The sequence below is a fragment of the Microcebus murinus genome, chromosome 10 (genome assembly GCF_040939455.1).
Source record: "Microcebus murinus isolate Inina chromosome 10, M.murinus_Inina_mat1.0, whole genome shotgun sequence".
NCBI classification, from domain to species: Eukaryota; Metazoa; Chordata; class Mammalia; order Primates; family Cheirogaleidae; genus Microcebus; species Microcebus murinus.
The window spans coordinates 92,764,435-92,908,613 of NC_134113.1; the positions used below are offsets into that span (position 1 = coordinate 92,764,435).

Here is a 144,179-nt window from a genome sequence, read left to right on the forward strand (position 1 = left end):
TTTTCAGTGCTATTTCAGTATTATTTTTAGTAAATTCTTATGTTTCAAATGCTTTCTAATGTTTATATATTTATCTTCTCTGATGTAATATCTTCTTTATAAATTGCACCTTTTATTTCAATGTTTCTTATTAACCAATGTACCATTTTTAACATTAAATATTGTATAGAGCACCATTGACATAAGTTATTCCATCTTGGAAAAAGGCTCCCATTTTAAAAGGCATCATGCCAACAGTGCCTAGCTGTTTACAGTCTGCACCCAATCTGATGAGGGCATATCCCTACACTACTAGTCCCCACTAGACAACTCAAGGTGGTAAAAAGAACAGGACTTTTCCAGCCAAGCACTGTCATATCAATAGCGACTATCATGCAGTCACTCTTGCCAAGCATCTGGCATCTGCCACAGAAGGCTCTGCTCAAATCAAGAAACCTTCCTTGCAAGACACTAACTGCTCCACTGATGACATACTGGATCAGCCTAGGACCTTTATCTTGTCCACATGGCTTACCCTGGACTGGTTCATTAACCCTTTTCTTATCCCTCTTTTCTCTTAATATTAAATGTTACTTTGTTTGATGTGGAAATTTTAATCTATAACTTTATAAAGTAATTATACTACTATATATGGTTTGCAATATTGACTGACTTGTGGAGTGGCTTGAGCCCTGTGTGTTAGTGTCTCTGACTACCAAGTGAGCAACAGTACTAAAAAAATTGCCTTCCTTTGAAATAGTATCAATAAAAGTCTGACATTGTGGAAAGACATAACCAGGACCACGCACGTTTATCTCTGACCTTACACCACTGCTCAGGACAGATATCATCCTGTAAACCATTGATACCACAATTCCTAATTTGTTTGGGTACATTTTCCCAGGTTCCTCTTCACTTTGCCCATTCTTTTACTTTTGACCTTCTTTAACATCTTATTTTAAATATGGTTTTATCCCAGTATGATGATCTGACTTTTAATGAAAGAATTCAGTCTGTTTATGTTGTTTAATAACTGAAATATTTGATATTATTTCTGCTATACTTCATGCAAATTATTTACTTTGTTGTAGAAGCATTATAGGATAGTCATAAAAGCACAGATTTCGGAACCACATTACCTTGGCTAAAATTCCGGCTACCACTTTGCTAGCTGGCCACATTAATTAACATATTTTGCTTCAATTTTCTCATCTGTAAAATATGCAGTACTTCCCTCATGGGGTTTTAGTTAGAATTAAATGAATGAACGTAGTAAAATGCTCTGTAATTTTTGGCTACCCTTACTTTTGTTTTCTTTCTTATATTTTGCCAATTTGATCAACACCTCCTATTTCTTCTTTTTCTAATTAGGAGCCTAAAATATAGTGAAACATATTTTGGTCTTTGTCCCTGCTTCCTGGCATACAATTCTTAAAATCTTTAGAATCTCCAAAGTGATCATTTTTTATGCTAATGATTGATTGATTGGTGGTTTCAGGATGGGGCTGGTCACAGGAAAGACAGAAAGATTAAGGAGCTGGGACTTTCAGCCTTACCTCCCTACTTCCAGAAAGGGGAGAAGGGGTTCAGATTAAGTTGATCACCAAGAGCCAATGACTTAATCAATCATGCCTATTTAATTGAGCTTCCAGAAAAACCCAAAGGACTAGGTTCAGGGAGTTTCCAAATAGTTGAACACATGGAGGCTCCTAAACTGTAGTGCCCAAGGAGGGCAGAGAAGCTCTGCACCCCTTCCCCCACACTTCACCCTATACATGTCTTTATCTGTAGTCTTTGTAATATCCTTTATAATAAATCAGTAAACATAAGTGTTTTCCTGAGTTCTGTGAGGTGCTCTAGCAAATTAAACCCAAATTGGGAACCCCCAATTTACAGCCAATCAGTCAGAAAGCACAGCCCACAGTCTTGAACTTATGATCTGCTTCAAAGTCGGGGAGGTAGCTGTGTGGGACGAGTCCTCAACCTGAGAAGCAAACCCTTGTGGCTTGCTAATTGCTCTATCTACTGTTCCTCCAACCCAAAGAATCACAACCGGAGGAACAGTAGATAGAGCGATTAGCAAACCACAAACCCACAAGTCACACACACAGCCTTTATTTGCAAAGCAAAAGTTCATCCCAGAGAAGGGGTTGCTCAGTCCCTGAGAGTGAAGACAGCCCTGAGGAATACAAGGTTTGCTCTTTTTATTACAGATAGGTAGGTTGCAGCTTCTGGGGTAGAGACCACTCCCTGCATCACAGTTTTACATAATCCTTTCTGAAAACCCATGGTGGTTAGGAGGTGAAACTGCAATGTAGGTGAAGCTATAACGATATGGCCACATCATAAGGTTATATGGTTAGATGGTTACCCTTCTTCTACTAATGTGCATGCTTTGTGCACAGCTTCCCGTTGTTGTGGTTAGAATCAAACTTATTGTTTGATTCCATGGAGTCCTTCCTTTAATCCTGTTTAATCAACCATCGTAGGCTGCGGAAACTCCACCCTTGACCCACATCCTTGCTGAGACATCCTCCTACCCTAACTTCACCCTAACATCCCATTTCATAAAGCGTTTATTTTTAATATTTATATTTACTCATTCTGCTCTGCTCCTCAAATATATACTGTATACTGAGATCCAAACTTTGGAATACTTTTCCTACCTCCCTCCAACAAACAATATATAGATTTTGCTTATGATTATAAACCAATATAAGAATTTTCCATACTGTATATCAATTTTAAGAATTCTTGCTTATAACTTACATTACTCATCCATTAACTGCTTATACAATCCATTTACATTCAAATATATGTATGTGATTACGTACTTAAATTTAAAGACATATTTATTGCCCATCCTGTCTTACTCTTTATTTCTTCTATTTTGAGGTTTCTATTATATTATGGCTTATCTATGATTTGGTTAGAGTCCTTTTAAATAATTTTTTTCAGGCAGAGTTAATACATATTTTCATATTGGAATGATTTCCCAAGATCAGAAATCTGGAAGGTTCCACCAGAGTCCATGTAACATACTCATGTAAGGCAATCATTTAATGTCAATATGCATTGTAGCAAGTAAAGTAGAGTGCCAGGAAGCATTGGGAGAAAGAGAGTTATCCACTATGGAAGTTCCTCTGTGTTTTTTATTCATCCATTGACCATGTTCTGGCTACAGATTGAACCACCAAGATCTGTTCAAGAAATTTGATCTTCATGATACCTCAAAGCATAAGTTCCCAGAGATGTTTTCATGTTGCTCTGGCCACAGAACCAAGCCATAAATAACCAGGATAGAAAAGTGTTGAGGAAGTCAAGAGATAAATGTTTAAAAAAATATGTTAATGAAACAGATAAAATACTAAGTTTTAGAGTCACATACATATATTTAAATGTAAATAGATTGTATAAGCAGTTCCTGGATGAGTAATAAAAGTTATAATCTGATATTAGGGACAATGCTGTGAAAAGCACATATGTATGGGACATATACTCCCTTTGAAGTGTATTCAAAGGCATGGTCAGTGAATGATTCTGGAGAATAAATTTGAGAAGATTTTTATTATGGTGATATTTTTTACCATAAGGGAGTAATTTGATTTATTGGACACAGTAGATGACTAAATCTAGTATGTGCCTCCTTTTGTTAAATATTGACTCCCGGAAGAAGTGAAACTAAGTCTATGATTACCCCTACAGGCTTAAAGAGTAGCTGATGGACTTCAGTTGAAACATTCACAGGCGATTAGGTCGCTGAAATCAAGCTGGAGAGAGTTTATAGCTCATGGCTTTGCCCCAATGTGATTCTGAGCCTGATCTTGGGCTCACAACAAATCCAATAAGTCAATACAGCAGTGAACCTATCCTCCACCTTTATACCAGCATAATCTTCACAAGCACATTTACAATTGTATGTAATTTTCTAGAGCTCAGGCAGCTATTAAGTGAGAAAGCAGGTCAAGCCACTGGCAGTTCTTTCAGGCAACACAGCCTCCATCTAGAATGTGCCCTACACATGCAGTCACTAGCACTTTCATGTGTCCAGTGTGAATGTCTCTCCTAGCACCTCAGTGATACTAGTTTGCCCAAAAGAATTACACAACTCTGATAACCATTTTCTGCTAATCCAATTTACCTTTAATTTCTGAGGATAAATGGTAACTTATTTTAGATAGCAAGCACTTCATTTCTGAAACCACAGAAGGAAAATTTCCAGCATGATGATTATTAGTTTTTTTTAAGAGAAAGTGAATGCAATCAGTCCAAATCAAATCAATGCAAATCAAGTGATTAGATTGCTTGGCTCACATATATGCCTGACAACCTAATGAAAGCTTCAAACTCTTTGACTATGAAGATTCGTGTTCTCACTTTCGTGTGAGTGCAAAGCATTTCTAGGGGCTTGTACCATTCCTAAAACCCATTAAGGAACAGTCATTTTTAGAATCCCAGGACAATTGAATTTTCCCTGGAGACTGTAGTGTCCAAGCACACTGATATGTAGCCTGCATCTAAAATTTAGAAAGAGTTTTGTGGTGCCAAAGAAGATTAGGTATAACTATATTAAGAGGATAACCGAAAAAAATATCTGCTTTGTTCAAACCATATATTTTTCACTTTGGAATTTGGATTTGAGAAAGAGCCTATAAGTTTGGAATTGTGGTGGTGACCACAAAATTTTTTATAAATTCCTAAAGGTTTGTTTTTACTCTGTCCAGCAAGTTTTTCTTTCTCAGCTTAACAAAGGGTTTTGTTTTTGTTTTTGTTTTGAAATAAGATCAGCCAACAGATCTTTCTTACAGAAAAATCAACCATAGATGATGTCTCCCACTCCCGCTACCCCTGAAAACCCTGACAAGGAAAAGCAATTTGCTGTCTTGTGCCTGAAGCTCACTTGATCATAAAGTTCTCCATTTTCAGGTGGAGTTGAAAGACATTCTCATACACTTCCAATATGAAAAAATGTTTAATATCGTTTTTGTGTTCTGTTCAGAAGGCAAAATAAGGATTTGTAAAATCCTTTGACTGGTTTTTGTATCTCAGTGTTCTTAAATTTTCACCCCACTGGGATGAAAAAAAATTAAACCTCAATTTGTTCTTGAGAAGGAAATCACTCCTAACTAGGGAAAGATACAAAACTTACTAAATCTCTACTCAAATCTTAATAATTCCTGTTCTTTCAGAGTCTTATAAACTTTATTAACTTATTCCCAAAGGATATACATGCAAAAAGTAGCTATAACATTAAAAAAGTTTCATTTGAAAAAACAAAAAAACATCAGTTACTTGAATGGAACTGGAGGCCATTATCCTAAGTGAAGTAACACAGGAATGAAGAACGAAATACCATCCATGTTCTCACAAGTGAGAGCTAAGCTGTGGGAGCTAAGCTCAGGACATACAGAGTGGTACAATGGACATTGGAGACTCAGAAGGGGGAGGATGGGAGAGATTGAGGGAAGAAAAACTACCTATTGAATGCAATGTACACTATTCAGGTGATGGGTATGCTAAAAACCCAGACATCGCCACTATATAATTCATCCATGTAACCAAAACCCCTTGTACCCCTAAATCTATCAAAATAAAATAAAATGAATAAAAACAGTAACTGAAAATAGTACCCATGTAATAATTTATTCTTCACTTACTTAGGAAGTAAATGGCTCTATTATTTGTTACCAGAACAGAAAATAGTTTATGAGAAGCAGGTAGTAAGATGGTGAACTAGAAGCAGACCTCACACATCACTTTCTGGGAGGGGATTGAAAATTGCAAGTGGATGCTTACCTATGAAAGGACCCTCTTGGAAATAAATTGTAAATCATTAGAGGAGTGATAGGAGACACTCAGAGTGAAGGAGATGGGAACGGGGAGTTCCACTCACCAAGATCAGAGGGTACCTGGGGTAGATACTTCCATGTGGGAAGGGGATAGAGGCAAGAAGTCCAGAGCCCCATGCTCCCCATGTCGACACTGTGACGTGAGGGCTGGGACCCTCCACCACCACCACCCCACCACTACCACCATGGGCCTCTATACTGATCAGGGAACTGCTTGGAGACTGTATGTTAAAGTTGCATCAGACAGCAGGCTCAGCAGGGACCCGCTGGTCTCAGCTCCTAGGTTATAGTAGCTGATGCCACTCTGAGCTCTCAGGTCCAGATCTCCCAGTCTACACAGATTGCTGCAGCTGCCCCAACATCACACTTTGCTGGTCTGGGGAGGGAGAAGAAAGGGCAGATGCTATCGCACACCTGTGACTAGAAGCCTAGCACCCCTGCCCCAGGAATTTGAGCAGAGTTAAAAGGCTCTCATGGGAACAGTCTCAGCAGGACTTGTGCGGTCAGAGAACCTCAGCCACCCAGCCACCCTTCCCTCATGGCCCCACACCCCGACCACTGGAGCAAGCACCCTGACCTGTGCACTGCCAGCTGAGGCCCATGCCCCCATGGATCTGGGTGCCAAGCAGAGGTCCATGTCCCCCCACAAGCTAGTATGCCAACCAGTCGGTCATGCCCTCATGGCTCCAGGCACCAACCAGCAGAACAAGCCCCCAGCCCTATGCAACAACTATTGGGCAACCCCTCCCCTATGGCACTGTGTGATGCCACATCTGCAGTCCAGCTCGCCATCACAGACCTGCTAGCCACAAACTTCCTCCCCCGACCCTGCATAGTGCCATTACACCTAGACCTTAATGGATTCAATGGAATCGAAAAAATATTCCATGCAAATGAAAACCAAAAGAGAGCAGGTGTAGTTTCTCATATCATATCAAATAGACCTTAAATCAACAATGGTAAAAGAAGGCAAACATGGACATTATATAATGCTAAAAGGAGCGATTCAACAAGAAGACATAACAATCCTAGAGTTATATGCATATAACACAGGAGCTCTGAGTTTCATAAAGCAAATACTTCTAGATCTAAGAAAAGAAATAAACAGTAGTATCTTAATCATCAGGGACTTCAACTCTCCACAGAGAAAACTGGATAGATTATTGAAGCAGAAAATCAATACAGAAACACTGGACTTAAATGGGACTCCAGAACAAATGGACCTTACAGATATTTACAGAACATTTTACCCAAAAACTACATTTTCGGGTAAAAAATGAACTACTGAATAAACATTTTTTTTCAGCTGGGTGTGGTGGCTCATGCCTGTAATCCTAGCACTTTGGGAGGCTGAGGTGGGCAGATCATTTGAGCTCAGAAGTTTGAGACTAGCCTGAGCAAGAGCAAGACTCCATCTCTACTAAAAAAAAAATGAAAAGAAATTAGCTGGATGACTAAAAGTATGTAGAAAAAATGACCTGGGCATGGTGGCACATGCCTGTAGTCTCAGCTACTGGGGAGGCTGAGGCAGTAGGATTGCTTGAGCTCAGGGGTTTGAGGTTGGTGTGAGCTAGGCTGATACCACTGCACTCTAGCCAGGCCAACAGAGTGAGATTCTGTCTTGGAAAAAAAATCAATATTGTTTTCATCAGTACATGAGACATATTCCAAGACTGAACATATGTTAGACCATAAAGCATGTCTCAACCAATTTAAAAAAATTGAAATCATACCATGTATCTTCTTAGACTTCAGCAGAATAAAACTAGAAATCAAGTCCAAGAGAAACTCAAAACGACAAAAAGTCATGAAAATTAAACAACATGCTGCTGAAAGACCTTAGGTCAATGATGAAATTAAGGTGGAAATCAAAATATTCCTTGAATTGAATATCAAAGAGACATAAGCTTTCAAAATTTATTGTATATAGCAAAAGCATCCCTAAGGGGAAAATTCATAGCCTTAAATATCTACATCAAAAATATGGAAAGATTACAAATAAACAATGTAAAGTCACATCTCAAGGAACTAGAAAAAGAGGAACAAACCAAACACAAAGCCAACAGGAGAAAAGAAATAACAGAGCTCAAAGCAGAACTGGAAACAAAATGTTGGTTATTTGAAAAGATAAACAAAATTGATAGGCCACTTGCCAGATTAAACAGAAATAAAAAATAAAGGACTCAAATGACTTCAATCAGAAATGATGAAGGAGACATTACAACTGATACCAAAGAAATACAAAATATCATCCATGAATACTATGAAAACCTGTACACAAACAAACTAGGAAACCTAGAGGAAATGAACAAATTCCTGGAAACACAACCTCCCAAGCCTAATCAGGAAGAAATAGAAATCCTGAACAGACCACTAATGAGCAGTGAGATTGAAGCAGTAATTTAAAAATATCCCAACAAAAAATCCCCACACTAGACAGATTCATGTCCAAATTATACCAGATCTATAAAGAACTGACACCTATCCTACAGAAACTATTCCATAACAGTGAGAAGGAAAGAATCCTCCCTAACTCATTCTATGAATTCAGTATCACCCTGATACCAAAGCCAGGAAAGGACATAACAAAAAAGAAAACTACATATCAATATCTCTTATGAACATAGATGTAAAAATCTCAATAAAATATTAGCAAATAGAATTAAACATCACATCAAAAATATAATGTGCCAAGATCAAGTGGCTTTCATCCGAGGGCTACGAGGATGGTTTAACATACCCAAATCTATAAGTGTGATTCCATTACTGGGCAAGATGGCCCACTAGAGACAATGCTTGGAAGACTGTAACAATGGGAAGGCAAGATATTTAACAGAGGAGAGAGGAAAGAGTCGCAGCTAGGGTGTGAACCACAGACAGAGAAGTCAGAGATGGCTGTCGACCTCATGGAGAAAACTTCAAAGCTGAGAAGTAAGAAGATAAAGAGGAGAAGATATCAGCGGGTATCAAACCCAGAGAGGCTCTGGGCCCAGCAAAAGAGTAAGGGAGGATTCTCTCCCCCTTATAAATGCCTTGGGTGAACACTGGAACACTAAATATACTGAAGGCTTTTCTGCCCCTGAGCCCAGGCATGGTGTCAAATATAGAATAGTGGGGTGAACTAGTGAGTCCTAGGAGTTTTAGCAAGCCAAGTGGGACACCCCCCAAGAGAGTGCCAGGAGAGTGCCACAAGAAGCCAGAGCGCCAGCTTTCGCCCATCCAGACACTCCCTCCACCCCACACCTTTCCTATCCATTGCACCTGAAAAAGCATTGTGAGCACAGGATGTCCAGCAGCTGCAGTCCCTCCCCCACCAGTACAACTGAAAGCTTGGTTTGAGTCAAGAAGTTCACAAACAACCAATTCTCTCTGGTGGGTGTGCATCCTGGGATAAGGTCTCCTCAGAAAGTGGAATCACGCCTCTTCCCCTTGAGGTCTTCTGTGAAACAGGGAAAACAATTTGGGAACTTCCTGCCTGTAGGCATTTTGCAGGGACTCATACCAGTGACTCAGAGAAGCAAGCTGGTGTAGCTACACCCTGGACATGAGAGTGGTGCAGGGAAACACAGGAGAGAAATTGTGGAGTTGGATTCAGTGTGTTAAGAAGGCCCATGTGAACATATCCAACAGGACAGTGTAGTGGGGTGCTAAAGAAATAGGGATCTGGGAGTGCACCCATCCTGTGGTTGGAAAACTGCCATATTGATTAAAGGCATGTCATTCAGAAAGGAATAATTGGTTCCATGGCAACTACACACCTCTCACTCAGGTGTGCCAGCTGCACTGGTGCTGTGGTCCCTCCCCCGACTCATTATGACAGGGAGAGCAGTTCATGCAGAGAAATTCACAGGCAGCCATTTCTCTCTGGCAAGTGCAAGACACAGGCAGAGGTTCCCATAGAGGGGGCCCACACCTCTTCCTCCAAGGACTGGTTGTAGAACAGCAGTGCACAACTTTGAAACTCACTGCCAGCTGGCATTTTACGGAGACATATGCTAGTGGGGCAGACATACAGACCTGGGGGAGGTTTGAGCTTTGGACTTGGGTGGTGAGGGAGCACACATGGGGTGAACTGATGGGAGTGTGCTGTGGGGGCACAATGAGTGGCAATTTGGGGGAGTTCCAAACCCTCCCCACAGAAAAACTGCATTTCTGCTTCCAGATAAGGGCAGAAAGATCCCAGACCTATGTCTTAGCACTCAGCATTTAGGCCCCTCCCCCATCATCAGCCCTCCTGGTTTGGTGATCCCTGATGCTCATACCAGCAGCTCCCCCTAGTGGCCATAGAAGCATTTGCTGAGCCCTGCCAAGGCTTTGCAAAGTCTTTCAGGCTCCCATATCCTATACATGAACTGCCTTTTTCCTCTCTCCATTTCAGTGGTTGTGGAGATCAGGCAAGCCCCTGGGAGCTTCAGGGTATTTCCTAAAGCTTGAGGGACTCAAGTACTTTACTTGGGGGCACCAGAGTCTGCCACAGGAACAAGAAAACATCTTAGCAACAGGCTTTTTCATACAAACATCAACCAATGACATGGAATACAACTCAATAGTGCATCCTAGCATGACCCAACTAAAGCAAATAGGGTGTGACTGATTCATACTCACGAGACCACTCTCCGTATCAGGGCTTACCTGAGGAACACCACACAATTCACATTGCTAGGAGAAGGTGAAGATAGCAAGACAAAGGCAACCCAAGAGGACCATCAAACCTGCTTGAATATCCCATAGGCAACTTGGGACCAGCACTCTTCTCCCTGGCATGGTAAGGGATTAATCTTCAGGGACACAGGGAGAAGCTGGCAAGCTAGGCCCAGTACCCCCAGGACTGGATTGAAAGGTCTGATGAGAAAGAATCAGCAAAAAAACTACAGAAGTATGAAAAATCAGAGCAATAGGTCATCCCTAGGGACCTACAACAACTCAGGGAAACAATAACTCTTTACCAAGGGACACCAACCAAATAGAAAATATCAAAATGACAAATGAAGAATTCCAAATTTGAATTATAAATAGGCTCAATGAAATACAAGGGGAAATGGAAAACCAACATAAAGAAACCACAAGAACAATACAAGAAATGAATAAAAAATTCACTAAAGAAATTGAATTATTCACAAAAACATCAAATAGAACTTCTAGAGATAAAAGCTTTATTCAAGGAAATATTAATATAAAACACAGTGGAAAGTTTTAAGAATATACTAGATCAGGTAGAAGAATTTCAGGGCTTCAACACCTTTGAATTAAAAAATTCAGTCAAAGGTAAAGCACAGAGAAATGAGAGGAATGAATAAAACCTACAAGAACTATGGGATTATGCTAAAAGGCCAAATATAAGAATCATCGACATCCCTGTGAGTAAAGAAGAGAACACACAAAGATTGGAAAACCTATTTCAGGGAATAATTGAGGAAAACTTACCCAGTCTTTCTAGAAATTTAGATTTCCAGGCCTAATAATCTCAACAAATTCCTGGGAAATTCATCACAAATAGTCAATCACCATGACATATACAGCCATCAGAGAGGCCAAAGTTAATATGAAGGAAGAATCCTACAAACTGTAAGGTAAAAACTTCAGGTAATTTACAAAGGAAAATCCGTCAGGCTAACTGCAGACTTCTCAACTGAGACCTTATAAGCCAGAAGGGACTGGGGCCCTATCCTCAGTCCTCTTAAACAGAGTAATGGCTAGCCTAGAATTTTGTATCCTGAAAAACTAAGTTTTTTATATGAGGGTGAAATGAAGACCTTTGATGTAAGCAAACCATGAGGGAATTTGTCAAGACCAAACCTGCCCCACAGGAAATACTTAGATCTGTATTGTACATCATCCAGCACAACAGACACCCACCACTGTAAAACCACCCAAAAGCTAAAGCTCAAAGCCCATATGTAATAATAGCTCAAGCATTTAAACAAAACAATAAGGTTCTACCCAACAGGATGAACAGAAATGCATCCCACTTACCAATTATTTAAAAAAATGTGAACAGCTTAAATTTCCCACTCAAGAGACATATATTGGCTGAATAGATTTTAAAAACATATAAGTCAAGTATCTGCTGTCTACAGGAAACACATCTAACTGACAAGGACTCATTCAGACTCAAGGTCAAAGGATGTGAAAAAAAATATTCCATACAAATGGAAATCAAAGGAAGCAGGTGTAGCCATTCTCATATCAGATAACATAGACTTCAAATCAACAGTAGTAAAGAAATATGAATATGGTCATTACATAATGGTAATAGGAGCAATTCAACAAGAAAACATAACAATTCTAAACATTTATATACCTAATACAGGTGCACCCGGATTTATAAAGCAAACTCTACTAGATATAAACAAGGTGATAAATGACAACATTGTAAATGCTGAGGACTTCAATATCCTACTGATAGAACTGAACAGATCCTCCAAGGAGAAAATAAATAAACACTGGACATAAATGGGACTCTAGAGCAAATGGGCCTAACAGATATTTACAGAACATTCTACCCAAAAAATGACTGAGTGTACATTCTTCCCATCAGCACATGGAATATTCTCTAAGATTGATCACATCTTAGACCACAAAACATGTCCAACAAATTCAGAAACATAAAAATTTTATCATGCATCTTCTCAGAGTATGGTGGAATAAAATTGGAGATCAACCTCAACAGAAACACTCAATTCTACACACAGTAATGGAAGTTAAACAATCTACTGCTCTACAATTATTAGGCCAAGGAGGAAATTAAGGTAGAAATAAAAAGTTTCCTCAAACTAAATAACAAAGGGGACATGGGTTATCAAAATCTGTGGGATTTAGCAAAAGTAGTCCTAAGGGGAAAATTCATAGCCTTAAATGCTTACATCCAAAAGACAGAAAGATCACAAATCCACAGCCTAATGAACTGTCTCAAGGAACTAGGAAAGGAAGAACAAACGAATCCCAAGCCCAGCAGAAGAAAACAAATAACTAAAGTCAGAGCAGAGCTAAATGAAATTAAAACCAAACAAAATACAGAATATTAATAAAAACAAAAAGTTGGTTCTTTGAAAAGATAAACAAAATTGATAGGCCTGTCTTACTGATTAACCAGAAATAGGCAGAAAAGGACCCAAATAATCTATTTCAGAAATGAAAAAGAATATATTACAACTGATACCACAGAAACACAACATCTCATCTGTGAATGCTATAAAAATCTCTGTACACATAAACTTGAAAATGTTAAGGAAATGGAGAAATTTCTGAAAACAGAAATTCCCAAGGCTCAATCAGGATGAAACAGAACTCCTGAACAGACCAATTAAAAGCAATGATATTGAAGCAGCAATGGTTTCATAGCCAAATTTTATGAGGTATACAAAGAAGAATTCAAACCTATACTGCAGAAATTATTTTATAACATCAAGAAGGAATGAATCATCCCCAATTCACTCTATGAAGCCAGTATCACCTTGATACCAAAGCCAGGAAAGGATACAACAATTACAACGAAAAACTATAGACCAATATCCCTTATGAATATATATGCAATAATCATCAATAAAATTCTAGCAAACTGAATTCAATAGAACATTAAAAAAACATAGTCCACCAAGACCATATAGGCTTCATCCCAGGGATGAAAGGATGGTTCAGCATACATAAATCCATAATTGTGATTTACCACATAAACAGAAGTAAATAACAAAGATTATATGATCATCTCAATAGATGCAGAAAAAACATTCAGCAAAATTCAACACCCCTTTATGATAAAAATTCTTAACAAAATAGGCTCAGATGGTACCTATCTAAAAAATATAAAAGCCATATATGACAAACCAAAATCATACTAAATGGGGAAAAGTTGAATGCATTACCACTTAGAACTGGAACAAGACAGGATGCCCACTGTCACCACTTACATTGAACACAGTGCTGGAAGATATAGCCAGAGAAGGAAATTAAGGGTATCCAAATTGGGAAAGAGGAGGTCAAACTATTGTTCTTTGCTGATGATATGATCTTATATGTAGAAAACCCTCCAAACTCTGCCAAGGCACTCCTAGAATTGATAAATAAATTCATCAAAGTCTCAGGATAAAAAATCAATTTACACAAATCAGTAGAATTCCTGTACAACAACAGCAGTCAAGCTGGGAATCAGATCAAAGACACAATGTCTTTTACAATAGTGACTAAGAAAATAAAATACCTAGGAATATATTTAACTAAGGAGGTGAAAGATCTCTATAAAGAGAACTACAAATCACTGAGGAAGGAAATTGCAGATGATGCAAACAAATGGGAAAACATATCATCCTCAAGGATTGGCAGAATTAATATTGTTAAAGTGTCCACAGTACCCAAAGTGATCTACAGATTCAATTCAATCCCCATAAAAATATCAACATCATTTTTTGCAGATCAATAAAAAAATTTTATTTTTCATTTGGAACCTGAAAGAGCCTGAATAGCAAAAGCAACCTTAAGCAAAAGAAACAAATCTGGAGACATCACCTTACCAGACTTTAAGCTACACTACAAGGCTATTGTAACCAAAACAGCATGGTATTGGCAAAAAAAATAGGGACGTAGACCAAAGCAACAGTACAGAAAACCCAGATATAAAATTACCCACATCTTGCCATCTGATCTTTGACAAAGCAGACAACAATATAGCCTGGGGGAAAGAATCCCTATTCAATAAATGCTGTTGGAAAAACTGGATGGCCACACTCAGAAGATTGAAACAGGATCCTTATCTCTCACCACTAGGTAAAATTAACTTAAGATGGATAACAAACTTGAACTTAAGATATGAAACCATTAGAATTCTAGGAGAAAATGTTGGAAAAATTCTTCTGGATATAGGCATAGGCAAAGAATTTATGAAGAAGAACCTAATGGCAATAAGAGCAATAACAAAAATTAAATTAAAAACTTCTATACAGTCAAGCAATCAATTAACAGTTAATAGACAACCTACACAATGGGAGAAAATATCCACATTCTATACATCTGATAAAGGGCTCATAACAACAATCTACAAGAACTCAAGCAAACAAGCAAGAAAAAATCAAACAACTCCATTAAAATGTGGGCAAAAGACAAGAACAGAAGCTTTTCAAAAGAAGATAAACTAACGGCCAATAAACATATGAAAAAATGGTCAACACTACTAATCACCAGAGAAATGCAAAACAAAATGACAATGTGATATCACCTAACCCCAGTGAGAATGGCTCTTATCAAAAAGTTCCAAAACAGTAGATCCTGGTGTGAATGTGGAAAAAAAGGAACACTTATACACTGTTGGAAGGACTACAAATTAGTGCGATCTCTATGAAAAATAGTGTGGAGATTTCTCAAAAAACTAAAAGTAGACCTACCATTTGATACAGCAATCCCACTATTGGGTATTTTCTCAAAGGAAAAAGCATCATTTTATAAAAAAAGACACTTGCACTAGAATGTTTTTTGTAGCACAATTCACAATTGCAATGATGTGGAAACAACCCACATGCCTGTCAGTACATGAGTGGATTAATAAAATGTGTTCTATGTATACCATACAGCACTGCTCAACCATAAAAAAATGGTGAACTAATACCTCCTCTATTAACCTGGATGAAACTGGAGACTATTATTCTAAGTGAAGTATCACAAGAATGGAAAAACAAACACCACATGTACTTATTATTAGAAAGAACCAAACAGAACTCTGTGCCCAGATGGAAGTAAAACTCAACAAAAATCATGTAGGTGAGAAGGGGGAGGAGAAGATGGAGAAATTATGCCTACTGGGTACAAAGTACACTATTTGGGTGACAGGCACACACACTTTGACTCAAACAGTACAAAAGCTGTCCATGTAACCAAAACATGTGTACCCCCATAATATTCCAAAATTTAAAAAATTAGAAAAACAAAAAACATAATATTGGAGTTCCTATCCAGAGCAATCAGGCAAGAAAAAGAAATAAAGGACACCAAATGAGGAAAGATGAGGTTGAGCTATCCCAGTTTGCTGATGATACTGTCTTAAATCTAGAAAGCCCTAAAGACTCCACCAAAAGACTTCTGGCATTGATTTTTTTAAAAATCAGCAAAGCCTCAGGTTACAAAAATCAATGTACACAAATCAGTAGCATTTCTATATACTAACAACAGTCAATCTGGGGGTCAAATAAAGGAATCAATACCATTCACAATAGCTAGAAAGAAAATAAACTACCTAAGAATATATTTAACCAGGGAGTAAAAAATTCTCTATAAGGAGAACTATTAATATAAAGCATTGATGAAAGAAACCATAGATGACACAAGCAAATGGAAAAATATCTCTTGCTTATGGATTGGTAGACTCAACATCATTAAAATGTCCATACTGCCCAAAGTGATTTACATATTCAACATAATATCCATCAAAATACCAAAGTCATACTTCACAGCTCTAGAAAAAATAATCCTAACCTTCATTTGGAACCCAAAAAGAGCCAAATAGCCAAAGCAATCCTAAGCAAAGAGAACAAATCTGGAGGCATCACATTGCCTGACTTCAAATTATACTACAAGGCTATAGTAACCAAAATAGTGTGGTACTAGCATGAAAATAGAGATATAGATCAGTGAAACAGAATAGAGAACCCAGAAATAAAATCATCTACCTACAACCAAATAATCTTTGACAAAGAAGACAACAATATACACTGGGGAAAGGAAGCTCTATTCAGTAAATAGTGCTGAGAAAACTTGATAGTCACATGCAAAAGAATGAAATAGGACCCCTATCTCTCATCATATAGAAAACTTAATTCAAGATGGATAAAAAACTTAAATGGAAGGCATGAAACCATAAAAATTCTCAAAGAAAACATAGGAAAAACTCGTCTAGACATCAACCTAGGGAAAGAATTTATGATTCAGACCCCAAAGACAAATACAGCTACAATAAAAATAAATAAATGGGACAATTAAATAAAAAACTTCTACATAGAGAAGGAAATAATTAAGAGTGAATAGACAACCTACAGAACAGAAAATATTTGCAAACTATACATGGATGTATAAAGTCTAATACCCAAAATCTATAAAGAGCTCAAACAAATCAGTAAGAAATACATAAATAACCTCATCAAAAAGTGAACGAAAAACATAAACAGATATTTTTCAAAAAGAGATAGCCAACAAACACATGAAGTGATGCTCAACATCACTAATCATCAGGGAAATGAAAATTAAAATTACAGTGAGATACCACCTTTCCCCTATCAGAATGGCCATTATTAAAAAGTCAAAAAACAATAGATGCTGATGTGGATGCAGACAGAAAGGAACGCTTATACACTGGTGATGGGACTGCAAATTAGTACAGGTTCTATGGAAAACTGTATGACGATTCCTCAGAGAAATAAATGTAGACCTACCATTCTATCCAGGAATCCCTCTACTGGATATCTACCCAAAGGAAATGAAATGATTTTATCAAAAAGACACCTTCACTCAAATGTTTACTGCAGCATAATTCACAATATCAAAGATGTGGAATCAACCTAAGTGCCCATCAATTGATGAGTGGATAAAGAAAATGTAATATACTTACTACGGAGTACTACTAAATCATAGAAAGGAATGAAACAATGTCAATTGCAGAAACTTGCGTGGAATTGAAGTATCTCAGGAATGGAAAACCAAGCATCACATGTTCTCACTTATAAGTGGGAGCTAAACAATGGGTACACCCAGGCATGAAGCAATACTCAGCCACAAAAACAATGGTGCTCTAGCACCTCTTACATCATCCTGGATAGAGCTGGAGCCCATCTACTAAGGGAATTACCACAAGAATGGAAAAACAAGCACCACATGTACTCACCATCAGATTGGTATTAATGGACCAACACTTATGTGCACATATAGTAGAAACATTCATCAGGTGTCAGGCAAGTTGCAGGGGAGGAGGGGAAGGATACATTCACACCTAATGGGTGCAGTGCACACCATCTGGGGGATGGGCATGCTTGAAGCTCTGACTCTGCAGGGCAAAGGCAATATATGTAACCTAAACATTTGTACCCTCATAGTATGATGAAATAAAATAAAAAGACAAAAAAGGACATGAGAAATCAAGAAACCAGGAGGGGGTGTGGGCTGTGGGATAACAACTTTTCTATTCAGTACAACAAACACATTATCTGGTGATGGGCACATTAAAAGCCCTGACTTAAGTATTGTTCAAGGTATCCATGTAACAACACTTATAACCCTTAAGTAATATTTTGAAATAAAAAAATAAAACAATTTATGAAACCAACTTTTTGAACCTCTGATTCACTTTTACAATTCATCTCTTTTAGTGAATAAAGAAGTCACTTATTTAATCAGATCATATGTATATTGTTATAGTATTACTGAGAGATAAAACAATTGTTGCAAGGGTCCCTTCCACCACCTCCCTGGGGCAGTTAATCTCAGAATAGAGGAATTGTAAAGTCTTCCTTACTTTCAGCTACCAAACCAAGACCTCCAAAAGCCTAGAATAATGTTTAGCAAAGAATAAAGGCTCAACAAAATATTTTATCAATCTTTATTTTTTCCAAATTTTTTTCTAGTATGCATCCACTTTCTGCTCTTTCACTCCTTGAGTAAACAGTTAAACCAATGAGGGGTAATGAGAAATGGAGGGGCTGGCTGACACAGTAATCCTGACACGGTAAGGAGATTGCAGACCCTTGGAGGGAGATCACAAATGCTTAGGTCATTTAACCTGACCAAGTCCCTCTTGCCCCATGATTCAATCAGACACCAACCTAAAATGTGGGGTTAATTCAATCATCACAGACTTAATGGTTTTGTAATTTTGAGAAAAATCATAGTATTTCCCTTAAAATAGTTTCTATCTTTTCTAACTCTTCAGAATCAAAATGTATGTATTGGTAAGGTTAAGGTTATTGGTAAGAATGAGATATCCTGCTTTCTTATTTTAATGGTTCTCTTCCTGAATTTTCCACACCCAGAGGAGAGGTGCTTACCATATGTAACTTGGGTCCTGTCCATGTTGAAGAAGGCACAACCATGTCTATGTCTTTTTCTATCAACATCTATCGTTCTTTCCTTGAGCTTGGAGCTCCTTTATGTCAACTGGGGAATGGAAGGATACCATTCTCTCAAAATAATAAGCTCATTTCTCTGAGTTATTTCTTAAAAATGTATGCCTGTTTTCTTCTTAGGAAATTACAGATTAACATCTCTCAAATCCATACATTTATTTGACAAAAAGACAGGTTTCAGAAAGTGGTATATTGCTATTAATTATTACTCTACACTATCATATTATTGCATCAAAATATAACTTATTTACCATTTTGAATGACCTTTAATTGGCTTTTGATTATTTTGTCATTCATAGGCTATGGAATAAGCTACACGAACTCAATAGATTTTTATGATCTTACAAAATCTTTATTTTATTACTACCTCAAAAACAAAAGTATGTAGAAATAGTCTCCTGGAAAATAATAATAAACTAGAAATATGTAAAGAGAGCCATATTTCTCTTTTCTATATTTAGCTGATATTTTAATGACTTTAAAATATGCTTACATGTACAGGATATGGGTATACATATATATACACACACATAACTTCACCTACATCATTATTAAAAGAAGAAGAAAGCCCTATGATCTACTGATAAAACTATGTAATTGAATCTGGTATATGATTACTTGCAGAAAGACTAATGACATTATCTTAGGTAAGGCTTAACTGATTCTCCTTGAAATGTTGTCATTTTGTTCTATGTGAAATATATGCATACAATTCAATTTATTCACTTATCTTTTTTATATATATTTTAAGAGAGAATACAAATGTTATATTTCATAGGCACATGATGTTTTCATTCATTTATTCAACAAATAATTATTGATTATTATTAATGGATATATTAATAGTTCTCAATGACAAGGAACAGTAAAAATCAAGACAAAATTTCTACATTATATTCTAGTGAGGGGAAACAGACAATAAATAAGAAAAAAGTAAGTAAGTACATTATATAACATGTCAGAAAGAGACAAGTGTTATGAAAAAAAAGCAGAGGAAGGGAGATCAGGAGTGACACAAGATGGGGAGTAGACTTTGCAATTTTAAATGGTGTGCTCAGGGTAGACCTCACTGAGAAGGTGATAGCGAAGCAAAGGTTTAAGGAGGTGAGGAAGTTAGCTATGAATATCTGCAGAAGAGCAATGCAGGAGAAGGTAATGAAAGGCACAAAGATTCTAAGTTAAGTAGAAACACTCTCAAGCACTGGAGGACAGCAATGAGTTCAGTATGGCTGAAGCAGAGAAGGTAGAAGAGTCAGGATGTTGGGGTTGTGGGGATTGGGGGTCTCAAGGTGTGTGTGTGTGCACGCATATAACCATGGTACCTTTCATTCTTCTGGGCAAAATTTCCATCGATTACTCAGTTAGAGAAATAAAGAAGACTGGTCTGGGTAGAAGATTGTTTTGCCACTAGGGCAGTTATTCTTTCTTTCTTTCTTTCTTTCTTTCTTTCTTTCTTTCTTTCTTTCTTTCTTTCTTTCTTTCTTTCTTTCTTTCTTTCTTTCTTTCTTTCTTTCTTTCTCTTTCTTTCTTTCTTTCTTTCTTTCTTTCTTTCTTTCTTTCTTTCTTTCTTTCTTTCTTTCTTTCTTTCTTTTGGGACAGAGTCTCACTTTGTTCCCCAGGCTAGAGTGAGTGCTGTGGCATCAGCCTAGCTCACAGCAACCTCAAACTCCTGGGTTCAAGCAATCCTGCTGCCTCAACTTCCCGAGTAGCTGGGACTACAGGCATGCACCACCATGCCTGGCTAATTTGTTCTATATATATTAGTTGGCCAATTAATTTCTTTATATTTATAGTAGAGACAGGGTCTTGCTCTTGCTCAGGCTGGTTTTGAACTCCTGACCTCGAGCAAACCGCCTGCCTTGGCCTCCCAGAGTGCTAGGATTACAACTAGGGCAGTTTTTAAGGATGTACATTGAAGGAAGTACCACTCCAGTTTTGAATAAAGCAGGCTGGAGGAATTACAGTTCAGTTGACAAGCCCACCACCCTGATCTCTGAATATTAATATAGTGTAATTATTAAGCATAAGTTTTTAATAAGACAAAAAGTAACACATTCCTTATATTCTTTTTATTATTTGTGTTGCCACTCAGAATGTGTGCAGGGAAATACTTGAAGGATAGAAACATGTTTTGCAACCCCTTTATTCTTCCAGCCTGCTCTGTAACAGGTCAAGTATTTACAAGGAGAAAAAATATACATGATTAATCAGCAAGTTTTCATGATAGATAAATTATTCCAACCAAGATTCCTGCTATTTTGTTCAATAAAAGTATTGTTATTCATGTCCCATGTGTTTTAATATGAGCATCAGTTTTATTCCACATGTGCCAATGATTCTAACTCTGCCTCCCCCAATGTACACTAAGGAGGCAAGAACACTGTCATTTTCAACACACTTGTTGCTCAATGCTCTGTAAACACATTTCTCTTTTGAAATGACATTGGCTTAGAACTATGTCCAAAGGTAATGTCTTTTATAAAGTTTCTTTTAAAAATAGTTTTATTTTGATAATTAAAGAGATCTATTTGCTATACAATGAACATATCAAAATTATCATCAATTACAAAGTCATTTCTTTTCACATTTACTCCTTCTCCTTGAGTCCTTATTTAAGTTAATATCATGTATTAATGTGATAATTACAGTCATAACTTACTTTTGACTTTCTTATTAAAAATTTTGATGCTGTGATAAAGCCTACATATTTATCACTTTTGCCATGCGTGTAATATCTGTTGGAATGCCATGACATTTATCTTGGACTTTGATATTTTGTTAAAATCTGCCATTTAGATTCAACTTTGTCCTCAGTTTATTTCAACATGATTTCTTGAATCCTTGAAATTGGGTACAATCAATAATCCTATGATTGTTGTAGGTAATAATTGTATAAATTCACTGTATAATGCCAGTAATATAATCAAGGCATGACTTGTAAGTTTATTTTAATATATAACTATTCTCTTTCAGTTATAATATATATTTCAGATGTGATTTGGAGTGAAAAATTTCTTGCTTGTCTCTTACTAAAAGATAATTCAAAATATTGAGATTTGCACAAACTCTTTTAACCAGGGCATCATCATAGCCCATTGTAGGCAATGTACACCCATCTAAAACCTATTTCTGGTATAAGAAAAGCATGACATTAGAAATTTTGGAATAATGGTCAAGCCAAAAATCAAATTAAATATGAAACATCTTTCATAGTAGCATCAAAGAAAATTAAATATTTAGGAATATATTTAATGAAGGAGGTGAGAAGCCTATATAGGGAGAACTATGAAACACTGAGAAAAGAAATTACAGAAGATATAAACAGATCAAAAAAAACTTTGATGCTCAAAGATTGGCAAAATCAATATTGTTAAAATGTCCATACTACCTAAAGTGATTTATAGAATTAATGCAATTTCTATTAAAATACCATCATCATTCTTTACAGATCTAAAAAAAATAATTCTATGCTTTGTATGGAACCAGAAAAGACCTTGTATAGCCAAAGCAATCTTAAGCAAAAAGAACAAAATGGAAGGTTTCAGTCTACCAGACTTCAAGCTTTGCTACAAGGCTATAGTAACCAAAACAGCATGGTATACCACAAGAACAGAGATATAGATCTTTGGCACAGGACTGAGAACCCAGGTATAAAATCATCCTCATATCATTATCTAATCTTTGACAAAGAAAACAAAAACATACACTGGGGAAAAGAATCTCTATTCATTATATGGTGCTGTGTAAACTGGATAACCACATGCAGATGACTGAAACTGGATCCCCACCTCTCACTTCTCACAAAAATCAACTCATGGTGGGTAACAGACCTAAACCTAAAGCATGAAACCTTAAGAATTCTAGAAGCAAATGTTGAGAAAGTTCTTATAGACATCAGCCTAGGCAAAGAATTTATGATGAAGACCCCCAAAGCAACCACAATACCTCTTATATTAACTTGTATGGAACTGGAGACTACTCTTCTAAGTGAAGTATTGCAAGAATGGAAAACAAACACCATATTTACTCCCCACTAAATTGGAAGTCATTGATCAATACTATGTAGACATATGGAAATATCATTCAGTGGAAATTAAGCAGGTGGAAGGGGGAGGAATAGATAGGTAAATTCACACCTAACAAGTACAATGCACACTATCTGGGGGATGGGCAAACTTATAACTTTGACTCAAATGATACAAAAGCAATTTATGTAACCTAAACATTTTGCCCCTGTAATATTCTGAAACAAAAAAATAAAATTAAAGAAAGTAAAAAAACAGGAGATAAATAAAAGAAAATGGATAGTTGAAACTTGTTTTAATCTACAAATAAGCAATATTCATCAAAGGATACACAATTTTTTTGAGAGATCCAGATGGAATACTTGATTTATTACATTAAATTATTTTCAAACACAATTTTCTCATACTTAATATTTATTAGTATTATAGTAGATATACATACTTTTTATAAGTAATATATTGATAATTTTTATACTAACAATACAGAAAAAATTATTACTAATTAGAACTTTATGGCATGAGAACATTTTTTATAATACTTTTGATTATCTTTAATTGCGGACATATAAATAGGGTGACCAATAAAATATATTAAAGTATGAAACACCACATTAAAATTACTTGAGGAAGTATAATGGAAAATAAAAGATCAAAAAGAAAAAAGAACGATCTAAAGTTTCCTACCAGCAAAAAACCAGTTCATGTATGTTTTAAATGGATAATGATAGGCAACAAATCACTACAGTGTTTGCATTTTAATGGATACATTTAAAAAGTGATATTACACATTTATTTTTGAAATTTCTGTAGTTATACTATACTCTTATGTCATCTTGCTCTTGATGAAAATTTTAAATTTCAAGCATGTGTAAGGGGTTACATGTTGAATACAATTCTTTTCGGGAATATATACACAAAAAATGTGACTACCACAAGACTATAAAAGCCTTAGCTGACAGTGCTGAGAAAATATTATTTTTGCCCCATAATGTCAAATATTTAAAATGTATCCGCAAAATTTTTAATTAAAAATCAAAGTAATAAAACGTTGAGCTGGGTGCAGTGGCTCACACCTGTAATCCTAGTACTCTGGGAGGCCGAGGTGAGAGGATTATTTGAGCTCAGGAGTTCGAGACCAGCCTGAGCAAGAGTGAGACCCCGTCTCTACTAAAAATAGAAAGAAATTAGCTGGACAACTAAAAATATATAGAAAAAATTAGCCGGGTATGGTAGCATATACCTGTAGTCCCAGCTACCTGGGAGGCTGAGGCAGGAGAATTGCTTGAGCCCAGGAGTTTGAGGTTGCTGTGAGCTAGACTGATGCCACGGCACTCTAGCCCAGGCAGCAGAGTGAAGCTCTGTCTCAAAAAAAAAAAAAAAAAAATTTATAATATGTCAGACTTATTCATCCATTCTAGAAGTTCAAACTAGAGTGGGGTGTAGGAGGTAGGGAGAGCTAAGAAGAGTGGGAGAGTGAAAGTGGAGAGGACATGAAGATTCTAGTGAAAGAAGGAGCCAAAATAAAGCAGAAGAGTTTACATTCATTCTGCAAGCATTTGCCAACCACCAAAGGCTAGCACAATGTATTATTATAGTTTATTCCATTTGACTTGGCATTTTTTCACCCACAGTTTAATCATCATTGTGATTTTAATATCTTACATATCTGTAGTTTTTCCATTCACCAAGAATTGTCACATATGTTATATTCACTTATTTGTGATTTTTTCATCACATACAAAAATGTGTATCAAGACCTGCCTATAAATTAAGTATGAATTGGGTTTTATGCAAGTCTAGGAAATATTTGTTAATTATATTGGTTTTAATACTGGAATTGTCATTATATGGAAATATTCTTATTAAACACTTAAAGTGTTTAGAAGTGAAAGAAGAAAAAAAGGTCTGCCAAGCCCCAATTTAGAGGTGAGCACAATAGAATATTCCCTACTCTTACACAGAATTCCATAAAAATAGATTCTGACACGCCAATTTTCCTTGGAAAGAAAATGGTATAATGCATCAGCATTAATAAAATATTTTTATATCACTCGAGCTAAATTTAAATAAGAATGTTCATCAGATAGAGGTCATTTCCTTAGAGAATAAAATGAATAATTGGCTTTCTACTCTAGATGTTGAGTGAACAGTAAAAATGTATTACATGGGTTGTTATTCCCAAATGAACTGTTTTTTTCTCTGTACTAAGCAAATATAAGGATAGTTATAAAAATCAAAAGTTAAACTTTCAAACAATGGACAGATTGCCTCTAAACTTATTTTGTTTAAAATTCTGTGAGAGATTTCATTTCCTTGTTTCATTAAAGAGCCATTTAGGATGAATCTGGGGTGAACATATGTGATGCTTTCTGGACTGCCAAGAAGAGATTTGGGATATGGATTGACAGTAATATCCCTTTCTTAAAAAGTCAAGAATGTTGATTTATTTCTTCAAACCATGTAATTTATTTTGTTTTTTCTTAAAAATATTTAAAGCATTGATTAATAACCTGAGCCAATGGTAGCCTCAAAGTACCATTTTCTTTTAACCTTGAGGTACCATTTTATTCCTATTTTTTTAATCTTTTTTTTTATTTCAGCATATTATGGGGGTACAGATTTTAAGGTTTCAATAAATGCCCATTTTATTAGAACTCTAGAGGAAAAAGTTGGAAACACTCTCCTAGACATCGGCCTGGGCAAAGAGTTTATGAAGAAGTCCCCAAAGGCAATCACAGCAGCAACAAAAATAAATAAATGGGACATGATCAAACTACAAAGCTTCTGCACAGCCAAAGAAATAGTCATGAAAGTAAACAGACAACCTACAGAATGGGAGAAAATTTTTTCATCCTATGCATCCGTTAAGGGACTGATAACTAGAATATACTTAGAACTCACGAAAATCAGGAAGAAAAAATCAAATAACCCCATTAAAAAGTGGGCAAAGGACTTGAACAGAAACTTTTCTAAAGAAGACAGAAGAATGGCCAACAAACATGAAAAAATGTTCAACATCTCTAATCATCAGGGAAATGCAAATCAAAACCACAATGAGATATCACGTAACCCCAGTGAGAATGGCCTTTATCAGAGTACCATTTTTAAGAATTTGGAAAATTTGAGAGAGTGAATGAAAGAATACTGATGGTCATGGAAACAATCTGGAATTGATTTTTTTATGCTGGAAGTAGTTAATATGTTACAAAAATAAATGGTTGGCAATTTGCTTTCACTGCCAATCAGGTAAAATAAAAACCAGTGAGTCTGAAAAAGCACAGAGTTCAAGGAATCAAGGGCGCTCATCCTCTCCCCACCATGAGGGGAAACCAACTGCCCAAGCCAGTCTTGATTCTACTTTTTCTGCTCCTTCCCAGCGATGCTTCAGCTACTGCAAAACCGTAAGCAATATTCCCAGGAAATTCTGTCCTCCTCCTTATTTCTCATTGTTATCTCTTTAATCATTATTTCTTGATTTCTTTTACAATTTCCTATTGTTGAAGGGCTTGGAAGGGTCAGTAAGTTGTTGTTACTCATGTGGAAAGAGACATACTCCAATTCTAGAAAACTCAAAAGACATAGGGCAGTAACATTTGTGAAACATTTACCAATAAGAATACAGAATTCCTACCAAAAAAGATAAAACTTTCATTGGTTCACCGAGTGGGCTGCAGTGTTTTAGCCGCTGTGAAATGACTCAGTGCCTGTGTTTTCCCCCAGTCAGGGATTAGCAAGTTGAATGTATGACCTACAGACAAGCCAGGATTTGTGTGTCAGTTCACTCAGTCCTTCAGTAAACCTTTAGGGGATGTCAGTAAGTCTTGGGAATACAAGATTAACAAAATTCAGACCCTGCCCTCAATACCTCACATAATAGAAAAGGAGAGAGAGGGTGCACAGAAAATGAAATATATCACAACAACAGAAGTAGACATTGCAGCCATCTGTAGGAATATTCATGAGGAAAACCCAACTCTTCATGGGACCTGATGGAAGGGAACAGGCATCACCAAATTCTGCATAGATAAAGTTGCTTGTGAGATAAGTCTTATGAGGCAAATAGAAGTCTTGCAGATAGACAAGGACACTTAGGAAGAGAAAAAAGTGTATGCAAGAATATAGCCTCAAAAAGTGCAGCATATTTGGGTGATCGTAAGTGAAAAGCAGTGGCAGGAGAGTGGCATGTTGGGTCTGTGGTGATATGTCTGGTGATTAGCTTGACTTGTCTTCCATCACCAGAGAGTTAAAGAAAGAAAAGATAAAGTTGCTTCTGAAACTATAGTGAAAAGCAATTCAGCTTCTCACCATTTATTAAATGTTATTTTCTTAGTGTTTCCTGGAACAAAAATATTTATAGTATCATCCATATGAAACCCAAGACCACATGCAGACAGGTTCCTAATGGGTTCAATAATATGTTGATTAATTCACATATTATAAATTTAAAGGGTCTATCCAAAATATAGAATAATTCTTGGATTGCTTGCCCATGGCCATTAACAGGCTTTCTAATATTATGAGGCTGAATATTTCCACAATACAAGAGGAGCAGATTGATGTTTAATTTGGGGTTTTCTGAGTTCCGCAGGTCTTTTGGGTTGGCCTTTGAAGAATTTCTGAAATCTGGCTCTGCTTTATGATTGGTGACAAAGCAAAGCTTAACTAGAAAAGAGCCACAATAGTGATGTCTTTTTAACCTCTCATGGTTGATCCAGACCCTTCTTCCCCACAGGCAGTACGTGGTGCTGGTCCCATCAGTGCTCCACAATGGCGTTCCCGAAAAGGCCTGTGTTATCCTTAATCACCTGAATGAGACAGTGACAGTGAACATGACTCTGCAGTATGAAACACAGAGCAGGAACCTCCTCACAGACCTGGTGGCAGAGAGGGATTCTTTCTACTGCAGCCCCTTCATCGTCGGTGTCACTCCTCGGGATAAGGGTGATGGGGAGAGAGAGGATATTGGGGATATCTTGTATTCTGATCCCTCAAAAACAGACACCCTAATGAAGGAAAAATGAGGAATACAGAAAGAATTTCAAATTAGATTCTAAGAATGAAAGTTCTACCTGATACGCTCACATAATATTTATAAACATATCTAGTGCAATATGTGAAAGCGAACTGTCGTTATAGCAAGGATGTCATTTACTCTTAAAGTAAATTTCTGAGGGTAAATCATGTTCATGCCCTTACAGATATAAGCACTGAGATTCATAAAGTCAAACGGCTTATCTAAGATCTCACAATTAGTTGATGGTTGATGTATTGTCCTTTTAACCCTTTTTTACTTAACTTATTAAATGTTTAATCATACTGACTTGGTACAAACGATAACATATAAGGTTGTTTTTGACCTTTGGAAGATAAAATTTAATAATTATTTTAATACCACATATTGCTGTGAAAAGGCAAGCATCCCATTTCATTTACTGTCATGGCCAGATTGAAGAATTAGTTCATGTTATTGCAATGATATTTCCTCCTTCAATCAAATGAATGAATTATTACCATCATGTTACACAATCATAATTATCTACTTATAAAACAGAGGCATAATACTTTACTTTATCCCATACTGATTCTCAGGGACTAACCAGGAAAACAGAAACCCATAAAGGCTGAGACATTTGGAAGTGAGTATGGGCAGATTCTCCAGCCCATTTCTGTTTTGCAGATTCCAGAGTTGCCATCTATGCAGGCACTCATTGGTGTGCAGGTAAAAGGGCCAACTCAGCATTTCATTCAGAGCAAAATAATGCACATAACCAAAGCAGAGAACATAGTCTTTGTCCAGACAGACAAACCCATCTACAAACCAGGACAAACAGGTAAAAGGAACAAAATAGCAAGGAAAGCTTGGGAGGAGGGAGGAGTTATTCTTTTATTCTGTAGTCATTGAAATCCTGGCATGCTGTTACCGGCCTGAGTTCTTGTTGGGGATTTCATGGGAAAATCTCTGTGTTTCAGTGAGATTCCGCATTGTCTCTGTGGATATCAATTTTCGCCCTTCGAATGAAACAGTGAGTCTCATAAAATTGGATGAGGTTGGGGAAAACAGACAAAAAAATTCAGACCTATTCTTTTGGAAAACCTGAGACCCACATAAGGGATACTTAAATCTACCACAGAAGGATTTTGTAAGAGTACAACTACTAGAAGAATAACAGGGATCAGGGTCAAGTTAGTTCATTAACTGTCTTCTTCAAGTAAGTATTCAGTCAAAGATTTCCTCTTAAAGATTTCAGTTATTTTTGTTGAATAGAAAAAAGAAGTGCATTTGATTTATCTCTTAAATATCATCCGCAAAACAAATATCATCTGCAAAATTAACTAATTATTTAGACCTTTTTACCTAAATAGGCTTCCTCAATTGTATGTTACCTCACGAAAGGAAAGTCATGACTTCTTAAGAGATGTGAGTCTCAAACTAAACATATACAGGGGGCATTTTCTTGTTTGGATGAGAAATATAGAGACTCTTACTCTGTTTGACATACTCTATCAGTGCTAGTATCATGGTTTTCTCTTTCTAAATTCTATCAGATGCTCATACTGTTTCTTTCTTTCTTTTCAGTTCCTGGTCGTTTATATTGAGGTGAGTAGTACACTATACTCAATAGGAAAGAGGACTCACTACAGGTTGCCTTTCTACCTTTTCCTCTCCCTACTTCACCAAAACTAAACAAATACTATTTTCCCTATTTACCTTAAACTCTTAGAGAAATGGATAAGATGTAAATGAAGAAACAAAATTCTTTGGGATAAAGCAACAAAATTCTTTGGGATGATGCAATTTAGTGAACTTTTCAATATTTCTGGCTAAAATTGATGTGCATAATACCAAAAAGAGGCACCAGTATGAAATGTCATCTGTAATATCTCATAGCTGGTAAACTTATTGCCTTATTCTCCATCTGGAATTCTTAGAAAATTTTGCTAATACGTTTGGTGCCAATTTGCCAACAATCTGTGATACACCTCCCAATATCATTCGTACCTGAAAAGCTGCCCCTGTAACTCGAAAGTACACATTTCAATTGTTTCTACGAATTCAAAATATTTGTACCTACAGAATCCCAAAAGGAACCGAATTTTCCAATGGCAAAGCGTCAAATTGCAAGGGGGACTCAGCCAGCTCTCTTTCCCGTTATCAATGGAGCCCATTAAGGGTTCCTACAAGATTGTGCTGCAGAAGGAGTCAGGAAACATAGAGCACTCCTTTGAGGTGGATGAATATGGTAAGAATTCTACAGGTGTAAGACATTTATGATATCCGAGTATTTAAGATTGGATAAATTTTACATATAGGTAGCAAGCAGTGGTCTAGCATACAATAGCTGAAAAATGGGAAGCCTTTTTTATTCACCTGGATATTTGCTAAACACTTTGCATGCAGCGCTTCATTTAATCCTCACAGCAGTCATCTGAGGCAGATACTATTATTATCTCCATTTTACTGATAAGCATATCAAAACTAGTTAGCAATTTACAAAATTGCACAGCCAACAAGAGGCAAGAGATTTGAATAGGCCTGCGTGACCCTATTCAAACATCAATTGCTAACCGATACTTGTGTCATCTACGCACACTAGATATCTGTTTCTGTATCTTATAACTGAAGGTGTTTCCTAGGATTATCCCATGGCTGTCTATAACCTACACCTGCACTACTCTAACCACCTATGATTCCTAAGTCATAGTAATCAACTAAACTATAGCTCAACTAAGTACAGCAATTAACTAAACTATAACATAATTGATTTAGTATTCAACCATAGCCAATTACTAGGTCAGGCATTGAAACCATCTTATTCATTATCAGTTATGTATATTTTTAATGTAAATTAAATATTTTATGTCATGACTGAGGAGTCCTATGAGAAAAGAGGATTTCCAAGACTTACCAGAACTGTGCAATAAGAATCACAGAATAGGCACATATTACAAGAGTAACACCTTACAGAACTGTGAAAGAAGCTAGAAAAGCAAGGATCCCTCAGAAGGATTTAATGCATCAGGGGAGATTGCTAACCAGTCCTGAAGCATCAGGGGGAATGAATAAAGCAGAGCTGGCAAGAGATCTAGGAAGCCAGGCACCGTCAGCTGCCTGAGTGCACCGTGCAGGGGAGCGGATGAAAGAATCCACGCAAGACTGTGACCTCGGCACTCTGCAGGCTACCACTTCAGCAGGCCCTTAGCCAAGGTCTGCGGGTGGGCCTGGGGTCTCTACCAGTCAGCAGAGCTAGAATTTGGGAAGAAGAGCTGAATACAGGGAGGAAAGAATAAAGACAAACTGGAACCAGTTGGCCCTTCTGTTACCACATGTAACCATGATGATCTTCAGAGACTAACAGTGCCGTTTTCCTTTCACTTTTGAAATTTTGCACAAATGTAGAGAAAGAGAGTCTAGGAAATGTAGCACCAGCTTAACCAAGTTAGCACAGTACAAACTACCCATGGTGACAAATGGCATCTCTTTGTCGGCATTGTCCCCATTACAGTTGAAGTCATTGAATTTGACCCTATGTTATAAGGTTCTGTAATAGAATCCATTACTAATACTCACAGGATCTCATGTCCACTCTCACCTCTTTTTCTCTTCTATTGAAAACAGTTATCCCCAAATTTGAGGTCCAAGTGAAAATGCCCAAGATTATTGGTTTTCTGGATGAAGACTTTGTGGTATCTGTCTGTGGCTTGTGAGTTGCATTTTTTAAAATTTCATTTCATTTCTATATCTGTACTTTAAGAGAATATATTGTAAATAACAGTTACTGAACTTCAAAGTATTTCAATTAGGAGAGGAATAACTCTCTTTCCTAAGCTCCCACTAGGAAGCAGTGACTGTAGCAGATGATAATTCTGCTAATAACAAAATCATTTACTGGATATTTAAAATGTGCCACACAATGTTCTAAGTGCTTTGTATTATTAACTTATTAACTTTTTTTTTTATACTAACCCTATGAGATGTAGATAATTATTATCCTCCATTTACAATGAGGACACTATAACCTGAGCAAGGTACAAAAAAAATAATAAATTGCTCAAATTACTGCAGATAGTACATAGCTAACTGGAATTTAAATCCAGCAGTCTGGCTCCAGACCCCAAACTCTTCACCACTATGCTATTTTGCTTCTGCAATTTAACAAAGGCTGACTTTATGAAGCATTCATGTATCCCAGGACCTGTGCTAGACAACCTAGGCCATCCAGCTGTGGAGCTCATGCTCATGTCTTCCCTGTTATCTCCATTCTCTTTGTTGATCCCAATTCTTAAACTATGGAAAATAGTTGGAAAGAAACTAAACACACATTCTGCCTTAAATCCTGGATACATATGGTAGAATTAAACATGCATATATTATACTTATTTCTTTCCTGTTTGCCTTTTCATGCATTGGAGCATTTTCCATATGCACAGAGGAGAGAAATGTTTCCTTTTGCTTTTGAAAGCAGCATGAGAAACATATTTGCATCCTTCTCACCAACTTTGATGCTTTAAATTTTTCCAACAGAGGGAAAGACTTTTGATTCAGACTTAAAGATAAAATTCCAAAAGCAACTGAAATTTAGTAAATGGTTTATTAATTTATCAGCATTTATAGGAAGCTGGGGGGAAAAGTTTGGGGCACTGAGGCTAAATCTTATCGACCTCACAGTTTGGGCTAAGGCAATGGTTTTCAAGCTTCAGTGTGCATCTAAATCTATGGAAGATGCTGAGTAAAATGTAGATTCTGTGGCCCCACCTCCAGAGATTATCATAAATCTAAGAAAAAACCCAGGAATCTGTAACTCAATGTGTATCTATGAAATTTCAATGTACATAGTCCACAAAGCACAATTCAAGAAACAATAAAGTAACTTTGGCTTTGCATCATATCCTTCCATCATATTTGGCAGAATCAAATTGAGTTATTATAATCCCTATTTATATATAACATTTTTGTTTTATAGCTATTACTTCCCTACCTAACTTCTCATTTATCCTCTTAAAATATTTATAAATTGGAAAAGACTTAGAAATACAATTCTCACATTTCCTCAATTTTTTTTTGCCATAAAGTGACTTAGGTGGTGTTGTCAAAGCTGGAAGCATAGCATAGATAATCCGACAGCAGAGAAAGAGGGAAGTAGGACAATCTTGTAGCAAAGCCTTAACTGAGAGGGAGGAAAGATCTGAGAAAGACTTAATTAATTTTCTCTTTGGTGGTATTTCAAAAAGATTCATTAAATATTTTTTCTTAGAGTTATAGATAATTGAGAAACAATCTCTCAGAATAAGTGCTTCTAAAATGCAAATTCTATGAAAGGTAATAAAATTGGTTTAGATGATTAAGGTGGATGTATGGATGGGTCAAATCAAGTAAAGAAACATCTGCATTATTTATGTTAAATATCTTTGTATGACTATTTTGTTCTTATAGATACACATATGGAAAGCCTGTCCCTGGGCTGGTGACAATTAATGTGTGCAGAAAATATGCTCCATATTTTTCTCTATATGGTACAAATGTGCACCATACCAACTGTCGTAATATTTATCCAAACCATATCTGTGAAGAATTTAGTCAACAGGTATGTAGAAACAACACTCCCCAAACCACTAACATCAGATCTTGTTTTCTCATGGATTACAATAGTGAATACAATACAATAGAGAATAGTGTTTGAAATCATCACCAAGCAAAATTGTGGAGTAAGGCAAAAATTGTAAGATTGCCTAGAAGTGTTAGGGGCCCCTTGATTGCTGGGCTCATGGGTTTATATTGGTATTCATTTGGCCAGTTTGTAATTTCTTATCAAAAGCAATCAACAGGTATAAAGGCATAAAAGTAAATGGAAATATAAAAGGTTGCCTTTAATCAAATAGGTGACAGAGGAATGTGACAGGTGTTGAGAATTTGGCTAGTAGGAGGATCAAATGCCATGCCATGGAATCCAAACTGCATATGAAGGAGTATTAAACCAGCACTGGGGCCAGGCACAGTGGCTCACGCCTGTAATCCTAGCACTCGGGGACGCCGAGGTGGGCAGATCGCTCAAGGTCAGGAGTTTGGAACCAGCCTGAGCAAGAGCGAGATCCCATCTTTACTAAAAATAGAAACAAATTATTGACCAACTAAAAATATATAGAAAAGATTAGCTGGGCATGGTGGCACATGCCTGTAGTTCCAACTACTCAGGAGGCTGAGGCAGGAGGATTGCTTGAGCCCAGGAATTTGAGGTTGCTGTGAGCTAGGCTGATGCCACAGCACTCTAGCCCAGGCAACAGAGTGAGACTCAGTCTCAGAAAAAAAATAACCACCAGCATTGGGTTGAAGAGAAGAAGACCTAGTAGAATAATGGATTGGAGGGCCCAGTTATATCAAAGAAGAGGTGTAATCAGCATAATTAAGGGAAACAGCTGACAGTAGAATATGCTGTATTTAAAAATTCAGTGCAAAACTACTGATTTCAGAGGAGGAGGGTGTAAAATCCAGGGTGTGGCAGTGTGAGCAGGCACTGTAGGATATAAAAAAGAAAGTTGTCAAAGCTGCAGAAAACAAATAAATGAGAGGCCAGAATGATGGATATGATAATAAACATCAAGGTAAATATTTACAAACAAGATAAACATGAGAAGGATCTAGCTTCCGAAATCTTTACTCTATCAGGGAGACTAGGATTAATGTTTATTTTCAATCAAGTCATGACATCATGTATAATTAAATTAATTATAATTACATTTTATTATGCAATACATATTTTCATGTAAATCAGTTTAAAATGACAACAAATCTTTATTAAAACATGCATCCCAACATTTGTGGAAGTCTGAGATTGCTACAAGGATTCATCTATTCAATGAAAGTTTGTGTTCCTATTAATGTCCTAGACATCGGGAACATGCAGTTAAGAACATGCAATCTTTAGTTGATTTTTAGGTAGAGATTGTTACAGAAGGCTTCTTTTAAGACACTATGTCTGAGTTAAGTTTTGAGGAGCAGTAACTGTTGGCCAAGGTAAGAATGGGAAAAAGTTATCATTTGAGGAACATATGCAAAGAGAGAGAATTACAAAATATCATGGCACATTTGGAAATTCTAGGAAGTTTAATTTAGCAGAAATGAGATCCATTTTCAGAAGACAACAGAGAAGGCAAAGGTTGACAATGACTAACTCAGTCATTAATGAAGAAACTTTATGTCATTCCTGGGCTTCAGAAAGCATAAAGAAGATTGGAACATTTTCAAAATTTATTTTTATGGCCCATAAAAAATTTTCATAGATTGATAACTGACTTTTTTTGATAGCATATCGGAGGACCCAGGAATTCTCTTCCTTTCTCTTCAGGCAGACAATAAAGGATGTTTCACACAACTCATAAAGACTAAAGTATTTCAGATGAGACAAAAAGGGTTTCACCCAACAATACAAGTGGAAGCCAAGTTCAGAGAGGAGGGAACAGGTTTGTATCATTTTTAAATATTTATTAATTTAATATACATTTATCAAACTCCCATTCCATGTAAAACACTGTAGTTTCTAGTGATTAGGAAAATAATATGGTCTCTGTCCTCAAGGAATTAAGCATCTAAGAATAGAAGTGAAGAGTGTGTGTGTGCATAGCCATAATAAAATTTCTCCGAGAAATATAAAAGCCAAGGGCCAAATAAGCATGAAGTGAGGTAGTTAATTCTAATATAGAGCCAGAAGAAAACCTTATGGATAAAGTAGCATTTCAACTGATTTATATCAGGTAGCTAACATTTTTAAAGATTAGTGATGGACAGGGAGAACATGACAAGCATTTAAAAATGTGTTCAATTTCAGAAGAATCTGAAACTGTAGGCTGCAGGTAAGGTGTGAAAGAAAGTAAATCATCCACTAAAGAGTTTAGACTTTATTCTGAAAAGGACTGGATACTTTTAGATATATTTGAGGAGAATGGCCTAAATAAACTGATATTTTAAAAAGGTAATTCTAACCTGTGAAGAGCACCAGTGACAAAGATAGGGCTTCACAGAGGTGAATGAGGGCTGTCTCCAGATCATACCCTTGGCCTGCATCATCAGTGTCACCCAAAAAAGCTAGGATAGGGTTGCGTCCAAAGGGCAAGGGTTTATTTGGACAATATGCCCCTTACATGTATTACACAAGTTATATGGCTAAGGTAGGTTGCTTCACCTCCCTGGGCTTTAATTTCCTCACCTATAAGATGAGGACAAATGAAGTAAACCAGTATGTCCAGACGTGAGTTCCCAATACATTAGTCCTTTGAGTTGCTCTATGAAGAAAAGAGTTCTGAGGTCTAAAGCAGTGGTTTTCAAACAAGGGCAATCTTGCCCCTCAGAGAACATTTGAAAATGCCTAGAGACATTTCTGATTGTCATGACTTGGGGAAGGGAGGCTGCCACTAGCAACTAATTGATAGAGGCTACGGTGTCCCTCACCCCCACCCCAGCCACCATGCACACACACTAGAATATTTTTCAGCCATTGAAAGAATGAAAGAAACACATAAATAATTCTTCACTGTCAATATTAAAAAGTTGACTTTAAAAAAATTAGCCAAAGACCTTAACAGGCATCTCACCAAAAAGTATTTCTGTATCTATATTTATATACACACAAAGGAATATTATTCAGCCATTAAAAGATCCTGTCATTTGTGACAGCATAGATGAACCAGGAGGACATCATGCCAAGTGAAATAAGTCAGACACAGAAATACAAATACTGCATGATCTCACTTATATGTGGAATCTAAAATAGTTAAGCTCGTAGAAACAGAGAGTACAAGAGTGGTTGCCAAGGACTTGGGGAAAATGGCAGATGTTGATCAAAACACACTAACCTCCAGTATAAGATAAAATAAATTGTGGGGATCTAATGTGAAGCATAGGTGGTGATGGATGTGTTCATTAATTTGGCTGTGGTAATCATTACACAACATATATCAAATCAGCATGAAATGTACACCTCGAATATATAGAATCTTTGTCAGTTTAATATTTTAAAAAGTAAGAATGAAGATATGGAAACGTAGCACAGTAAATTTTCTTTAACTCCTCACACAAAAAGGTTGTTCTAGCTGACCTAAAGGGGATAAACTAGATGAAAAATGTGCTACAATGTAATACATCAGAAGATTATTCAAGGATGGCCTCAAAGATTCCAAATTTCAGGCCTGAAAAATGGAAATACCATTGCCAGGACTGGATGAAAAAGAATGACAATTGTGATGAGATATGTCAAAGATAATTAATTATAATTTTGAATACCAAAATGAAAGTGAATTTATTCAGCTGATAATTTTAAAAAGAACCAGAGCAAAAGCAGAACCAGGGATGTAAATCTAAAGCCATTTCCATTGTGCCTATATCCTCTCAAGAGTAAATGCAATTGCTCTGAAGGTGAACTCATATAGCACTGCTAAATTTAAGATAGAGACAAAGAAGGGTCCAAGCATGGGAACAACTATATTTAGGACATAAACAGTAGAATGTAAATCAGCATAGTAAAATTAGAAGTCATAGGGACAGGGCAAAATAAAAGAGTACAGTTTTTTAGAAGCCACTGGAAGGAAGAGTTTCAGTGGTACTTTAATATAAAGTACTACTGTGAGTTCATGTGTGATAAAGTCTGAGATGAGAATACAATATAGGCAGCAAGTAAGGGATCTTCTGAACTTTGGTAGTGTGGTGTTTTAGATGATGAGAACAAGAAACAGATTACACTTCACTGAAATGAAAAAGTACTAGGTGTTGGCTAGACTGTGGATAGGCCACACAGTGAAAAGAAAGATCTTTCTGGGGAAGTGGTTGTGGAAGAAATTTAAGGGTAGTTTAAGGCCAATGTGAATGTGAAGAATCTAATTGCATGCAGAAAGAGCAGGAGTGAGGGACAAAAACAAAGATAAAGAAGATCACAGATGAGGAGATGAGAATTGAATCAAGAACACAGGTGGAAAAATAGGAAACTTGCAAAACCAGAGGAATTAGGAATTATGGATACCAATAAGGTTTTATATGAGGTGAAGTTAATGTCAAATTGCTTGTCAAATAGCTTCTGTCTTCTAAGTGTGTGAAATTCTGGAAAGAATAAGAAATGAGAAGTGGATGGTATTTTGTTATGATGGAGTGAGGCTAGAGTGGAGGTAGGAGGCAAGTTCTGAATACATAGAAGTTCAATTTCACTTCTTTTTCAGGGTTGGAATTAATTGGGCATGGATCATGTGAAATCACAAATACCATAAGCAAACTGAAATTTACTAAAGTGGATTTATATTACAGACGTGGCCTCCCTTTTTTCGGGCAGGTAAGATATTCTTTCAATATAATCATAATTTGGGGCAAAAATCTTACTTTTAAGAAAACTAGTTTTAAAATGACAAAATCAAAATTTATTATGAAAATAATATTTTTAATAAGAAATGAAATTATAGTAATTTACTAATTTAAAAAGCAAATATCACAAAATCCAGGAAAACAAAGCATATTTTTATTAATTAACTTCCTAACACACTTCTATAATACATTTTTCTGTTGGTTTGGCTATATACTCTTTGATTGCCTTTTATAAACAATGATTTTATAATACAATTTTTATAGAAGAAATAAAAAGATGCCTGTCATCTAGATGGTTGAACTTTTTTGTTACTGATAGTTTTTAAAAGTTTCTTTCTGCTTCAAAACTCACTATCAATAATATCAATATTGGTAAATTTTATAACTGATAATTCAGCTTATTAGACAATCAATTTTCTGCCATATAAGAAATGTAAGGTTTCTAGGCATTTTTAATCTAATTTTGTAATAACTAATCTTTGAATTGACAGTCTATGGGCATTTTTTCATTTTATATTTTGAATTTTACATTTGAATTTTATATTTTCTTCACTTATTCCAATAGTTTATATCAAATTACAAAGAAATTAATAGATATATAGATATAGCTTGGCAAGGTATTTCAGGCAGAAAGAAGGTCATTAGAAAATCAACAATTTGAAGGATGAGTATGACTTGACCAGAAATTTAAGATAAAAGGAAGAATGGCCAAGGCCATAGGGGTGAAACAGCTTTTCAAAGCCAAAGAATTAAAATGTAGTCAGTGTGAGGGAAGCTAAGATAGGAGGTGTAAATAAACTGACTGAATAGTTGCGGGTAAGCTAGAACAGTTCTTAAGGGCCTTTTAGGATACAGTAAGAATTTTGGATTGAGAAGTGAGTGTAGGTTTTTAGGAGAATGACATGACCAGATTAGCTCAGGCTGTGTAGAGAATGGTTTGGACCAAGCATGAAGCAGCAAGAGATCAGACTGCAAAAGATTAAATAGAAGCTATTGCAAACTAAATGGAAAAAATATTGTAGTTTTAACTAGAATGGTAGCAGTGGATTTGGAGAGAAATAGATGGAATTAAAATATATTTGATGAGGAGGTGGGGTGGTGACAGCATTCAGCAGTGAATTAAAGATAGCCAGTGAAAGAGAGAAAATTACTCAAAAAAGAAAAAAACCCTCAGTGTTTCTGCATCACTACTGGATAGATACAAGGACAATATACTAAAATGGAGAACACTGGAGCTATAGACAATTTGGGAGGGTAACATGATCCCGCATTTGGATATCCTTGGTTTGAGTGCCCATAAATATCCAAACAGAAATATTTAAAAAATGTTGAAATCTATTGCATGGCAAGGTGACCATAGTTAATAATAATGTATTGTATATTTCAAAATAACTTTACAGCGTAAATTTCAAATGTCTCACCACAAAAAACGGTATGCGATCGAGGTGATAGATATGTTAATTAGCCATATGTAATCAACTCCACTTTGTAAACACGTATCAAAACATCACATTATACCCCAGAAATGTATATAATTATGATTTGTCAATTAAAAGTAATAATAGAGAATAAACTACTGTTCAGCTTTCAAAATCGTTTTAAAAAGTGTTAAAATGAAAAATCATAGGATAGAGCTCAGAAAACAAGTCTTGTTTTCAGATTCTAAGCTCTTCAGAAATGACCCAGCAGTAAAGAGGTGAACACGAAAGAGTAAAAGGTGCTACTGCCATGTGAAACTTTAGCTATGACTTTTATATTTCTAGGTGCTGCTAGTCAATGAGAAGGATCAGCCAATCCCCAATAAAACTATAGTTGTAAACACGGGAGCCACATCTGAGTCCAGCTTTGCTACTGATGAGCATGGTTTGGCAGACATTTCCATAGACACCAGCAACTTCACTTCCTCCGTTATCACAATCACGGTACGTGGATGGGGCCACGGTGACTAAGAAAACAGATCACTGGGGCCAGAGACCTTAAGGATATAAGATGAGCATGTGAACTCCAAGGATAAACAAAGAGATGATAAAAGAATGAAGTATAAATTAAACAATGTGGAGACCTAAATTATAAAAAACAGAAAATTCTTTGTCAGAGAACTTTTACATAGACTGTTGACAATATGGTTTAGTTTCCGGAAACATTAAATAGATCATCTGGGTATTCCCTTGAAAATTTTGAAATTTTTATAATTCTAATACAAGTTAGATTTTGCTTGGTTTCTTTGAAATACTATTACTATTTTTGTTTTGTGTTGAAATATTCAAATGTTCATATGCAACTTATAGCCATAACGTTACAAAAAAAATAATGGACCTTGATGGTGAATGAATGACATCTACTAAATCACCACAGCCTATGCTGTCAAGGGGAAGCTGTTTATAGATTATGCTGTATTTAAGAAACTAGCCTTCTTAACATGGCTTCATTATGCTATTATGTATATAAACAAAGAGCCTATTTATTCTTCCATTAGGTGACTTACAAATATAATGACAACTGTTTTGATAGCCGGTGGATGGATGAATTTCATTCACAAGCATTTCACACTGCAAGGCATATTTTCTCCCCGAGCCAGAGTTATGTTCACCTTGAACCTGTTGTGGATACTTTGACCTGCGGGCAAACCCAGGAGATCCGGGCACATTACATCCTGAATGAACAGATTATGAAGGATGAAAAAGAGTTAACCTTCCGTTATTTGGTAAGAGTAAGAACCACCGTGGCTCCTTCTGACTGTGTAGACTCCAAAATTGCTGATTTTTGAAGTAGTGCCTTTTATAAGATATCAAATTTAATACCATTTTTTGTTGTTTTTTTATGCCTGAAGAAAAGTTACTCCCTAACAAATGTAAATGCTTTAAATTCTTCTTTATGCTCTGGTCACCCCTGAAACGTTTAAGTTTTTTCCTTGCTGAGTTCCAATGGCAACTAAGAGCCTACAACGAAAGCTTTGTTAGTCAAAGAGAATGTTTTTCTTAGAACTCAGTAGGGAAATAAGCAAAGGATAAGAACCAAGAACTTACTTAATAGGAAATAAAGATTATAGATAAATCTTCTGGGAAAATATTCAGCTCTAACTAATTTAAAGCTCTTGACTGGTGTAATTGCAGGTAAAGGTACATTAATAAGTGTAGTGGAAATTGGTGTGGATACTCTTGAGACCCGTATACCTATGTATGTCCCCAAATTAAAAATATCCAAAGCTGGTAGTGACTCAAATAAATCATTTTAAAAAGAAAAAGTTAAATGTAGAAAACACCATATAGAAGCATTTACTAGAAACTTTATTTTCTTAATTCTATAAAAAAGGGAAAATTATTAATAATAATAGATTAGAATTTCAGCTTTATTGCTTCCTCGTTATGTGACTTTGGAAAATTTATCTAATTTTATTTGTAAGGAGAAATGTCAGTCATGTCACCTGAATCTTGGAGTAATGTTAACACATACTTTATGAAATTATAGTGCAAATTAAATAATTAAATTAAAATTAAATTATTTAGCTCAGTAACTGGCACATATAGAATGCTCAACACATTTAGGTTTTTTTAAATAGAAGCAACAATAGAGGATATTTATGTATAATTTGGATCTGCTTTCAATATATATTTTTTGCATGTAGTAGATGCTTCAAATATTTGTTGAAACAATATGTAAATTTATAATATTAATATTCCATATAAATAATAAACACTAAATAAAATAGCAAATCATTATAAAATTATATATTTGTTATTTAAAGTATGTAAACACACATGAAAATATTGAAAGGGAAATTTAGTGATCAAAATTAACTTCTGGGTTGGAGTTAGAAGATTATGAATGTTTATATATTATGAATGTTTTAAAGTAAGGTTAATGTGTACTTTAAAACAATAATGAAAATATTTTCCTCTGTTTTAAGATCAAAGCAAGAGGAAGTATCTCCCAAACAGGAATCCATATGTTGTCCATTGAAGAAGGAAATAGTAAGCATTTTCACGATTTCTCTTTTTTTCTCTCTTTCATCTTGACAAATTCTGAACAACTTAGCAAATTGGAGCCATGTTCTCATTAGAGGAAATGGTCACCAGCCTTCTGTCATCGAAAGATGAGACAGCTGATGGAACAGGAGGGCATACTTGGCTCACTTTAGCCCATTTAAATTTTTTTCTTCTGATCACATCACTCCTATGTTTTAAATTTTATTCCTAAGAAAATATATTCATTTTATAATTAAATGTCTTTGAAAGGCATGAAATGCCTCAAAAATGCAGAAAATAACCAAAGAAAAATTATACTTTATATATTTGTCTGTTTTCTATTGCTACTGTAACAGGTTATCACAAATTTACTGGCTTAAAACAACACAAATTTATTTTCTTATGGTTCTCTAGGTCAGAAGCCTTACTGGGCTAAAATCAAGGTGTCATCAGAACTATATTCCTTCTGGAGTTCTAGGGGAGACTCTGTTTTCTTGCTTTTTCCAGCTTCTAGAAGCCTCCTGCATTCCTTGGTTTGTGTTTCCTTTCTCTTTCTTCAAATTCAGTTGCACACTGTCTTCACATCTCTCTCCCACCCTCTTATCTTCCTCTTAGAAAAACTCTTGTGATTATATTGAGCCCGTCAGGCTAATCCTGGATACTACTCACATCTCAAGATTATTAATTTAATCACTTCTGTAAAGGCCCTTTTTGCCATAAAAGGTAATATATGCACAAATTTTAGAAATTGGGTATCATTACGGGGCTATTATTCTGCTTTCCACAATCTTCCTTCTGGCCCCAAAGATTAACATTAATCATGCATGCAAAATATACTCACACTACACAACATCTTCAAAAGCCTCAATCCATTATAGCATTAACTCAAATCAAAAAGCTCAAAAAAAAAAAAAAGAAAGAAAGAAAAAGAAAAGAAAAGCTCATGTAAATCTCATCAGCTCAAAAGTCCCAAATCTCATTATCTCAGTCGTCTAAATTATGTGTTAATGAGGCCCTGAATGTAGTCTATCCTAAGGAAAGAAAGTCATCAGTCCTAAGAAGTACTGAAATCTTGCTGGACAAATAACTTTAGGTTTCAGCACCTGGGGATAATCTTCTTTAGTTCACGTCTCTGTCCTTTGGACTTAAGCCTCCAGTCTTGGAATCACCCTTCCTTTTTCGTGGAAGATGTGTTTGCACCTGAAAAGTTTTATCAGACATTGTTTTCTGCCTATATAATTTGAAGGGTCTGACATTCTTTTCTTTCAGTTTATATTCTTTCTGTCCCATTTGGTCCAAGCTGACAGTGTTTCCGTTCATATGAATTTTTCAAGAACAACATAGGTCTCCTATGTGTCACAGTGATTCATTCCATTAAACAAAAAGCTTCTGCACATACTTTTCCTAGATAATTCTATCTCCCATTTTGGCTTTTGCTGAGATGGCTGAGGGGATCTATAAGTCATGCACTTAATCTCTTCAAAGTGCCTTTTTTGTGACTGAATACTCTGGCATTTTGATTTTTCTGCAAATTAAACATTTAGCAAAAGGTTGTCCTGTCTCATCATGGATTTTTCTCTAGAGCATAATTTCCTGACAGTGAATGTCTTAATCATACCATTTTTTGCAATCTGTATAAACTGAAAATTTTCAAAATTATCAAGTCCTGGTTTCTCCTTAATGAACATTTTTCAATTTATCTTCAGGTTTGCTCTTCCTTCAATTTATCTCCTTCCTTTCCAATTTTACTCTAAGTAGCAGGAAGAAAACTAGGCCGAACCTTTAACACTTTTCTTTAAAAGTTTCTGGCGAACTATCTGAATTCATTGTTCACAAAATTTGCTTTCTACACATAACAGCAGGACACAATTCCGCTAAGCTTTTTGCCTCTATATAATAAGAATTTGCTTTCCTTCAGTTTCCTCCAGAGCCCTACTGGAAGTATTGCTAATTTCTGTATTTTTACTAACAGTCAATTCATAACAATTTAGGTATTCTCTACCATAATATATGTCTTCTCTATCATGCTTCTCACTTTATTTTGAGTCCTCTCTAATAACATTTTTAGCATCCATATTTCTACTAAGTCTATTAAAAGTAATCTAGACTTTTTCTCTCCATGCTCCTCAGAGTCTTCCCATTGCTCAATTCCAAACCACTTCCATATTTTTAGGTATTTGTTACAGTAGCACCCCATTTTCAGGTACCAAAATTTATATTAGTTTGCAAGCCAAGAAATTTTTTCAAAATAATTTCTTAGTTAATGTTTTTGCATGCAACTTTTTATTAAATTATCAATACTTTAAGAAATTCTCTATATGATTTTATGTATTTTAATTTACTTTTTCCTCTTTAAATATTTAGAAGTTTTATTTAAAAATAACAACTAATACCTTTACTAAAACATTGCCTTTTATTTTTCTTAGCAAAATTTTACAATACAAATAAAATAAAAGAATATTGTACACTAAATTCTCAATAGATGTTCTCAAACTCTTTCATGTTTGCCATGTGTATTTTACAAATTATCATTTTCTATGTGTTTCTTGGAAAAAAAAGATGTAGCAAGAACTTGTCTATAAAATTTAAATATTTACCTATATGCAAAGAATGTACTTAAATATTTATTGATCTATCTATCAATCATCTATCTATATCTATCTATCTAAATGGTAGGAATAAAATTGTCTCTTTTCTACACACTATCTTCTTCCTCTCTTCCTTAATCTATTCACAATAGTGCATGAATATACATTTTCCTCTCAAAGAGTAGTGCAGTGTAGAATATCCATTGTGATATATTAATGCTATTCTTATAAAAGGATGTCCCACAAGTTCATAGATGTGTATCTACAAACCTCCATAGCTGAAGAAGTACTTCAAGTATAGCTTTTAGATAAATATAAAACTAAAAGCAATTTAAAGACAAGTCCAGCATTTCAATTAATTTTTATATTCTGAAGTTAATTTCATGATGTTATAGAAGCACAAGAACAAAAGAAAATGGGGAGTATCCTAGATGATTAACTCCTTACATACAAATCCAGAAAATTCCACTGTATCCAAAAATGTACATGTATATACATATAATGTAGTTAATCACTCATTTCCTTCCTTCATTAACAAACATAACGAAGTACATTTCCCTAAAGTCATCTATCACTTGGATAATTGGCTCCTGTTCTGTTTTTTTAGATCTGAGACATTTGGATACCCGCTAGTTCCCAAGGACCTCTTATGTGATTTTTGAGATTGTAAATGCCTCACAATTAACAAAGCCTTTTTTATTGTTTTGAATTCTCTCTCTTACTGCCTTTGTTTTCCATAGAAGGCAAAATGACATGGTTTTTAAAATGCATTTTCTTATTTTCTGCAATATGTATTTTTAAATCACATAGTTTTATTCCACAACATACCAGCCAAATCCCTCTTCAACATAGTTTTGTTTATTACAAAATATTCTATCAATTTCAAATTATAAGTATTGCCCTTGAATATCAATATTAGTCATAATTGACTAATAATACAATGAACTTCTTGTTTCATTTCTAAAATCAACTTTTACTCATGCCTTCTTCAGGATTATTTTTCATCCTGCATTTCTTTATCTTATTCTTTTTAACACCTTTATTTTGTATCTATTATGATGATAATTTTACTTTAGTTTGTTAATGTGATAAAATACATTGACTAATTTTTTAATATTGAGCTAACATTGAATTCCTAGAATGAAAAAAAAACAAAAACTTGGCCATAATGTATTATCCTTTAAATATATCATTTGACTCAATTTATCAAAATTTTGTTAAAAATTTTTATATTTATGTTCAAGAAAAGTAATGGTCTATAGTTTCTTTTTTGTCTGGTTTTGGTATTAACGCAACACTAAAAAAATTGGTTGGGAAGTATGTCTTCCTCTTTGATTTTCTGGAAGAATTAATTAAGACGTGGTGTTTATTTTTCTTAAATATTTTGTAGAATTTACCAGTGAAGTCATCTGGGCACAGAATTTTCTTCATGAGAAGATTTTAAACTACAAATTCAATTTCTTTAATAAAGTTCAATTTAGTTTTGCTATCTTCTTGAGTGATTTTTGGTAGTATGTGTCATTAAAGACCTTGTCTATTTTTGTAAATTGTCTAATATATTATTTAGTAGCCCATAAGATTATTTTATGGGTTTTAAATATTAATATATATGTACTATGTATAGTGTTAGCATCTCTTCTATTCAAGATACTCATATTATTAATTTATGTATTTTCTTGATCAGCCTGGCTAGAAGCTTATCAATCATCTTAATCTTCTCAAACAACTAGTATGGCTTGATTTTTCTCTTTGTTTTTATACTTTTATGTCATTGATATCCACTGATCTTTCATCAATTATGTCTTCTACTCACCTTGTTTTTAATTTGCTCTTTTTTTTCCCAAATGATCATCATCAGTCCCAATTTAATATCAAGTACATGTGGTGTTTGCAAGAATATATGTTTTAGTGTTTGGAATGTGTTTGTCTTTTATCTCTGAAACACCATTTCTTATATTGGTACTTGGCACACAGTGGAGACAAAATAAATGTTTTTAAATTAATTCATAGACCATAGATAGGTTACCTCTTTGTTTATAATTTATTAGAACCAAATTGTGAAAGAGTTTTCCATCAGAACTATACCCAAAGAGAGTATCTTTCTGTCTTGATATATCTCTGTAATCGAAGTTTTGGGTAAAAGCATTAATAAAACACGATCCAGGCCCTCAAGATGCTCATAGTCTAATAGAGGTACTAGGTGTCATCTTTCTGTTTTAAGCACTTAAAAGTTATAACAAATCCCTTTTATATATATAATCCTTTTATATAATCCCTATAATAAATTCCTTTTTAAAAATCTGAATGGAAGAGCTAAATAAGAACTGATAGGTATTAGTACAATTTCTTTATTTTGCAAGTGAGAAAATAGATACCTGGGGAAAAAAGTCTCAACCTGTTCAACTTAGTATTACAGAAAAGCCTAGCTGAAGAAGAGTCTCCTCTCAGTCTATTTCTCTAGCTCCTGCTTACTTCATTTATTTAAGTTGTTCAACACAGCATCGAACTGACATTGTTACCATAAAATCTATAGAATTTTCTAAGTGAAAACTGATTTTTAATTTGTCCTCTCACTCAATTATTGTCAACCTTTTTTGAATCCTATAAAGCTTGATGAAAACTTTTAATTGTGAAATTTAGTCTGAATTCAAAATAATAATGAATTTGTAATATTTGGCTTTTCGCATTAGCCTCCTCTTAAGTTTCTCATAACTCTACTTTAGTGTGCTCCTAATGTAAATAATTAATAGAAAAATCCTTTTTTTGCAAAATTGAAAATTCTATTCCTAATCTATTATCTTGGACTTGTTAAATTTGCCAGTGAAAGGAGTATTTTCCTTCTCCTTTCGAGTGGAACCAGACATTGCTCCTGCTGCTCATTTGCTGGTTTATGCTGTTTTACCTAATGGAGAAATCATGGCAGACACTGAGAAACTCGAGATTGAAAAGTGTTTTGCCAACAAGGTGGGCTGTTTTATTTAATCCTAATCCTTTTATTCTTCTGCCCTCTTGAAATGTGAAAAATAAAGTAGATATCTACATGAAAAGACTACCATAATTGTTCCTAAAATGTTCCTCCAAAGTATCTCTAAAGGTAGAGAGTATTGCATATCCTGGGAGGCTGATGTCCACAGCAGTTTTTTAAAAGTCTCCTGTTTTATCATAAAATTCATATAAATTTTAAAATCAATTCCACTATAAATTTTTAATAGTTTTAATTTCAAATTTTTTTGTTACTAAATGTTTCAATTAAAAATGATACTTCCAAGACTGATTCTTCTCAAGTTTATCCTGTTGCAACCTGGCACAGCACACCCATGTACCACTGCAGAAACTAGTGAGTTGTCGTGAGTTGAAATTCAGTTTGATAATATACTGGAACAGGGGTGGATGCATATATTCTGTTTCAAGAAACATAACCTCGGAACTTAACATAGAAATCTAACGTGTTCAAATGGGATCTTTTTTATGTATAATGTAAAGCTGCAACGTGAAGCCCACTGAGATATAAATAGCTTTATTGCAACAGAATTTGGTGCTGTTTGTCTGATTTTTACTACTTTGGCAGCACAGTCCTAACATGAGCAATCAGATAGGACCCACGTATTCAGATAACTTTTTAAAAATATACCTAGAAAGACTCTTTAACATAGATTTTGTGGAGATTAAAACAATGTGTGTATATAGCAAGTGAACATTTCTACCATGAGAACTTTATTTAGTAATAAATTATCTTTTTTAAAACATACAATGAAATAAGAAAAATACACAGTGGATTCTGATACAAATCTTCAGTTCCATCTTGGAATGTGCGTGTTGTGCTACAGTTTCCAACACACCTTACTCATCCTAACAGTAGAGGTCTCTTTCTGCTGGGTCAGTATTTTCTTCACACTCTGGAAAGGAGAAAGGTATCATAAAACATAATTGGCAGAGGAGAACATTGATTAATGTAGACAGGTATAGACTCCTCCAAAATATGCCTTAAAGTCCTGTTTTAGTTTTCACACCGGTAAAGCATTTTATTAGAATGCTTAGAATGCATTAGAATATTCTAACATGTCCATTTCTTGGTTAATAGTATTTTTAGTTGATTATAATCCCAAATAATTTACTTGTTCATGTGACTAGGACAGCCACAAATATATTTTAATGAACTAAATTTTCTAAAAATAAAAACAAATGTTTCAAATAGAATTTTCCACAAGCAATGTTTTCATAATATGTTGAATTATGGAGATGAATACTAATGCATTTGGATGATAAATAATTAATGATTTATTTTTTTCATATTTGCCTTATGATATATGATTGCAAACTGCTGCATTAATTCAGTAGACCACAAGCAGGTATATGCTATTACAATATAACTTGAATATCATCACTCAGATTCTACTCAAGAAATGTCTACCTAAACAGAAGGAACCAATAGATTCACTTACCAATAAATGTTTATTGGTCAAAGCATAATCAAATCTCGGGGAAAAAAATCAACACAGTTTTCTATTATTCTGTTCTTGTTCTTTATTCACAGTTATTTGAATTTTCTGAACCCATTGACTCAAGATGCATATTAGATATTTGATTTTTTAAATGACCTGCCAAATCCACAATCGTGGCAAACAGTATGACACTGCTTTAGAATTTCAGATGACTAAGATTCCTAACTCGGGGACACTTAGCTGGTCTCAGGGGTGGGGTGGGATTTTTCACAGCACTGTGCAAACTACACACATTTCAGTACACCACACAGAGATAGGTCAGCTACACCAAGGTGTGTATCCTTCTTGTAGGTGTGTTTTCAATCCCATTTAGGATTGTATTTCAATGCCATTAATATCAACTTATATTGTACCAGTTATATAAGGAAGGGGAAACCTGAGTGAACTGAAACTACATTTCCAGACTATGCTAGAGTTGTTTAATGGGTTGTCCCTAGGCTGCCTGCCTTCTAATCCTGCTATAAAATGGATAAGGAGAAAGGAAATATAGAAAAGATAAGTCCTAGCCTGGAGTAGAAGAGAGATTTGAGACTGTAATAATTATAAAAGTCGCTACTATAATCCTATCCTCTTCACAGGTGGAGTTGAGTTTCTCCCCAGCCCAGAGCCTGCCAGGCTCAGACACCCACCTGAAGGTCACGGGCACCCCGCTCTCCCTGTGCGCCCTCCGCGCGGTAGACCAGAGCGTGCTGCTCATGAAGCCCGAAGCTGAGCTCTCGCCTCAATCCGTGAGTCCCGCTTCTACCTTGGCTGTCACAAAGTGCTCACACAGTAAGACCAAGTCCACAACGAACAGAAATTGCACAGAGTAATTTACATACGTCATCTCATTTTCTTCTCTGTTATATCTTCAATGAGCGTGCAACCTTGCCAGCCAGGACCTTCCCTGTGCCTAGCACGGAATCTCATGTATAACAGCTTCTCAGCATGTTATTAATGAGTGAATAAATGAAAAATATTTATTTGAGGTAGATATTCCTATCATAATTTTATGAATGAAGAAAGCACAACTAGGATATATTTAAATAATTATGGGCAGAGCATGCCAAAAATATATTTTAGAGGTGGGATTTGAACCACATATCTTCTAAACCCACCAAATTTCAAGGTATTATGTGAAATGCCAGACTTTTAACCTTTACCTAAAATCCAGGCACCTACTCATGGGTTTTAAGTGCAGGCCAAAGAGAGTTTCTTTCAAACTTGTCTTTAAAAATGTCTCTTACAATGAAGCACCTTTAAAAAGGCCCTATAGTTTACTGGCTTCATGGTCCATTTATTTATTTAATAAATATTTATTGCATCTTGACTACAGGATGGACATTATGCTGAGACCACGATGACTAAATGTCTAAATTGCGTAACTTATGAGGAACAATTCATATTTGGCCTTTGACCAATTTAGACTTATAATCATGTGAGATATTAAAATGGACAAAAAAGCTACAAAAACATAATAATTCCAGATTTTGATAAGTACTATGGAAGAATAAACAGAGTGGTGAAATCAAGAATAAAAGAGTTGAGCACGTTTTGAAATAGTGATTAGAGGTGTCTTCTTAGATTGGAGGGTTGGGTAGGGGCAGGAGCAGGCATTACAAAGAACGGAAGCAGTACATGGAAAGTCACAATGTGCTTGGAGTGTTCCAAGAAGGAAAAGATAATGGCCTACTATGTGGTGGTGGGAGGGGAGGTTGGTGGAGGCTGCAGGTAAAACAGAAAACTAGGAAGATCGTGGCCAGCTCTGTTCATGTGATGCAGAGTTTGGAGTTGAACGTAAATGCAATGGTGAATCACTGAGGAGATTTAAGCAGGAGAGTGGACAATTGACATGGATCTGCTAAAAAGGTCATATTCGCTGCTTGAGAGTGTGGGAGCAAGAATGAAAGCATGGGAACAGTTAAGAGTTTATTCCAGTAGTACAGATGAGAGAAGACAGAGCCCAGACTAGGAGGTCTGCCGGGGACTCCCTGTATGTCTAATGGCCTGAACACTGTATGTCTGAGCAGGTTACCTTACACCCTGGGCAAAACTGGAGCTGATTTATTTCTCAGTTGCCCCTGCACCTAGTTTTTTCTCAAGCTAAACTTTATTTTTAGACTTAAAAGAAAACTTGGTAAGACCTTAATCATATAAAATGGGAAAATGAAATTAATCAAGTATTTACAGAGGGTTTTTTTTTTTAGATGATGGGACTATGAGTGGCTTTTACTCTTTCATTACATGTCTCTGTAATGTCCACATTTTCTGCTTCCTTTTAAACATAGGAATCTGGTCTGGAAGACAGAGACTGGAGTTTTATTTTTACTCAACCAAAATGAATTGAGATTTTAATCAATCTATTTCATCTCTCTCTATATTACCTTCTTTTGTACAGCAAGAGGATTAGGATCAATGATCTTTAATATCTCTCCATGTTGCTTTTTATAATATAAGCATGGGGATATTAAATAAACACCATAATCTTTTAAATCCCGTATTGGACATTATCACATTTAAAATTCTTAGGAAAAGAAAGAATTTTTCTTTGTTCTCTCAATTTTATAGGTCTATGATCGGCTTCCAGTAAATATTCTCCCTAGACTTAGATATGCAGACCCTGTGAATGAGGATGATGAAAAATGCATCAAAGTAGAAGACATATTTCACAATGGAATCCTTTACACGCCAAAGCAAGTCCCGACTAATGATTATGATGTTTATGATATCTTTGAGGTAATTCCTCTTCTTTTTTTTTATATTTTAGCGTATAATGGGGGTACAAGTGCTAAGGTTATGTATCTTGCCCATGCCTCCCTTCCCCCCTCAAGTCAGAGCTTCAAGCATAACCATCCCACAAATGTTGAACATCTCACTCATTGTGTTTGAATATACCCATCCCGTTCTCCCCCCTCCCACCCGCCCATCACCCGATAAACGTTATTCCTATATGTCCTTTGAAGTGTTGATCCGTTAATACCAATTTGCTGGTGAGTACATGTGGTGCTGGTTTTTCCATTCTTGAGATACTTCACATAGTAGAAGGGTTCCAGCTCTATCCAGGAAAATACAAGAGGTGCTATATCACCATTGTTTCTTAAAGCTGAATAGTACTCCATGGTATACATATACCACATTTTATTAATCCACTCATGAATTGATGGGCACTTGGGCTGTTTCCACAACTTTGCAATTGTGACTTGTGCTGCTATAAACATTCGAATGCAGGTGTCTTTTTCATAAAGGGACTTTTGATCTTTTGGGTAGATGCCCAGTAGTGGGATTGCTGGATCAAATGGTAGATCTACTTGTATAGCCTTAAGGTATTTCCATATTGCTTTCCACAGAGGTTGAACTCGTTTGCAGTCCCACCAGCAGTGTAGGAGTGTTCCTCTCTCTCCGCATCCACGCCAGCATTTATTGTTTGGGGACTTTGATAAAGGCCATTCTCACTGGAGTTAAGTGATATCTCATTGTGGTTTTGATTTGCATATCCCTGATGATTAGAGATGTTGAACATTTTTTGATATGTTTGTTGGCCATTCTTCTTCTTCTTTTAAAAAGTTTCTGTTCATGTCTTTTGCCCATTTTTTGATAGGGGTCTTTGATTTTTTCTTGCTGATTTTCCTGAGTTCTAAATAGATTCCTGTTATCAGCCCTTTATTGGATGTGTAGCTTGCAAAAATTTTCTCCTATTCTGTGCGTTGTCTGTTTGCTCCCTTGACAGGTTCTTTAGCTGTGTAGAAGCTTTTTAATTTGATCAGGTCCAATTTGTTTATTTTTGTTGCTGCTGTGATTGCCTTTGGGGTCTTCTTCATAAATTCTTTGCCTAGGCCAATGTCTAGAAGAGTATTTCCAACGTTTTCCTCTAGAATTCTAATAGTTTCACACCTAAGGTTCAAGTCTGTTACTCAGTGTGAGTTGATTTTTGTGAGAGGTGAAGGTGAGGGTCCTATTCCAGTCTCCTACATGTGACTATCCAGTTTTCCCAGCACCGTTTATTGAATAAGGATTATTTTTCTGCAGTATATGTTTTTGTCTGGTTGTCGAAGATTATATGTGAGGATGGTTTTATATTTGGGTTCTCAGTTCTGTTCCACTGTTCACTATTCTTGTGCCAGTCCCAAACATTTTTAATTGCTATAGCCTTGTAGTATAGTTTGAAATCTCATAAATTGATACCTCCTATTTTGTTTTTATTGCCTAGGATTGAGTTGGCTATACATGGTCTTTTCTGGTTCCATACGAAGCATAAAATTATTTTTTCTATATCTGTGAAAAATGATGATGGTATTTTAATAGGGATTGCATTGACTCTGTAGGTCACTTTGGGGAGTATAGACATTTTAACAATGTTGATTCTGCCGACCCATGAGCATGATATATTCTTCCATCTGTTTACATCCTCTGCTATTTCCTTATTAGAGATTTCTCTTTTCTGCTTTTCATTAGTCTAGCCAAAAGTATGTCAATTTTGTTTGTTTTTCAAAGAACAAACTTTTTGTTTTATTAATCTTCTGTATGGTTTCCCTGTTGTCAATTTCATTTAGTTCTGATTTGATCTTAATGAGTTCACTTCTTCTGCTGTGTTTGGGGTCGGTCTGCTCTTCTTTTTCCAGCTCTTTGAGACAATTCATTAGGTTGTCAGTTTGTACTCAACCTTTGGATATAGGCATTTATGGAAATAAACTTTCCTCTCAGGACTGCTTTAGCTGTATCCCACAGGTTTTGATAACTTGTGTCTCCTTTGTCATTTAATTCAAAGAATCTTTTGATTTCCATCTTGATTTCCTCATTTATGAAGTAATCATTCAGCATAAGGTTGTTTAGTTTCCATGATCTTATGTAGAATTGAGAGTTCTTGTTAGGATTGATTTCTACTTTTATTCCTCCGTAATCTGAAAAAAGATACATGATATAATTTCTATTTTCCTTTAATTGTTTGAGACATGCTTTGTGTCCTAGGATATGGTCAATCTTAGAGAATGTCCCATGAGCTGATGAAAAAAATGTATATTCAGTGGTTTGGGGTAGAATGTCCTGTAAATGTCAGTCAGGCCTATTTGTTCTAGAGGTCTGTTTAAGTGCACTATTTCTTTGTTGATTTTCTGTTTGGAGGATCTGTTCTGTGCTGTCAGTGGGGTCTTAAAGTCTCCGACAATTATGGTGTTGTTGTTTATCCATTTGTTTATATCAAGTACAGTTTGCTTTATGAATCTGGGTGTACCTATGTTGGGTGCATATATATTTAGAATTGTTATGTCTTCTTGTTGAACTGTACCCTTCACCATTATATAGTGACCTTCTTTGTCTTTAATTACTTTTGTTGATTTAAAAACTATGTTATCTATATCAGCACTGCCACGCCAGCTTTCTTTTGGCTTCCATTTGCTTGAAATATTGTTCTCCACCCGTTTACCGTTAGTCTAACTGCATCCTTGCAGGTTAGATGTGTTTCTGGAAGGCAGCAGATACTTGGCTTGTGTTTTTTTTATCCATTCAGCCAGCCTTTGTGTCTTGAGTGAGAGTTCAAGCCATTCATATTTATTGAGAGAACTGATAGGTGGGGAAGATTTCTGTTCATTATGTTGGGTTGAACTTTGTTGCTTTGTTTTCTCTCTTGAGCCATTGTGGCATCTGGGCTTTGATCTTTAGCTTTGAGTAGATTTACATTCTTGAGTATTTATTGTGCTGATCCATGGGTAACACTGTTTTGAGTACTTCTTGAAGGGCTGGTCTCGTCTTGGTGAATTCCCTCAGTCTTTGCTTATCTGAGAATGTCTTGATTTCTCCTTCGTATACAAAACTTAGTGTTGCAGGGAATAAGATTCTAGGCTGGGCGTTATTCTGTTTCAGAAAAGTGAAAATGGGACCCTCGTCTGTCCTTGCTTGTAAAGTTTCAGTACAGAAGTCTGGCATTATTCAGATTGGCTTTCCTTTGTATGTTACTTGCTTCTTTCATCTTACAGCTCTTAGAAGGGCCTCTTTAGTTGATATTTTGGTCATTCTGATGACTGCATGTCGTGACGTCTTCCTGTTTGCATTGAATCTCCCAGGGGTCTTTTGAGCTTCTTGTATATGTATATCTAGATATTTAGCCTGGGAATTTTTCCTCTATTATATCTTCAAATAGCTTGTCCAACCCTTGAGTGTTTTCTTTTTCCCCTTTGGGTAACCCTATAACCCTCACATTAGGTTTCTTCACATAATCCCTCATCTCTTGTAGGCTTTGCTCTTTTCTCTGGTTTCTCTGCTCTATCTCTGTGACTGATTTATTTAATTGGAAGGTGTTATCTTCAATCTCTGAGAGTCTTTCTTCTGTTTGATCTACCCTGTTCTTGAGGCTTTCCACTGTGTTTTGTAGTTCTCTGAATTGATTCTTCATTTCTAGGAGTTGGGTTAGATTTTTCTTCATTGTTTCAATTTCTTTAGTGAATTTTTGTTCCAGGTGCTGGAATCTTTTTGCATTTTCTTTTTGTTGGTTATCAAGTTTTCCTTGCAAATCGTTGAATTTTCTTACGATCCAAGATCTAAATTATTCTTCTGCCATTTTAATGTCCTGATTTTGGTTGATGTTCATTTCTAATGGTGCCAGTGTTTCTCTTTGGGAGTTTTCTTTCCATTTGAGTTTTCAATTTCCAGAGGACCTTCGCTGATTTCTTCGCATCTGGATCAGTTGTTGCTTCTTACCTTTAGGTTTTGGTTTGGGTAATGACACGCCCTGTTTAGTCTCTGAGCCAGTAGGTGTTGTTTGTGAGTGAGATTCAACTACACCCTGTATGATGAGTCAGTAGAGGCCATGAAAGTGTGTGCAGAATGTCCTCCCTGTCAGTAGGTGGCGCTTGCTGGAAGCAGCAGCATACACTGTTGTTTTTGGGTCCTGTAACCAGCTCTTGTTCCTCTAGAGAGGCTCTCTAGTCCCTCAGGTGTTGGGTGGAGTCCTACACCTTTCAGGTGTGTCCTTATTCTCCACCTCAGTGAGGGGTGGTCTGGGAGTGAGTCTGGGTGGAGCTGGGTTGGTTAAGCCTGCCCTCAAGCACAACAAATGCCGTTAGCAGGGGTGAAAGTTCTGTTCTCTGCTTCTGGGAAAAGCTGTCAGGGAGGCGATGGAATGGCCCCTCTCAGTCAGAAAGTCTGCTTGTGGGGGTGGGGCTATCTGAGACCTGCAGTCTGGAGCAGGCCTCGCTCCTTTCCACCCTCCCCAACTCCATGGCTTCTTCTGGGCCTCTGCCAGCAGGCCAGACCTCACACCACCGGGTCTCCACTGGCTGTGATGCAGCCCAGGAGGTTCTCCTTGCAGGGTCAGTGCCTGGGCTGGGCACACGGCCCCCCTTGGGAGGAGGGTTGCCCTCAAGCACTCTGTTATGCCCCTGAAGGCACACACACCTCAGTAGGCTGTTCACGAATATCCCTTCTGTGCCCCAGGCAATGTGAGACCTGGGTGCATGGGATCTGGGCCCCGGAATTCAATCCCTGACCCCACCAGGAAGAGTAGTGCAAGTCCTAATCCTCCCCCTCCAGAGCCCAAGCTGGGTTGATGTCTCTCAGCCTCAGGGTCTGCCCCATTCTGGAATCATGGGGCAAGCAGCACCTGGGAGGGCTGGCGGATAGGGAGCTCACAGTCTGAGTACCCCTCAGTCAGCTGAAGGGCCCCCAAATAGTTGGTCCCGTTCCCTGGAGATACCTCCAGCTTGTGGCTATATTGTCTCTCGGGAACCACGGATAGGGAAAGATGAAGCAATATGGCACCTGCCGAGCGGCTCCGGTCTGTGCACATGGAGTTGCCCTGAGGAAGTTGGGAACCTGGTGCTGCGTCTGCTACAGGCTTACCGCTCACTGGCTGTGGCCATCTCTGGGCTGGTGTCCACAGGTCTGTCCACCCACTAGGGGCCCCCGACCAGCAGTCTGAGATGCAAGGGAGGGGAAAGTTAACCTCCCCACCTACCCTTGCTGCTGGTATCCAAGCTTCTTGGGAGGTCTCTTCTTCCAGTTCTCCTCCACAACGTCCTCCCGTGGAGTCTCCCGTAGTCTCAGGTACTCCTGCTTCCGACCCTCATCCAATGTATGCTCATCTGCTTGCTTCTTTCTTCTAATTTCTTCTAGGAATTGTCTTTTTTGCAGAGACACTCTGTCTGGCAGTGTTTCTCATCTGCCATCTTGCTCCCTAATTCCTCTTCTTAAAAACACAACCAAAATTGATTTCTAATTTGTAGAAATTCCATTAATTTGTAGAACCAATGGGCTTCTAAACTCTAGGGCCTGATCCTCCCTTCCCCTGACTTTATGATACGTAAAAGAAGTATTGGAACTTCAGAGTCATAGATAACTTTGTATACATACAGATATTCACATGTAAATTTCTCTGGCACCATAAACATCAAGTAGTTTATTTTTAGGCCCCAAACCTATATTAATCCCAAAGGTATTAACTACCATCATATTTCCCTCTCAGTGACTCAGAGATTCTAATATGTGAGAAAAACAGAACAATATATTTTCCATAGTGTGTCTTATACCCATGGAAAAGTGAATACCTTGCTGGCAGCCATCACATCAGTCAATAAATACTTATTGAATGAACACATGATTGAATGGATAAAGTGCAATAGTTATAGTGCGGGAAAACTTCATGAAAACTAAAAGTAGCCTTTCATTAAGAAAAGATAAAGAAAACTTGTGTTAGAAATGTTAGGATGTTTTAAAATGGTTCTCTTAGGTGTAACTATGTCTGAGCAGAGTTATTAATATAAAAGGGGAGTTTATCTAGGTTGTGAAATTAAACTTTGGCACTATCACAAAGGAGTAAAGACTTTCATCATCACATCTTGAAAAAAGCATATGCCATTTTTCTGCAGCTTAGCTGGGAGTCACTTAAATCTCTTTCTCTTCTGGAGCCTCCAAGTCACAAATCCGGTGTTGAAGGAATGGGAAGAACACTCATCAGGTTCATTAACTAGCTGTTTAGTTTTTAAATATTTAGTTCTGACTTTTTTCTTCCTCTCCCGTATCACAACCACCACTGACAACTGTGCTCAAGGGTCCCACAGTTTCCCACGTACTCTGAGATAAAAGAGCAAGTAGTATTAATATTTGTCTGTGACTAACATTGAAGAAGGAGGAAGATGGGAACGGCTGGGCTGTAGGACTCAGACTACTACAGGCATCTGCATGTAGGTTTTGGATGCAACATTTGAGACAGTTAAGAGAAAAATTAGAGAGTAAAGAGGAAAGGACCAATCACAAAAGGGATGAGTTCTCTCAATTTTATGGGTCCACAGATATTCAGGGAAAGTCACATCCTCCAAAAAAAACATAAACAAAACAGAGTTTACTAAAATTGTAAAGAAAAACCTCCAATATGCATGCAACTCTACAATTTAAATTGACAAGAAACCAAAAGAAATGCTGTCTGTAGTAAAGCCATTTAGAAATATACCTATCTATTTAATACATATATATCTACATATAGATAATTGTTTTGCAGAGAAAAAGAAGGGGGAAAATCTAAGTCTAAAATACTCAGTCTTTGGGAGTGATAGAAATACAATTAAAAAGGTATCAGAGTGTAGCAGACAGTATGTAAAAACAGGAATCAGAAGTGGGTTTGAATCTGAAGACCCATTTACTAGCTGAACAAACTTGACCTTGTATGACTCTGCTTTCATATTTATAAAATAGCTGTCCTCTTTATTGTATGGAATTTTCACGATGATCCTGTGAGCTATGTGTAAAATAATAGTGAAAGTACAATACAAATCTGATAAATTAATTCCAGTCTCAAGATTGGATTGTTATTATGCTTTAACAATTAATATTTTTTTCCAGTCTATAGGATTAGATATTTTTACCAACTCAAAAATCCGTAAGCCACGGTTTTGTCAGTCGCCTTCGGTATATCCATATCTACCAATGAGAGTTGCCGCTGCAGAAGGTAAGGGTGTGGTTTATTTGTCTGCTAGAATAATAGAAAAAAAATATGCTTTATTAGGTTGGGTTGAGATTAAAAGCTATTTTTCTCAGTATTGGATCTTGCAACTGCAGCAACTTCTTGGCAAGTTATCCTCAAATAACATTTTCCTTTCAAAAATAGGATTTTAAAGTGGTTATTATTATTCTCTCTCTGGTATCAAAATTGACTACTTTTTTGTCCTAGCCTTCAATAGTCTTGCTACTTACTTCATATCCTCCTTATCTACTGTGGCTTCACTATTTAAATTAGTCAGAATAAGACCGATTATATTGCAGTAACAAACAACCCCTACATCTCAATAGCTAAAGATAACGGTTCAGTTTTTCCTCACATAAGACCTGCTTGTGGGTCTAGTAGCTCTCCAGAATGGCTCCCTGCCAAGTACTGAGTCAGGGATAACCAGTCTTCTTTCCTCTGTGACTCTACCACCTCCAATGTGCCTGGCAGGGTCACAACCATGGGGAAAAAGGAGCAGATTTACACATGACTTTTATGGCCAGTAGTGGAGAAGACTTATGCCACTTCTGCCCACATTCCTGCCCTGCCTGCAAGGGGGGCTGAGAAATGAGAAGGATCATATGGATATTAACTGTCTTTGTCATATCTTTTTAATGGAGATCAAAGTGATTTTTTTAATATTGACCAAGATAGAATAATTCAAATTTTGGCAAACATACTAGTGTATAGTCTTTTTGTGTTTCATGTATACCTGGAAATGAGGAAAAGTTGAAAAGACTCTAAGTATTCTTATCTGCTGCTATGAGGCCTAGAGAAATTTCTTTCTGCATGCTTGACTTCTACTAAAATTACTTTTTAATAAAAAATGAGGATGGCACTATAAAATATTTATTTTAAAAAAAGAATAAACACATTTTAATACAGTAGATTATTTACCTGGACAAGGAGTAAAGTTTTAGTAGAAAACAAAAGAATGAATAAGAATATTCCCTCAACAGAAAAAAATAATCTTATATAGTGAAAAAAAGAGCACTGTTTTAAGAACAAAGAGACAATTTCTCTTTACACCTCTCTCTGCTCTATGTGACTTTGAAAATTTACAGACTCACTTCACCTTTTGGAGGCTCAATTTCTTGACATCTAAAGTCAGAATGGCAACCAAACTCATTTTATTGTGAGCATATAATGAAAAAAATCTAATTATGATTTCATGTAATAGAATGCTTTGTTAAAAAAAACTGCGAAGCATTATTAATTGATTTTTATATCCTTCAATACCAAGTCACTGTCTTCTTTTCAACCTTAAGAGAAAGCATGCCCGTGAATGATCTAGAAAATGAAAGCTCAAGAGTACCATCATTATAGTCTTATTCCAAATATTCTGTAATATTCTGTATAAATTTTTCTTTTGGTATTTGTCACCTATCCACTTTTTCCTCCTCTTTTTCAGTTATGTCACATTAGTCCTGCCCCTCATTATTTCATAACTAGATTACTAAAAAATTTCTAATTTACCTTTCTTGTCTCAAGTCTCTTTATATATCTATTTGTAATTATGCATGTATATATAATTATCTTAAGAAAATTGTAAATAGTTATCTTAAGATATATATATATTTTTATATATGTGTATCTTCTTTCTGATCTCTGGAGTATGACTCTCTTTTTCTTTTTTTTCTTTGAGACAGAGTCTCACTCTGTTGCCTGGGCTAGAGTGCCATGGTGTCAGCCTAGCTCACAGCAACCTCAAACTCCTGGGCTCAAGTGATTCTTCTTTCTCAGCCTCCTGAGTAGCTGGGACTACAGGCATGCACCACCATGCCCAGCTAATTTTTTCTATATATTTTTAGTTGGCTAATTAATTTCTTTCTTTCTGGCAGAGACGGGATCTCACTCTTGCTCAAGCTGGTTTCAAACTCCTGACCTTGAGCGATCCTCCCACCTTGGCCTCCCAGAGTGCTAGGATTACAGGTGTGAGCCACCACGCCCGGCCTCACTCTTTTTTATTAAGATAACTAACTCCTGCTTTAACAGATCTTATTCATTTCTCCTAACCTTCGTGATGTTATATAATTGTATTTCCTGTTTACCCAACTGTGTTAAACACACTCCCAAAATAGACATTCTATTCTAGAGTAGTAAGTTTTTCATTATCCTTTTGAAGCATCCCTTCCCACTTCTGGGACTGTATTTATACAGCCCTTGCCCTGGAATGCCTTCCCACTCTCCTCTGCTTCCTATCCATCAATGATCATCTTAAGTTCCACTTGGGGTAAAGTCTATTCTGGCCAAACCAAAGTTGAGTTTCTTTTCTTTCTTAAGTTCCCATTGTCAATAACACATACCTTTACTGTATCATGTGGTTTACTCTTTACATCTCCACCTTTCATTCACTGTGAAAACAAACAAACAAATCATTCCTGAAATCCTCTTGCTCAGCCATTCTTCTTGTTTGGTTCTCACTGCCAAAGGAAGATATATAATCATCACTTCAGTGTCAAAGTAATATTTTATGTATTAAGTTACTCTTTATCCTTCTCCTCACCAGTTGAATAATCATCATAGAGAGAGCTATATTCATTTTCATTTATTTAAAAAATGCAGTTGCCTCTAGACTATATTTGGTTTATTTTATTTTACTGTTTTGTGGGGTACATGATAGATTTTTTGGATATAGATTGATATATTGCATAGTAGTGAAAGTTAGACTTTTTGTGTAACCCTCGCTTATTTCTTTGTGTTGGCTTTCAACTTTCTCTTGGATTTCATTGAGCTTCTCTATAACCAGTATTTTGAATTCTTTACCTGCTATTTCAAAGATTTCATTTCGATACATTACTAGAGAGTTAGTTAATCCTTTGGGGGTACTGTAAAACTCTGTTTTTACATGTTATCAAAATTATTTCTCTTGTTTCTTCTCATCTGGCTAGACTGTCTCTTCTTATTATTTTAGAATTTATTCTCAATTGGATGGTTTCTTTCCCCCTTAAGAATGTGACTATAATGTATATTGTGTATGATTGCCTGGCTTCCATTCTGTGTGCTTTCAGTGGCAAAGACTCTGTATGAGATCTTTGGTTATAAATAGCCTTTGTGTAGTGGCTTTCTCAGATGCTGGTTGTAGTAACAATGTACTAGGAGTGTGAGCAGGCTAATTGTCTCCTACAGGATCAGAATGGTGGAATTCTCAGGAAGCTTATGTCATTCTCCAGTGCTGTGTACTTTTGTTTGTTTTTCATTGCATTGCGCAGTTCAGTCTGTAGGCCAGTAGGCAGTGCCCATGGTTAAAAACTGACTGTGAGGCCGGGCGCTGTGGCTCACACCTGTAATCCTAGCTCTTGGGAGGCCGAGGCGGGCGGATTGCTCAAGGTCAGGAGTTCAAAACCAGCCTGAGCGAGACCCTGTCTCTACTATAAATAGAAAGAAATTAATTGGCCAACTGATATATATATAAAAAAATTAGCCGGGCATGGTGGCGCATGCCTGTAGTCCCAGCTACTCGGGAGGCTGAGGCTGGAGGATCGCTTGAGCCCAGGAGTTTGAGGTTGCTGTGAGCTAGGCTGACGCCACAGCACTCACTCTAGCCTGGACAACAAAGCGAGACTCTGTCTCAAAAAAAAAAAAAAAAAAAAAAACTGACTGTGGCAGAAGCAGATGGGTATATCCAATACCCCAATAGTGGGTACAAGCCCCAGCCCAAATGGGGGTGGCAGGGGGAGCTCCCAGTGAAATGCAACAAGGTCTCCATGCAGAAGAGGGAAGAGAGCTGCCCCAGCTCCACTACCAGGCCAGCAGGAATGTGATCTGCCTCCCTATCATGTCCCTGTCCAGGTGCTCAGGATATTTAGATCAGATAGATACCGCTGTCCATCTGCTGTTCCGCAGGAACACTGCTGTTCCATGTGGAGAGGGGGAGGGGTCCTACCCCTTGTGCAAGCCTGGGCCCAGAGGGCACACCTCCCATGGGGATGCAGTCACCCCTAAATGCCCTAGAATGGCTACCCACAGGCAGTACCTGTGCTGAGCTCCCATGGGAGCAGCCCCAGCTGCAGCAGTCGGGGGAGAAGAATACATCCCCCTCTCTATGTCCCTTCATGAGCACTGGGGCTGCCTGGCCATTGGTGTGGAGCTACAGTCTTTCCCCACAGAGCCCACCACAGTGCCCACATCTCTGCTGAAAGAAGCACAGTCACTCTCTGCACATGGTGGGGAACTCTATGACATGGAAAAGCTCATGCTCTGGTTTCCTTTGTCCTCAGGGGCGCTCGCTTGTTGTGAGACACTCCCCCATCTATTAGGAATGGCAATCCCTGAGGACTAGACCACTGTGGGCCCTGCTGCAGCACGGAGTCAGCCACCCTGTGTGGCTGCTGCAATATGAGCAGATGCTGGGCAGTGTCTGCAGGCAATGTGAAGACACAGGGCTGAAGGTCCCTGGGCAATACAGAGTCCCACAAAACACCGGTTATGGCACCCGCCACCATAGCTTGCACCCAGGGGGAAAGCAGGCAGCCCTGTGTGAGCTGGTATCCCAGTGTAATGCCCTCACAAAGTCCCCAAATCACAGTCCACTCCAGTACTTGTGCTCATGAGGACAGAGCAGTTTTTTTTTAAGTTCAGAAACCAGCAGTCTGCCGCAAGGGTGAGGGGAGCCGAGGACCTCTCCACCTACCCTTTCCATGTAATATTAAGGCCCTGTTCAATCTCTGCCAGCTTCTTCTTTCTTTTTCTGTGTCACAGCTTCTTCCTGAGAGCTCTCCAATAGACTCCAGCACTCTCCCCTTAGCACTCCACTTCAGCTGTGATTATCCACCTGTAACTTTGGTTCTTCTTTCTGGGGAGAATTGGTGTTCAAAGTCTCTAGTCAGCCAGCTGGGGGAAAAGAAAACTCTAAAGTCTATTTGAAGAAGCAATATTATTAGGCTTCTTATAGGACAGATAGACAATTGAACAAAATGACAAGCTCCTGTAATAAACATCCCCTGGGCAAATGACATTATTCCACTTGAGAAACAAGGCAGCTATAAGAAATCAATGAAAAAATGAGGTTCACATTGGGGCCTGTGTGTTGTCTCCCCATAGCAGGTATGGGAGCCTCACCTGGACTCGCTGGTGCTTTAGCAGTGCCTCACCCAGTGATAGCAAGAGGAGATGTTCTGGCTTTTCAAGTGAAGGAGACGGTCCGGAAGTATTTCCCTGAGACCTGGATCTGGGACTTGGTGGAACTCGAGTAAGTTGTATGTTGCCTGGAATTTAGCCTAGGAGAGGATTCGAATCCTGCTTTATCATTCTGATGTCATCCCGGGATTCCTGATCCTTTCAGATCTGCTCCACTCTTTTCTGGGAAATATTTAGGTTCACAGTTTATTTATCTCATAGCTAAATAATGCTAACTTTTTCTAATTTGATCCTTAGATAACTAAAATAATAGAAAGCAAGAAGCTACTATCCTCTTTAAATAAAAGGAAGGGAAGGGAAGAGGAGAAGGAAGGAAGGAAGGAAGGAAGGAAGGAAGGAAGGAAGGAAGGAAGGAAGGAAGGAAGGAAGGAAGGAAGGAAGGAAGGAAGGAAGGAAGGAAGGAAGGGAAGGGCTTTTAAAAGACAGCACTAGGAGCACCAAACTTTAGATCACGTTTAGCATTTACCACACTAGGTTACTGAGTTATCATGTTCTAGGATCAGCTATGGTTTGTTCTAAAAAAGAGATTTGTTCACATGCTACTTCTTCTTTCCTTCACTAGCCCAGCAGGTGGAAGCGAGTTAGCTATGAAGGTCCCTGACACCATCACAGAGTGGAAGGCCAGCGCTCTCTGCTTGTCTGGAACTGCAGGGCTTGGCCTCTCTCCTGTCGTCTCTTTTGTAGTCTTCCAGCCCTTCTTCCTAGAACTCACCCTCCCCTATTCCGTGGTGCGAGGAGAAGCCTTCACGCTCAAAGCCACTGTGTTCAACTACTTGTCCCAATGCATTCGGGTAAGGGCACTTCTCTGGAAAAGAGTGAAAACAGAAGGAAGGAACATAATCACCATGCTTTACCTAGGTCTCTAGGTAATGTAGTGAATCAGAACTGAATATGATCTATATTAATTTTGGAACAGAACAGATACTAAGAGCAAAGCTACCTGACAGCTCCAAAGTGGTAAGGTTGTATTTATCCAGTCCTCTATATCTGGGTATTCCTAAATTCACACATGATATCCACCCGATTACTTCACTTTTTCGCTCTGACTAAAGAGAACATATCGTTCTTGTGTTGGCACTAGACAAAAATCCTAAGCATTTATCCTAGTTCCTGTCAGTTTTTCAATTCCCTTATTGCAAACATCTAAACTCCAAAGCATTTGGTAGGATTTGCCCTTTTTGAAAAGCTTGCCAAAGCCTCTGGATGGGTATGCATTGCCCCTCCCAGCTTCTCCCCCCTGCCCTCTACCTGTGTTCCTTCACAAACTTGTGGCTGGTGTCAGGGCAGGTCAGTGTGCAGCTGGAGGTCTCTTCTGCTTTCCTGGCCATCCCAGTGGAGAAGAATGAAGAATCTCACTGTGTCTGTGGAAATGGAAGGAAAACCTTGTCCTGGGCTGTGACCCCAAAGTCACTGGGTGAGTGCTAATGCTCTTAACAAATTCCACTTCATGTGTTGTGATGATTTGCTTTCCACTCTGACCCCAATGCAGGCATTTGCACCTCCTTTAACACTCATCAAGAGAAAGAAAGCCATTAAATATAGTGGGAATGTTAAAAAGAAGAAACTATTCATATAGAATCACTGCTTAACTCCTTAAGAACCTTATTCCCTAGGAAAAGTGAATTTCACAGCTACTGCAGAAGCTTTGCAGTCTCAGGAATTATGTGACAATGAGTTGCCTGAAGTCCCAACACTTGGACAGAAGGATACTATAGTCAAGCCCTTACTAGTTGAGGTATGTGGGTATATGCTTTCTGAGTCTCAGAGGCCTTATTATATAATATAGCATTATCTAACATGTATGTGGCAGTGACACTTCATTCCCAAGACTATGAATGTGTCACCAACTCAATTATTCACTAACATTTTCTTTTCTACTTTGAAGTGATTCATTTTCCTTCTACGCATTCAGTAGCACTTTATTTTTTCATTGTTTTTCTGTCAATACATAGCCTGAAGGTATAGAAAAGGAGGAAACTTTCAACACACTGCTCTGTGCATCAGGTAAGTGTAAAAAATAGATTAAATTTTCATGTTTGGCCACCTGCCAGAGTATATTCCATAGTTGTGGAATATCCTTTGGGTCATACTTTCCTCTGAACAAAACAAAAACGAACAAAAAAAACCTCTTACACTCTCCCATGTGCAGAGCTAAGAACATCTGATGAAAACATTTTCCTGATGAAAATTATTTAGAATTAGGTTCAATTTTCTTAAAGGAATGAATGGAAAATACTGTTGAAGGCGTTATTATTACCATATTTTAAGAAGAAGCAGACATAGAGAAATTAAAAGACTTGCCTAAAAGCTCTTGGCTAATTATGAAGACAAAAGCTATTGATCCCAGGACAAGATTCTTTCTACTATATCTGTGTTTCCCAAATGTCTTCCTAAACTGTGTTCAAAATATTGAAATATCTATGTGGCACTAACTAGCATTATGTATTACTCAATTAATAGTTTAAATGTACTTATGTTTTCACTTAAACAAGTTATTTTAAGAGGAACTCCAGGTCACTAACATATATAGAACACCAATATTTTACTCATATTGTTAATACAATTATATAAAAATCATTAAAAACTTCAACTCTGTGCCATCTATTAATAGAATCACCTTGAGGACAGTGCTCACGCTGCAGATCTCTCTTCCCTACATGAGCATCCCTTGATAATCTCACCTAGTCACATGACTTTAATAACAACTGTGTACTAGAGGCCATAAAATTTACATCTGTGGTCCACACCCTTCTCCTGAACTCAAGTTCATGTGTTCAACTGCCTACTCATCATCTCCACTTATAGGCTTGTCGGTCTAATAGGCATCTCAAAAGGAGCATGTTCCAAACTGAACCTCTTCTGGGCCCTAGAAACCTGCTCCTCCCACAATTTTCTTCATCTCAGATGATGGAAATTCCATTCTTCGACTTGCTGGGCACAAAAATTTTGGTGTTCTCCTTTATTATGTTCTGTTACACTCCACACTCAATCATTCACAAATCTAGCCAGCTCCACCTTCAGATTATATCCAGAATCTGTCCACTTCTCACCACATCCACTACTTTAGTCCTTCTTCTCCTGTACTATCTCAATAACTTCATAACTGGTCTCCTGGTCTTCTCCCCTTAGTCCCCTACAGAAAGAGGGATCCTTTAAAGCATATGTCAGATCATGCACTTCCTTTGCCCTAACCTTTCAGGGATTTTCCATATCCCTCAAAAGCAAAGCCTAAGTCTTTAATGTCACCTGCAAACCCCCACCTACCCCATGACTTTATAGCCTACCATCTGTCCCCCACCCTCCTTTTTCCAGTTACACTGGCTCCCTTCCTCCTCTTGAAATACACTCAGGCATGCTTCAATCTCTGGAGTCTTTTTACTTTTTGTTCCTTTTTCCTGGAAGTATCTTCCCCAAGTATCTGTAAATCTTACTTCCAACTTACTTAGAGTCACTCACATATGACTTTTTATTAAGAACCACGTAATTGGGATCCTCCTCCCCACACTCTGCACTTCCTGATTTGCCTTGTTTTACTAGCTCGCTCAATAAACATTTGGCCTTTAATTTTCTCTATAGCACTTATCAATGTTCATCGTGCCAACTACCTTGCTTACTTACTTATCTTACTTCTCCCATAAAAGTGAAAGCTTCAGAAGATTGGGAATTTTGTTTTAAAAATTGCTATATCAGTGCACTTAAATCTGAACCTCATACATAGCACACACTTAATACATATTTATGGAATGAATGTGATTATTAAAAAATGCTAACAGTAGTAATTAATATAAATCATAAAGAGAAGGAAATAAGTATACTATAAGTATATGCTTACAAGAAAAGCCATAAAACTGTAGCACAAATATATATGATTAATATTACCTTCACAGAAAGATTAATCATGACTTTAATAGAAACTTGGATTCCATCAAAGAAATTATATAATGACAATGAGAAATGAAAAGTTGGATCTAGATCATATAAGGAAAAAGATTCATAACAAAAATAGAAGATTTATCTCATTTTCTCCTTTCTTACATGTGTTTGTCTTCTTTCATTAGATACTGCAGTGACTGAAAAGTTGTCACTGACTGTTCCTTCAAATGTGGTCGAAGGATCTACCAGGGCAACATATTCAGTTTTGGGTGAGTCTCTAAGCCCAAGGGAAGCAGCTACCCATCCCTATAATTCTAATGCAGAGCCTCCCTATCCATGATTAATAGAGTCCCTGACACTAGGCATAGCTAAGAGTCGCACTATGTGTTAGTTGGAAATGGGGTCAAACAGATGTTGTACTACATATCTTGATAAACTCTAAAAAGTTAGGAGACATCAGAAAAGATACATTGCTTGCCATTCAGTTTGTTTCCTGCTTTTTCCATCCTTGAGTTGTCTACTTTCTCTTCTCACCATTTTCTTTCCTTCCTATTTCTTGTTTCTTCTCCTTTTGTACATTCTTACCCTTTGCTCCATACATAATTTGGCCTTCCAGTTAGCTATCCCAATCTATTTTTCTAGTGCAATACAAGCCAGCTCTGTGATCCTTTCATTTCTCTATAACTTTCATTCCCCAGGTGATATACTAGGCTCTGTAGTAAGAAACCTTCAGAACCTTCTCCAGATGCCCTATGGTTGTGGAGAGCAGAATATGGTCCTTTTTGTCCCTAACATCTATGTTCTAAGCTATCTGAATGAGACCCGACAGCTGACAGAGACGACCAAGGCCAAAGCCATCAGCTACCTCATCAGTGGTGAGATATTACCTCAAAAAGAGAAACCCATAATTGATCTCCTAATTTTTTGGTGATCTCAAATGATCTCTTTGATTAATATGTAATAGTTGCTGTGATTTCCAATAAAATGTCTATAGAAAATTTGATGGTATCATCAAGTCTTAGGGACATTTTTGTAAAATAATAGTTACCCTATGATTCCTCAATGGCACAGAGGAAGAAACTCAATAATCCTTTAATGTCTCTGCTATTTCATAAATCTATGAAAACTTCCTCTTTAGGGTACCAAAGGCAGTTGAATTATAAGCACAGCGATGGTTCATATAGCGCCTTTGGGGATCGTGATGGTAGCAGTCAGGGAAACACTTGGTAAGACAATTATTTCCATATTCTCTCTGCAGATCCATGACACTTAAGAATTCTAGAAATAGCTACTCTCTAATATCTGGAGTTATTTCTGGAAAATTGTTATTCTTTCAAAAGCCATATGCCATATGTGTTATCCCTATTGGGCAATCTCACCATTTCATCTCTGAAAGCATGCATGCTCTGATGGTACAGCAGATACTGGCAAAATAAGGATCTCCAAAATGGAAACATAAGGCAGAGAGTGTCATTGTGTAAAATGAAAGAGAAAGAAACTTTCACACAGTGCATTAAAGAAGGAGAGGAGGAGGAGGACAGAAAGAAACTATAATGTAAAATCAAGAGAAGTCATTCAGGAAATGCAGTTTTGATGGTGGGGAGAGTTGGAGGATCCAACAAATATTTCATGGGGAAAAAAGAAATGAAAAGCATCAACTCTGGGGAACCAGTTAAGTTGAGATATTTAAAAATATAGATTCAGGGCTGGGCGCAGTGGCTCACGCCTGTAATCCTAGCAATCTGGGATGCCGAGGCGGGCGGTGGATTGTTCAAGTCAACTTGAGCAAGAGTGAGAGCCTGTCTCTACTAAAAATAGAAATAAATTAATTGGCCAACTAAAAATATATAGAAAAAATTAGCCTGGCATGGTGGCGCATGCCTGTTGTCCCAGCTACTCGGGAGGCTGAGGCAGAAGGATCGCTTGAGCCCAGGAGATTAAGGTTGCTGTGAGCTAAGCTGACGCCATGGCCCTCTAGCCCGGCAACAGAGTGAGACACTGTGTCAAAAAAATAAATAAATAAATAAATAAATTCATATGTTTGCTGGACTAGAGAACATTCAGTTCTCAAGTATAGTTTCCCCAACAATTTCCTCCACTGAATTGTGAAGTTCAATGTCTGGAGGCAGTGTACAAAGTGAGCTCTAAAAATGAGGTGGTCCTCATGTTTCCGTCTCTCTTTTGCTGGACAGGCTCACAGCATTTGTGCTCAAGTCCTTTGCTCAAGCCCAGTGGTACATCTTTGTGGAAAACTCACACATCATGAATGCCCTCACCTGGTTGTCACAGAAACAAAAGGAAAATGGTTGTTTCCAGCGCTCTGGATCACTGCTAAACAATGCCATGAAGGTGATGCCTTCTCTCATTTTGTTCTGGTCCCTGGAGTTAGTGATATGTAGGAGGGAATGATGTTTATATTGAGTCCTACAGCCCCTTTGGCATAGCTTTCAGGAAGGATGGTGGACTCTAAAGCTCCTGAAATTTAGCAATGTTAGCAGCTTTTCTAATTGAACGGAAAAATAGTATTAAAAAAAAAGTTAGGGAAGGTGATTTGGGAGAATCTCAAGTATTTTAGGGCAAAGGAGGATGAGGGAACATCAACAATATGGCAGAAGAAAAGAAACTATCTAGTGAAAATGCCAAAGGGAAAAGGAGAGTTAGCAGACTCTGGCTAATGACTGTTGGAGTGTTTGAGGCTCTCTGCCTCTGGTCCTTACAGGGCGGGGTGGACGACGAGGTGACACTCTCTGCCTACATCACCATTGCTCTGCTGGAGATGCCACTGCCTGTCACTGTATGTACAAGCACATTCCCTCTACCTCCCTCCCAATTGTAAGGAGTAAAAATAATGACACTATGAATCCCTGAAGAAAATTAATTGTGGTTTTCATGATATTTAATTTGGTATATTTCACTGGAATGTCAAAGGACCACATCATTTTGGAAGCTGCAGGGAAAACTATTCTTGGATTAGAACCGTGATGTTGCATGGGTGCATTGGGGTTTCTAATCTGCGGTTAGTTTGGGGACAGTTTATTTGCCTAGTTCTGCTATTTTAGGATTGCCTTTCATCTTCTTTGTAGCACCCAGTTGTCCAAAATGCTCTGCTCTGCCTGGAAAAAGCCTGGAGCTTCACCTCTGAGGCCCATGGAAGTCTTGTCTATACCAAGGCATTATTGGCCTACGCCTTTGCCCTAGCAGGAAACCAGGCCAAGAGAAGAGAGCTGCTTGAGTCACTAGACAGAGAGGCTGTGAAAGAAGGTAAGAACTGCTACTGCAGAATTCCCTTCTAACAATCACCAGTGATCAAAAGAAGGCAGAGTACCTCTACCGAGTTCACACCTATCATGCTACCTTAATTTTAATGACCATAAGAAATTATCATTGATCTAACACTTACAATCTCTAGGCAACCTGGAGCACTTTACCAACCCATCCATTATAGACTCTTATACAGCCACAACTTCTAATATCACACAAGTATGTAATGGTCACGAAGACTCAGGATGATCAGCTTGTACTTTATTTTCTTGGCAAATATTTGTTCAATGATGACTAACACTTTTTACTTCATTTACGTCAATTAATTAGGTGATCTCTAATTATAATCATCATTTGTGGATTAAATTTTGAAACCATTCTATGAGCTTAAAGATTCTACCCTTTTCCATTTCAAAGAGGATTCAATCCACTGGCAACGTCCTGGGAAACTTCAAGAAGCTAAGACCCTTTATCACCAACCCCGGGCTCCTTCTGCAGAAGTGGAGATGACATCTTACGTGCTCCTTGCCTATCTCACTGTCCAGCCTGCCCCATCTTCAGAGGACCTGCTCGTGGCATCACGTATTGTGAAGTGGATTACCAAGCAGCAAAACCCCTATGGGGGCTTCTCCTCCACTCAGGTCTGTGGAACAGAAACAAGTATATTAACACATATGTAGACACAACCGTATTTTAGGGGTTGAACAATTGAATGGTTCGCATTTCTAATGCACACCTTCCCCATCGCTGTCACCTGCCCTGCTACTTTTTGTGCGAATTGCTGCTATGCCTTCTACACTCCCTTGTTTCGTCTCTCTGTAGTGCAGCCCCAACAGTACAGGTAGGTCAATCTTCCCAAAGCAATGTTGTCATGGGATTACTTTCCTCAGATAGGAAATTTTTTTTACCCAAATCCTAAAATTATCTGATATTTTACCCCCAGCCTGGCACTCCCCGATGACCCTTTCCATCTACATAAACCCTCCTCATTACTCAAAGATAATCTTCTCTCTCATCTTCTTCAGTCTTCTCTTACTGTTCTAGCCCAGATTTTCCTCTCCCTTCTCCTAACTTTTATAACAAATATTGTCACATACATTTGTAGATGATTGAAATAGTCTCCATTTGTGTCAAGTATTTGTTACCTCCACATGCATATTGCGAACTATTTGAATGAAGAAACTTTTTTTCACTTCCTCCTAAATTACCTAGAATAATTCATCATTAATAACCAGGTGTGAACTGAATTAAAATTGAGTTCATGGATTGTGTTTATGACTAAATAATTCTAAAGGAAGATAGTGTCGTTACGGTTTATATCCAGTGTGATTTTGCTGCCTTCCTCTCCTGTGATTTCTGCGCCCATCTTTTTTCAGGACACAGTGGTAGCTCTCCAAGCTCTCTCCAAATATGGAGCAGCAACTTTTAGTAAAAGTGAGAAATCAGCTTTGGTCACCATCAAATCTTCAGACACTTTCTCTAAAGAATTCCAAGTAGACGAAGCCAACCGCCTCCTGCTACAGGAGGTCGGGTTGCCAGAGATTCCGGGGGAGTACAGCACCACCGTGTCGGGGTTAGGATGTGTGTACCTCCAGGTGAGACTAAGGGGCTGCCGCAAATGGGAGAGAAAGTCTCAAGAGTTAAATTTGAATTTCAAAATAAAAAGAAAAGAAATGTGTGCTAAGGGAAGATCTGAATAATCTGGAACAGATTATTGGAACCCAAAGATAAAGGACTTTTTTCATTTATTTTAGACATCCCTGAGATATAACATACTTCCCAAGAAAGACAAGAAAGCACCCTTCGCTCTGCAGGTTGATACTGTCCCCAAGAACTGTGATGAAGTAGATGCTCACAAAAAATTCCAGATTCACATTAATATTAGGTAAATCCTAAATCATGACTAGACTTTTTGTAGAATATGGAGAAATTGATTATTTTTGTGGGGGAGAACTTCATTGTCCAAAGTCACACAGAATAAATATGGAATAATTGTGGAATTTATTAAAAAGAAAATTTTCTTGACTTGCTGAAATGCCTTAGTGTTAATAATATGATGTTGCCATATCTGAAAAATGTGAATTTAAAATGGTGGATTTTTCAAACAACCATAACAGAAGCACATATGGTAGAAAGAGAAACTGGGTGGTAGAAATAAAGAGGAAGGGGAGAGTTCTGCCTTCAATGAATTCCAAGGAATCTTATTCGAATGTCCCATCTCTTTGCCTTGCCTCAATAGTTATACTGGAGACCGACCCAGCTCCAACATGGTCATTGTTGACGTGAAAATGATATCAGGCTTCATACCTGTGAAACCATCAGTAAAAGAGGTAAACTCTAAATCCCTTACAGAAAGCAAAGTCATGATAAATGCCAACATTGATGCTCATCATTTTGACTACATTGATGCAGTTTTCAAGAGGTTTACACCCTCAAACTTGCTTCTTCAGAGTGCATTTTCATAATTTTAATGGTGGATATCATGGTTATATGGCATTAATATGGGGCACAGTTAGAAACATGATAAACAATGTTCCACAAAACTCTGAGACATATAGGTATACAGAGTGGTATTATCTTCCAACTATACATATAAAAAAAGGGTATATATGCATGTATATGTATACATATTAATATATCACATATAGATATCTGTATATAAATGTAGCATATATATAAAAAGAGATAAGTATTCAGTAAATATTACTATTATTATCGTTATGATTATTACAATTATTCTTAAAGCAATCAAAATTAGCAGTTTGGATATTCCAAGAAGCCATTTAGAACATAAATATCTAAAATCTTCTCCCAGTATAAAATGTCCTCATTCCATATTTCTGGCTTATCCTCTTGGTCAACAGCTCCAAGAAGGGCCTCAGATTCAGAGGGCTGAAGTGAGCACCAACCATGTTCTGATTTACTTTGAAGAGGTAAGATTCTGTGGCTCTGCTAGATCTGGAAGAACTAGTAGAGGTTCTAACAAACAAAACAGATTCCAAACAGTGCTGTTCATGTACACAGGTGAAGGAGGGCAACATAGCCACAAAGGGAAATGAAGCCTGGACCGATTAACAGGATTAATTTATCACATTTCGCTCTCCACACAACTGCCTCTTTTGTCCTTCTTTTATCCATCACTATGTTATGCAGCTCACAAAATGCCTCAGTCTTTCCACAGGTTTTGGCATAGATGGGTAGCATAACTACAGGGTTTGATAGTGTCTTAGGAAGAGAAGATAGCAACTAGTAACTAAGTTAATCTTTGATTCCAATTCAGTTTTCCTGTCTCTCCAGCTAACCAATCAAACCCGGAGTTTCTCCTTTTCAGTGGAACAAGATGTCCAAGTAGAGAATTTAAAACCAGCTACAGTAAAAGCCTATGATTATTATGAGACAGGTGAGTGGGATTCAGACATGCTGAGCTTTGAAAAGCTGGTGACTAACCTAGTAAAGGATCGCCTTAAAGGAAACAAAATTCCACAATCTTTTCCTGGAAGAAAAAGTGAGTTTATGCTCACTGGGTAATCATTTTCTTGTAAGCTAACCTCTGATGTGCCCTCCCCCCCCAACACATCTTAGAGCCATTCCTATAAATTGATCATGGAGCAATAACATCATCAATTCTGTCTAAATTTTCCTATGAAGTTGTTTGTTCTTGGATGAATTATTCCAGAAAGATAAAAAGAATAATAATAACGTAAAAAAAAGAACACACACACATATCTCAGTACCAATGTGCGATGTGAAACCTAAAATTTGATGTGTTTTTGACTTATGCTTTGGATAGTCTCACAGAATTTGGGAAATTTTGCAATATACCAGGAAATTCTTCCATTTGCTCTTGACTTTGACTTAGAAACTTGCCAGCATGATAGCATGCTGGTAGTGTTAAAATTATCTCATTAGGTTAAGTAAAGGTTCAGAGAAGAAGCTACAGCTCCAGTGGGAAAAACGCAACTATGAAAGGGATGATGCAGAGTCCCATATTTATACACAGGCACACCACCTGTGTAACTTGCCCCTCAATTCTGTACCCAAGCCCAATTTTCTCTTAGTTCCCTCTCCCTAATCTCAACAATTTAATATAGAAGTCAGTCATTTTTATTGGCTCTCTAGCTATGCTTTATACTTTCTTTCTCAGTTTACATAGTTTATTTACAGTTAACATCTCAGATGTCTATGACTGAATGTCTTCACTCCTTCTTTCCAATCATTGGTTTTGTTTCAGATGAATTCAGCATTGAAGAATACAGTGCCCCTTGCAGTGCTGGTAAAGTATAAACAATAAAATCTAATGCCAACTTAAAGACAATCAGTAAGCATCTCATTTCTCTGCATAAGGCTCCTTCTTAAGATGTGTATTTTTTTCATATTATAAAAAATCATGTTGTATCCTTTATTAATTGAACTATATCAAGTGAATTATAAAATTTCTTAGTAGAACAACATGCAAATAAAATATAATTACTGGTGTATGAAGTGGCTTGTTTGAAGATGAATCCAAGAATTTGCCACATACCAAAATTAAATTATCTAATATTTAGTTTACTTTCTATACCCAGTGGTGCTATCTTATATGCATGAAGGATGTGATCTATAAGACCTGCCTTTTATGCTAGCTGACAATGTTCATTTTTTATAGCATTTGCTGGGAGACTTTTGGCTCTCCACTTTAAAATAAGAAAAGATTGAGAGCAGCCCTATGATTAAACATAATTAAAAGCTACTAAGTCCAAATATTTATAATTTAAATACAAAAAAAACATTTTTAGTAGGTTACAGAATTTCTCTAGTATTTCTACCTTTTCTCCCACTGTTTAGAATCTGAACAAACAAATGCTTGAAAATAGAAACTGTGGACCTCATCAGATGAACTTCTCTAAAAATGAAGAACAAAGACTTAGGAGAGAGGAGAGAAGAGAACTGGAAATATATAAAATTTGTATGTTGAATAAATTTGTGACATTTGCAACTTTTTTTGTTCTTTATCAATATCATATTTCCTTTCCTGAATATGTGTTTATTCTCTTTAGCATTTTTTAAATCACAAAAAAAACTGTACAAAGAGTTACACTCAAAAACACTGTGGATGGATCAAAGTGACATTCAAAAAATTATTCAATTAACCCTCAAAAAGATGGAAAAAGAAAACAATATTTCTAAACATTGAAAACAACCAAAATTTCCATCAGTAGGTAAATGGCTTAACAAACTGGTATATCCATACCATGGAATGTACTGGGCAATAAAAAGAAAAAAAAACAATTGCTATGCACAACAACTTGGGTGTATCTCAAAAACATGCTGAGTGGGGAGAAAAGGCCAATAGCAAAAGGTCATATATTGTATAATTCTTTGTATACATTCTTTAAATGGCAAAATTATAGATATAAAAGAAACAGTGGTTTCCAGGGGTTATGGATGGTAGGGGGAGGGTATGGGTGTAACTATAAATGGGTAGCACTAGAGAAATCTTTGTGGTGACAAAATCCTACATGTGTGGAAGCAAAAGTCCTCATTCAAATTTTTACATTTAATTCCATCTCAAATTATTTTGTTGTGTATTATTAGGTGGTAAGTAGGTGTGTATATAAATTGACTTTTTTCTTATGTAGCTTACCAATAGTCCTGTTATAATTGATTGTCCAAGTCAATCTTTCCTTGCTAATAAAATGTGCCTCCATTATCAGATATTAAACTGTCATCTAAACTAAGGCTTGTTTCTGAATGGTCTATACTATCTATTGAGTAGCTGGTCTATTCTTTCATAAGTATTAAAGTATTTGAATTACTGTGGCTTAATAAAGTGTTTTAATAACTATTATGGTGATCTCATTTCTTTGTTTTCACTTTTTCTGTGTACTGCTAAGCTCATTATTTATTCCAGGTTAAAACCGAAATCTTTTATCAAGTTAGTTATACCCATAATGATATTGGGCATTCTTTGGAATTGCATTAGGAATGAATTTATAATCATCATGAATGTCAATTTTTTATAATATTGAATCTTATTTATTCAGACTCATTTTATCTTCATTTATTCAATTCACATGAAGTGAATTCTAATTCTGACTTAATTTCTAAATTTGGACTGAACTACAAAGTTAAAATTAAAGATTAACTTCATGGACATACATGCGGGCTGTCCAGAAAGTATCCAGCCATGTAATATGAAAAGTTATATTAACAATGGCTGGATACTTTCCAGACAGCCCTCATATAGTAGGATAAATTAAAAGAATAAAACATATATATATGTGGAGACAAAAAATGTGAGCAAAAATAAAATTATAAGATAGTGAGAAACCAGAACAATATTTCTCATTTGTTGATAGAAGTCACTGAAAGATTTTAAGCAAGAAAATAGTTCAGATTTGTGTTGTGGGGGTTAGTTCATCTACTGGGCAATGGCTACCAGAGGAAAACAAGGTTTTCCTGATCCCTGGCCACACCGCCCATTCTTGCAGCTGAGCTCTCTTCTTCATGTTTAACCAAATTGTTTAGTAGACATCACTATATTGCACACTTATATAATTCCACACTTTGAAAATTATTTATTTTCCTCTCATCCATAAACTCAGATCTCTTTTAAAGCCAAACTTGTATCTTAATTATTTCTGTACAGTCTGTTCACCAACGCTGTGCTGGGAATATTGCAGGCACTCCTTAAACAAAGGGGCGATTGAGTGAGTTAGAGCCTGCGTGAGCCCCTTCCTGGAGGTCGTAGGAAGAGAAATGGAGCAGCACCAAGATGCCAGCATATACCAGTAGGGAAAATGACCTAGAAGATCATTTTGACTCAAACGTGGCTTGAGTTGCTTAATGTTCCACAAACATTTTAAGGAATAAAAGTTTCATATTTTTCAAAAGTCAAGTAAGTGTGGAGAAAAAGGAATTTGGTTCATGTATTAAGACTTTGAGCTAAACTTGTTTAAAAGTACATTTTATTCATTCTGTGGGCTCTAAGATAGAAATCACTGCCTCTATCTCATAAAAGTGGCTGTCAACAATCATCAAAAAGGTAAATATAAATTATCTCCCTTGTAGTTTGAATCATGTCCTCTAAAAAGATATGTTGCAGGAAGATTTATGGAAATCACCGCATGCCCACATCTGTATTTTGTGTAGTTGTACGGAAGGACTCAGTGATCTCGTAACTAATTCATAGGTGCGCCCATATGCAGTTTCCACCATTGATTCTATTATGATGCCAAACTAAAAGCCTAAGAGGCTAATTTTTCCTCAGAGAGGGGCAGTCCATGAAAATAAATGTAAAATGGTGATATTAGTGATAGTGTAAAAGAGTAGCATACACCTGTTTTATACACCTGGGAAAATTGGTCCTTCTTAGAGATCTAATGAATGTGTGTGTGTGTGTGTGTGTGTGTGTGTGTGTGTTTGTTCTCCAGTAAAACTGAACATATTAAAGCACATTAAAGACACATTAAAAACAGAGTAGGGCCGGGTGCTGTGGCTCACGCCTGTAATCCTAGCTCTTGGGAGGCCGAGGCGGGCGGATTGCTCAAGGTCAGGAGTTCAAAACCAGCCCGAGCAAGAGCGAGACCCCGTCTCTACTATAAATAGAAAGAAATTAATTGGCCAACTGATATGTATATAAAAAATTAGCCGGGCATGGTGGCGCATGCCTGTAGTCCCAGCTACTCGGGAGGCTGAGGCAGAAGGATCACTCAAGCCCAGGAGTTTGAGGTTGCTGTGAGCTAGGCTGACGCCACGGCACTCACTCTAGCCTGGACAACAAAGCGAGACTCTGTCTCAAAAAAAAAAAAAAAAAAACAGAGTAGGAGATAAAAAGAGCAAAAATATTACAGCCTGCAAGTTGACATTTTCGTGAAAAACTTTCATGCTTATTAGCTTCAAAAGTCTTTACATAAAACTTTGCATATATTTTGTTATGGTGGTTTTCAATTTTCCCTTCAAAATAATAAATTGATACTTTATGCAAGCAGGTTATTAGGCACAAATATAAAGAATCAATAACAGAAAAAAATTTAAATAAAATAAAATAAAAAGATATGTTGAAGTCTTAAACCCAATACCTATGAATGTGACCTTATTTAAAAATAAGGTCTTTGCAGATGTAAGTTAAGATGAGGTCATAATGGAGTAGATTGGGCCATTAATCCAATATGACTGGTGTCCTGCAAGAAGAGAAAATACATGCACAGAGGAAACATGATGTGAAGAGACACCGGGAAAACTTCTTGTGATGATGGAGGCAAACAGAGGAACATTAAGAATTTCCAACAACACAGAAGCTAAGACAAAGGCGCTAAAACATTTGGAGGGAGCATGGCCCTTACCGCTACCTTGATTTTGGACTTCCAGCCTCCAGTACCATTAGAGAATAAATTTCTGTTGTGATAAGCCACAAAGTTTACAACACTTTGTTAAGGCAGCCCTAGGAGAATACTATAATCTCCAATTAAAATAATATATCTTCATCCATTGGTCCACTTTACTTAGTTTTTTCTTATTTGTCTTTTAAGTTAGAACAAATAAGTAAGCAGATTCAAATGATTGGGTGGAGGACAGAGAATATAAGGAAATTTCTATTTGTTTTATGTAGTTCCACACAGTTTGTTTAACATTAAAAAATGTCTTGTCTGATAGCTTAAAATAAGGAAACAAAAAATAAAATCTGGCCAGGAACAATGGCACATGCCTGTAATCACAGCTACTTGGAAAGCTGGGGCAGGAAGATTGCTCTAGCTCAGGAGTTCGAGATCAGCCTGGCAACATAGCAAGACCCTGTCTCTATAAAAATAAAATAAATAAAATAAAATCTAACATGTGGAGTCCAGTTTTTTTCTAGCCCTCTGCCATGCTTAGAGCTTATCTCAAATAAAGAAAAATCTCTCCTTGTTGTTAAAGTTCTCCAAGAAGAATTTTCTTGTTTTATTCTCCTGTGGTCATGAAGAAAATAAAAACACTACTCATAATTAGAAAATAAATCCATGAGCTATTAATATTTCTGGAATGCCACGAGCCATTAATGTCTCTGGAATTCAATGCAAGTTTGGGTGAAAAGGTGTAGAATTTGAATCTGATCCGGTGTACCCCCAAAGGAATGTCTGACTAGTATTAATTCAAAGTGGAAGTATTATTGAAGACTTTTCTTCTTAATAATTCTTAAAACATAAATAAGTCACTGTTATTTAACAATAGTATGAGAAATATCTTCATGCTTTTAACTTAATATTTTCAGAAGTTTTCCTTATAAAATTTAATAATGAGAATTAATGAGATAACATTAAAACAAAGAATACTCCAATACTAAAGGTAGTAAAGATTCTATGGGGACTGAAGTTATTATTAAACAGGCATGATAGACACTGAGGCTCCCCTACCCCTGCCGCCACCACCTAGGGACCTGCTGTACAATTAGGCCACCATCTTCAATGAGTAAACATATTCCTCAGTTCTGTGGTGTTCTTGGTCGCACATTTATGGAGTTTCTGATGGGCAGTGGAGATGACTGCCAGGCACAGCACGACCTCTATGCAGACAAGCGAACTGGAGAAATTCATTACTACTCCACCAAGAAGCCTCCATAAGAGTGGTGAACCTGGACACAGAAGTGTTGAGATGAAATCCGCAGAGCATTTTCACAAGAGTTCTGACCTGGATGGGGTAAATCTCAGTGCACATCCTTTCTGTTGCCTCAGTATTACTGGGTTGAAGAATTGCTGCTTCTTGTTAGCACGTTCATTTCATTCATGATTACTTCCAACTTCATACTCAAAACACTGAGTATTTCAAGTGGAGTATATTGACGTAGACTTCAGTTTCTTCGCATCATTTCAGTATTCAATATTTTAAATTCTTTCATAACCCTATTGAGTGTTTTTTAACTAAATTAACATGGCTCGAATGAACCTCCCAGCTCCTGTAGAAGTCACATACAAGAACATGAGATTTTTTATTACACACAATCCAACCAATGCGGCCTTAAACAAATTTACAGAGGAATTTAAGAAATGTGGAGTTACCACAATAGTAAGAGTATGTGAAGCAACTTATGGCACTACTCTTGTGGAGAAAGAAGGCATCCATGTTCTTGACTGGCCGTTTGATGATGGTGCACCAGATTGTTGACTGGTTAAGTCTTGTTAAAATTCAAGTGTCATGAAGAACCTGGTTCATTGTGTTGTAGGCCTTGGGAGAGCTCCAGCGCTTGTTGCTCTCGCAGTAATTGAAAGTGGAATGAAATACGAAGATGCAGTACAATTCATAAGACAAAAGCAATGTGGAGCTTTTAACAGCAAGCACCTTTTGTATTTGGAGAAGTATCGTCCTAAGATGCGGCTGCAAGTCAAAGACTCCGATGGTCATAGAAACAACTGTTGGATTCAATAAAACCGGGTTGCCTGATGTTACTGCCTTAGAAGGAAAATTGGACACAGGACCTAATATGTCATATATATTAGTCAACATGTTGGCTTGATGAATAAGTCTAATGAATCTTCCATAAGAATATTGTAAAGCAGTTTTACCAGGCCACAAGTTTAACAGAATTGCAACCTGTGTCTCTGGGTTACGGTTAGCGTTTTTGGACACTTAGCAAAAGATTCTTGCTGTTCAGCATTTAAAATGTGCTTATCATTTGTACCAGTTGACCTTTCCTGAAATCATGCGGTATTGAGTTACGTCTTGTTTAAATCTATTCCCATGCCAGGATCTTATCAATATATAAGAAATTTAGAAAGATTAGGTGCCAAAATACCAAGCACAGTACTTGAATATTTTAGTATCATACAGAAATAAAATCCCAGAAACTATGAGCACTCTAGACTTTATATGGTTTATCCATTTCAGACATTGAAAGTAGGGCCTACATGGTTATTTGCCTGCTCACTTTATGTTTACATCTCCCCCATTTATACCAGTATACATCAGGTTTGCTTAAACATTGATTTTTTTAAATTATTTTTACCAAGTCTTACAGTGATTATTTAATGTCTTTCTGTAAATCTCATTTGGGGCCGTTATGAAAAACCTCCATTTTGAAAATCAACATTGTACAGAAGCAAACGTCTTTAATGTCTTCAGACAAAAAAGCCTTACAGTTAATTAATGTTTGCACTCTGAGCTGCAAATTAACAAGGAGGGCCTGAATGAAGGATGGGAGGGAGCTATTAAATATTTCTAGCAAAATGTTGCCTTTGTCTTGTGCAGAACATGTAGAAATATGCTCTTTAATTTAGTAAATATTTTTTAAAGGTAGAGATGCTTTGTTAATTGTAGCTAAAACAATTCTTAATCATAAAATTTCTGAAATTCTTGTAATTTTTTCAATACTTATCAGAAGTTGTTTATCAACTTATTTTTGTTTGAAGTGTGATTTTTTTTCTTCTGTTCTCAACCTCTCTTGCAAAAAAAAGAAGTGGGTTTCTGCTAATGAATCGAGCAGACATCTAATATTTTATATGCCTTTTGAGCTGTGTAACTTAATATTTGGATACTTCATAATTTGCTTTATTATGTAATTGATAAAATGCTGATGTGTATTAAGTTAGTTCAACCATATATTTATACTGTCTGGGAATGTGTGGTTTTAGTTCTGTGGGAGAAATAATTTGTCAGTATTCCCCAGCTTGTAAAAACTTAGTGCAAGAGCTTAAACATCTAAATAAATAATGAAATGCAAAGAAAACAAGTTATTATTAAACAAAGTTTTGCCTGAGAAAAGCCGTGCCAAGTACATATTACAATGTGTACTTAATCTGACAAAAAAAAAAAACTTGTCATGTCCAGTAAATGATCTTTGATTACTCAAAGTCCATTAATATATTAACCATATAAAAAACTTTCATCATCAGTACACTCGAATAGCACTTGACCCAGAAATGCTCTCCCCAGCACAGAGCAGCTGAATGTACAATTAAATTGTTTCTTTGTAGCAAGCATACAAAAAAGAAGAGATTGAAAATAAGGAAATGCTTTTGTCAACTGTGTAAATTAAAAGGCACTTTTGGGGGTTTGTTTGGTTTTTGGAGGAGACAGAGTCTGGCTCTGTCACCCAGGCTGGAGGGCAGTGGTGTGATCATGGTTCACGGCAGCCCAAACTCCTGGGCTCAAGGGATCCTTCCACCTCAGCCTCCCAAGTTACTGAAACTACAGAAGAGAGCAACTGAGCTTGGAAAGAACATTTTTTCCATAAAATATTTTATAATTCCTATTGGACAATGTAGATAAGTATCATTAACTAAAGAAAAGTTTATGGGCACACTGCCCCCCAAAGATGAGTAGTTTACAAATGGATCACTCATTTTAAGAAGGCATGAGACTATGTTGAAAATGAAGACCACAAGCTGCAGACTATCTGTATCAATTTGCAAGGAAAAAAAATTGTCCTGTTCATCGAAAAGGACCACAATTAACAGCAGAAACATTAGCCAACAGCACAGACATCTCAATTGATTCGGCTTACACAATTCTGACTGAAACATTAAAGCCTGGCAAACTTTCCACTTGATGTGTGCCAAAACTGTTGCACCCAGATCAGTTGGAGACAACAGCAGAGCTTTCAATGGGATCCATACCCTGAAGCATTTCTTCAAAGAATTGTAACAACAGATGAAACATGGCTTTACCAGCACAATCCTGAACACAAAGCACAGTAAAGGCAATGGCTACCAAGTGGTGGATGTAGCCCGGTCAAAGCAGAAGTAGACTGGCCGAGATCAAAGGTCATGGTAGCAGTTTTTTAGGGTGCTAAAAAGAATTTTGCTTGTTGACTTTCTGGGGAGTCGCATAATGATAACAACTCCTTATTATGAGAGTGTTTTGAGAAAGTTAACCAAAGTTTTAGCAGAAAAATGACCAGGAAAGTTTCACCAGAAAGTTTTTCTCCTCCCTTACAAATACTCCAACTTATTCCTCTCATCAAACAATGGCAATTTTGCAAGAGTTTTATGGGAAATCATTAGATATCCACCATTCCTGATTTGGCTCCTTATGACTTCTTTTTATTTCCTGATCTTATAAAATTTGTAAAGGGAATCCATTTTTCTTCAGTTAATAATGTAAAATCCTGTGAATTTAATGACTGCATTGACATGGTTAAATTCCCAGGACCCTCAGTTCTTTTTTTTTTTTTTTTTTTTTTTTTTTTTTTTTTTTTTAGACAGAGTCTCGCTTTGTTGCCCAGGCTAGAGTGAGTGCCGTGGCGTCAGCCTAGCTCACAGCAACCTCAAACTCCTGGGCTCGAGCGATCCTTCTGCCTCAGCCTCCCGAGTAACTGGGACTACAGGCATGCGCCACCATGCCCGGCTAATTTTTTATATATATATATCAGTTGGCCAATTAATTTCTTTCTATTTATAGTAGAGACGGGGTCTCGCTCTTGCTCAGGCTGGTTTTGAACTCCCGACCTTGAGCTATCCGCCCGCCTCGGCCTCCCAAGAGCTAGGATTACAGGCGTGAGCCACCGCGCCCGGCCAGGACCCTCAGTTCTTTAAGGACTAACTAGCTGGTATCATTGCTTACAAAAGTGATTGACCTTGATGGAAATTATGTTGAGAAATAAAGTTTATATTTTTTATTTTCATCTTTTAATTCCATGTTTCCACAAACTTTTCAAAGTCATATCATAATGAGCCTATCATGACTGATTACATGAGAATTTTCCTCAACCATTAATACTGCAGATATGCCTTTATATAATTGTATCAATGTGCCTAATTATATCCAGGTAAAAAAGAGAAAATATTTTTTTATTAAATAATGTAAATAACCATATTGTCATGGAAAATAAGAAGAATCAGTAAAAGTATATTTTTCTGAATTCTAAGGGAGTCTGCAAAACTCAGGTATTATTTTTAAATGTTTAATTCTATCCATGGAAGTAAAATCTACTAAGTTAATGGTTAGGTATAGATTTAAAAAGAAAGAGAAAATACATTTCCCATATTCATTAAACATATTAATACAATTAAAATAATGCCTATCATATTCAAAATAAATAATCACAACTTAATTTTGCTTCTCAGTTCATTCAGTCCTAGTAATTCTTCTGCTTGACTTTTTGTCAAGCCATTGTCTTTCATGAAGTATGTTTGCTTCCAAACTAAAAAGAGTCTTGAAAATCCTGCCTTAATCCACTAGCACAATCTGAAAGTTGTCAAAGGAATAACAGCTCAGAAGACTGAATTCAAGAGTCTATTCTTAAAGTATACAAGTTCAGCGTGTCTAATAGGGTTCTTTTCAGAAACCTTCAGCAAGCATAAAGAAGCAGAAATATACTTAATAATAAGACTGAGTAATTTATTAAAATAACCAATAATATAAGAATGGAGGAGGGAAAAAATCTTTATTGTGATACCACACATAGCTATTTAACTAGTTTGCTCAGTGTCTTTCTGAGAAGAAGAACATATAGCCCTCCCCTCTCCTCCCCTCCTCTCCCTTTCCCTTCCTCTCTTTCTCTTTCTTTTATTTCTTTTCTTTTCTTTTCTTTCCTTTCTTCCTTCCTTCCTACTTTCCTTCCATCCATCCATCTTGTCTTTTCTTTCTTTTGTTTCCTCCTTCCTTCCTTTTTATCCTTCCCTTACTCCTATCTTTTCTTGCTTTCTTGCTTTCTTTCTTGCCTGCCTTCTTTCCTTCCTCCCCCTTCCCTCCCATCCCCCCTCCCTCCCTTCTTTCCTTCCTTTCTTCAGTGACAATACCTTGATGATGAAACTTTTTCTGAAAGCTTAGCAGTGTCTAACTATTACAAGTAAAAGTTGTCAAGCAAAGTAAAGAACTTCAGTCACACCTGACTGCCTATGAGTGATTGGTTAACCCATCCGCAAGAAAAAACTGCATTTTATCTAGTGTTTGAATATATGGATTATGATCTGATGGGACTACTGGAATCAGACTTAGTTCATTTTAATGAAAATCACATAAAGTCATTTATGAGACAACTCATGGAAGGACTGGATTATTGCCATAAGAAGAACTTTTTGCAAAGGGATATTAAATGTTCAAAAATCCTTCTAAATGACAGAGGGAAGATAATATTTGCAGATTTTGGACTTGCATGATTGTATAGCTCAGAAGAAAGTCAGCCATATACTAACAAGGTCATCACTTTATGGTACTGTCCACCTGAACTGCTAATGAGAGAAGAACGATATACACCAGCTATTGATGTATGGAGCTGTGGATGTGTCCTTGTTGAATCTTCACTAAAAAAACCTATATTTCAAGCAAATCAGGAACCTGCACAACTAGAATTAATAAGCTGTATATGTGGGAGTCCATGACCTGCAGTGTGGCCTGATGTAATCAAACTACCATATTTCAACGCCATGAAACCAAAGAAGCAATGTCGTCACAAGTTAAGAGAAGAATTTGTTTATATTCGTGCAGCTGCGCTAGACTCTGGGCTTGGATGTCTCTGGGCTTGGATGACAGCAGAATCAATACACCCTTGGGTGTGCTGCCACCTTCACAACTGAAATCTCAGGGCAACTAAAATGTAGCACCTGGTGAAAAACAGACAGATCCATCAACACCACAACAGGAGTCTTCAAAACCTTTGGGAGGAATTCAGCCTTCTTCTCTGACCATCCAGCCTAAAGTAGAGACTCATGCTGTCCACGCGGCTGTGAAGAGTGCATTTGCAGTTCTGTTGACTCAGTTAAGAAAGGCTCAGCAGTCAAAGCAGAAACATGTGCTACTAGAGGAGAGGGAAAATGGATCAGGCCATGAAGCATCATTACAACTCAGGCCAGCTCCAGTACCTAGCACTCTGGTATCGGGGCAAGATGATGTCATCCAGCACCAAGATATGAGGATATTGGATCTAACACTGGAACCAGACTGGCCTCGAATTCTGCTTCCTGATTAAAAACCTCTTGAACCTTCTGAACCATCACCAGTCACTGAGGAAGACCTGGATTATCTAACAGAAAACAAGCATGTACCCACCAGTATGTACCCACCACTAGTTCTTCATTAAATGACCCTCACGCTAGAGTGAAAGCAGCCCTGTTACAGTTGCTTGCTCAGCATCAGCCCCAGGATGATCCCAAAAGAGAAGGTGGTATCAAGCAGGAGACACTTATGTGCCCACTTCAGACTACAAGGACAACTTTGGATCTTCTTCTTTCTCTTCTGCTCCTTATGTTAGCAATGATGGTTTAGGAAGCAGTTCTGCTCCACCATTAGAATGATGTAACTTCATTGGAAACTCAGGTATTCAGCCTTTGGATAACTACAGTACTGCTTCGTCTCATTCTGGTGGTCCACCTCAGCCTTCTGCCTTTTCTGAGTCATTTCCCAGTTCAGTAGCTGGATATGGAGACATTTACCTCAATGCTGGTCCCATATTGTTTAGTGGAGACAAGGACCATAAATTTGAATATAGCCACGGTCCTATTGCAGTCCTGGCAAATAGCAGTGACCCTTCCACAGGGCCTGAGAGTACTCATCCTTTGCCAGCAACGATGCACAACTATAACTGTGGTGGTAACTTACATAGAAAACCTGGGTGGCCCCGGCCTTATGCATGGACACACCTGGACTTCTCCTGCCCAAGGACCAGGTTATCCACAGGGATACAGGGGACACATTAGCACATCAACTGGCAGAGGTCGAGGCAGAGCATTGCCATACTGCATATCTGTTTTTCCTCAGACACATCATTTTTATCTGGAAAGACTTTTCTAGCTGCAATTTAAGGCAGCAATCCAAGAGACTTGAATAATATTAATTCAACAACAGCTGTATTTTTATGTGGAGAATGGTCTTGCATACAATATTTTTTTAAAAAGACAAAAAAAAAAAACCTTTGCTTAAATTCATGCTGTTCTAAAACTAGATCTATTGATTGTGCATTTTCACAAATTCTAGTTAACAATTTTATTTTGTATTCTTGCAATTTTCAGTGGATGCTAATCTTAGGGAAATAAGCCTCTTATGGCCCTCTTGCAGATCTTCTGAACTATGCACATTTGTGCTTTTTTGTAAGTTTGGACCAACTTTTATGTAACAAGCATCCCTTCCCTGTCCCCCACCCTCCAGTTTTACAGCAATCAGAAAGGGCACTGATTCATTTGGTATTTTTCTTTTTAAAAAGCTATCTTTAGTCAAAGGTCACTGTCAGTCTTTGCACCTGCTTTCAGTGTTATTGTGAAAGGTGTACTTTGTGCTCATTTCAGAAAATAAAACACAACCTTTCTCTTGATGCAACAGTTTTATAAAAAAAAAAAAGGTCAACGTTATTTTTGTTTTGTTTTGCAGATTACCATAGCCTAGCAAAATGCATTCAAATGAAATAGTGGGTTTTATATGAAAAAATATGGGTAGAGTGGGGATGGTAAGTGCCTTAACAGGTAAGCTTAAGGTCTGAAAAAGTAGTTAACCTTTACCCACCTTTGTCTTTTAAAGGGAATCAATGCATTGAAGAGGCAAGAAGTTCTCAAGTTTTCAGGGACTGTCTGTTGAGTCCTGTTAGGTCCATTCCCTCAGCCTATCACACTTTCTCCTTTTCTGCCTGTTTTGGGCTGTGTTACTTCTCACTACCACCTTCTCTTGATAGAAAGTGAGAGCCTGAAAGGGAGTAGAACTGCAGTCAGTACCTTTTGTAACTTCTGAGAAGTTCTGAAACGTTTTGTCATTTAAGTGGTTGAAAGTAATAGCTAAGTGTGAATTACAGGGTACCATTTTCTTTCAGGCTACCATATTGTCTCTGTTTCCATTTGCCATGGAAATTGGAGGGCAGTAATATAGAAGCAAAGGTTAATAACAGAATTTGCATAAATCTATGAAAGTTAATGGGGAGGGGGGACAAACACTGTATTTTAATTTATGCAATTGCTATTTTAAGAAACAGTCAACTCAGTTCACTTTATTAACTAGAAACATTGCCTTCATTGAATTAATTGAAGTGAAAAGTAGTGAGAGGGAACCTCTCGTCTTCCTCTCACCTTCTGTAAAGTTTATTATGACTTCTGCCAGACTTAGAACAACTTTAGTTCACTTTAAATTTTTTTTAATTATTAGAAACAACAAAGAATGGAATAACCTGTATTTAAACCATAATGGTGTCAAGACTCACCTTGCATGCAGGTGTTCACACACACAATTATAATAATTCTAGAAAGAAACCAAGGGTAATTAACAAGTGTTTCCATTATCACTAAATGGAAAAATAGACTGTGGAAATTAGAGTTGTGCCAACCATTTTATTATGACCATTCTGGTAAGTTTTTTTTTTTATTGGAGTCTTAAATTGGAACAAGTGTTATAGAATGGAAATTGCTCCAGTTCTAAAGCCAGTTAACCCTGTGCCCTCTGACTTGTTAACCTTCATTTCAAAATAGTATGTGGGAAGCCTTATAATTTGGTGACAGTAAGAATATTTTAAAGAGAATAATTTACCATTTTGCTACTATAAAATGAGTTGTTAGCAGTTGATCATTTATTTTTTGATGAGATTTTTTTTGTTGGGGAGAAAGAAATGAATGGAAGAAAGAATTATTTTGCTTTCATTTGAATATTAATTACTAATATCTTAAACTGCATTGCAGGAGATAAAGAAATATTTTGAAATTTAGCAAAATAGCTACAGTATTCAAATGTCTGAAATTTTAATATGGTTAGTCTTAGACCTTTAGACTTTCCTATAAAGGACAGTATCTAAGTTACTCTTTTTTTTTTTTTTTTTTTTTTTTTGAGGCTGAGTCTCACTCTGTTGCCTGGGCTAGAGTGCTATAGCAACAGACAAGCTCACAGCAACCTCAAACTCCTGGGCTCAAGCAATTCTCCTGCCTTAGCCTCCCGAGTAGCTGGGACTACAGCCATGCGCCACCCTTACCAGCTAATTTTTTTATATATATTTTTAGTGGTCCAGCTAATTTATTTCTATTTTATTAGTAGAGACAGGGTCTCGTGGCGCTCTTGCTCAAGCTGGTCTCGAACTCCTGAGTTCAAATGATCCCCTTCCTTGGCCTCCCAGAATGCTAGGATTACAGGTGTGAGCCTCCGCACCCAGCCTCTAAGTTATTCTTAATAGTCACACTTGATAATTCTGCAGATTATAAGCAGCTTATAAAATTGAAGATATTTATGTGACATTAACAGCCTGTGTTTTAAAAATTAAATATTTTATATAAAATTAGAAAAAAAGAAGATATGGACAATGAAGGCATTGACAAATCTCTAGTGCCTTCATATAAAGCGTACAGTTTCCGAAATACTTATGTTAATAACATTTTACCTATACAAACTTAACCTATGGGAGGCTGAGTGTCTATTCTGATTTGGTGATTCTTCTCATGTAGCTTTTACAACATTAAAGACCTAACTAGCAAATTTAGTTAAACACATCCTAACTTGTAATTTTTTAACAGTTTTCTGAAGTGTAATTGATATACAAAGAACTGAACATATTTATTGTGTACAATTTGATAACTTTGGGCATAGGCAAACACTCATGATACCACCACCACAATCAAGGTAACTGACATATCTAACCTCTCCAAAGTCAAACAAAAATTTTAAAAATTTGAAGTGCAAAATACCATACTGCTAATTATAGACACTATTTTGTACACATCTCTAGAATTTATTCATCAAGCATAAATGAAACATTATACTCATTGAATAACTCCCCATTCCCTTCACCCCAGAGCCTGGCAACCACTATTTCATTCTGTTTCTGTGAGTTTGACTACTCTAGATACGTCATTCAAGTGGAATCTTGCAGTATTTGTCATTCTGTGTCACTTCTGTGTCACACATTCTGTGTCACATTCTGTGTCACTTAGCATAATGTCCTCCAGACTCATCTATGTTGTTCCAAAAGGCAGGATTTCATTACTTTTTAGGCAAAACAGGATTCCATTGCATGAATGTGCCATATTTTTTTAATCTATCCATCTGTTGATGGATACTTGGGTTGCTTGTGTACTTGGCTATTGTTCATAATGCTGCAATAAACAAAGATGTGTATATATCTCTTTGAGATCCTGATTTCAATTCTTATAGATATGTATCTGGCAGTGAGATTGCTAGATCATATATTAGTTCTATTTTTAATTTGGGGGGGGATCTCCATACTGTTTTCCATAGCTGCTGTAGCATTTTGCAATCCCACCAACAATGCACAAGAGTTCCAATTTCTCCACATCCTCACCAACACTTTTTATGCTTTTTTTCAGTAATAGCTGCCTAACAGGTGTGAGGGTAATATCTGGTTGTAGTTTTGATTTGCATTTTCCTAATAATTAATTATGTTGACCATTTTTCCATTTGCCTATTAGTCACTTGTATGTATACTTTGGAGAAATGGAATGGTATACAAATAGGAAAAGCAATCCTAAAATTTATAATAACCTCAAAAGACAATGAATAGCCAAGGTGATCTTGAAAAAGAAAAAGCTGAAAACACCACATTTTTTTATTTCAAAGTATATTGCAAAGCTACCACACTCAAAACAGCATAGTACTGGAATAAAAACAGACATGTAGATCAATGGAATTAAACAGAGAGCCCAGAAATAAACACATATATATATGGTAAACTGATCTTTGATAAGCACCCCAAGAACACACAATGAGGAAAGGATAGTCTCCTTAACAAATGGTATTGGGGAAACTGGACATCTACATGCAAAGAAATAAAATTGGACCCTTACTTTGCATCATACACAAAATTAACTCAAAATATATTAAAGAATTAAACGTAAGACCTGAAATTATAAAACTCCTAGAAGAAAATATAGGGGTAAATCTTCTTGATATTGGTTTTGGCAATGATTTCTTTGAAATGACACCAAAAACACAGGCAACAAAAGTAAAAATAGACAGGTGAGATTGCATCAAACTAAAAAGCTTTTGTACAGCACGGAAAATAATCAACAGAATGAACAGGCAGCATATAGAATGGGAGAAAAATTTTGTAAATCATATGTCTGATAAGAGGTGAATTTCCGAAATATATAAGGAACTCTTACAACTGAATAAGAAAAAAATTAAATAATATGATTTAGAACCTAACTTGTGTTTTAAATTCATACCTCTAATGTTTGCTAAGTAAAGGCAAAATTATAAAATCTAACCAAAATGTTATAAAATGTTATAAAAAAAAAAACATTTATTGGATGTCGGACAGGTCGAGGGAGAGGGGATGGGTTTATGTATATACATTATAAGTGCATTGTGCGTTGTCAGGGGCATGGGCATGCTTGAAGCTCTGACTTGAGGGGGGAGGGAAGGCAATAGCAATGTATATAACCTTAATATTTGTACCCCTTATTATGCTGAAAGAAATTGAAAAAATAAAAAATAAAAAAAATTCTATCTTTAGCAGGCAACAAAATACAATGGAATGCCATATAAATGTTCATTAAAATTAATTACATCTTCATATCAATGTGAATAAGTATTAAAAACATCATAGTAAGTGACAAAAACAAATTTTATAATATGTGCATGCTGTTTACATTTATAAAATATAAAACACAAAATGATTTCTATTATTTGCATATATATAGGAAAAAACAGAAACATGACTTGAAGGGTGCATATCAACCCACTATTCCCATAACATTGGAAGGAGAAATGAGATTGGAGAGGATTATGAGGGGACTCTAACCATATTTGTTATCCTTTATTTCTTTTGGGGGGGCAGAATTTATAGTAAAATCCAAAAAACCTGCTAGATTAATTCTAAAAGAGCTGTAACACTGTTGTGCTTTATTTCTTAAGAGTAAGTGACCTTAAACAAATGTGGCAAATTTTAAATTTTGTGAAATTTGGGCGGGTGGTAGCTACAAGTGTTTTCTATCTTGTTATCTGTATTTGTGAGTATAGAAATGAAACATTTTGTAGTTTAAAAATAAATTGTATACTACCATAATGTGATGCAAGAAACAAAGGTCTGAAATAAAGACTAATAAGAGGGCATCTACTTTAAGCAGAGTGGTCAGGGACAGGCTCTCCAAAGATGAGATATTCAGGCTGCAATGTGGACAAAGAAAGAAACCTGATGAAAAAGTCTCAAGCACACCAATATGAGAAAAGACACCAATGTCTGCAGCCCTGGGGATGGCATTAAATATGCTACTGGTTCATCTATGATCATCACTGGACTACATTCTCTATGAGAGTTTGGACACTGACTACCCTGTTCAATATCACCTTCACACCACCAGAATAGCACTTAACACACAGTAAGGCTCAAAAATTTATTGAATAAAGTGAATGACATGGTTTAAGCAACTTAAATTTTAAAGTGTCCAGACTGTAGCAAGGAAAGAAGCAACTACAGTCTAATCAAATCAGTGCTGTGAAATAGGCAAGGTGATCTTTTATAACCCTTTTCTAACATCGTTTTCATCTTTTCCTACCCCATCAGAGGTCCCTCTTTTGAATCATTTTCTTCCGAGTCCATGTACTCGGTCCACTGTTGCTAAGAATTGCCCTAAAGTTACACGTCACTCAATCACAAAACTGAATGTGTATTGAATGAGTTACTAGCACAGCAACATGTCCTATGACCTTCAAGTCAGTTTTCTTTGTCATTTGCCTATGAAGATTTGGAAGGAGATGGAGAAAGGTGGGTTGAAGGTCTTTCATCAGAAACCTTTACTGTCAAAGTTCATTCTAAATAGAACATGAATTTTATGCTCCAGAAATGCCTAAGAGCCTGTCATAATTTAGCCTTGAACATAATGAGGCAATCACTCAGAACAATGGCACTTTTAGGGAATTTGTGCTCAACCCTGAGCTCCGTTGGAGGCCTTCGGGTGGGGCTTGTCTGCAAATAATAGCCACATAAAACCTGGTAAACTTGGCTGGTCCCTAGGACCAGGCTGAGGGTAGGGAATTGGGCACAACCTTGATATTTGTCATCCCTCACTATAGGTAAAAACAGACTCCGTCATTTATGTCTCATGCTACTTCTTTTCCTACTTTCTGCCAAAGACACAGACTCTACAGAATGCTAAGTCTCACTCAAATTTGCTTCCTCAAGATTGCATTTCAGTCCCTCCCTCATATCTTTGCTTTGGCTTTTCTGGTCAATGTTACCCTTATATTCATTAAGATAACTTCCAATGATAAGAAGTTATTCTATGGGGGGCAGAGCAAGATGGCAGACGAGAAACACCATGAGACAGAGTGTCTCTGCAAAAAAGACAGATTCTAGCAGAAATTAGAAGAAAGAAGCAAGCAGACAAGCATACATCAGATGAGGGTTGGAAGGAGGGGTACTGGAGACTATGGGAGATTCTAGGGAGGAGGTTCCAGAGGAGAAATGGAAGAAGAAACCTCCCGAGAAGCTTGGAGACCAGAGGCAAGGGCAGATGGAGCAGTTAACTTTCCCCTTATTTGCATCTCAGACTGCTGGTGGTCTCACCAGCAGTTGGAGAGACCTGCGGACAGCAGCACAGAGATGGCCAATGCCAATGAGTGGTAAGCCTGTAGTGGAGGTGGCACCAGGCTCTTAACTCCCTCGGGGCACCTCCATGAGCACAGACCCAAGTCGTGTGGCAGGTGCCCTATTGCTTCATTCTCCCCTCCACCTTCCCAACCAGCGGCTTCTAAGAGAGACAATGTAGCCACCAGCCAGAGGCATCTCCAGGGAATGGGACCTTCCCTTTGGGGGCCCTACAGCTGCATGAGGGATACTCAGACAGTGAGCTCCCTACCCGCCAGCCTCCCAGGTGCTGCTAGCCTGGTGATTCCAAGAGAACAGGGCAGACCATGAATCTGTGAGGCATCGGACCCAGCTTGGGCTACCCATGGGAGAATTAGGACTGGCACTTCTCTCCCTTGTGGGGTTAGGGATTGAATTCAAGGGCGCAAGGTCAGACCTGCAGACCAGATCCCATGCACCTAGGTCTCATATTGCCCTTGGCACAAAAGGAATATTCATGAATGAGCCTACTAAGGTTTGTGTGCCTTCAGGGGCAGATCAGCATGCTTGAGGGCAACCCTCCTCCAAAGGGGGGATGTGCCCAGCCCAGGCGGCAACCCTGTGCAGGGAACCTCCCAGCTCACTTCACAGCCAGGGGATACCAGGTGGCATGAGGTCTGGCCTGCTGGCAGAGGCCCAGAAGTAGCCTCGGAGTTAGGGAGGGTGGAAAGAAGCAAGGCCTGCTCCAGAATGTAGGTCTCAGACAGCCCCACCCTGAAATACAGACTTTCTGACTGAGTGGGGCCATTCCAGCCCATCCCTGACAGCTTTTCCTGGAAGCAGAGAATGGAACTTTGACCCCTACTAACAGAATTTGTGGTACTTGAGGGCAGGCTTACCCAACCCACCTCCACCAAGACTCACTCCCACACCAGCCCTCACTGAGGTGGAGAATAAGGACACACCAGGAAGTCCCAGTCCTCCATCCACCACTTGAGACACTAGAGTGCCTCTCCAGAGGAACAAGAACTGGTTACAGGACCCAAAAACAACAGGGTAGCCTGCTCCTCCAAGAAAGTGCCACCAACACTGACAGGGAGGACATTCTGCACATCCTTTTACAGCATCTACTGACTCATCAAACAGGGTGTGGCCAAACCCCACCCACAAACACCACCTACATGCTCAGAGACTAAACAGAGCATGTCATTATCCAAACAAAAGCCTAAAGGAAAAAAGAGAAAACTGATCCAGATAGGAAGAAATCAGCAAAGAAACTCTGGAAATATGAAGATTCAAATGGAAAGCACAGCCCCAAAGAGGAACACCATCCCCTTAGACAGGGACATCAAACAAAATTAAACCATTAAAATAACAGAGGAAGAATTTCAAGCATAGATCAGATGAAAATTCAATGACTTGCAAGAAAAACTGGATAACCAACAAAATGAAAACGTAAAAAGGTTCCAAGGCCTGGAAGAAAAATTCACTAAAGAAATTGAAACAATGAAGAAAAATCTAATTGAACTCCAGGAAATGAAGAATCCATTCAGGGAACTACAAAACACAGTGGAAAGCCTCAAGGACAGGGTAGATCAATCAGAAGACAGAATCTCAGACATTGAAGATAACATCTTCAAATTAAATAAGTAAGTCACAGAGATACAGCAGAGAAATAAGAGAAAAAGCAACGCCTACAAGAAATATGGGATTATATGAAGACACCTAATGGGAGGGTTGTAGGGATTCCAGAAGGAGAAGAAGAAAACACACAAGGGTTGCATAAGCTATTTGAAGATATAATAGAGAAAATTTTCCCATTCCTTGCTAAAAAACTAGATATACATATACAAGAAGCTCAAAGGACCCCTAGGAGATTCAGTACAAACAGGAAGACATCACAACATGCAGTCATCAGACTGACAAAATATCAATGACATAGGCCCTTCTACGACCTGTAAGGCGAAAGAAGCAAGTAACATACAAAGGAAAGCCAATCCAAAAAAATGCCAAAATTTTCTACTCAAACCTTACAAGCAAGAAGAGATTGGGGGCCCATTTCCATTCTTCGGAAACAGAATAATGCCCAGCCTAGAATCTTATAACCTGAAAAATTAAGTTTTGTATACGAAGGAAAAACCAAGACATTCTCAGATAAGCAAAGACTGAGGGAATTCACCAAGGAAAGACTAGCCCTTCAAGATGTACTCAAAAAAGTGTTACACACAGATCAGCACAATAAACACTCATGAATATAAATCCACTCACAAGCTAAAGATCAGAGGCCAGATACCACAATGGCTCAAGAGAGAAAACTAAGCAACAAAGTTCAACCCAACAGAATGAACAGAAATATGGCCCACCTATCAGTTCTCTCAATAAATATGAAAGGCTTGAACTCCCCATTCAAGAGACATAGGCTGACCTAATGGATAAAAAAATACAAGCCAATGTTTGCAGCCTTCAAGAAACACATCTAACCCCCAAAGATGCACTTAGACTAAAGATAAAGGGGTGGAGAACAATATTTCAAACAAACAGAAGCCAAAAGAAGGCTGGTGTGGCACTTTTGATTTCACATAACTTAGTTTTTAAAACAACAAAAGCAATAAAAGACAAAGAAGGTCATTATATAATAGTGAAGGGTACAGTTCAACAAAAAGACATAACAATTCTAAATATGTATGCACCCAACCTAGGTGCAGCCAGATTCATAAACCAAACTCTACTTGATATAAACAAATGGATAAAAAACAACACCATAGTAGCCAGAGACTTTAACACCCAGCTTAAAGAAAAGGACATATCCTCCAAAACAAAATCAACAAAGAAATAATGGAAATCAACCCTAACAGGGACTCTCATTTCAACACAAAGTTGTGGAAACTAAACAATCTTCTGCTTAATGATCACTTCATAAATGAGGAAATCAAGATGGAAATCAACACATTCTTTGTACTAAATAACAGAAGAGACACAAGTCATCAAAACCTGCAGGACACAGCTATTGCAGTCCTGAGGGGAAAGTTTATTTCCATAAATGCCTATATCCAAAAGTCAAAAAGATCACAAATAGATAACTTATAGAATCCACTCAAAGAGCTGGAAAAAGAAGAACAGACTGACCCCTAAACCCAGCAGAAGAAGTGAAATCATTAAGATCAAATCAGAATTAAATGAAATTAACAACAGGGAAACCACACAGAAGATTAACAAAATAAAAAGTCGGGTCTTTGAAAAAATAACCAAAACTGACACACCTTTGGCTAGACTAATGAAAAGCAGAGAATAAAAATCTCTAATAAGCTCCACCAGGAACAATAAAGCAGAAATTACAACTGATGCCACAGAAATACAAGATATAATTTATGAACACTACAAAAACCATCATGCAAACAAACTGGAAAATGTGGCAGAAATGGACAATTTCTTAGAAAAATACAGTCTCCCTAGGCTCAACCAGGAAGAAATAGAATTCCTGAACAGACCAATATCAAGTACTGAAATTGAAACTGCAATAAGAAACCTTCCTAAAAACAAAAGTCCCGGACCAGATGGTTTCACACCCGAATTTTACCACACCTACAAAGAAGAATTGGTGCCTATCCTTCAGAAATTATTCCACAACATCAATAATGATGGAAGCCTCCCCAAGACATTTTATGAAGTGAACATAACCCTGATACCAAAACCAGGAAAGGAGGCAACAACAAAAGAAAACTACAGACCAATATCCCTTATAAGTATAGATGCAAAAATTCTCAACAAAATTCTGGCTAATCGAATCCAGGTGCTTATCAAGAAAATAATCCATCACAACCAAGTGGGCTTCATCCCAGAGATTTAGGGATAGTTCAACAGAGGCAAATCTATAAATGTAATTTGCCATAAAAACAGAGGCAAAAATAAAGACCATATGATCCTCTCAATAGACACAGAAAAAGCATTTGACTGAATTCAACACCCTTTTACAATAAGAACGCTCAACAAAATAAGCATATATTGGGCTTGTCTAAAAATGATACAAGCCATATATGACAAGCCCACAGCCAACATTATACCTAATGGGGCAAAATTGAAAGCATTCCCATTTAGAACTGGAACAAGGCAAGGTTGCCCATTATCTCCACTTCTATGCAACATAGTTCTGGAATTCCTTGCTATAGCAATCAGACAAGAGAGTGGAATTAAGGGTGTCCAAATGGGAGCAGAGGAGATAAAACTCTCACTCTTCACTGAGGACATGATATTATATGTAGAAAACCCCAAGAATTCAACCAAGACACTCCTTGAATTGATAAATGAATTCAGTAAAGTCTCAGGATACAAAATCAATACACAGAAAACAGAGACATTCATATGCCAACAACAGTCAAAGTGAAAACTAAATCAAAGACTCAATTCTCTTCAAAATAGCAACAAAAAATAAAGTATCTGGGAATATATATAACTAAGGAGGTAAAGAACCTCTACAGGGAGAGTTATGAAACACTGAAGAAAGAAATAGCAGAGGATATAAACAGGTGGAAGACCATACCATGCTCATGGGTCGACCGAATCAACATTGTTAAAATGTCTATACTACCCAAAGTGACCAACAGAGTCAATGGAATCCCTATTAAAATATCATCATGATTTTTCACAGATATAGAAAAAATAATTTTATGCTTCGTATGGAACCATAGAAAAACCTGTATAGCAAAAGCAATCCTAAGAAATAAAAATAAAATGGGAGATATCAATTTACCAGACTTCAAACTATACTACAAGGCTATAGTCATTAAAACAGCTTGTGACTGGCACAAGAACAGGGACATTGACCAGTGGAACAGAACAGAGAACCCAGATATAAAACCATCCTCATGTAGGCAACTAATCTTCGACAAAGCAGACAAAAACATACACTGGGGAAAAGAATCCTTATTCAACAAATTGTGTTGGGAAAACTGGATAGCCACATGTAGAAGACTGGAACAGGACCCACACCTTTCACAAAAATCAACTCATGCTGGGTAACAGACTTGAACCTTAGGTGTGAAACTATTAGAATTCTAGAGGAAAACATTGGAGATACTCTTCTAGACATTGACCTAGGCAAAGAATTTATGAAGAAGACCCCAAAGGCAATCACAGCATCAACAAATAAATAAATAAATGGTCCCTGATCAAATTAAAAAGCTTCTGCAGAGCCAAAGAAACTATCAAGAGAGCAAACAGACAACTCACAGAATGGGAGAAAATTTTTGCAAGCTACACATCCGATAAAGGACTGATAACGAGAGTCTATTTAGAACTCACGAAAATCAGCAAGGAAAAATCAAACAACTCTATCAAAAAGTGGGCAAAGGACATAAACAGAAATTTTTCAAAGGAAGACAGAATAATGGCCAAGAAACATATGAAAAATGGTCAACATCTCTAATCATCAGGGAAATGCAAATCAAAACTGCAATGAGATATCACTTATCTTTAGTAAGAATGGCCTTTCTCAAAAAGTCCCCCCAAAATAAATTTTGCATGGATACAGAGAGATAGGAACACTCCTACACTGCTGGTGGGACAGCAAACTAGTTCAATTTCTGTGCATAGCATTATGGAGATGCCTTTTAGTGATACAAGTAGATCTACCATTTGAGTGAGCAATCCCACTACCAGGCATCTACCCAAAAGATCAAATGACACTCTACAAAAAAGACTACCTGCCCTCAAATGTTTATAGCAGCACGATTCACAATTGCAAAGTTGTGGAAACAACCCAGGTGCCCATAAATTCATGAGTGGATTGATAAAATGTGGTATATATATACCATGGAGTACTATTCAGCTTGAAGAAACAAAGGTAACATAGCACCTCTTGTATTTTCATGGATAGAACTGGAACCCATTCTACTAAGGGAAGTATCCCAAGAATGGAAAAACAAGTACCACATGTACTCATCAGCAAATTGTTATTAACTGATCAACACCTAAGTGGACATGTAAGAATAATGTTTATTTGGTTTTGGACAGGTGGCAGTGGGGAAGGAGGGTATGGGTATATACATACATAATGAGTGAGATGTGCACTGTCTAGGGGATGGTCACACTTGTAGCCCTGACCCAAGAGGGTAGGGGGCAAGAGCAATACATGTAACCTTAACATTTTTACCCCCATAATATGCTGAAATAAAAAAATACGTTCATTTTTTTAATTTTAGGATATTATATGGGTACAAAACTTTTTATTACATTTTATGTTTTTGCCTCATCCAAGCGAGATTTAGACCATGCCCTTCCCCTCTACAATTCTTACTGTGTTTCTCTCCAATCTTGATAGTTTTATTTTTATCTAACGACCTTAGCATATGTTTCCCTCTGATTGTAATGCTGAATGACCGGGTCTCTCTCTTTTTGCAAGGATCAATTCTCAGCATAAATGCCATATCATAAAAATGGTCTTCCCTGAACACACAACTTAGATTGGACCTCCCTCTTACAAGCATTCAAATCCTTGAGTTTTTTCAAGGAAGAAAAAATATTCTTTCTTTCATAACATTTACCATCATATGAAATAATTTATTTATTTGTTTATATACTCCAGATTATATCCTTCCACAGGAATGTAACTTCCCCAGTGGCAGAGACATATGATTTTTGTTAATGAAAGAATGGTGTCTGGAACAAAATAGGCATTAAAATATTTGTGAACTCACTAAGTAATATCCATCTTCTCCACTTGATTTCTTTACTTGTCACAATATCCCCCAGACCTGATACAGAGCCTCATTTGTCACAGGCTCTTAAATATTAACTGAATGAATGAATGACTGAATTAATCTCTTTTTTCCCTAACTTCTGAATATTATACCCAACTCCATTTTGAATAGTTTCATTGAATATCTCAAAAGAACCTCAAATTAAGTACATCTAACACTCTACCTCCTTCTTTCCCTATATCTCTTATTAGCAATATTATCCATCCCTTTGCTTTATTTATCATTTCTAAAATGGAAACAAAAAAATCCATTCCTATTTCATAATGTTTTGATCTATTAAGTGAAATAATCAAAATAAAGTGCCTATCACAATTCCTGGCATATAGTATCCCACAAATATTAGCTATCATCAGTTTTCATTGAATCCAACGTTCACATCTTTTTGCATCTCTGATATCAAGATGTGTTTTGTGATTGGTAGTGTATCACAATTAGATGTATAACCAATTAGTCATTAATTAGATGGGACTTTTTTAAAGTAGTGCATTAAATAATAGTGTCCTTTATATTGATTGCTTCTTAGATGTGATAAAATGCACTAACACAACTTCTCTCTCCAATACATCCATCAAAATTAAAGTAGTAATTAAGTAATGTCAAGTATATCTCAAACCCATGTTTCTCTCCCTCTCCTCACTGCTGTAATCTTACTTTAGGTCCTCATTTTCTTTCACCTGAACATTGAAATAGTCCCCTGTCTCTCTGCCTCCAATAATGTCTTTTCCAATGTGTGTGCCACATTCATGCCAAAATGATCATGTTTCTCCCGTGCTGAACTCATTTTATAATCTGCGCAACTGCCCACAGAACAAAATCTAGGTTTTTCTTATGGCACACAAGGCTCAGACTCTCTCCCCAGTTTTAGCCCTAAGTCTCAGCCAGGTTGAACTCCTTTCTGTACCTGCAGATTACCTAAGACCCCATGTTGTTTCACAACTCCATGTCTTTGATCACACTGACCTACTTACCTTGAATATATTTTGCAATTGTCTGTGTATCAACTGGACTCCCTCTGGCAATAAATAACAGAAAAGCAACTAGCAGTTTCCTAAACAAATAGGAAAGTTCATAGTTGGTGTCCCAAGGTTGATATAATTGCCTAATAATGCTGGTGAGGACCCAGGCCCTTTCCATCTTTCAAACTTTTATGTGCAGACCTTCATCCTCCTGTTTGTTAATTTGTTATCTCAAAACACTCATTGAAATTTCAAATATCACATCTATTTTCTATGTGGGAAGAAAGAAGAATATTTAGTGGTATGCCTACTAAAACTCTGTCTCTCTCTTTTTCTTTCTTTTTTGTTTTATGAGAAAGCAAATAAAGCAAATGTTTTCCATAATACCTACTCAGTAGATTTGTACTTACATCTCATTAGCCAAACTATATCAAATAGTCACCTCTAGTTTGAAGATGGCTTCAAGTGGTTGTGGGCAGTTCAGCCAATGAGCAGTGCCTGCCAAAGGCTACCTGGCCAATATCTTTTAATTGTTTTTTGAGACTCAGATCAAGACTTATATATTATAAATTTAGAAAAGCATATATAAATTATGAATATATTTACAAAGCATATATTAAATATATTTAAAATCTATATCTGTAATATATAATTATAGTGTGTTCATTTATAATATATTAATAAATATTAATAAGTTTATTAACTACATCATCCATAATACATACTAGGTTCTAGGCACGGAGGATATAGCAATGAACAAAAGCCTTTCCTTTATGGAATTTACATCCTAGTCTTTACCCTTTGATCTACTATTTTCATTTCTAGCAATGTACCTTACAGACTATTCCTCAAGGAAAAGGATGTTCACTGGCATAATAACTAGAATAATAAAAATATGATTGTACATAAATATGGAATTGATTCGTTATAATAAACACATATAAAATAATCAAATGTAATTATTCAAAGAATGTATGACTATTTCTCTTAATAGAGATATACTGACATGGGACATTATATCTAACATATGTTTTAATGAAAAAAGATGCAGACAAAATGCATAGCAAAATATCACTGTTGAAAGCAAAATCCATCCCAAAATTTATGTAGACTCTCAAAGGGTCTTGAATAGCCAAAACAATTTTTAGAAAGGAAGAAAAAAGTTGAAGGATTCACACTTCCTGACATCAAAGCATATCACAAAGATATGCCAGTACCACAAACAGGGTAGTATTGGGATAAAGGCAGACAGATAGACCAATGGAATAGAATGAAAAGCCCAGAAATAAATCCTTTTGTATATTGTCAAGTGATCTTCAACATGAGTGTCAAGACCACTCATTGGGAATATGACAGTCTCTTCAACAAAAGCTGTTAGAAAAACTGGATATCCATCTGCAAACAAATGAAATTGGACTCTTATCTTATACTATATGCAAAAATTAACTTCAAATGGATTAAAGAAATAAATGTAGGACCTACAACTATAAAACCCCTAAAAGAAAACATAGAGGAAAAGCTTTATGACATTGGACTTGGCAATGACTTCTTGGATATGAGACAGCAAAAGCACAGGTAACAAAAGCAAAAATAGACAAACGAGACTGCATCAAACTTAAAAATATTTGCATCAAAGTATGGAATAAACCAAGCAAAAGGCAATCTACAGAATGGGATAAAGTATTTGCAAAACATGTATTTGATAAGAAGTTAAAATCTATAATACATAAATAACTCCTACAACTCAACAAAAATAAAATAACCCAATTTTAAAAATAGGCAAAGAACTTGATTAGACATTTCTCCTAAGACACACAAATAGACAAAAACATTGAAAAATGTTCAACATTAGTAATCACTAGAAAAATGCAAATCAAAATCACAATAAGTTATCACGTCAGACCTGTCAGGGTGGCTACTATCCAAAGAAAAAAGTCTGCTTGCAAGGATGGGGAGAAATTGGAACCTTTGTGCACAGTTGATGGGATTGTAAAATGGTAGCATCACTATGGAAACAGTATAGAGTTTCCTCAAAAAATTAAAAATAGAACTGCCATATTATCCAGTAATTCCACTTCTGGGTATATATTAATATCAAAAAGAATTAAAAACAAGGTCATAGCAGCACCATTCAAAATAGCTAAGAATGGAAGCAACCCAAACGTCCATCAAAGGATGAATGAATAAACATTATGTGGTGTATACATACAACGGAATATTATTCAGCCTTAAAAAGGAAGAAAATTCTAATACATGCCGTAACATGGATGGAGCTTGAAGACATTTGGATAAGTAAAATAAGCTAGTCACAAAAAGACAAATACTGTATGATTTCATATATATGAAGTATCTAAAGTAGCCAAATTCACAGAAACAGAAGATAAAATGGTGCAGTTATCAGGGACTGGAGGTAGGGGAAAGGGCAGCGGTTGACTAAGAATAGGGTTTCATATTTGCAAGATAAAAGAGTTCTGAGACCTGTTTCGCAAAAATGTCAATATGCTTACTACTGAACTGTAAGCTTAAAAATGGTTAAGGGGGGGGCGGAGTAAGATGGCGGACGAATAACACCGCCAGACAGAGTGTCTCTGCAGAAAAGACAGATTGTAGCAGAAATTAGAGGAAAGAAGCAAGAAGACGAGCATACAGCGGACAAGGGCCAGAAGGAGGGGTACCTGAGACCCCAGGAGACGCCACGGGAGGAGGCTGCGGAGGAGAACTGGAGGCTGAGACCAGCGGCAAGGGTAGGTGGATTTGTGGCAAGGGTAGGTGGATTTGCTGTTTCCCTTCCCCTGCATTTGGGACTGCTGGTGGGCTCCCCAGCGGGTGGAGAGACCTGCGGACACCAGCCCAGAGACCGCCGCTGCCAGCCAGCAGTGAGCCTGTAGCAGACGTGGCACCAGGTTCCCAACTTCCTCCGGGCACCTCCGTGTGCACGGACCCGAGCCGCGCGGCAGGCGCTATATTGCCTCCTCCTCCCCTCCGCTGACCCTACCCGCGGCTGCCCAGAGAGACAATACAGCCACCAGCCGGAGGCACCTCCAGGGAACGGGACCTTCCCATTTGGGACCCTACACCTGGCTCAAGGGAACTCAGACTGTGAGCTCCCTACCCACCAGCCCTCCCAGGTGCTGCTGGCACTGTGTTCCCAGGAGAACGGTGACGACTCAGAGGCTGAGAGACATACACCCAGCTTGTGCTCCCTGTGGGTAAATTGAGACCGGAAATCCTCTACCTGGTGGGGATACAGTTTGAACTCTGGGACCCAGAGGTCGGACCTGCAGACCAGATCCCCTGCACCGAGGGCTAGCATTGCCCGGGGCACAGAAGGTTTATACGTGAACAGCCTACTGAGGTGTGTGTGCCTCCAGGGGCGGATTGGTGTCCTAGAGGGCAACCCACCTCCCAGGAGGAGGCCGTGCGCCCAACCCAGGTGGCGTTCCTGTGCAGGGAACCTCCCTGCCAGCATCACAGTCCGGGGAGGCCTGGTGGCTTGTGGTCTGGCCTGCTGGCAGAGGCCCAGGAGTAGCTGCGGAGTTGGGGAGGGTGGAAAGAAGCCAGGCCCGCTCCACACTGCGGGTCTCAGACAGCCCCACCCCAACACACAGACTTTCTGGCTGAGCGAGACCATTCCAGCCCCTCCCTGAAAGCTTTCCCTGGAAGCAGAGAACAGAACTTTGACCTGTGTTAACGGCCTGAGGGCAGGCTTACCCAACCCAGCTCCGCCCAGAACAAGAGCTGTTAACAGGACACAAAATCAACAGTATAGCCTGTTCCTCCAAGCAAACGCCACCTAATGACAGGGACGGCATATTGCACAGCCTTTCCATGGCACCCACTGACTCAATATACAGGGAGTGGTCCAATTTCACCCACAGACACCACCTAACGCCTAAGAAACTAAACAAGGTGTGTGAATACCCAAACAATAACTTAAGGAAAGAAACAACAACTGATCGACATGGGAAGAAATCAGCAAAAGAACTCAGGAAATATGAAGAACCAAACAGAAAACACACCCCCAAAGAGGAGCACCAGCCCCCTAGAAATGGACACCAACCAAAATCAGGCAACCAATATGACAGAAGAGGAATTTCATATGTGGATCATAAGAACACTCACCCAGCTGCAACAACAACTCAATAATCAACACAAAGAAACCACAAAAAGCCTCCAGGATATGGGAAAAGAAATAGACACAATGAAGAAAAGTGTAACCGAACTCCTGGAAATGAAGAATCAATTCAAGGAACTACAAAATACAGTGGAAAGTCTCAAGAAGAGGGTAGATCAAACAGAAGAAAGAATCTCAGAGCTTGAAGATAACACCCTACAATTAAATAAATCAGTCACAGAAATAGAGCAGAGAAACAAGAGAAAAGAGCAAGTCTACAAGAGATGAGGGATTATGTGAGGAAACCTAATGTGAGGGTCATAGGGTTACAAGAAGGGGAAGAAGACAACACTCAAGGGTTGGACAAGCTGTTTGAAGATATAATAGAGGAAAATTTCCCAGGCCTTGCTCAAAATCTTGATATACAAGTTCAAGAAGCTCAGAGGACCCCTGGGAGATTCAATGCAAACAGGAAGACGTCACGACATGCAGTCATCAGACTGACCAAAGTATCAACTAAAGAGGCACTTCTAAGAGCTGTAAGACAAATGAAGCAGGTAACATACAAGCGAAAGCCAATTCGAATAACATCAGACTTCTCTAATGAGACTTTACAAGCAAGGAGAGACTGGGGCCCCATTCTCACTCTTCTGAAACAAAACAATGCCCAGACTAGAATATTATTCCTTGCAAAACTAAGCTTCGTATATGAAGGAGAAATAAAAACATTCTCAGACAAGCAAAGGCTAAGAGAATTCACCAAGACAATACCAGCCCTACAAGAAGTACTTAAAACAGCGTTATGCATGGAACATCATAATAATAACCCACGAATATAAAAACAACCAAAACCCAAAGATATTACAGGTCAGATAATACAATGGCTCAAGAGAGAAATCAAAGCAACAACATCCAACCCAACAGAATGATCAGTAATCTACCTTACCTATCAGTTCTCTCAATAAATGTGAATGGCTTAAACTCTCCACTCAAGAGACATAGGATGGTTGAATGGATAAGAAAATACAGGCCAAGTATATGCTGTCTTCAGGAAACACATCCAACCTGCAAGGATGCATATAGACTAAAAATAAAAGGGTGGAGATCAATATTCCAAGCAAATAGAAGCCAAAAGAAGGCTGGTGTGGCAGTTCTAATCTCAGATGATTTAGTTTTTAAACCAACAAAAGTAGTAAAAGACAGAGGGTCATTATATAATGGTGAAGGGCACAGTCCAACAAGAAGAGATAACAATTTTAAATATATATGCACCCAACATAGGTGCACCCAGATTCATAAAGCAAACCTTACTGGAGCTAAGCAAATGGATTAATACCAACTCCATAATCGCCGGAGATTTCAACACCCCACTGACGGCACGAGACAGATCCTCCAAACAGAAAATTAATAAAGAAATAATGGACTTAAACAAAACTCTAGAACAATTGGGTCTGACAGACATCTACAGAACATTCTACCCAAAATCCACTGAATATATGTTCTTCTCAGCAGCTCACGGGACATTCTCTAAGATTGACCATATCCTAGGACACAAAGTAAACCTCAAGAAATTTAAAAAAATAGAAATCATACCATGTACCTTCTCAGATCACAGTTGAATAAAAGTAGAAATCAACCCTAACAGAAACTCACATTTCTACACAAAAACGTGGAAATTAAACAACCTCCTACTAAATGATTACTTCATAAATGAAGAAATCAAGACGGAAATAAAAAAGTTCTATGAAGAAAACGACAATGGAGAGAAAAGTTATGAACTCCTCTGGGACACAGCTAAAGCAGTTCTGAGAGGAAAGTTTATCTCCATAAATGCCTATAACCAAAAGAAAAGAAGATCACAAATAGACAATCTAATGAAACGACTCAAAGAGCTGGAAAAAGAAGAACAGACCAACCCCAAACCCAGCAGAAGAAGTGAAATCAACAAGATCAAATCACAACTAAATGAAATTGAAAACAGGGAAGCTATTCAGGAGATTAATAAAACAAAAAGTTGGTTCTTTGAAAACATAAACAAAATTGACACACCATTGGCTAAGCTAACGAAAAGCAGAAAAGAGAAATCTCTAATAAGCTCCATTAGGAATAAAAAAGGAGATATCACAACTGATCCCAAAGAGATACAAGATACAATCTATGAATACTACAAAAATCTTTATGCACACAAACTAGAAAATGTGGACGAAATGGACAAATTTCTAGAAACACACAGCCTCCCTAGGCTCAACCAGGAAGAAACAGATTCCCTGAACAGACCAATCTCAACAGCTGAAATAGAAACAGCAATTAAAAAGCTCCCTAAAAAAAAAAATCCCGGTCCAGATGGCTTCACACCTCAATTTTACCATACTTACAAAGAAGACCTAGTACCTATCTTGCAGAAACTATTCCACAACATCGAGAAGAACGGAAACCTTCCCAACACCTTTTATGAAGCGAATATTACTCTGATACCAAAACCAGGAAAGGATGCAACAAAAAAAGAAAACTACAGACCAATATCCCTAATGAATATAGATGCAAACATTTTCAACAAAATCTTAGCTAACCGAATCCAGACACTTATCAAAAAAATAATCCACCACGACCAAGTGGGCTTCATCCCAGGGATGCAGGTATGGTTCAACATACGCAAATCTATAAATGCAATTCACCACATAAACAGAAGCAAAAACAAAGACCACATGATTCTTTCAATAGATGCAGAAAAAGCTTTTGACAAAATTCAACACCCTTTCATCATAAGAACACTTAAGAAAATAGGCATAGAAGGGATATACCTAAAAATGATACAAGCCATATATAACAGACCCATAGCCAACATCATACTGAATTGGGAAAAATTGAAAGCGTTCCCACTTAGAACTGGAACCAGACAAGGCTGCCCACTATCTCCACTTCTGTTCAACATAGTGCTGGAAGTCTTGGCTACAGCAATCAGACAGGAAAATGGAATCAAAAGTATCCAAATAGGGGCACAAGAGATCAAACTTTCACTGTTTGCTGATGATATGATATTATATCTAGAAAACCCCAAGGATTCAACCAAGAAACTCCTGCAACTGATCAATGAATTTAGTAAAGTCTCAGGATACAAAATCAATACACAGAAATCAGAGGCATTCATATATGCCAACAACAATCTAATTGAGAACCAAATCAAAGACTCAATTCCCTTCACAATAGCAACAAAGAAATTAAAGTACCTAGGAATATACTTAACCAAGGAGGTGAATGACCTCTACAGGGAGAACTATGAAACACTGAGGAAGGAAATAGCAGAGGATGTAAACAGATGGAAATCCATACCATGCTCTTGGGTCGGCAGACTCAATATCATCAAAATGTCTATACTACCCAAACTGATCTACAGATTCAATGCAATACCTACTAAAATCCCATCAGCATTCTTCACAGATATAGAAAAAATAATTTTACACTTCGTATGGAACCAAAGAAGACCCCGAATATCAAGAGCAATTCTAGGCAACAAAAACAAAATGGGACGCATTAATATGCCAGATATCAAACTATACTACAAAGCTGTATTAATTAAAACAATGTGGCATTGGCACAAAAATAGGAATATTGACCAGTGGAACAGATGTGAGAATCCTGATATAAAACCATCCTCATATAGCCATCTCATCTTTGACAAAGCAGACAAAAACATACGCTGGGGGAAAGAATCCCTTTTCAATAAATGGTGCTGGGAAAACTGGATAGCCACCTGTAGAAGGCTAAAACAGGACCCCCACCTTTCACCTCTCACAAAAACCAACTCATGCTGGATAACAGACTTAAACCTAAGGTATGAAACTATTAGAACTCTAGAGGAAAAAGTTGGGAACACTCTCCTAGACATTGGCCTGGGCAAAGAGTTTATGAAGAAGTCCCCAAAGGCAATCACAGCAGCAACAAAAATAAATAAATGGGACATGATCAAACTACAAAGCTTCTGCACAGGCAAAGAAATAGTCATGAAAGTAAACAGACAACCTACAGAATGGGAGAAAATTTTTGCATCCTATGCTGCAATAAGGGACTGATAACTAGAATATACTTAGAACTCATGAAAATCAGGAAGAAAAAATCAAATAACCCCATTAAAAAGTGGGCAAAGGACTTGAACAGAAACTTTTCTAAAGAAGACAGAAGAATGGCCAACAAACATATGAAAAAATGCTCAACATCTTTAATCATCAGGGAAATGCAAATCAAAACCACAATGAGATATCACTTAACCCCAGTGAGAATGGCCTTTATCAAAAAATCTCCAAACAATAAATGCTGGCGTGGTTGCGGAGAGAGAGGAACACTCCTACACTGCTGGTGGGACTGAAAACTAGTTCAACCTCTCTGGAAAGCAATATGGAGATACCTTAAAGCAATACAAGTGAATCTGACATTTGATCCAGCAATCCCATTGCTGGGCATCAACCCAAATGATCCAATGACACTCTACAAAAAAGACACCTGCACTCGAATGTTTATAGCAGCACAATTCATAATTGCAAGGCTGTGGAAACAGCCCAAGTGCCCATCAATCCAAGAATGGATTAATAAAATGTGGTATATGTATACCATGGAGTACTATTCAGCTCTAAGAAACAATGGTGATATAGCACATCTTATATTTTCCTGGTTAGAGCTGGAACCCATACTACTAAGTGAAGTATCCCAAGAATGGAAAAACAAGCACCAGATATATTCTCCAGCAAACTGGTATTAACTGAGTAGCACCTAAGTGGACACATAGGTACGACAGTAATAGGGTATTGGGCAGGTGGGAGGGGGGCGGGTATATACATACATAATGAGTGAGATGTGCACCACCTGGGGGATGTTCATGATGGAGACTCAGACTTTTGGGGGGGGGGGAAATGGGCATTTATTGAAACCTTAAAATCTGTACCCCCATAACATGCCGAAATAAAAAAAAAAAGAGCTAATGCCCTACTACAGTAAGTTGGTTTGGATCATCTGTTAAAAGCAGAATACAAGGGCTTATCCTTGGTATCAAGGTAGTTGCCAAATTACAGACTTGTGTTCGGAGAAGGAGAATCTCAATGAGAATCTCTAACAGCTCCACCAGGAGCTGCCACACATGTGCAGTGAATGATGTCTGAATAACTTTTTGGCAACCCCCCTCTAGCCACAGATCAAGAAACCTCTGAAGTATAATCTCTTAAGCTTGCTGATATCTATTGCTTATCTAAATAGGTAACAGGGCCCAAGGATCCCCTGGGAATGGCACAGCACTCAACAAAGGCTGAGAGTCCTGTTTACCACATTTAAAGGTTCAGAGCTCATTACATAAGTATTGGAAAAGCTTGATAACCGACCTCCCCTCACAAACCATAAGCAACAAAAAGAGACAGTAACCTCATAGCTCATCAGAGTGCCTCTCTCTTCATACGAGTAGTTGCTGGGGGAATCACGCTCACAAGAGGGATTTAATTCTGGGGAGTCTAAGCAAGGGTTCCAATCTCACTAATCTCTGGTAAAAGTTGGTGAAGACAACAGGTCAAAGATAACCTATCTGGCACAGACTCCTCTAAGACATTACAGGTCCACAGCACATTTCCCCAGATCTGCCAAGGATCGTCCCTCCGGAATTCCAGATTTTAGCTCATTATCCAATTCCTGCACCTGTGATCCTCAATAAAGCACCCAGATGAGAAAGAACCAGTGAACGTTTACAGGAAACATGAAGGAGCAGAGAGAAATATCACCTCCAAAGCAAAATACTCATTCTCCATCATCTGACACCAACTTACATGATATGAATAAACTGACAGAGAAAGATTTCCGAATATGAAATGCTACAAAACTAAATGGAATTGAAGAGAAAATAGAATCACAACATAGAGAAACCACAAGAACAATACCGGAAATGAATGAAAGATTCTCCAAAGAAATTGAGACTATTAAGAAAAACCTGAGAAGTAGAAAATGGCGGATTAGGGCTGACCTTTTGACTCTCGGCTCTCGGGGTGAGGGGTGAAGAGGACAGATGACCACACGTGGACCACCTGCACCTACTCTGGAGCAGACTCGCAGAACTGCAAAGAGACACTGGGATATGGAAATTGTGGACAACAATTAAAGGTGAACCAAAATTCTTTCACAAAACCCAGGGACTCGGAACTATAGTGGGAAGGGAGCCCGCCCGTGTGCCAGCCGCCCCATGGGCTGGCCGGAGGAGGCACCCCTTCTCTCCCACACACGGAGATTATCTCTTCCCCACTGGTCCCCACACCCACACAGGCAGGGAACTGCCTGACGTTGATGGGAGGTGGCAACGTGGGCAGACGAGCGGTTTGGAGAGAAGTCTGAAACAGGCAGCATTTAGAACTCTACACAGCGCCCCGCCAAAGCAGTGGGGAGTGCAGGAAGGGTCTGAACCCAGCCCTGGCGGCTTGGAGACTCTGCACAGAGTCACGTGAGAGACGTTCTCCCAGCATCCTTGGGGCAGATCAGCTCGGGAGGCGTTTTCTAGGCTTCCCCAGAATCCCAATGCAGCTGATCTGTTCCTGCTTCAGGAAAGGGCAGCCTAACAAGCCCACAGCACCTCAGGAGCGGTAGTGGGTAAGGAGAAGGGCCCAGCTCTGCAACTGCTCCTCCGCCCTGTTACTCTACCCCTGCAGCTTGGAGAAGTTGTGGAGGACCGCGCAGGATAAGTTTGCCAGGCATCCCTACTACCCTAAGCCAGACAAACTCTTCCAGCAGCTGGAGAAGGCACCTCTTAATCGCCAGAACCCCACTGAACCGGTAGCAGCAGAAGAAAGAGTCCAAACCCTGCAGCCACTTCCTAGCACTGCTGCACTGCCCCGAAGCTTGACGAAGCTGTGGTGGGCAGTGCTCAAGTGTTTCCCTGGCACCTCTTCTACCCTAAACTGGCTGATCTGTTCAGGCATCCGGAGAAAGCAACTTGTTGAGCTCCCAGCGCTCTGCTGAAGCAGAAGCAAGTGGGAGAGGATCCGAACCCAAGAGCTTCTTTCCCACTCCACTGAGCCACTCCTTAGCATGAAAACACTGCAGAGGACAGCCCTGGTAGTAAACTCAGTCTTCCCCCCTGCCCTAACTGGGCAAGTGGCCTCGAAAGCTGAATTTATAAGGGTGGAAAGTTGAGAGTGGTGCTTCATTCGGCAGCTTTCTCACAAGTTTGAACCTGAGGGGTATCTTGCTACACTCAGTGGTTTGCGTTCTGTGCCCAGAGAGTAGAGCCTGTCATAGCAAGGTAGATAAGCAAAGGAGGCTGCTAGTCCTGAAGACTCGAAGAACCCTTGGGAAAGGTGATACACAAGCAGAACACATCCTCCTCAGGTCTCCCATGGATCATTCCTTTGGAACCCAAGTACACAGCCTATAATTGACTTCCAGCACCTCTGGTCCTCAAAAAAGTATCCAGATGAGGAAGAACCAGTGAAAAACTTCAGGAACCATGAAATATCAGAGAGAAAATTCACCTCCAAAAGAAAATAATCATTCTCCACCAACAGACACCAATTTACATGATATGATTAAACTAACAGATGAAGAATTCTGAATATGGAGTGTTAGAAAGCTCAACGGAATTGAAGAGAAAATAGAATCCCAACATAGAGAAACCACAAGAACAATCCAGGAAATGAATGAAAAATTCTCCAAAGATATAGAGGTAATTCAGAGAAACCAAGCAGAAATTCTAGCAATGAAGGAAACATTCAAGGAACTCCACAACACAGTGGAAAGCCTCAAAAACAGGATAGATCATGCTGAGGAAAGAATCTCAGAGCTTGAAGATTATACCTACACACTAAACAAATCAGAAGAAGAAAGGGTACACAGAAACAAGAGACAAGATCAAAGCTTACAGGAAGTATGGGATTATGTAAAAAAGTCAAACCTCAGAATGATTGGCATTCCAGAAGGGAAAGAGGAACACTCACTAGGGTTGGAAAACTTATTCTACGGCATACTGGAGGAAAATATGCCGGGCCTAGCTAGAAATCTGGATACCCAAATTCAAGAAGTGCACAGAACCCCTGGGAGACACAATGCAAATAGGCAATCGCCTCGTCATGTGGTATTAAGTTGACCAAAGTAAATGTGAAAGAAGCAATCCTCTGTACAGCAAGGCATAAACAACAAATAACCTACAAAGGAAAGCCTATCAGACTAACCACAGACTTCTCATCTCAAACCTTACAAGCCAGGAGGGAGTGGGTGCCTAACCTTAATCTTCTAAAACAGAACAGAGCCCAACCTAGAATACTTCATCTGGCAAAATTAAGTTTCATCTATGAGGGTGAAATAAAATCCTTCTCAGACAAACAATCACTGAAGGAATATGCAAAGACCAGACCAGCACTACAGGAAATTCTCAGACCTGCCTTCCACAGTGAACACGGCAATAGGCACTACTCAAAATAAAATCCACAAAGAATTAAAGTCTAGATCTAGAACTTCATGACGACTCACTCTCTAAGTCAAAGCAACAGGACTTCACCCATCAATATGAATGGAAATCTTCCTGTAATTTCAATCCTCTCAATAAATGTAAATGGTTTAAACTGTCCTCTGTAGACACATAGGCTGGCAGAGTGGATGAAATTCCACAAGCCTAGTATTTGCTGTCTACAGGAAACACACCTAAACCATAAAGATGCCTCCCGGCTGAAGATCAAGGGATGGAAAACTATCATCCAAGCAAACGGAAGTCAAAAGAAAGCAGGGGTTGCTATATCATTCACAGACAACATTAGTTTTAAAGTAACAAAAGTTAAAAAGGATAAAGAAGGCCACTTCATAATGGTAAAAGGGAAGATCCAACAAGAAGATCTAACAATTCTTAATATTTATGCTCCCAATTCAGGAGCACCCAATTACATAAAGCAAATCTTGTCAGAGCTAAATTCTATCCTAAACAATACTGCCATAGTAGCAGGGAACTTCAATATACCACTAAATGAACTACATAGATCCTCCAAAGAGAAATTAAGTAAAGAAATAAGGGACCTAATCAAAGATATTGAAAAAAAAATATCTGACAGATCTATACAGAACATTTCACCCAAATAAAGTTGAATTTACATTCTTCTCAGCAGTTCATGGACCCTTCTCAAAAATTGATCCCATACTAGGCCACAAAGCAGATCTCAGAAAATTCAAGAAAATAAGAATAATACCCTGTGTCTTCTCTGACCATAGTGGTATAAAATTAGAGTTCAACTCTAACAGAAATACACACCACATCACTAAGTCATGGAAACTAAACAACCTACTGTTGAATGACTATTGGGTCAAGGAGGAAATTCAGAGAGAAATCAAGAATTTCTTCGAACAAAACAACAATGGAGCCACATCTTACCAAAACCTTTGGGATACAGCAAAAGCGTATCTGAGAGGCAAACTAATAGCAATAAATGCTCACATCCAAAAAACAGAAAGATTAGACACCAACAACCTAATGAATAGACTCAAGGAATTGGAAAAAGAAGAGCAAACCAATTCCAATCCTGGCAGAAGAAAAGAAATATCTAAGATAAAAGCTCAACTAAATGAAATGGAGAATAAGAGAACTATATGGAAGATCAACAAAACCAGAAGCTGGTTTTTCAAAAAGATCAACAAAATTGACAGCCCTCTGGCTAGGCTGACAAGAACTCAAAGGGAAAGGACTCTAATAACCTCAATAAGAAATGAAAAAGGAGAGATCACAGCAGACTCCACAGAAACACAAAACATTATGTTTGACTACTATAGAAATCTATATGCCCAAAAACTGCAGAATGAAGATGAAATGGACAGATTCCTGGAATTGCACAACCTCCCTAAGTTCACCCAGGAGGAAAATGAGTTCCTGAACAGACCAATCACAAGCTCAGAAATTGAAGCAGTAATTAAAATCCTCCCCAAATGGAAAAGTCCCAGGCCAGATGGCTACACCCTGGGGTTCAACCAAACATTCAAGGATGAACTCGTACCTATACTACAGAAACTATTCCACACCATTGAGAAGGATGGTACCCTTCCTAACTCATTCTACGAAGCCAATATCACCTTGATACCAAATCCAGGAAAGGATGCAACAAAAAAAGAAAATTATAGACAAATATCCCTCATGAATACAGATGCAAAAATCCTAAACAAAATTTTAGCAAATAGAATTTAGCAGCACATCAAAAAGATAATCCACCATGACCAAGTGGAGTTTATTCCTGGCATGAAAGGCTGGTTCAACATACACAAGTCTATAAATGCAATCCACTTCATAAATAAAGCCAAGAACAAAGACCATATGATTCTGTCAATAGATGCAGAAAAAGCATTTGATAAAGTCCAACATACCTTTATGATATAAACCCTTAACAAAATAGGCATAGATGGCACATACCTTAAATTTATCAAATCCATCTATGACAAACCAATGGCTAACATCATTCTAAATGGGGAAAAATTGAAATCATTCCTGCTTCGAACCAGAACTAGACAAGGATGCCCACTTTCTCTTCTCCTTTTCAACATACTACTTGAAGTCTTAGCTATAGCAATCAGGCATGAGAGGGGTATTAAGGGCATCCAAGATGGGTCAGAAGAGATCAAACTCTCACTCTTTGCCGATGATATGATATTATATCTAGAAAACCCCATGGACTCATCCAAGAAACTCCTAGATCTGATAAATGAATTTGGTAAAGTTTCAGGGTACAAAATCAATATACACAAATCAGAAGCTTTCATATATGCCAAAACCCATCAAGCAGAAACTCAAATCAAAAACGCAGCTCTTTGCCTTATCTCCCGCGAGAATGAAGACCATTCTCAGCAATCAGACTGTTGACATTCCAGAAAATGTGGACATCACTCTTAAGGGACGTACAGTTATCGTGAAGGGTCCCAGAGGAACCCTGCGGAGGGACTTCAATCACATCAATGTAGAACTTAGTCTCCTTGGAAAGAAAAAGAAGAGGCTCCGAGTTGACAAATGGTGGGGAAATAAAAAGGAACTGGCTACTGTTTGCACTATGTGTAGTCATGTACAGAACATGATCAAGGGTGTCACACTGGGTTTTCATTACAAGATGAGGTCTGTGTATGCTCACTTCCCCATCAACGTTGTTATCCAAGAGAATGGGTCTCTTGTTGAAATACGAAATTTCTTAGGTGAAAAATACATCTGCAGGGTTCGGATGAGGCCAGGTGTTGCTTGTTCAGTATCTCAAGCACAGAAAGATGAGTTGATCCTCGAAGGAAATGACATTGAGCTTGTTTCAAATTCGGCTGCATTGATTCAGCAGCCCACAACCGTTAAAAACAAGGATATCAGAAAATTTGGGGATGGTATCTATGTCTCTGAAAAACGAACAGCTCAGCAGGCTGATGAATAAGATCTAAGAGTTGTCCAGCCACATGAAGACACCACATGATTACTAAGATGTATTTGTAATTTTGATGGTGCAATAAAAGAGCTGTTGGTCTGGGGGAAAAAAACGCAATATCCTTTACTATAGCTCCAAAGAAAATTAAATATCTAGGAATATATCTAATGAGAGATACGAAAGATTTATATAAGGAGAACTATGAAACACTAAAAAAAGAAATTGCAGATGATTTAAACAGATGGAAAAATCTACCATGCTCAGGAAGAATCTACCATGCTCCTACCATGCTAGGAAGAATCAATATTGTTAAAATGTCAATATTACCTAAGGTGATCTACAGAATCAATGCAATTCCCATCAAAATACCACCAGAATTCTTTACAGATCTAGAAAAAATAATCCTTCACTTTGTATGGAACCAGAGAAAACCACACATAGCCAAAGCAATCTTAAGTAAGAAAAACAAACTGGGAGGGATCAGTCTTCCTGACTTTAAGCTGTACTATAAGGCAATAACAGTAAAATCTGCCTGGTACTGGCACAAGAACAGAAACATCGATATCTGGAATAGATCTGAGATTCCAGAAATCAAACCATCTGTATATGGTAACCTAATCTTTGATAAAGCAGACAAAATATACTATGGGGAAAAGATTCTCTTTTCAATAAATGGTGCTGGGAAAACTGGTTAGCAATATGCAGAAAAGCAAATCAGGACCCCAACCTCTCACCCCTCACAAAAATTCACTCAAGATGGATAACAGACCTAAACCTAAGACACAAAACTTTAAGAATTCTAGAGGAAGATCTTGGGAAAACCCTATCAGATATTGGTCTAGGCAAAGAATTTATGAGGAAGACCCCCAAGGCAATCACCACCACAGCTAAAATAAACAAATGGGATCTGATCAAATTAAAAAGTTTCTGCACTGCCAAGGAAACGATAATTAAATAGACAACCCACAGAATGGGAAAAATATTTGCTCTCTACACTTCTGATAAGGGACTAATAACAAGAATCTATCTAGAACTTAAAAGAGTAAACAAGAAAAAATCAAACAATCCCATCAAGATATGGGCAATGGAAATGAACAGAAACTTCTCCAAAGAAGACAGATCAATGGCATGCAAACATATAAAAAATCTTCAACATCTCTAATCATTAGAGAAATGCAAATAAAAACCACAGTGAGATAACACCTAACCCCAGTGAGAATGGCCTGTATCACGAAATCCCAAAACAACAAATGCTGGCGAAGATGCGGAGAGACAGGAACACTCTTACACTGCTGGTGGGACTGCAAATTAGTGCAACCTTTGTAGAAAAGAATTTGGAGATTCCTCAAACAACTAAAAATAGAAATACCATTTGACCCAGCAATAGCATTGTTGGGCATCTATCCAAAAGAACACAAGTCACTCTATTATAAAGACATCTGCACCCAAATGTTTATAGCAGCACAATTCACTATTGCATGGACATGAAAACTACCCAAGTGCCCGTCAACTCATGAATGGATAACTAAAATGTGGTATATACTCACAATGGAATATTACTCAATCCTAAGAAACGATAGTGAACTAGCACTGTTTATGCTATCGTGGATTAAGCTTAAGCCTGTAATACAAAGCAAGATGACACAAGACCTGGAAAATGGGCTACACATCTACTCACCATCAAATTGGTCCTGACAGCCTAAAACTATGGTGTTCAAATAATTGTAGTGTTCAACAGGGATCTGGGCGGGGGAGACCCACATCTTAAGGATGTAATGAGCATTGTAGGAGGGAAAGGATTACCTCTATCCCTTTTTAGGGAGAGGCAAAGAAACACACTGTAACCAAAATATCTTTACAAAAAATTTTTTTTTGTTAATGGGAGGTAAAAAGGTGGAAGGGGGGAGAAGGGGAAGGGTACCCACTTTCATGGTGGGTGCAAGGTGCACCACTTGAAGACTGGACATGCTTGAAGCTCTGGCAGAGCAGGGTGGTGATGGGGGCAGGGGCAAAAAATGTAACCCTAACAATATTTGTACCCACAGAATTTGGGAAAAATAAATTAATTAATTAAAAAAAAACTTTTATTGAGTCACAGGAACTACAAGCTAGGTTGGAAGAACTTATTTTATCAATATTTCAAGATCAAAGAGGTCAGAACAAGGGAAAAATAAAATTATTTTTTGACTGTAAAAAAAAATACTCTGCGGACAAGTCATCTAGTTTAATCTTGAGCATAGAATACTTAATACAAATACTATATTTATGTAGCCATTCATTTTCCTAACAATGACTAATCATAACCCCAGGAAGTCAATCAAAGTACTCCATCAAGTATAGCCACTGGCCAACCCTCTATCTCCAGTGGAAATATTGAGACTTTTTCTATTTTTAATATTTTTGCTCATTTTATACATGAATGTCTGTTTGTATCAGTGTTTTCTATCTTAAACCAAATATATAAGAATGTAATGGCCATAGCAAAGTCTGGTCAGCCTGGTCATTTCAATCATTTTAATTTAACAAATGAATTGGAACAGCAACTTAATGATCTGATTTAAGCTACTCAGCTGGGTTGGAATTCAGAAAACGTGAGAACACATGACCTTTGGTTGCATATGTGTGGCCCATACCTATTTAAAAGGATAGGGTAAACCAGAAAAGCTATAATTCAAAACGTGGGATGGAAGAACGACTTTATCACAAGAAAATGTTTTGCTCTCAGCTGTTGAAGGCAGGGGAGGTGCTTCTGGAGAAAGACAAAATACAATCAGAGAGATAGAAGAAAATCTCCTGGCAATGTTCAGAAAAGAAGATAATACATTTCCAATTAAAGACACAGAGGTGTTCATTCATTTGTTTAACAGAACTACTCTGTGCCAGAAACCATTTTAAGTACTGGGAATACAGCAATTAACAGCAACAAAAAAAAGGGTGGTTGGATGTGATATCAGAGAAATGACCAAGAGGAAGATCATGTCAGACTCAGGCACAAATTCTTTTTTTGTTGTTGTTGTTTTTTGGGGGTTTTTTGTTCTTTGTTTTCTATTTCAGCATATTATGGGGGTACAGATATTAAGGTTTCAATAAATGCCCATTTCCCCCCATCCCCCCACAAGTCTGAATCTCCGGGATGACCTTCCCCCAGATGGTGTACATCTCACTCATTATATATGTATATACCCTCCATCCTCCCACCTCCCACCTGCCCAATACCCTATTACTGTAGTACCTATGGGACCACTTAGGTGCTACTCAGTTAATACCAGTTTGCCGGTGAGTATATGTGGTGCTTGTTTTTCCGTTCTTGGGAAACTTCACTTAATAGTATGGGTTCCAGCTCTAACCAGGAAAATATAAGATGTGCTATATCACCATTGTTTCTTAGAACTGAATGGTACTCCATGGTATACATATACCACATTTTATTAATCCATTCTTGGATTGACAGGCACTTGGGCTGTTTCCACAGCCTTGCAATTATGAATTGTGCTGCTATAAACATTCGAGTGCAGGTGTCTTTTTTGTAGAGTGTCATTGGATCATTTGGGTAGATGCCCAGCAATGGGATTGCAGGATCAAATGGTAGATTCACTTGTATCGCTTTAAGGTATCTCCATATTGCTTTCCAGAGAGGTTGAACTAGTTTTCAGTCCCACCAGCAGTGTAGGAGTGTTCCTCTCTGTCCACTTCCACGCCAGCATTTATTGTTCAGAGACTTCTTGATAAAGGCCATTCTCACTGGAGTTAAGTGATATCTCATTGTGGTTTTGATATCCATTTCCCTGATGATTAGAGATGTTGAGCATTTTTTCATATGTTTGTTGGCCATTCTTCTGTCTTCTTAGAAATGTTTCTGTTCAAGTCCTTTGCTCACTTTTTAATGGGGTTATTTGATTTTTTCTTCCTGATTTTCGTGAGTTCTAAGTATATTCTAGTTATCAGTCCCTTATTGGATGCATAGGATGAAAAAATTTTCTCCCATTCTGTAGGTTGTCTGTTTACTTTCATGACTATTTCTTTGGCTGTGCAGAAGCTTTGTAGTTTGATCATGTCCCATTTATTTATTTTTGTTGCTGCTGTGATTGCCTTTGGGGACTTCTTCATAAACTCTTTGCCCAGGCCAATGTGTAGGAGAGTGTTTCCAACTTTTTCCTCTAGAATTCTAATAGTTTCATACCTTAGGTTTAAGTCTGTTATCCAGCATGAGTTGGTTTTTGTGAGAGGTGAAAGGTAGGGGTCCTGTTTTAGCCTTCTACAGGTGGCTATCCAGTTTTCCCAGCACCATTTATTGAAAAGGGATTCTTTCCCCCAGCGTATGTTTTTGTCTGCTTTGTCAAAGATGAGATGGCTATATGAGGATGGTTTTATATCAGGATTCTCACATCTGTTCCACTGGTCAATATTCCTATTTTTGTGCCAATACTAGATTGATTTAATTACTACAGCTTTGTAGTATAGTTTGATATCTGGCATATTAATGCCTCCCATTTTGTTTTTGTTGCCTAGAATTGCTTTTGATATTCGGTGTCTTCTTTGGTTCCATAGAAAGCATAAAATTATTTTTTCTATATCTGTGAAGAATGCTGATGGGATTTTAATAGGTATTGCATTGAATCTGTAGATCAGTTTGGGTAGTATAGACATTTCAATGATGTTGAGTATACCGATCAATGAGCATCATATATGGATTTCGGTCTGTTTACACCCTCTGCTATTTCCTTCTTCAGTGTTTCATAGTTCTCCCTGTAAAGGTCATTCACCTCCTTGGTTAAGTATATTCCTAGGTACTTTAATTTCTTTGTTGCTATTGTGAAGGGAATTGAGTCTTTGATTTGGTTCTCAATTTGATTGTTGTTGGCATATATGAATGCCTCTGATTTCTGTGTATTGATTTTGTATCCTGAGACTTTACTAAGTTCATTAATCAGTTGCAGGAGTTTCTTGGTTGAATCTTTGGGGTTTTCTAGATATAATATCATATCATTAGCAAACAGTAAAAGTTTGATCTCTTGTGCCCCTATTTGGATACCTTTAATTCCATTTTCCTGTCTGATTGCTGTAGCCAAGACTTCCAGCACTATGTTGAACAGAAGTGGAGATAGTGGGCAGCCTTGTCTGGTTCCAGTTCTAAGTGGGAATGCTTTCAATTTTTCCCCATTCAGTATGATGTTGGCTATGGGTCTGTCATATATGGCTTGTATCATTTTTAGGTATGTCCCTTCTATGCCTATTTTCTTAAGTGTTCTTATGATGAAAGGGTGTTGAATTTTGTCAAAAGCTTTTTCTGCATCTATTGAAAGAATCATGTGGTCTTTGTTTTTGCTTCTGTTTATGTGGTGAATTGCATTTATAGATTTACGTATGTTGAACCATCCCTGCATCCATGGGATGAAGCCCACTTGGTCATGATGGATTATTTTTTTGATAAGCGTCTTGATTCAGTTAGCTAAGATTTTGTTGAAAATGTTTGCATCTATATTCATCAGGGATATTGGTCTGTAGTTTTCTTTTTTTGTTGCATCCTTTCCTGGTTTGGGTATGAGAGTAATATTCCCTTCATAAAAGATGTCGGGGAGGTTTCTGTTCTTCTCGATGTTGTGGAATAGTTTCTGCAAGATAGGTACTAGTTCTTCTTTGTAAGTGTGGTAAAATTCGGGTGTGAAACCATCTGGACCGGGACTTTTCTTTCTAGGGAGCTTTTTAATTGCTGTTTCTATTTCAGCTGTTGAGATTGGTCTGTTCAGGGAATCTATTTCTTTCCTCCTGGGTGAGCCTAGGGAGGCTGTGTGTTTCTAGAAATTTGTCCATTTCCTCCACATTTTCCAGTTTGTGTGCACAAAGATTTTTGTAGTATTCTTAAATTATATCTTGTATCTCTTTAGGATCAATTGTGATATCTCCTTTTCTGTTTCTGATGGAGCTTAGTAGACATTTCTCTTTTCTGCTTTTCATTAGCTTAGCCAATGGTGTGTCAATTTTGTTTATTTTTTCAAAGAACCAACTTTTTGTTTTATTAATCTCCTGAATAGCTTCCCTGTTTTCAATTTTGTTTATTTCTGATTTGATCTTGTTGATTTCACTTCTTATACTGTGTTAGGGCTTGGTCTGTTCTTCTTTTTCCAGCTCTTTGAGTCATTTCGTTAGATTGTCGATTTTTGATCTTTTTGTCTTTTGGTTATAGGCGTTTATGGAGATAAACTTTCCTCTCAGAACTGCTTTAGCTGTGTCCCAGAGGAGTTGATAACTTGTGTCTCCATTGCCATTTTATTCATAGAATTTTTTTATTTCCATCTTGATTTCTTCATTTACGAAGTAATCATTTAGTAGGAGGTTGTTTAATTTCCACGTTTTTGTGTAGAAATGTGAGTTTCTGTTAGGATTGATTACTACTCTTGTTCCACTGTGAACTGAGAAGGTACATGGTATGATTTCTATTTTTTTTAATTTCTTGAGATTTACTTTGTGTCCTAGGATATGGTCAATCATAGAGAATGTCCCGTTAGCTGATGAGAAGAACATATATTCAGTGGATTTTGGGTAGAATGTCCTGTAGATGTCGGTCAGACCCAATTGTTCCAGGGTTTTGTTTAAGTTCATTATTTCTTTATTAATTTTCTGTTTGGAGGATCTGTCTTGTGCCATCAGTGGGGTGTTGAAATCTCCGGTGATTATGGAGTTGCTATTAACCCATTTGCTTAGATCCAGTAAGGTTTGCTTTATGATTCTGGGTGCCCCTAAGTTGGGTGCATATATATTTAAAATTGTTGTCTCTTCTTGTTGAAGTGTGCCCTTCACCATTATATAATGACCTTCTTTGTCTTTCACTACTTTTGTTGGTTTAAAAACTAAATCATCTGAAATTAGAACTGCCACGCCAGCCTTCTTTTGGTTTCCACTTGCCTGAAATTCTGATCCCCACCCTTTTACTTTTAGTCTATATGCATCCTTGCACGTTATATGTGTTTCCTGAAGACAGCATGTACTTGAAATGTATTTTCTTATCCATTCAACCAGCCTATGTCTCTTGAGTGGAGGGTTTAAGCCATTCACATTTATTGAGAGAACTGGTAGGTAAGGTAGATTACTGTTCATTCTGTTGGGTTGGATTTTGTTGCTTTGATTTCTCTCTTGAGCCATTGTATTATCCGGCCTTTAATCTTTGGGTTTTGGTTGCTTTTATATTCGTGAGTTTTTATTATGGTGTTCCGTGCATAACACTGTTTTGAGTACTTCTTGTAGGGCTGGTCTTGTCTTGGTGAATTCTCTGACATTGCTTCTCAGAGAATGTCTTAATTTCTCCTTCATATATGAAGCTTAGTTTTGCAGGGAATAAGATTCTAGGCTGGGCATTGTTTTGTTTAGGAAGAGTGAGAATGTGGCCCAGTCTCTCCTTCCTTGTAAAGTCTCATTAGGGAAGTCTAGTGCTATTCGAATTGGCTTTCCCTTGTATGTCACTTGCTTCCTTCATCTTACAGCTCTTAGAAGGGCCTCATTAGTTGATATTTTGGTCAGTCTGATGACTGCATGTCGTGACGTCTTCCTGTTTGCATTGAATCTCCCAGGGGTCCTCTGAGCTTCTTGAACTTGTATATTGAAATTTTGAGCAAGGCCTGGGAAATTTTCCTCTATTATATCTTCAAATAGCTTCTCCAACCCTTGGGTGTTGTCTTCTTCCCCTTCTGGTAACCCTATGACCCTCACATTAGAATTCTTCACATAATCCCACATCTCATGTTGTCTTTGCCCTTTCTCTTGTTTCTCTGCTGTATCTCTGTGACGGTTTTAATTAGTTGGAGGGTTTTATCTTCAAGCTGTGAGATTCTTTCTTCTGTTTGATCTACCCTGTTCTTGAGACTTTCCACTGTGTTTTGTAGTTTCCTGAATTGATTCTTCATTCCCAGGGGTTCGGTTAAACTTTTCTTCATTGTGTCTATTTCTTTAGTGAACTTTTCTTCTAGGTCCTGGAGACTTTTTGTCGTTTCTTTGTGTTGGTTATGGAGTTTTTGTTGCAGCTCGGTGAGTGTTCTTATGATCCACATACAAAATTCCTCTTCTGTCATTTCGGTGGCCTGATTTGGGTTGGTGTCTGTTTCTAGGGGGCTGGTGCTCCTCTTTGGGGGGGTGTTTTCTGTTTGGTTCTTCATATTTCCTGAATTCCTTCGCTGATTTCTTCCCATGTCAATCAGTTGTTGTTTCTTTCCTTTAGTTTTTTGTTTGGGTATTCACAAGCCTTGTTTAGTTTCGAGCCATTGGGTGGTGTCTGTCGGTGAGATTCGACCACTCCCTGTATAATGAGTCAGTGGGTGCCAGAAAAGACTGTGCAGGATGCCATCCTTGTCAGTAGGTGGTGCTTGCTTGGAGGAACAGGCTATGCTGTTGTTTTGTGTTCTGTTATCAGCTCTTGTTCTTGGCGGAGCTGGGTTATGTAAGCCTGCCCTCAGGCACCACCACTGTCGTTAGAAGGGGTCAAATTCTGTTCTCTGCTTCCAGGAAAAGTTGTCAGGGCGGGGCTGGAATGGCCCCACTCAGCCAGAAAGTCTGAGACTCACAGTCTGGAGTGGGCCTCGATTCTTTCCACCCTCCCCAACTCGGCAGCTACTCCTGGGCCTCTGCCTGCAGGCCAGACCACAGGCCACCAGGCCTTCCCGGCCTGTGATGCCGGCGGGGAGGTTCCCTTTGCAGGAACGCCACCTGGGCTTGGCGTACAGCCTCCTTTTGGGAGGAGGGTTGCCATCTAGGACGCTGATCTGCCCCTGAAGGCACGCACACCTCAGTAGGCTGTTCACATATATCCCTTCTGTGCCCCAGACAATGCTAGACCTCGGTGCACGGGATCTTGTCTGCAGGTCCGACCTCTGCGTGCCAAAGTTCAAACTGTATCCCCAGTAGGGAGTGGAACTCTGGTCCCAATTCACCCACAGGGAGCCCAAGCTGGTTCTGTGTCTCTCAGCCTCTGAGTCGACTCCGTTCTCCTGGGAACACTGTGCCAGCAGCAGCTGGGAGGGCTGGCGGGTAGGGAGCTCACAGTCTGAGTTCCCCTTAGTCAACCTTAGTGTCCCAAAAGGGAAGGTCCTGTTCCCTGGAGGTGCCTCCGGCTGGTGGCTGTATTGTCTCTCTGGGCAGCCGTGGGTAGTGTCGGCGGAGGGGAGAATGAGGCAATATGGCACCTGCCGCGTGGCTTGGATCTGTGCACACGGAGGTGCCGGGAGGGAGTTGGGAGCCTGGTGCTGCGTTCGCTATAGGCTCTCCGCTGGCTGGCGGCGGCCGCGCTGGGCTGGTGTCCGCAGGTTTCTCCACCCCCTGGGGAGCCCACCAGCAGTCCCAAATTCAGGGGAGGGGAAAGCTGAATTATCCACCTACCCTTCTCGCTGGTCTCCGGCCTGCTCCGGAGGTCTCAGCTTCCAGTTCTCCTCCGCAGCCTCCTCCCATGGAGCCTCCTGGGGTCTCAGGTACCCCTATTTCCGGCCCTTGTCTGCTCTATGCTTGTCTTCTGTCTTCTTTTTTCTAATTTCTGCTAGAATCTGTCTTTTCTGCAGAGACACTCTGTCTGGCTATGTTTCTCATCTGCCATCTTGATCCTTCCCCCCCCAAAATTCTTTTTTAATTGAGGTAAAATTTATATGCAGTGAGATGAATAGACCTCAAAATTAGATAATATTTTTAAGAGATGGGATCTCACTGTGTGGCCCACACTACAGTGCAGTGGCTATTCACAGCCATGAGCACGGTGTGCTGCAGCCTTGAACTCTGGGCTAAAACAATCGTCCTGCCTCAGCCTTCCAAGTAGCGGGGACTACAGGCACATGCCACCATGTCTAGCTTAGATAAATTTTCATTAATATATTTATTCGTGTAACCATCATCTCAAAGAAGCTATAGAATATTTACATTTACCCCTAAATTTCCTTCATCTCCTCCTAAATTCTATCTCCACCCTGCCTACTAATGCATACAGTCTAAATTTTTTACAGCATCGATTAGTTTCATTCATTCTAGAACTTCATATGATTCAAATCATAGAATATTATTCTTTTGGTAATGCTTTGTTTGCTCAATATGTTTTTTAGATTTACCCATGTTTTTGTATACTTATTAACGCTTTTTATCACCACTGCTGATTAATTAATATTCTAATGTGTGAACATATCACAATTATTTTCCTGTTGGTATTCACTTGAATTGCTTCTCCTTTCTGGCTACTATCAATAAAGTTATTATTATGTACACAAAAAAAAAAAGAAATAAAGAAAAACCTAACAGAAATTCTGGCAATGAAGGAAATAATCAAAGATCTCCATAATTCAGTGGAAAGCCTATAGAACAGGATGGACCATGCAGATGAAAGGATCTCAGAACTTGAAGATTATGCCTATGCTCTAAACAAATCAGAGAAAGAAAGGGAACACAGAAACAAGAGACAAGACCAAAGTTTACAAGAAGTGTGGGATTATTTTAAAAAGCTGAATATCAGAATGATTGGCATTCCGGAAGGTGAAAAGGAATACTCACAAGGGCTGGAAAACTTATTTCACAGAATACTGGAGGAAAATATGCCCGGCCTGGCCAGAAATCTTGATATCCAAATAAAAAAACTACACAAAGCACCTCAGAGACTAAATGTGAACAGGAAATCACCTAGCCAGGTGGTTTTTAGGCTGACCAAAGTAAATGTGAAAGAAACAATTGTCCGTACAATGAGACGAAAGCAACAAATGACCTATAAAAGTAAGTCTATCAAACTAAGAGCAGACTTCTGATCTGAAACCTTACAAGCCAGGAGAGACTGGGTCCCTATCCTGAATCTTCTAAAACAGAACAAAGCCCAACCTAGAATTCTTTATCTGGCAAAATTAAGTTTAATCTATGATGCAAAAATAAAGTTCTTCTCAGACAAACAATCACTGAAGGAATTTGCAAAGACCAGACCATCCCTACAGGAAGTTCTCAGATGAGCATTTCTAACCAAACAAGGCAGTAGACACTCCTAAAAGTGAAATCATCAAAGAATTAAAGGTTAGATCTCGAACTACATGATGGCTCAAGGAGTAAGACAAAGCAACAAGATTCCACCAAACAATATGAATGGTAATCTTCCTCCAATTTCAATCCTCTCAATAAATGTAAATGGCTTCAACTGTCCTCTGAAGAGACATAGATTGGCAGAGTGGATAAAAATTTACAAGCCTTGTATCTGCTGTCTACAGGAAACACATCTAACCCACAAAGATGCCTTCTGGCTGAAGGTCGAGGGATGGAAAACTATAATCCAATCAAACAGGAGTCAAAAGAAAACTGGGGTAGCTATACTATTTGCAGATAATATAAGCTTTAAAATAGCAAAAGTAAAAAAGGATAAAGATGGCCATTATATAATAGTGAAAAGGAAGATACAACAAGAAGATTTAACAATTCTTAATATCTACGCACCCAATACAGGAGCATCCACTTACTTAAAGCAAACCTTGTCTAATCTAAGCACCATGTTACACAACATTGCCATAGTATAAGGGGACTTCAACACTCCATTGAATGATCTGGATAGATCCTCCATACAGAAAATAAGCAAAGAAATAATGGACCTGAATAAAGGCCTCGATCAAAAAGTTCTGACAGATCACTATAAAGCATTCCATCCAAACAAACTTGAATTTACATTCTTCTCAGCAGTCCATGGATCCCACTCCAAAATTGATCACATCCTAGACCGCAAATCAGATCCCAAAAAAATTTAAGAAAATAGAAATTATACCTTGTATATTTTGGACCATAATGGTATAAAATTACACTTCAATTCTTATACAAACACTCAACACCTCACAAAACCATGGGAACTAAACAATCTATTATTGAAAAATTATTTGGTAAAGGAAGAAATTTAGAGGGAAATCAAGAATTTCTTTGAACAAAATGATAACGGTGATACTTCTTTCCAAAATCAGTGGGATACAGCAAAAGCTTACCTGAGAGGAAAACTAACAGCAATTAATGCTCACATCCAAAAAACAGAAAGCTTAGATACTGAAAACCTAATGAATAAGCTCAAGGAATTGGAAAAAGAAGAGAAAAAAAATTCCAATCCTAATAGACGAAAAGAAATAACAAAGAACAAAGCAGAACTGAATGAAATGGAGAACAAGAGAACTATACTAAAGATCAACAAAACCAGAAGCTGGTTTTTTAAAAAGATAAACAAAATCAATGGCCCTCTTGCTACATTGACAAGGATTCAAATGGAAAGGACTCTAATAAACTCAATAAGAAATGAAAAAGGAGAGATCACAATAGATATCACAGAAATACAAAATATTATATTTGACTATTATAAAAAACTAATTGCCCAAAAACTATAGAACAAAGATGAAATGGACAAATTCTTGGATTCATATAACCTCCCTAAGTTCATCCAGGAGGCAACAGAATTCCTGAACAGACCAATCTCAAGCTCATAAATTGAAGCAGTAATTACAAACCTCTCCAAACATAAAAGTCCCAGCTACACTTCAGAATTATACCAAACATACAAAGATGAACTCATACCTTTACTACAGAAGTTATTCCACACCATTTAGAAAGATGGTACCCTTCCTAACTCATTCTACATAGCCAATATCACCTTGATACCAAAGCCAGGAAAGGACATAACAAAAAAAAAGAAAATTACAGACCAATATCCCTCATGAATACAGATGTAAAAATCTTAAATAAAATTTTAGAGAATAGAATTCAGCAGCACATCAAAAAAATAATTCACCATGACCAGGTGGGCTTTATTCCAGAGATGCAAGGATGGTTCAACATACACAAGTCTATAAATGCAATTCACTTCATAAATAAAATCAAGAACAAAGACCATATGAATCTGTCAAAAGATGCAGAAAAAGCATTTGACAAAGTCCAACACACCTTTATGATAAAAACTCTTAACAAAATAGACATAGATGGCTCATACCTTGAATTTATAAAATCCATCTATGACAAACCCACTGCTAATATCATCCTAAATGGGGAAAAATTAAAACCTTTCCCCCTTTGATCTGGAACTAGACATGGATGCCCACTATCTCCTCTCCTATTCAACATAGTGCTTGAAGTACTAGCAATAGCAATCAGGCAGGAGAGGGGTTTTAAGGGCATTCAAGTGGGGGCATATGAAATCAAAGACCTGCTCTTCACTGATGATATGATAATATACCTAGAAAACCCAATGGACTCTTCCAAGAGACTCCTAGACTTGATAACTAAATTTGGTAAAGTTTCAGGTTATAAAATCAATATACACAAATCAGAAGCATTCATATATGCCAAGAACCATCAAGCAGAAACTCAAATCAAAAATGCCATACCCTTAACTATAGCCACAAAGAAAATTAAATATCTAGGAGTATACTTAAGGAAAGATGCAAGAGATTTATACAAAGAGAACTACAAAACGCTAAGATAAGAAATTGTAGAAGATTTAAACAGATGGAAATATCTACCTTGTTCATGGATTGGTAGAATCAATATCATTAAAATGTCAATATTACCTAAAGTGATGTACAGAATCAATGCAATCGCCATCAAAATACCATCACCATTGTTTACAGATCTAGAAAAAATAATTCTTCACTTTGTATAGAACCAGAGAAAACCTTGTATAGCCAAAGCAATCTTAAATAAAAAGAACAAACTGGGAGGCATCAATCTTCCTGACTTCAATCTGTACTATAAAGCAATAATAGTTAAATCAGCCTGTGACTGGCATAAGAACAGAAGCATGGATATCTGGAATAGATCTGAGATACCAGAGATAAAACCATCAGTATACAGTAATCTAATCTTTGACAAAGCTGACAAAAATATACATTGCGGAAAAGAATCTCTCTTCAATAAATGGTGCTGGGAAAACTGGTTAGCTAATTGCAGAAGAGCGAATCAGGACCCCTACCTCTCACCTCTCACCTCTCACAAAAATCACTCAAGATGGATAACAGACTTAAACTTAAGGCATGAAACCTTAAGAATCCTAGAAGAAGATGTTGGGAAAACCCGATCAGACATTGGCCTAGGCAAAGAATTTTTGAGGAAGACCACCAAGGCATTCACGGCAGCATCAAAAATAAACAAATGGGATCTGATCAAATTAAAAAGTTTCTGCACAGCCAAGGAAACCATCAGTAGGGCAAATAGACAACCCACAGAGTGGGAAAAAATATTTGCTCTCCACCTCTAAAAAGGTCTAATAACAAGAATCTATCTAGAACTCAAAAGAATTAACAAGAAAAAATCAAACAATCCCATCAAGAAATGGGCGACAGAAATGAACAGAAACTTCTCCAAGAATACAGAATAATGGCCTGCAAACATATAAAAAAAAAATGCTCTACATCTCTAATCATCAGATAAATGCAAATCCAAACCACAATGAGATTCCACCTAACCCCAGTAAGAATGGCCTATACCAAGAAATCCCCAAACAACAAAAGCTGGTGAGGATGCAGAGAGACAGAAACACCCCTACACTGCTGGTAGGACTGAAAATTAGTGCAACCTTTGTGGAAAAGAATTTGAAGATACCTCAAACAGCTAGAAATAGAAATACCATTCGACCCCGCAATAGCATCGTTGAGCATCTACCCAAAAGAGCATAAGACATTCTATTATAAAGACATCTGCACCCGAATGTTTATGGCAGCACAATTCACTATTGCACGGTCATGGTAACTACCCAAGTGCCCGTCAATTCATGAGAGGATAAATAAAATGTGGTATATGCTCACAATGGAATATTACTCAATTCTAAGAAATGACAGTGAGCAAGCACTGTTTATGCTATCCTGGATTAAGCTTAAGCTCATTTTCCAACATGAGGCAACACATGACATGGAAAATGGGCCCCACATCTACTCGTCATCAAATTGGTACTGACTGATTAAAGCTATGGTTCTCAAATGGTTCACCAGGGATTCTGTGGTGAGGGGGAGACCAAATCTTAGGGATATGGTGAGCATTTTGGAGGAGAAGGGCATAATTCGAACCCTTCTTAGGAAGAGGCAAAGATATACAATGTAACCAAAATGTCAAAAACAAACAAAAAAAGAAAAAAAAAACTTTTCATCGGGTAGTGGGCAAGCAGGAGGGGGGAGGAGGAGAAGGGTGTATACTTACATAATGTATGTGGTGTGCAGCATCAGGGGATTGGACACGCTTGAAACTCTAGCACATGGTGGAGGGGAGGGAGGTAGGGGAAATATTTGTAATCCTAACAATATTTGGACCCCCATAATATGATGAACTAAAAGGAAGCAAAAAAAATAAAATAAAAATCACCTATAAAATTGTATCATACAATATTTATTCCTACACAAGGAATACTCAAATAATTTTACCTAATAAAAATTAATATTTTATACTTTCTAATAAAAATTTAAATATGTTAGCACTCTATACCATTTCCTTTAATTACATGGGAAAGTAACATCATGATGTCTAATTAATCAATAGTTATTTGTGATTACAACCAAAAATCAAAACACTGCTTGATATACAAACACATGCCTTTTTTATACCCCTTGCTTTATAAATAACTTGTGACTTTACCTTCAAATTACACTGCATTATTTCAAATTAAATAATAAGAGAGTACTTATTTATCATTTGCATTGAAAATACATGAATTATGAGGGCTATAACACTTAAAACATAACAGCTTTCAATGCCTTAAATGTTACATTCCATAATTATTGTGGATTAAATAACCCACAGTTCAACTAATGGTAAAATTATCTTTGGGCATGACGAAAATCAAATACATTAGAACATCTACAGCACTTAGAACATGGCTCAGCCCATTTATATAGCGTGCACTACTTAATTGCTGTTACTATTATTTTCATAGCTGCAGTTGTTGGCATCATTATCATCATAACCATCATCTAAGTAATTAAAATAAAGCTTAGCAAACAATTCCATCTTTCCCTACTCTTAAAATCTGACTGCAGTCTTTGTTCCCAAGCTAAGCAGAACTCTCTAAAATAAAAGTTCTGACATTGAAAACTTCCACAGTGACACCAGAGCCACAGTTGACACAGGCGTTTGTATGGATAAGTGTCATGAAACAACCCCACATGCACACACGTGTGCTTTGTTCAACGAAGAAAAATTAACCCTTCAACATTTCCCCGCCTCGTTCAATTTACAAAAATAAACTTCACATGGTTAAAGGCAAAAATTTAAAAGCAAATACTAAACAGAGGAAAACATAAAGGAGATCTACCAGGGGTGGATGTCTATAATTTCAGCATGCAGAAGAACTTCCTAAACAAAAAATAAAACCCCTAAACACAGTTAAAGTACAAGCAACAGACACAGCAGCCACAAGTGACAATGAGGCTGAACATCGCTGGTAATCATAAACTTGAAAAAGAAAATAAAAAATATATCATGCCCCCTGTTCCGTCAGATTGGTAAAATTTTAAAAGATGAGTTATGGGAAACTACATATTCTTAAGCATTCTGGTTTTGAAAAGGTAAATTGGTAGTCATTTTAGAAAGGTAATGTGACAGTATCTATAACATATTTTAAATGTATGTAGTTTTGACCTAGAAAGTTCACAGTACAGATTTACCTACAAAAATACTTGTACATGTCCCCAAAGTATGTATATGTAAGGGCAGTCATTTAATTTTATTGTTTGTAGTAAACTGTTTGAGCACAGGCACTAATTCCTCTGTATTACATCATAGGGTCTAGTAAAATGGATTGTCTGTGGACGTCCGTCCTCTTTAGAAACCTAAAAGAACAAACGGATTTTAATTAAAAGATGAAGCACTTATTAAATTTTTGATAATTCTGAGAAGCTATGACAAGCACATTGTTAGAACAAAACCAATCTGAGAATTTTTGTGCTTTTATCTTTGTACATTCAAATGTGTTTTTCTCATTAAAAAATATTTTAAAGGGTTAATGAGAAGGCACAAATGAGAAACACTCTGATCTTTGGAACATCTCTGTAGATACATATTTCCCTAACTCTGGGTTGCATGAAGATACTTGTGCAAAGACAAAGCCAGTACACCCTCTGTTGTGTAGACAAGCTATGTCACCAAATGAGCTTTCTGATTTTGAAGTTGGTTAATACGCAACCAGCTGAAATGGTCTTCAGTATCCACTATCAGGAACTACACGAGGCTCATATGCTCTCTCTTCATAGGCGATGTGGACCTAGTGTACAACTGGTACAATTAGAGAAGTTACATTCAGTTTCTGGCAAGCACTACAGCAATACAAGGAAAAACATTTGTTTCTATTTATTTTTATTTAGGCCCACCTACCTCCTAAACTTAATTTTTCTCAATTCCCAAATATTCCTTCTTTGTTCTTAATATCATGGGCTTCCCTATATTTTTCTCCTCTACTTTCTTTTTTTTTTTTTCATACTTTCTTTTATCTTACCCCTTTACCTCAGCTTTCCAGCAGGAAGTATTTGCTAAAACTGCAACACTGTACAGAACTTGTCCCGGTTGTGTGTTCCCTGTTCTGTCAAAGACTCCCCACTAAGATGACCTAACTCCTTTTTTCCCCTGGAAATGATGGTGGTTCTGTCCCACCGCAAAGCCCAAAGCAAGTCTGAAATAGACTCTTCCTCGGCCATTAGGATTCAAAATATAAACACTAGTATGTATGGTAAGATTTACAATTTTAAAGCTCTGTTACGTATCACACCTTGCATAAAACTACCCCACCAAGGTGAGAGCACGGATGTTACCACCCTCCTCTTTATTGCCCAGGAAGTCGAGGGGAGCTCAGAGCAGCTCACTGGGTTATCCAGGCCCCCCTGGTTCCTTCAGAAACAGGACCCAGGTGTCCTGGCAACCAACCAGCCCAGTCACCTTTTTCCCCTCAAGCTAATTTTCCCTCTCCCCAAGAGATGAGGGCTCTGTTGGTGAAAGGGGATTTTAATAACACTTTCCTCTTTATCTGTGAGTTTACTGGAAGTGTGTTCATCCATGTTCTTAATACATCCACACCACGCACCCTCAAAGCCTCCCACAGGCTACCCCTTCTCACAGCCCAGCTCAGCCTCTCCCTCTCACTTCCCCTCCCCGCAACATGTACAGAAGCAGCATTTCATTTAACCTTGTCCAAATCTCTCTCCTCTTAAAAAGATCTCGTCCTTTCCCCTGACATCTCTGCCAAGGACGGCCCCAGCATTTCTCTCCCCTTCAGACAAACCCTGCAAAACCAGCTGCGGTTCCTCACATTCCCCTCACTCCTTAAGAAGCTTCTGCCCTCCACCAACACTGGCTGTGCTTGTCCCTAAATCCAGCAGAAAATTGGCAACCTGTTCATTGATTTCACAGTGGCATGTGAGGTGAATAGCCATGAATTTGTCAGTAATAACTTGTATAGATCTTCTTTGTAATGTATGATGAGGCATCAATGAATTCTATTAACATTACTTCCCCTTATTTTAAGTAATTAATCTTGCAAATAAGGGTTTAATTATTTTTCACTTATTAAAAACAATTTAAATTTTTATGTTTTGAATCAATACATTCCAAAGTGATACACTCATTTGTAATTGTTTAAAATTTTGTATGCTATAAACATTGATGTCTTGGTATAAAGTCACAATTACTCTGAACTAGTAAAAATCTTCTATTGACTATCCCCTTTTTAAAATGATCCCTTCCCTGAGACTCAAAGACCTCACACTCCTTCTCTGAGCCCTTCTTCGATTTGGGTACCCCTGACCATCGTCTAGATGAGGGTGTTCCCTGTGAATCTTTCTCGAGCTCTTTTATCTTTTCATCAATATATTCTCCTTGAGTATTATTATCCATTTACATGGCAGCAGCTCTCCCAATAATTTGATAAATCTCTAGTCTGTATAAGTAGACCAGATCTCAGCAAACTAGTGGCATTCAGACTGTTTTAACTTTAACCTACAATAAGAAATTTTGTACATTTTTAGCAGGCAGCTCACATGTAACACTGTAATCATATTTTCACAATGTAATTGCTACATTGTGACCCAGGCCATTCAGAGTTAAGGACAGAGAGGATTGAGATAGAAATAGTGATAAAGAAAAAGGTATGAAGTAGGGTTCAGTGCTATAACAAACAGACCTCTAATGTAAAGGCTTGACTAAGAGAATGTATGTCTGTCTGACATGGAAGTCCAAGATAGAGGAGCCTTTTCTGACTTGCTTGTTGCTCTGCCTCCTTGGCACGGGGCTTCCATCGTATGCTCTGTGATAGAAGCTCTGACTACAGTCACCATGTCCACATTCCAGCAGGGGAAGGAAGAAAGGGAAGCACAGAACTTACTCTCCCTTTCTAAGTCATGAAATAAAAGTGGCATATAGCACTTCCATGCACACTCTAATCCCCAGAACATAGTCACATGCCATACTCAGCTTCAAGGGACAAGGCCAGGAAATAAAAGTCATTAACCAGGCAGTCTGCACCCAGAACTCATGAGTTTTATTATTAAAAGCAGAATTGTAGAAGTGGTAACAGGAAACAACCAACAGACTCTGCTGGATATATGTGAAACAGATATTTCCTAAATTAGTATTTTCACTTAATTCTGTCTGATGCACTATATTTTATATTTTATTATATTATATTTCATTTTCTAAAATCCTGGTTAGGACCCACAGGTCATGATATCATAACTCACTATAGATGATGACCCATAATTGGGAAAACATTGCTCCAAGCCTGTTATGTCCAATATTGTAGCCATTAGCCACAGGGGACTATTGAACACTTGAAATATGGCCAGCATAAATTGATCTATGTTGTAAATGTAAAATCCAAACCAGAATGTAGACGAAATATGAAATTTAAAATTTAAAAGTTTAAAAGTTTTTAAACTTTTAAAAGAATTTAAAAGTTCTCCTTAACAATTTCATATTGACTAAATATTGAAATTATCATAATTTAGGTATATTGCATTAAATAAAATACATTATTAAAATTAATTTAATATGGGTCCTTGACTGCGAAAGTGGCCACTGCATTAGTCCTCTGGGGCTGGGACCCTGGCTAGCCAGAAAATAAACCTCCTCTTGTGTGATTGCATCCTCAATGTCTCTGCTTTTCTGTCCAGTGGGGCTGTGGAAGGTTGGTCCCTAACATTTGGGGGCTCGTCTGGGATTTGCCTTCCCCACAGACTACCAGATAGAATTCAGGGCTGAGGGAGGAGTGTGAAAATCCACCCCTGGACTAGCCGGGTGTGGTGTTGGGCAAGGGACGCGGAATCCCCTTGCAGGACCCCGAATCAGGATGCCAGCATAGGACCTAGGCAGACGCACTGGTTGGTCGCCGGTAGGAGCCAGGCAGAGACGTCCTCTGGCCCCGTTTGGACTCCGGAGCTGACCTTGTAGCCAAGGGCTCAGTCAGGAGGAGACCGGGGAGTAGGTCCGGACAAGGTTAGGTTGTCTGTTTACCTCACTGTTTACTTGTCTGTTGTCTGCTTTGTTTGTCACCAGCTTTCTGTGTGTGTGTGTGTGTGTGTGTGTGTGTGTGTGTGAGTGAGTGTGACATCTCTCGTTGGCTTGTTGGAGTCTCTGGGTTCTATGGTTTCAGCCCGAGAACCCATCAGGGTTGCATAGGTTTTCGGGCTGGGGCCGTGGAATCAGGGGACCCACGAAAAGATCCGCGGGGGCAACTAGAACCTCCAGGTGAGTATTCCCCTGCATGGGCTGGCAGCACACAGTGTATCTCCTGCTGCCCGTGCCAGGAGTGGCTAGTGCAGGAGGGGCTTGGCCGTTACCTCCGTAGGGAGTGAAAGGCTAGGGATTCAGATCCTTGTCCCCAGTGCCCCAACTGCGGAATATCGGTTTGCACATCTGCCTATTATCGACTAGCCATGGGACAGGCTCTAACAACGCCATTGTCCATCCTGGTGAGCCATTTTAAGGATGTCAGGGCAAGGGCACACAACCTGTCCCTGGAGGTCAAGAAGGGAAAGTTTGTTACCCTTTGTGAGGCCGAGTGGCCCACGTTTGGAGTGGGGTGGCCCAGGGAGGGCTCGTTTGATGCCTCCTTGATCGAAAAGGTAAAAGGGGTGGTATTTGGCCACCATGGCCACACTGATCAGATCCCCTATATTGTGGTCTGGCAAGACTTGGTTCTAGACCCGCCACCCTGGCTGAAGGCCCTCCTACCTGCCCCGAGGGGAAAGGCAGAAGTTCTGGCAGTTAAAGAGGTCAGAAAGGAGAGGGCATGCAGTCCGAGGTCCATTGGGACGCCAGTGTTGCCGGACTCCAATCTCCGAGAATCTGAGAGACCTAATTAATCTTTTAGACTGTTCTTTTTACTCATCAGCCCACCTGAGATGATTGCCAGCAGTTGCTTAAGGTGCTCTTCACAACGGAGGAAAGAGAAAGGATTCAGGGGGAGGCACGGAAGCTGATTCCGGGGGAGAATGGCAGACCTACTACAAACCTGAGAACCATCAACCGAACTTTTCCCCTTGAATGGCTGGCCGCTTTGGGACTACAATGAGGCTGAAGTTAGGGAGCGTCTCCGGGTCTACTGCCAGACTCTGATGGCCGGTCTCCGTATGGCGGTGCGAAAGCCGACCAATTTGGCCAAGGTAGTAGATGTTCGTCAGGGGCCGGAGAGCCCGGCAGCATACTTAGAGAGGATCATAGAGGCCTTCCGGCAGTACACCCCATAGATCCCACAATGGAGGAGAATAAACTGCTGTTATGATGGCGTTTGTCAATCAGGCGGCCCCCAACATTAGGCGCAAGGTGCAGAGAATAGATAGATTGGGCGAGAAGACTCTGCAGGACCTGTTAGAAGTGGCAGAGAAGGTCTATAACAATAGAGAGACGCCAGAAGAGAGGTTAGAGAGGATCAGGATAGAAGATAGGAAATTCCAAGCTGGGGAAGCACGGAAAGCAAACAGAGAGATGGCTAAAATCCTGCTAGCTGCCACAAGAGGGGGACAGATAGGGTCAGAGGATAGGGAAAGGCCCCGGCAGGAGAGCCTAGGAAAGATCAATGTGCCAATTGCAAGGAGCATGGGCATTGGGCCCGAGAGTGCCCCAAAAAGAAAGGGGGGCGAAGACTTGGAGGTCCTGAAAAAGTCATGGTTGCAGGACAGGTGACAGATGAATAGGAAAGACGGGGTTTGGTCCCCTTCCCCGAACCTAGGGTAACTTTGCAAGTGGAGGGGAACCCAGTCAGCTTCCTCATAGATACAGGGGCAGAACATTCGGTACTAATGGAAGACACAGGAAAATTGTCCAGTAAGACCAGTTGGGTGCAGGGGGCAACAGGAACCAAACTATATCGGTAGACCACACGGCGGAGATTGGATTTGGGTTCAGGACAAGTGAGTCATGCCTTTACGGTCATCCCTGAGTGCTCCACGCCGGGAAGAGACATCCTTACCCAGCTTAAGGCTCAAATTCATTTTGAAGAAGAGGGAGTAATAATAACACGGGTCACTCAGATCCTGACCCTGACACAGGCAGATGAATATAGACTGTACTAGCCCACAAAAAGCAGAGAGGAAGGCATGGAGCAACAGCTCTGTGAATTTCCCATAGCGTGGGCCGAGACAGGGGGCACAGGATGGGCAAAACACCGGCTGCCTCTTTACGTTGAGTTAAAACCCGGAGCCGAGCCAGCCCGAGTCAGACAGTACCCCATGTCCCAGGAAGCCAGAGTGGGAATTATGCCCCACATTCGGAAACTCCTGGACAGTGGGATTCTCCGGAAATGCCAGTCGGCCTGGAACACCCCCCTGTTGCCAGTGAAGAAACCAGAGGGGTAAGGACTATAGGCCTGTGCAAGACCTCAGGGAAGTCAATGCAAGGGCCCTGGATATCCACCCTACAGTCCCTAACCCCTATACTCTGTTGAGCTCTCTCTCTCCCACGCTGTCTTGGTATACCATCCTAGACCTAAAGGATGCCTTCTTTAGCCTGGTGGTGGCGACACACAGCCAGGAAATTTTTGCCTTAGAGTGGCAGGACGACAGAGAGGAATTCATGGGCAGCTGACGTAGATGAGACTGCCCCAGGGGTTTAAAAACTCATCTACCCTGTTCAACGAGGCCCTCCATGATGACCTTGGGTTTGCGGAAAAGGCTCCACCTCTGTATGAAGGGTGTAAGGCGGGGCGAGCATGGGAGTGGACTGTGCAAATAGAAGAGCTTTCCAGGCCCTGAGGGCAGCCATGCTGGAAGCCCAGGCCCTAGCACTCCCTGATCCTACAAAAGAGTTTTACCTGTTCATAGATGAGAAGAGGGGAATAGCCAAGGGGGTACTCACACAGGCCCTGGGACCCTGGAAGAGACCGGTGGCGTACTTGTCAAAAAAAAACTAGATCCGGTGGCGGTGGGGTGGCCAGTGTGTTTGCGAATCATCGTGGCCACGGCCCTGTTGGTCAAAGAAGCTGATAAGCTCACCCTAGGGCAGCAGCTGCAGATCACCACCCCGCACGCCATAGAGGGGGTTCTGAAGCAGCCACCAGGCGGTGGATCACAAATGCGAGGCTGACTCATTACCAAGGGCTTTTGCTGGACCCACCCCGCATCGAGTTCCAGACCCCTGCCACCTTGATGAGTTCTGGGCCTCAGAGCAGCTACGTGTAAGAAGGCTGCAGAAGACACTCCGCAGCCAAACATCCTGCACCTTAGCCTGCCACCCCTAGGCATGGGATGGTTGCCTCCTCTGCCGGACTATTCCAGTGTAGAAGATGGATGGCTGTGGGATGAAGGGCATCGCCTAATAGTGCCAGAACTCTTAGGACGCCACCTGTTAGAACACTTACATCAGACCACACATCTAGGGAAGAGAGAGATGCTGCAACTGCTGGACACTGCTCAACTAAGGTTCAGGTCACAAGGACGGGTTGCAGATGACATCGTCAGAAGCTGCCAAGCCTGTCAGGTCATGCAACCAGGGAGGACCAGAGGGACTCACGCAGGTACGAGGGAAAGGGGGAGGCAGCCAGGACTATTTTGGGAAGTGGATTTCACAGAGGTCAAGCCTGGGAAGTATGGGTATCGTTATTTACTAGTCATGGTAGATACGTTTTCCAGATGGGTAGAAGCCTTCCCTATGAAAGGAGAAACAGCTTTGACAGTAGCTAAGAAAATATTAGAAGAAATAGTCCCCAGGTATGGACTGCCGGAAGGGATAAGATCAGATAATGGACCTGCGTTTGTCTGTCAAGTTAGTCAAGGGCTGGCCCAGGCTATGGGGATAGATTGGAAATTACATTGTGCATATAATCCCCAGAGCTCTGGGCAGGTAGAGCGAATGAATAGAACAATAAAGGAGACCCTGACTAAATTGGCCCTAGAGACTGGCGGATACTAGGTGACCCTCCTTCCCTTCACCCTGTTCCGAGCCCGGAACACCCCTTATCACTTGGGTTTAACCCCTTTTGGAAATCATGTACGGCACACCCCCTCCTGTAGTTCCTAGGATGAGCCCTGAGGCTCTTCTGAGACATCCCAGAGAAGTGTTACAAGCGGTGCAGGCTCTGCAACGTGTCCACAGTCAAGTATGGCCGGCCCTCCGTGCTATCTACTGGCCTGAGGAGGAGGGTGCCAGACACCCATTTCACCCACACCACCCGAGGGACTGGGTGTGGGTGAAATGGCATAACAGCAGAACCCTCAAGCCAAGGTGGAAGGGCCCCTATCAAATTATTCTTGTTACCCCCACTGCTCTTAAGGTCGATAGAATAGTAGCGACCTCGATACACCACTCCCACGTGAGACCTGCTAATAAAAAAGACCAGGAGCGGTGCCAGGACCAGTATAGAAAGCAACTATAGACCCGAAGAATCCTCTGAAGACCAGACTGACCCACATGGCGGCGACAGCCCAGGACTGCTGACCCAGACTTGGACTGGGGTTGTGGCATCTAAAGATTGAACTGGGTGACAACATGGACTGGTCGCGGTGGGGGTTGGTTGTTGTGTTTTTGGGATGTTGTGTTTTTGGTCTAATGTTTTTGGGATAGAGACCTACAGCTGTACTTACCGCCCTGAACCCCCACCAACCCCATAACCTTACATGGGTCTAAAGATTACTGCATAATGGTGTTAGTGTTCCCCAAAATAATATACCACACTGAGGAGACAATGTATGAGGGCATAGTTGGGCGAAGAGGCACCAACCTAATTTTTGAAAGAAAAAGAGAGCCCTTCACAGCCATAACCCTGGCTACTCTTTTTGGCTTAGGGCCAATAGGAGCAGGAACTAGTATCTCTTCTCTGGCAATACAGCAGAGAGGGTTTAATACTCTGAGGGCAGCTGTTGATGAAGATATTGCAAGGATAGAAGACTCAATTTCACACCTAGAAAAGTCACTAACCTCCCTATCTGAGGTAGTGCTCCAGAACCAGAGGGAGTTAGATCTAGTGTTCCTCCAGTAAGGAGGACTATGTGCTGCCCTCAAAGAAGAATGTTGTTTCTATGCAGACCTTACGGGAGTTGTTAGAGAATCTATAGCTAAGGTCAGGGAAGGGCTTGCCCGCTGCAAACGGGTCTTGGTTTAACAGTTCCCCCTGGTTCACAACGCTACTATCCACCCTACTAGGCCAACTCATTATGCTAATCTTAGTCCTTACTTTCACGCCATGTGTAATTAATAGACTAGTAGCTTTTGTGAAAGAACGGATAAACACTGTCCAGCTACTAGTATTGCAACAACAATATCAGCAGCTATGGTCAAGTGCTATAGAACTAGAGCACCTAAGAGACCTTGAGGACGAGCAAGAGTGCTCGTCTGCTACCTAGAGAAAGGGGGGAATGTAGGGCAGAGAAAGGGCAGAGAAATTTGTAGTACAGAGGAAGGGCAGAATTTTTCCAATTGTCGGGAATTTACTTGGGTGGGGCAATGAGCTAACCGCAAACCTTTGCTTCTGGTCATTGCTTGCTTGCTACACCGCTGTATGGGGAATTATGGGATGAGGTCATTGAAGCACGGGTGACTGGCCCATCAGGCAATAGAGGGCAACCAACCCGCCAATTATTTCAAAAGGCAATAGTGGGAAACCAATTATTTT

At 38.2% G+C, this 144,179-nt stretch overlaps 1 protein-coding gene and 4 pseudogenes across 4 annotated transcripts; 4 read left to right on the top strand and 1 right to left on the bottom strand.

Annotated features, from left to right (window-relative positions):
• Positions 1 to 26,221: 26,221 nt before the first annotated feature.
• Positions 26,222 to 76,533, top strand: LOC105861536 (pregnancy zone protein-like). Of its 4 annotated transcripts, none has more exons than XM_076007679.1 (36): positions 26,222 to 26,348; positions 27,680 to 27,863; positions 28,625 to 28,778; positions 28,918 to 28,970; positions 29,525 to 29,545; positions 30,023 to 30,188; positions 31,565 to 31,649; positions 33,380 to 33,530; positions 35,289 to 35,403; positions 38,146 to 38,255; positions 40,048 to 40,206; positions 40,761 to 40,988; positions 42,192 to 42,255; positions 47,659 to 47,801; positions 49,918 to 50,067; positions 51,887 to 52,054; positions 59,144 to 59,249; positions 64,329 to 64,476; positions 64,987 to 65,215; positions 65,712 to 65,838; positions 66,038 to 66,159; positions 66,377 to 66,428; positions 68,483 to 68,566; positions 68,996 to 69,172; positions 69,436 to 69,523; positions 70,490 to 70,646; positions 71,017 to 71,091; positions 71,381 to 71,558; positions 71,976 to 72,199; positions 72,935 to 73,153; positions 73,313 to 73,443; positions 73,798 to 73,888; positions 74,423 to 74,491; positions 74,856 to 74,958; positions 75,790 to 75,876; positions 76,383 to 76,533. In XM_076007679.1, exons 1-35 carry the CDS (start codon positions 26,266 to 26,268, stop codon positions 75,840 to 75,842), a joined length of 4,467 nt encoding a protein of 1,488 aa, XP_075863794.1. In that variant the 5' UTR covers positions 26,222 to 26,265; the 3' UTR covers positions 75,843 to 75,876; positions 76,383 to 76,533. The 4 variants fall into 4 exon arrangements, with proteins under 4 accessions (XP_075863794.1, XP_075863792.1, XP_075863793.1 ...); XM_076007677.1 differs by having other exon boundaries at positions 75,790 to 75,831; XM_076007678.1 differs by having other exon boundaries at positions 64,332 to 64,476; positions 75,790 to 75,831.
• Positions 76,534 to 81,352: 4,819 nt separating this feature from the next.
• LOC105861534 (protein tyrosine phosphatase type IVA 1 pseudogene) lies at positions 81,353 to 81,938 on the top strand (annotated as a pseudogene).
• Positions 81,939 to 86,892: 4,954 nt separating this feature from the next.
• On the top strand, positions 86,893 to 88,281 carry LOC105861530 (cyclin-dependent kinase 13 pseudogene; annotated as a pseudogene).
• Positions 88,282 to 93,196: 4,915 nt separating this feature from the next.
• On the bottom strand, positions 93,197 to 93,262 carry LOC142873584 (uncharacterized; annotated as a pseudogene).
• A 24,293-nt stretch (positions 93,263 to 117,555) lies between these two features.
• LOC105861533 (large ribosomal subunit protein uL6 pseudogene) lies at positions 117,556 to 118,239 on the top strand (annotated as a pseudogene).
• Positions 118,240 to 144,179: the final 25,940 nt, after the last annotated feature.

Bases quoted from the DNA above. Each gene is read 5' to 3' on its own strand.
- LOC105861536 (XM_076007677.1), top strand. From the start codon at position 26,266: ATGAGGGGAAACCAACTGCCCAAGCCAGTCTTGATTCTACTTTTTCTG. The intron at 40,207-40,760 runs GTACGTGGATGG...TTCTTCCATTAG, and splicing joins CCTCCGTTATCACAATCACG to GTGACTTACAAATATAATGA. The intron at 40,989-42,191 runs GTAAGAGTAAGA...CTCTGTTTTAAG, and splicing joins AGTTAACCTTCCGTTATTTG to ATCAAAGCAAGAGGAAGTAT.